Source organism: Rousettus aegyptiacus, unplaced genomic scaffold, assembly GCF_014176215.1.
Source record: "Rousettus aegyptiacus isolate mRouAeg1 unplaced genomic scaffold, mRouAeg1.p scaffold_m13_p_3, whole genome shotgun sequence".
Classification (NCBI taxonomy): domain Eukaryota; kingdom Metazoa; phylum Chordata; class Mammalia; order Chiroptera; family Pteropodidae; genus Rousettus; species Rousettus aegyptiacus.
The window spans coordinates 55,380,105-55,524,283 of NW_023416306.1; the positions used below are offsets into that span (position 1 = coordinate 55,380,105).

General features: G+C 33.5%; 1 protein-coding gene and 1 pseudogene across 1 annotated transcript; both read left to right on the forward strand.

The window, feature by feature from the left end:
• Positions 1-37,499: 37,499 nt before the first annotated feature.
• LURAP1L (leucine rich adaptor protein 1 like) lies at positions 37,500-75,983 on the forward strand. The gene is made up of 2 exons (XM_016162956.2): positions 37,500-38,535; positions 75,244-75,983. The coding sequence occupies exons 1-2, from the start codon at positions 38,206-38,208 to the stop codon at positions 75,616-75,618; spliced, it is 705 nt and encodes a 234-aa protein (XP_016018442.2). The 5' UTR covers positions 37,500-38,205; the 3' UTR covers positions 75,619-75,983.
• Positions 75,984-140,179: 64,196 nt separating this feature from the next.
• Positions 140,180-142,609, forward strand: LOC107519852 (annotated as a pseudogene).
• The last annotated feature ends 1,570 nt before the right edge of the window (positions 142,610-144,179 follow it).

Consider the following 144,179-nt stretch of genomic DNA (forward strand, 5'->3'; position numbering starts at 1 on the left):
ATTCTCAATACAAGTAAAATTGTGCTATTCATAAGACAATTATAAAACAAACAATTCAGACTGTATTACAAGAAATATGGCTAAATATTGGAACACAAGTTTAAAATTGTTTGATAATAGATTCTTTCAAACTGTAAATGTTTAGCTGAGTCTGGTTGCATAATCTCATTTCAAGATGATATCAAAGATCTATACCTGAGGCTCTTCGTAAATGTGAGTCCAACACCACATGTTCCTCCTGTAACTTTCCTCTGCCCTCTCCCTGACTAAGGGAACCTGAAGCTTGATCAGCCATTCTCTCCTTCTCCCTGTGAAATCTATCCTCTTCTCTGCCAACAAATTGATCTACTAAATCTTAATTGTCTCCCTGCCCTACTTAAAACAGTCAGCAAAAGAGCACTCTCCTTAGCATGACCTCTATGCCTTCTGTGACGTCTGGGATGGCTCTGCTGGCTCATTTTTGTCTCTTCTTCTTCCCAAATTATGAGTTCTAGAACTACGAACTCTTTGCCTTTCTGAAAAAACAGTGATTTTTCTTACTTATGTGCTGTTGTTCACAATATTCCCTCTGGTCCACCAGGTTTGCACTGCACTACTTTTCAGGAGTCTGGTCAAGCAAGAGTCACCCATTCAAGAAGCTTGCCTCTCTGGAAAGCCCAGCTAAAGCATACCCCCTCCTCTAGGGTGCAAGTTCTCCTCTGCACAAAAATTTGCCCAAGGCTTATCTTTGGCCATTTCCATGCTGGCGGCCTCATGGTATTGCTGTTCTTTGAGGGGAGAAACTATGTCTTATTTAATTTTGTGACCAGATAGCCTGAAAATTACCTAGTGCAGGGTAGAAGCAAGTAGATATTTATCAAATTGAACAAAACTGAGTGGTCTAACTTGAAGGGGCAGCTCTCACGTCTTCTATACTCCACCAGGTGGCACTATTTTACTTTCAATAGAGATCACAAAAAATAGCAAGTGTAAGCATAGTTTCCGATGTATACAGACATGCACGTGTATTTGTGTGTATAGAGTGGAAATCTTCTCACTGCTACCCATTTATACTAATGTAAAAATGGACAGCCAATTTGGATATTTCATTTTTGATCTTTACAAAAGCATAATGGAAAAAATATTAAATTACCAAACAGTTATTGTAGCCAATATATCTGAATAGAAGGGACCTGGCATCCTCTTCATTTACAGTTTTATGACCTAAAGGTTTTCAAGAGTAGAGATGACAGTGGATTTCCACTCTTGAGATAATTCAAGTTATTCTCAACTAGAGGACAGGATGAAAAGATTGGAGGACTTATAAGCACAATCCTTGTTAGATACAATTAAACTCTCTAAGATTCATGGTCTCAAGTGTAAAAACTAAATAATAATACCTAACTTTAAGGAGCAAAAGATTAAACATTACATAACCTATAATACATTTAAAGTACCTGGCACAGTGAAGAAACTGAGGATGTGGTAATGATTATTAGTAGAAGAAGTTAGATCAAGAAACATAAAATTTCATCTAGTCTTAAAGTTTGTTAAAGGATAAACTGAAGCATATTAAAAAGTTTGAGAGCTTATTTGAGTAAAAATAAATTAGAATCAGGGAATGCCAAACTGGAAGTGGTTAGGAGCACTCTGCCAGCAGGAACCAGGCGAAAGACTGATATGAAAAAAGTATGGAATCAAGGAATGGAAATTATTTGCTTGCTTAAAGCTTCAAGCTTAGTGGGTTGTTTGTGACGGTGGTCCTTAGAGTTTTTAATTTTGTAACCTTGAGGCTTTGACAGGCTTAGATTTCAGTTTGTTTATACTATAAACTGCCAAAGCAGTAGAGCCACATCAAGTCTCCTGGTTTAATTAACTTAAGAAGTTTAAAAATTCAAAGTGCTGCTTTTTTTTTTTTTCTCCAACAGACTGTCTGGCCTGGAATCTATTTCAACCACTTTTCTAATGTGTGACAGGTCACCTATAATATGGACCTTGTAGCAATCCCTGCCTCATTTGATTGTTTGAGGGATTGACATAAAAATGACCTATTAGTCTAATGGTAATAGTGGAGCAAGATGGTAGAAGTCCAGGATGTGGAAAATTATTTGTCCAAAGCTCTATCCATTAATAGCAAACCACATTTGAGTCCAAAACTCACATTTCAGTTCAGAATGTTGAACCCACTAAAGAGCTCTGGGTTTAAAAAAGTATATTTATGTCTTTTGATGGATTTTTAAAATTGAACTTAATATATATTTTTTGACCATTCTTATCTGTAAAAAAGTTTTCTTTCCCTTTAAGGAATCAAAGCCCTTTTGCCTGATCTGTATATTAACATGACAAATGTAACCCTATAGATGCTTCCTGAAATCCTATGCTTCTGTTTCCTCTACTTGGGTAAAAAAAAAAAAAAAAAAAAAAAAAAAAAAAAAAAACTTGATAACAATGTCATGATAACAATAATATTTTATTTAGAAGTTCTGTCCTTCCTAAATAGAGATTAGGTACTTAGTTCTTAAATATTGAGTAGTCACAGAAGAAACTTGGTGTTTTTAAAATAAAAATATAATTAACCAGAACATTTTTATTTTTTAATATTGTCACTATTGTGCCCTTTGGGTGTTGGCTAGTCTAAATAGGCAGACTGCCTACCACTTCCATAGTTGGAACACAAAAGCACAGGGAAGTAAATATCTGAGCAATAATTATCTCCCTCAATAAGTAGTTAATTCCTAAAATTCCACAGTTGAAGTTTCATTCTTTTGATCTAAAGGCTTTCAGCTCTGATAAACACACATAAGGGTAGGTAACTCTTAAGTCTTATCAGTTATTTACATCTAAATATGAGTGACCTTATCAGAACCTTTTCCCCTTAAGCAGGTTTGGAAAGGTAAGGGTAGAGGAAGCATAAAGTCTCCAAAACCTGAGGGCAAAAGGGAGGCTGTTTACGGGAGACTAATTCAATGATTTTCAATAATATGAACCATGTTATGAGGTTTGTATTTGTAAGATATTTATTCACATTTTTAGGTAAAATGAAGTTTAGGGAGGCCATGTCACATTACATGGTAGAGCTTGAAAATCTGTTAACTCCAATTTTAAAATTCAGACTATGAGACCAAGACAAGACTGACTTTTATCAACACCACAGTTCTGTATTGGGTGCTCTGCCTTTCCCAGTTCATATTGCCACAGGCTGCCATGTTATACAGTAAAGGAAAAAGAACTCTCTAAATAAGGAACCCTTGTTAAAAAAGCAACCACAACTTTACAGCTCTTATCCATACATCTAGATCTTTCTCTCTTGTCATTCCACACATGTTAATAAGTTTAGTTTAATACATAAGAAACTTGAAGACTATGTTTTAAATTCTAGCCTATCTTCCAGAAGCTAGGAGCATTTACAGAAAATATCATAACTAAAAGTTAATTACTTTATGAACATTTCTCCACATCCCAAAATTATTTCATTTGCTATTCACATTTTTCTCCCTGCTACCACCCCCCGACCTTAAAACAACTATAATTATAAGATGTGTTGTAAGAGAACCTAAAATGATACTCTACTGCTTTCCTTCGCAAAATTAAATATAGAAGTTAAAACTGGCTTGTTAAGATTCTTTCCAAAATTTCACCATCACAGCTTGACATACTAACAGCATTTTTCAAAAGTGATGGCTCTATTATGTTTTCAGGATTTCTATCATTGTCTTGTTTGACAGGTGGCAAAACATATTTCTAACAATAAAAAAACAAAAGTGAATTTGTCAAAATTCTTTATAAGAAAATATTTTTTGTTAGTGCAATGCCAGTGCCAGAATTCACATATCACCTTTAAAAATCAACCAGGGCCTGTTCAGTAATGATGATCCGTGGTACAATTTTCTTATTTGTCTACCAATGTGGTTTTCGAACATGCTTTCTTCTGTCGACTAATCAAAGCAACTATAAAAAAACTATTTTGAGTAAACAATTTTATAGCATGTGTCAAAGGTTTCATTTATTTGTTCATTGGTTCGATTCGCTCAACAAGTAATATACTATAAGCCTACTCTACATAAGGCAGAATAAGTTTTTAAATGTGTGTAAGATATGTGCCTTAGCTTCAGGAGACTTATGACAAAGGAAACCTACATATGAAAAATAACCATGCAAAGTAGTGTAAAATAAGTGAGCATCAAAATAACTTTGCTGTGTTGAGCCCCACAAAGCTATGGTAGGAGTCAAATGTCTACAGAAGCCAAGAGATAATAAAAATGAATGAAATGCTTCAGGAAACATATATACTTTAAAATGGCAGCTGCGATCCAATCTAAGCTGATTGTTATCATGCAAGTGTAGGGGGTTGAGAACAAGCCACCCTAAGACTTGTGTGCCTCAGTGGTATGCAGATTATTTTGATCTAAAAGCAACAGAGACCCTACAGGTTTAAAAAGAACTTCTGCCCCGACTCTCCTTAACTATCTAGAAGAATTTAAATTAGGGGTCTGGTCCATAACAAGAGTAATCACTAGAAATGACTTTTACCTACCTATATGGCAGGGCAAACTAATAATCGCTGAACATGTATTCTCCATGAAATTATCTTCTCAAGTCCCACGGTGTCTTAACTCATCCCTAGCTCAGAATATTAGATATACCTCACTTTCCCTTTCTGTCTTGAACCCCTCAGGTATGCAGGGTCTCTCTCTCATGTATACAAGGTTCTCATACTTATGCACTCTGTCTCATGTCTGTATGACTATTAGATTTGCCAAAAGACCTTGAGGGTAGAGGAATGTTTCTTATCCCCTATAGTTGGCTCATGCCGGAAAAGGTAAGAGTACTTTCCAAGTCAAACTCCCAGGTCTCTACCTACAAAGTTTGCTGGAAGCAGAGTGGTGAGAGCCCCCTTTTTTTTTTCCCCTCCTAAATTAGGATCAGTAAAAAAAAAAAGAAACATTTGTGACACGAGTTTCTTGGGATTAGTGATTCTTGGTTATTTGGTATGAGTACTCATGGGTTTTGTTAATTCTGTTTTTTCTTTGCTCTGTTTGGTGTTTCTCCTTTTGTATCATTGTATGTCCTGAGAGTTTGGCCTTTATGATCAGCAAGAACATTTTCTCTAATCTCCACCATTTGGAAGGTGCAATCACCAGGGTGCACCTGGTGGCCAATCAAACAGACTGGGATTTTAAGCTTTGCTTAAGCCATAAAAATAGAACTGGTCCTCTTTGTCCGGTCATGCAACTCTCAGAGGAGTTTGTCATAAGGGGCCCTAGGTCATAATGGGCCTTTGTTGTCTTAACTTTCATTGCTTGATAATACTGGAAAAATCCCATTCCAGTAGCACCTGCCTGGTGCCATATATTAATGGGTTTGTGGCTGGAAGTGTCTCACAATTTTGTGGGAGACCAGAGCTGCACCACTCTTACTGCCTGTGCAACAAAAGTTTTTGCTTTCTCTATTTTCTTGCTTGCTTGGTTAAGCCATAAAAGGCTTATTAGTTTGAGTTGCTATTAAGATCCTCCTTCCCCAAAGCCAGATGATGAACCTCTCCCCACCTTTTTTTTTTTTTTTTTTTTGGTGGAGGGGAGAGGGAGAGAGAGAGAAGGGAGGGAAAGAGAAAGAGATGGGGTCGGAGGGGAGAAAAGTAAGGAAGGAAGGAGGAAGGAAGGAAGGAAGGAAGGAAGGAAGGAAAGAGAAAAAATATTTAGTGAGCTCTCATATTATTATAGTGACTAGTCATTAAGATTCCCATAGAAAGACATTAATTAGAACAAAAATCAACGTCTACTGAGGCCCCTTCCTATTTACCTTGAGACGCTTAGTTATTATAAAAGTTAGGACATTGGAAATACAATTGTCCTGTTTTTAAGAAAAAAAGAAGAAAAAGAATAGCAAAATCTTACTAAAAGACAACCTAAAAATCTTATGTCCTAAGAATTCAGCCTGGTAATTGTCAGGTTGAAAGCTCTGAACTATGGCCAGCCAGAAATGTGGGCTAAAATTCTGCTTCCAGCTAGAGTTCTATCAAGCTGCTGCTAGCCCTCAAGGAAATTATAACCTAAAATTATAAGGCAATTATGAGGAATGTTCCAAATAGATTAGATCATTTAAAAGCCCCTAAAAAGCAAGGGTTTCCAAATCAAATGGGATAATGAGATACCTATATTTACATATCGATAAGGATGAAACAAAGAGAAACAGAAAGGAGAGTCACAGGACTTGCCCCAGCAGGGTGGAAATCTTTAGATGGTTACTTAAAAAAAAAAAAAAAAAAAAAGAGTTAAAATGAAACAGACATCAATGGGGTTAAAACAAAGGTTATAATACAGAACAACCAAAGGCTGAGTGGGCCAAATTGACCCACTGTTGGTCCCACAACATTGTAGAGCCTCAAACAAGTTTGCTTTATTTATCCCTGTGCTGAGAAATTTAAAACACTGAAAGGAAGAGATTATAATGAGAGACCTGACCAGCAGTAGCTTGGGGCAAGAGTCAGATTGTTTAAATCAACAGGCCAAGCATGGTCCTTTGGCTTGACCCAAAGCCTTTTTACTCAAGAGTAAAAAGTGTGTAAAATGGTCAGGGGATAGAAAAGAGAATCTAGGATCCCTCAATACGAGAATTCATGAACTGTGGTACCACTGGTGAAGTCCTGAATCAGGCTACAATTAAATTAAAAGAACACAGAAATGTAAGGATTGATAAAATTATGAAAATTGAAATGCTTAGACAGGGTTTATATTTTAAAAATATCACATCAACTTTTCTCATGAATGTCTTATGGGAATGGATATTATGGCAACAATTAAAAAATGAAGACAAGGAGTTCTGTGTCTGTCTGTGTTGTGTGGTGTTTTCTATCTCTGGAGGGTATTGTTAATTTATAATAGAACTCTCTCAAATTAACTTAAACAAATAAGTGCTTATATGAGAATTATCAAAAATATAGCAGAAACTAACCCAAAGGCTTTTCAGAGTCATGTGATATGTGAAAATATTTGATATTAAAGCTGGTTTAAGTTTAATTTGGTTACATAGGCATATTTTTAGAGTCATCAGCATTAACTATAATACTTTTATCTACCTGGGTTTATTAGCCAAATAAACTCATGTTATCTCTGTTGCAAAATTTGTCAGCAAGAAAAATAACTCAGTATAATGAAATTCCATAAATAATCTAAATATAATTAAAAGTAAGTAAATTAAATAAATGTAAATAGGATAAAACATATCTTTATAGGTAAACTCTTTACCAATAATTATATGGTATATTTATTTAAAATCTGGTTTCCTAAATCTCTTTGGTAACTTGAAACTTTAAAGTTTTACTAGCCATATTAAATGATGGATAGCCGCTAAATGTCTAGATCATTTCCAAATAAGATAAAATACTGAAACGTTAATTATTGAGCACAGGTTTATCCACTTTTTGCTTCCTATTATAAAGGAATTAAAGATATTTGGGTCTATTAATAAACATGTCTTGTGCCACATTGAAAAAAATTGTATTGTGAGAAATATATATTTCTAGATATTATGAAATATGTTCATAGACTTGTCAATCTAAAATATATTGGTATAACAGACAGTTCACAATTGCTTCTTAGTTTTCACTAGAAATTAAGAATTTTAAAAGTTTAGAATTCTGATTGAATATATATATATATTGTATTTACAGCTACAAGAATTAATAATAAGGAAACCACTGTGTTTTTGAAATCATTTATTGTCACTTTGGTTAAATGGATAATTAGTATTATTTCATAATGACTTATGATCCTATTAGTTGAATGTCCAAACCTTTTGATATATTTTGACAAACTTCCAAAATTTAAGTTATAAACAGACTCTTGACCTAGGAATAACTTTAGGGTATTTCAGTAAGGCCCCTGGAACACCACAAAATATTTGTTTTCTCTCCTTACAAAAGAGAAAATTGAAACTAATTAGGCTCATGTGGTATGTTAAATTACATGGAAATGATTGAAAAATAAGTGATAATAAACTTCTAAGGTATGTTGCATGGGTAAACAATGGCTGTAAATCAAATGCATAGTCAAAGCTGTGGGAAACCCAAAAAAGCCATTTGGTTCTTCCCAGTTCCCTAGCAAACCCCATTTTTTAATAGTGTTTGCATTCCTTCATCCATTATTGTACATTTAAGCTGGAATTCATCCAATCTCCATTTAGATGGTTATTAATGTGTTCTTGTTATATGATGTATGTTTTCTGGGTAGGTTGAAGCCTGTCCCTGCTACAAGGCTGATGACCTTACAGTGACAAAGAAACTATTAGAAAATGTGCTTCCCAAGTAGGGTATAAGTTCCACAATCTCTAATGAGTTAGGCACCCACTTCACCGAGCAAACAGTACAAGTCTCTCAAACTTCTTGGTACCATCACTATCCCTGTCACCCTCAATCATCAGAAAAGATCAGGAGAAGGAATAAAAAAACTGATTAAAGCAGAAAAAAATTTTAATTGCCGGGATTGAATGAACTGATGAGAATGATCAAAACTTTTGTGACTTTTTGCTTGAAGCACTGCTGATTCTTTTTTTTTTTTTTTCCAGATAAGGATTTTTTCTTAAAGTAGCTATGATTTAAAATAATTTTATAAATTAAATTTATTAAGCAAAACTAAAACATTTATCTTTCTCTCCCTACCTGATTCTTCCAGAATTTGGAACTTTTAGTAAGTATTCTTATTTCCATGGAAATATTGTTATTTGTAAATTCAATAAGAATCTGATCTCTTTGTAAAAAGACACCATTGGAAACTGGTTATTTACCAAGGCTTTGACTGAAATGTCATATTCGAAGGAGACATACATTGACTCAGATATGACCAGACAGCTTTAAGGGATTAAGGTTGACTTATGGAAGTCAATAACACCATTGGAAGTATCACCTGGTACCTTGCTTACAAGTTCCCCAGAAGTCTTATCAGGTTAGCAAAGAAGGTCACTTCTTGGCAGGAACCTCAAGATCTTTTTTGGGGGGCAGGGGAGCAGTTAAGAAGAGAAGAACTCTTCCACATCTGTAGGTATTACAGTCACCCACTGATGACAAATCTTTACCTTGGCTTTTCTGGCCTCAAGAAGCCTTTAAAGTTTAATGTAAAGAGTCCTTATAAAAAATTCTAACAAAGCAGACTTAAGAGTCTGTATGCTTAATTAGTATTCTTGCTGGACTTATACAAATAAACAGGATAAGTTTATTGAATCTAGACTTATTTTGTAAATAATTCAAGCTTTAATTTGGTTATCTTTGTAAAAATGGGGGTTATTTTAGAGAGAAAAAATGAGTTTCAATAGACCTGTAATACATTTTTGTGATATTAGATTCTAGAGCTGTTCATTGTTGAGAGTTTTTGTTTTCTACTTGTAAACCAGACTTGATCTTGAATTCTTCTTGTTTCCTCCAATATCTGCTTATGTTTCTCCAAACTAATGTTTCCAATTTTTTTCCCATCTTTGACTTACAATCATTGAGAACTAAAACTTTCCTTTTCCTAAAGCTATGCAGGGTAAAGCTGGACAACTTGATATAAATTTAGAGAAATCACCACTACAGCTCATATATGGACAATCTTAGTGCCTGCTGCAGGAAGATCACCAGGGACATTCAAACTGCAAACTAGGAGAATCTATCAGACTGGGGTTACCTTCAGTCCATCTAAGATGCTTCAAGACAGGCATCTAGAAATCATCTTGACTGCTTGTCTTCAGAACTCAGAAACTGGCATTATAGTCTGCTCTAATCATTAACCTTTGTTTTTCCTTTATGTCTCCATAGCTATACCTCTTATTAAATATTTTATTGCTTGCATTGCAGGCTTAATTTAGGAGCACACCAGCATCACTGCCTCCTGAAATGGGGGACAACTATTTGACTGAACAGAACATTTCAGAGATACAGAACAATGTATCAACTCAACTTCTGGAATTTTCCATAAAATGGACAGTAAAACTTTCAGAGAAGTTTCAGAGGAGGAATCTGCTGATACCACCCCAAGATATGTCTCAGTGGTATGCAAATTACTTTGAGCCAAAGGCAACTTAGACCCTGGGGACTCAAGAAAACCTTTTGCCCCCCTTTAATTATCCTAGAGGAATTTGAAGTAGGTACCTGGCCCGTAGTAAGAGATTATCAGAGGAGATAACCTATCTATATGGCAGGCAAACTACTCATTACTGGACATGTCCTCTCCCTAAGATTACCTTTGAAGCCTCAAGGTGACCTACTACAGCCTTAGTTCAGAATATCATATAACCCTTTTTCCCTTTCTGTCTTTGACTCTTACGTACATGTGGGGTCTCTGACAAATAGCAATAAGCATATGAAATGATGCCCAGCACCATATGTCATTAGAGAATTGAAAATTAAAACAATGAGATACCACTACCTACCTACTAGAATGGCCAAAGTCAAAACACTGAGAACACCAAATGCCAGTGTTGATGTTAAGCAGCAAGATCCTACATTCATTGCTGATGGAGCTGCAAAATGCTGCAGCCACTATGGAAGACAGTCTGGCAGTTTCTTGTAAGACTAAACATGCCATTATCATAAAATCCTTCAATCGTGTTCATTATTATTTACCCAAATGAATCTGCCCACAGATGTTTATATCAACTTTATTCATAAATGCCAAAACTTGGATGCAACCAGTAGGTGAATGGGTAAATAAACTGTAGTACATCCAGACAATGGAATATTATTTAGTGCTAAAAAGAAATGAATTATACAGCCATGAAAAGATATGGAGGAAACTTAAATGTATATTATTAAGTGAAAGTAGCCAATCTGAAGACTATATATTCTTTGATTCCAACTACATGACATTCTTAAAAAGGAAAAATATGGAGATAGTAAAACAATTAATGGATGCCAGGGGTTTGCCAGGAAAGCAGGATGACTAGGCAGTACACGAAGGAGTTTTAAAGCAGTGAAAATACTCTGTATGATACAATAGTGGTGGATATGTGTCATTACATGTTTGTCAAAACTCATAGTACAATACCAAGAGTGAATCCTAACATAAACTATGAACTTCAGGTGACAATGATGTGTCTGTCAATGTAGGTTCATTAATTGTAATAAAGGTTACCACATTCTAGTGGGTTGATGATAGGGAATACTGTGCATGTGTGGTAATGGGGGTATATGGAAACCCTCTGTACTCTCTGCTCAATTTTGCTATGAATTTAAAACTGCTCTAAAAAATAAAGTGTACAACATACATGCACACGCACACACATGACTTTTTGGCAAAAAGGGAGTGGCACATACTTTAGAACATTGAACCTGCAGTATTATTGAAGGAGAAGTAAAAATAAATGAAGCTGGTAAAGAGACAGGTAGAAAGCTATTCTAATTGTTCAGACAAGGCGTCATAAAATTTCAAAGTTGGAGGGTCTCAGTAGACTACAATAGGCTACACATGTGAAGTAGAAAAAACAATAAGATTTGCCAATTGATTGCATGCTGACCTATTTGAAGCAAGCTCCCACTGAATATTCATGGAATTTGATGGAAATTGGATCCAGTTCTGTAATTCTCAGTTGGTAGAAAGCCACTTGGAGCTAACATTTGTCTATCTTTTCTTTCTCATATCCTGTAACTTCTTGTTTATATTTTTACCCAAGCATACTGAATTATTTAGCATACTCTTAACAATACCAATATTGTCATGCCTCTGTACCCTATACAATCTATTCCCCAAGACTGAACTATCTTTCCTGACAGAGTAGGGTTAAAATATCAGACTTGTCACTTACTGGCTGTGTAACTTTAGACAAGTTAATTCCCTTTTTGAGTGTCACTTTCTTCACCCATAAAATCCTGCATATACTTTACAAGACTGTTGAGGTAATTGAGGAAATATACCAAGCAGAGCACCAGGAATATATTCAATGTACAATAGTTTTTTTCTTCTTAATTTCCAGGGACCCCTTACACACACACACACACACACACACACACACACACACACACAAGGGCTGACACTAGCACCCTTATTTATTCTCCACCTAGCTCCTTTTAGAACTTACTGTCATGTGAGAGACACCTACCATCATTCTTATGTTCAGAAAGTTACAAGCAGGCTAAAGGGAGACTAGCCACCATCATGAGCACAGTGACTTTGCATGACCCTTCCCTTACTAATGGGAAAGCCAAAAGGAAATTTTGTAGCCTCATGCTATCATAATGAAGTTCATTTTCCTAGACACTTGGGCAAGAATTTTTGCATGTATGTCACTGCAGTAGTTTTGACAGTAAAATAACATTGCTTCGGCTAATCTATTCCGAGCACCTCTGTGTATCATTTTTTTTTTTTAATGGACATGTCTGGCCATTTTACAAATAGACTTAAGTGTGCATATATATAATAAAAAAAACTCAAAATTCTTGTGAAAATGAAATGGCTGAATACCTATTACTAACTGCATACTTTACATTACTATGCTTTCATGAAGTCATTTTATTAGACAGAACAAGTAGCAACCTATCTCAGTCAGGACAGAATAAGACATATTAAGGAATCTTTCTTTCTTATGATAAATTGCACTAGGCAAAATTGCAGTCAGGATGCAGGAAGTTACAAAAATACTTTCGGGGGATTTCCTGAAGTTGGTTACTGAGAATCAATTTTAATTTAAAAAGCAGTCGCATTTGGCATGGGAGGACAGGAGCAACAGGATGTAATGTTGTACGCAAAAGAACATGTACATTCAATAGCACTAAATATGGACAATGGAACAAAGACCATTGTTCCACCTTCCCAATTCCATCTACTCACACTCAAAAGGCAACTTGACTGCTTTACATATTATACCTGTAGGCATCAAAGACAACAAAACAAGGTTGGAAAATACAAGATTATTCAAAATTTAATTGCCCCAATATTTTGGTTATATTCCCAAATATGCACATTGAATCATTGGCTTTTAAAAATATTTAATCACATTTTTCTGTGCTATTTCATTGATTGCTATTTAACTTTTTGATAAATCATGTTTCAAAAAAAAAACTATAAGCACCATGAATCATTTTTAATCCATCAATGTAAGAATGAATGTTCAGAAATTATGTAAAAATGATCAGATTATTTTGATAAAATATTAATGGATTGCTTTAGAAACATATTAACTTTTCCTTTCTATGTTTATTCTACAAAATTAAAATGAGATAATTCAAATTGCTTTTTGTGGGGTTGAGCGGGGGTGAAGCAACTCTGGTTCTGTGGTAACCTTCCAGTAGATGGTCTAATTATGAGGTTGAACTTTGATTTGATGTAAGAACATCTGCAGGTCCAAGTGTAGAGATAAGGTCTGTGTAGCCCTAGAACTTTAGAATCACAGTAGCTGATCTGACCTCTCAGACTCCTCATTAAGGAAATAAAATTAGACACTCACCACTCAAGGAGTGCCCAAGTAGACATCTTGTACCTCCAAGGTTAAGACTGAGAATTAGAGATTTCCCCTATAACACCTATTAAAGCACTTCATTTCACATCTGTTTTCCCATCTGAATAAGCCATTCTTCTTAGGTGATTGACCAACTAGTGACCTCATATTGAAGGTGAGCCCCCAACATATTCATATAGAGGTATTAATTTATGAGTCAGGCAAGTCATAATTACAGCCTACACTAGCCCACCTGTGGTTTCACTCATTCAGGTGATGCAGCACTGGAAGTAATGGATAGTTTAGCAATACTCTGTAGAACATTTATATATGATAAAAATAAATACATTGTTTTATTCTAAATGAGCTGTGTGGAGGCACAAAAATAACTTTCCTCTTATCTTCTGAATTCTTCTAGTTGGGCTAATAAATTAACATGAGATATTAACAAAAGAAAATACCCAAAACTTATTATAGATGTACATGTGGGGCTAGCATAAGAATATGAAACCTGAAGACATTGGACATTTGAGGTTTATATGCCATTTTGGACAAAGGAGAAGAGAGGCAGGGGTCAAATTTCATAGAGAAAGTACATAATTTGCAGGTAAAGGAGAAAGAGTAAACATGGTAAACAAACCCTGGCTGGGCCACCTGGAAACAAAAGCACACAGAAGAAAGTTCAACAAAGAGGCTTTGCTAGATTTCTCTGTCTGCCACATTTAGTTTATATTATGTTCCTTTCCTTAAGTAGGTTTTTCTACCTGAATTCTTTTAGGCATGTAGAAAAGGTCAAAGGTTCCTTTTGAATTGTTTGCTGCTTAATAACCAGCTGAAATCAATAACCCCAAAAGGCATATTTTGGGATGGCAAACTTGGTCTGCCTCAGTTGCAACTTCACACTGGATGTTTTGTGGCAGACATTAAAGGTTTCAGAAAACTTATGGGAGAAAAATTCAAAGTTAAGAAAAATCTATACATTAATTTACTATAATATTTCCCTGAGTATGAGAATATATTCCTATTGCAGAATTTTACTTCATCACAAAAGACAAGTATTGTATCTGAACACTGTTTGCAAATGACAGTAACCCAATAAACAGAGGATAACACAAGTAGTAATGTGGGCAGAAAGTGTGACATCTGTAAGCTTAACTGAGAAATTACGAGGGAGAGTTGGTTGTCTTTTGCCCAATAGGATACTCACTTTAGGCATATGAGCTATCTTATAAAACAGTTGTTTCTCAGCTTCAGCGTTAGGCCAGAAACCCACTAATAGAGCCTGTCTCTTCTGTTTAACATTAGTAAAATAAGTCTCTTTCACTCTTCTTGGAGCCATTATACAATGGTACCAATACAGTAAATGTGCGGTAATTTAGGGTAATAGAAACTTTTAAGTCTAAAAACACAAAGCCTCTTTTTTTGAGTTCATTTGAAGCCATAGTGCTTGACAGGATTTTGAAGGAAACTTATGACCAGAGTGAATCAGTTTGATGACTCTAATAACGTATTTCTAGAACTGGTAGTATTTTTGTTGTTAATGTTGTTGTCATTCTCATTGTTATTATTATTAGTCTGAAGTACATTTCTCTCCATTAATGAGCTCATTTTTAAATTAATCTAGGTTCTCCCTCACAGATCCTTTAGGGACCATAACCATGTGATTAAATAGTTAAGCAGCAACATCTGTTGTTCATTTTTAGATCTCCTTAATGGGGCCTTTTCTAGCTCTTAACAATATAATGAGATCATTTTATATGTAGGCTCAGTCTTCTATAAGACTCTTTAAAAAGAATGTTTTAAAGTATTCTTAAACTATTTATTTCATTGTAAAAATACTGTAGCTGAGCCTTCTGTTTAGGTATGGGCTAAATAAGGAATATCATGAACCAAATTTGGGATAATATTATCATCTTGTCAGGTAAAATGACTTTGTGGTTCCATCTTCTCACAAAAATCTGTGAAGAGGAGAGCCACTTTACTCAGGACTCACAGGTTTTCTTTAGTTATTGCTATCACAGGGAGAATTTCCTCAACCATGTCCCACTTATTAGAAAGCTGTGCTTTTCCCAGGTCACTGCCCTGTCTCTGACAACCCTGGCCTCACACATGTTTGGATGAGGAAAGTCTGTGTGCCACATGATGATTACTGCTGGGCTTGCAATGTTTCCTTGAAGTTTGGTCCATGAACACCTGCATCAGAATCACCCGAGGGAGCTTAATAAAAATATTAAGTACTGAATTCGACCCAAGATCTCTTCAATCACAATTTTTGAGGGTGGTGCCCAGAAATCTAATTTTTGCAAGGTTCTGAAGTGAACCTTAACAATAAAATAAGATCATTTTATATGTAGCCTCAGTCTTCAATAAGACTTCTTTTTCATGTGAGAACAACAGAGGAAATAATACGATGATGATAATATAGCCCAGGGATATAACAGTAATCTATATGTTGTATCTAAGTTAGGAGATTAACTTGGTCTGAAAACAAATTTAAGTGGAGAGAATTTATATTTCTGTCTGTGAATTGAGAAACTCTCGAACTCATGAAATCCATGTCTTCATAGTAGATTTAAATCTACTGGTCCATCTGAGTTATAGGATTCTTGCATTCCTATTTAAAACTGCCTTTGATTTGGCTGTCACAGAAATCTATGAAAGCATTTATGGTCCAACTATATTACTAAATCAGATGTATAACAGCATTATCCAACAGGAACATCTAGGAACCAATCTTTGTTACAAGTCCAACTTTAAGTTTGTTGCCACTGGCATCAAGGAACTAGTTTTATGCTGCTCTAGGAGCCTATGAGAGAAATGTGAGTAGAAGGGATGCTTTAGTGGTGGTACACAATTCAGTACATGTTTTATAGCTCTCAGTACAATTACTTGATTATTTGTGGTGAGTTACACTACCTTTGCTTAGCAACCATTTTTCTTGTGTGGTCATTTTCATTTTACCATGAAGCTAGTTAAATATTTCTTTAACAATCGGTAAAAAGTAAACACTGATAAAGTAAGATTATTGTCTGGCTAAATTAGAGAGGGCCGGAGTAAATGAGAAAGAGAAGGAATGGATTGGACCACTCATTTGACACTTGGCTAAGGAATTTGGTCTCTGACCCCATTTTTAAAGGGGCAGTATGTGAAAAGGAAGCTGAGGAAGATGAAGGGAGCACTGGACTACAAGATAAGATATCAGTTTGTTAATTTTACTTTCCTAGTATTTGTGAGATTGTATAAATATTTTAAATGTCTAATCAACGATTTCCTTTTCTATAATATAAAGGAATTAAACTAAAATATCTCAAGTTTTTCTTTGATTTCTAACATTTTAGTACTAAATATAGAAAATTTTACCCAACTTAGTAAACAAGTATAATATATCATAAGAATTAATTTTAATTTATCTAAAATAAGATGAAGCAGTGGTTCAGAATTTTTTATGTATAGGAAGTTCTTTTGTTAAAGAAAACATTATAAATACCATGTGATAGTATTTCTATTTTGGTGATAGATTAATTTAAAACAATATTAAATTCTACTAGAAATTCAGGAATACACTTAAATAAAATTTTATTTTATTAATCATAGCAATATCTACATACTCTGGAAAAATAGCATCTATGGACATAAAATAGAACTAGTACAATGTAATTTTCAGTTTATAAACAGCTTCTTGGATCTCTTGAAACTACTCCAAAAATAACTCAAAAAATATTTGGGAAACTACCAAAATAGAGTCTAAAAAGATTGACTTGAGCATCTCTAAATAGAAGCTAGATCTTACTCATCTAAAAAGATATCAAAACTTGGGGACTCCTTAAACATAATGACCAGCAAAGTCTTTCTGAGGAGGCAAAATTTTATACTGAAACTTAAAGAACAGAAAGAACTAGGTACATAAAGCTGGGGAAGAGCATTCCGAAGTAGGGTATGGACTGTGAAAGGCATGACATGTAGAGCATACTGAGCTTGCGACGGTATAAGTGGGAAAGCATAACTTTAGAGAGACTAGATGAGAGCTGTAATGCAGATTCTTATAGTTTATCATTGAGTGTGGATTAAAACTAAGTGCAAGGAGAAAACGAGATTTTCTGCAAGGTAGTGACACAATGCAGCTATATTTTGAGAAAAATCACTTCTGCTGCTATATGGGTCATGGATAGGAATGGGGAGAGAGAAAAAAGAAAAGACATGTAAAGCAATTAATGCAGTAGTCCAAGTAAAAGATGATAATGTTCAAGAAGAGGCCGAGACAGTAAAGACAGAAATAAAAGAATGTGAGAACATTTGGAGTTAACAAGACTGGCTGATAAGCTGAACACTTGGGGTAAAGGGACTTGGACAACCAGAAATTACTCCTAGTTTTCTGGTTTATATTACTGGGTGGTTAATAATTTTCCTGAAATGTGGAAGATTGTGAATGAAGAATTAAGTGGAATAGGGAAAAATACATGAACTATACTTGACAGTTTTCTAATAAAATTGTAACACTAGATGCCAAAGAAGAATATGACTGAAAATAAATATATTTTTTTCATGTTAAAAGCATTATGATAGATCTATAAGATTTCTATTAACTTGTCACGTCACTCTCTTAGTGAAAACCCTCTTCCCACAGTTTGTTAGCAGAACCTTCAACCTTAACTGTACATACCAGCTTTAATCTTGTCCTTTCACTTATAGCCTAATTTCCATTTGGGACTTATGTTTTGGTTACTGTCAGCCCTGAGACAGTGTGCTGGAATGGGGAGTGGCAAGAGATTGCTTATTAACTAGTCATGACAATATCCACTCACTCTATGACTTCATTCTTGCTGTAATGAAAGAAAGAATAAGTGGGTAGATATTGCTCTATAGTTGTCTGCCAAAAAAATGTGATACTAAATTAATATTCTAAACCTAGCTTATGCTGGAAAATGCAAGAAGTAAACATTTTTCACATTTTTATCATGAAAAATTTCAATATACAGCAAAATCGAAAAAAAAAATTTAAGTGAACCCACCACTTAGATTTTACCAGTAAAATTTTTGCAAAGGTGCTTTACAATGTTTCTTTCCACTTATCCATCCTTCTATTCATTCATTAATTCAACTTAATTTTTTATGCATTTCAAAGTAAATTGTGAACAGTACACTTCCCACTACATATGCTTCAGTATGCAAATCATTAAAGTTAATATTTAATTTTTGCTTTTGATGAAAAAAATTACATGCATAATACAGAATTCTTAAGTGTAAATTCGCTGAATTTTCACAAATATATATCTGTGTAACCCAAACCCCTGTCAAAATACAAACCATTCCCATCGTCCCAGAAAGATTTCTCAAATTTCTTCCTATTCAACCTTTATTTCCACCTCACCAAAAGCAACCACTATTCTGATTATCTATTCTAGAACTTAATAAAAATGAATTCATATAATATATACTTTTTTGTGAACTTTTTAAAAAATGACATTTTTGAAATTCATGCTTTTGTGTAAATATTTAATTCCTTTTTATTAATGAACAGTATTTCAAGGTATGACTATACCATGGTTTGTTTATCCATTCTCCTATTGATAGATACCTGAAATATTCTAGTTTTTGCTATTATACACTGCTGATTTTTTCTTCAAGAAATCTTTCTGTAGACATATTTTTATTCTCTTGGATAAATACCTAAGATTAAAGCTATGAAATATCTGTTCAAATATTTTTTCCTATTTTTTAATTGAGTCATCTATGTTTTTATTATTGAGTTGTAATTGTTCTTTATACATCTTTGATATCAGTCCCTTGTCAGATATAGGTCTTGCAAATATTTTTCCTAGCCTATGACTATTTATTTTCTTAATGATGTCTGTTAATAATCAGAAGTTTTACTTTTCAATGATGTATAATTTATCATTTTTTTCTTTTATGTTTATTGCTTTCTATGACTAAAGTAATTTATTTACCACACAACCAAAAAGATTCCTCCATGGTTTCCTCAAAAAGCTCAATAGGTATAGAGTAAGATCATAGGTATATGATTCATTTTTATTTATTTTGGGGTATAGAATAAGACAAAGAACTAGATTCCTTTTTTTAAAAAAAAAAGTATGGATATACAGTTATTTTGTACCATTTGCTGAAAAGACTTTTCTTTCCCCAAGCAAGGAAATCACTTTTCCCATTAGTTATTGCTTACCTTAAATTGTACTTCTTTACATTTTTTTTTTTTTGCAAATTTTATGTGTTTATTTTTTTAATGTAAAACAAGCACTTCTTATGTTGTGTCAATATTATAAAATATGCCTCATCCTCTCCAGCAAAAGCCAGTCATAATAGACCAGCTGCGACTGGCTCATATTGTCATTTTCCTCTTATGGACAAAGACTTTTATCACACAGAATAGGACAACGACTTTGTACATTCTGATGATTCAGAGAACCAGGAAAATAATGAGTTAGCGTTGATTCATACTGAATTTCCTTTAGTGCTGCTTAATAGCTGTGGTTTGTGGCTTACCTCCTACCATTCCCTGACAGATACCCAGCCCTCAAGAATTCTGAAATACGTATTCCCAGAAAAGTCCAGTCTTTTCTCATGTTCATGGATCTGCATGTTCTATTCTTTTTGTCCATAATGTCCTTATCCTGATGTCTGAGGAACTCTGTTCATATCAAAAGAAGCTTTTCTCAACCTCCTCCTAAATGTTAATTTAAATCTTCCTGGCACATTGGTCATCAATGTATTACATCACTCATCCACATTCCTATAAGTATTCTTCCTATATTTCTCTCTCCCCCAACACATAGCACCCTTAACATGAGCCTATGGAAAGCATAAATTTAGTTTATCTTTCTTAGCATCCCAGTAAGTTAAAACAATAAACACAAGAACAGATTTGTTGGATAAAAGAATTTGAAATTTCCGACATAATTTAAATTTCAAGTCTCTTTTACCTTACTCATAAGTACATTTATATTTATATTTACAAGATCTCACATCCTGATCATTTGGGCTGGAAACTTTAACCATCTTCATATATCAAAGAATGAAGGAAAACAACTCCCCTGAAAGAATAACAAACAACATTTGTAATTATATCTAGTATATATTCTGAAATTTTCTTACATATGGAGATTGAAATAATGATTGTAGTAGGTGCATCTTCTCAAAGAAGTATACTATGTGTAGCCTACTGTTTTTCAAATTAAATTTCTTCCAGCATGCTATTTGAGATTCTGAAAAATAAGCATACTTATAGACAGCTGAAATCCAAACTGATATTTACTGGCTGTGTGAAAGTATCCATGAGTATAGGCTAGGTTTTGCTGCAGTAAAAGTGATCTCAAAAATCACAGTGGTCTCACTCACATTCCATGACTCGTCACAGATCAGCCACAGCACTCTTTTACACTGACACCACTCTGGGAATCAGGCTTGTGGAGTATTTAGAATATTGCCAATCATTGAGACAAAGGGAAAAGACACATGGCAAATCAGACCCTGACTCTTATAGCTTCTTCCTGGAAATGTCACACACATTACTAATGGCCACTCTTGAGTTCATCAGAGCAGAATGCATAATCTTTAATTAAGGAGAGAATTCAGAATATAATATTTGGCAAAAGTAATATTATAATAGGTGTGTAGTGGTTTATTTTGCATTTCTCTAGTGGCTAATGAGATTGAAAATCTTTTCCTGCACTTATTTGTCATACATATATTTTCTTTACTGAAGTGTCCATTTAGGTTGTTGACCCATTTTTAAATTGTTTGTTTTATTATTTTAAGTTTTGATATCATTGATTTTTTCCTTCAATTTTGTTCTGTGTTCTGTTTTTTTTCTGATCTTACTTTTATTAGTATTCAATTATTTCTGAGTCCTTTAAGTTAATATTGCTCTTCATTTTCTAGGTTCTTAAGGCAGAAACATAAATTGTTGATTTGAGATTTCTTCTTTTCTAATAAAAGCATTTAATGATATAAATTTCCTTCAAATTACTGATATAGCTTCATTCCATACATTTTCATATACTGCATTTACAATTTAGTTCATGTCTAATTTCCCTTGAGGCTTCATCTTCAAGCTCATGGATTTTTTAGAAGAATGTTTTCATTTGGGGATTTCCCAAATATCTTTCTGTTATAGATTTCTATTTCAATTATATTATCAGAGAATAAACTTTGTATGAATTCAATTTTTATATTTGTTAAGGTTTGTTTTATGATTCAGGACTGGGTCTATGTTGATGATTGTTTCATGGACATTAAAAAAATATGTATATTCTACTGTTGTTAAGTGTTGCATCCTATGAATATCAAGTAGATCCAATGGGATGATATTGTTATTCAGTTCTTCTTTATACTTATTGACTTAACGTTAACTTGTTTCATCAAATACTAAGAAAGAAGCCATAATTGTGGATTAGTCTATTTCCTGTTTCAGTGCTATCAATTTTTGCTTCATGTATTTTGAAGTTTCTTTAAGACCATAACATTTAGAATCATTCAGTTTTTTTGGTGAACTGACCCTTTTATCATTATGTAATACCCCTCTTTATTCATGGAAGTTTTCTTTGCTCCGAAGTCTATTTTGTCTATCACTTTTTCTCAAATAGTGAAATGTTATTCTTTATGTACGCTATAACTGAAGAATCCACCATCTGAATATTAGAACTGGTCCTAAATCAGAGTGTTTAAGTGGGTGACATGTCTTCAGTTGCCTTACAGTCTCTCTTTTTCTGACCTCTCAGCACTTAGCTCAAGCTATTTAACTGGCCAGAATCCCCAAACTCATTGGCTCTCTTGAGTAAAAGGAGAAATTATTAGGATAAATGAAATTATACTAAACTGTTAAAGTCATACTCCTTCAGGGAAAATTCATATTTTTGATAAGCTCGTTAAGGCAAGTTACTCCTTTATCTTAATTCTGAATTTTCTAGCATGCTAACACTTGAAGAGGGAAGCCAGTTTGGAGCAGAAGCACCCCTAAAATAAAGGAAAAAAAACTTTTTTAAAGGATTGAAAGTGAGAAGAGTATTTTGTCTTGTTTAATGGTGGGAATAGGGCTGTCCTGTATTACTGTGTGAAATAGATAATTTGTACATTTTGTCATTCACAATATTCTAAATTTCAATATATTTTTAAAAATAGATGGATACATGAGTGAAAGAAATTTATTACATATCCTTAAAATGAATCTCTAATTTAACTAATCAAACTGAATGCATAAAAACTCTTCACAAGCTGTGTGCAGTGATAATATAATGATCCCCGAGGATTTGTAAAACACTTCCTATTCTTCAATCCTGTTGATACAGAGTACAGAGAAAAGGTCCATTTCACCCACAAATAGCTATTGTAATTGACTGCATGTGAGTGTTATGTATTTTTACTTAAACTGTAGAAAAGTATATCACAAAGGGTTTTATGTAGAACAGTCTCACAAAGATTTCTAAGAAAAAGGAAATGCATGGCTATATACGTTTAAGAAAAGCTATACGCTATTTCTTTCTTGGAGATTTAAATGTATTTGACCATATAAAAGGTTCTGAGTGGTTCTGCGGTAAAGAAATCTAACTTTTTTGGGCAAAACTTTCTCCTAATTGATTAGACCCCTGAATTCGTCACATAACGCCCATTAGCATTGTAAGCCTGTATCATATACAGTGTATTTTGGGAAACATTCTAGTAGACACCTGTCATTTGGGAGGGATATATTCTATTCTTTTACAAATTCCCAAATTCGTGACTGCCACTGTAATGCATCATTTCTATTATAAAAATGTATTTATGTAAATGATGATGCTTATTGATACAAGCATTGAAGCAGTTTATTGAATTGTTTTTCCTATTCATGGTACATGGTAGATTCATTCATGTTGTAAATCCCAACTACCTTCCACAGAAATAGGCGTTAGACTCTACATTTACCCCAAAATTCTTTGTTCAAAACACCACCTTTTTAAACTTCTTTACTTTTTCTTTATTTCTATCACAAGATAAGCAGAGGGGGACAATTCTGTCTCTGACACTCTCTCCCTCCCTTTCTCCATATGTACACCTACATACATACAACTTCACTGTTATTGTTTTCTTTTGTATTCTGTGGAGTAACAGACAGTACACTGTAGACCAAAGTACTAGAGGCGCGTAAGCGTAAAAAATATGTAAGCAAATATAATCAGCTTTATCTTTTAACCCGTAATGACCTACCTAACCATAAAGCAGAGACTTGGAGAAAATTTTGATGTTATATTTGAAATGGTTTTGGAGTCAAACAGAACTGTATGGATTCTAGGTTACCCTGAGCAAGTTCTATATCTCTCTGGAATGTGCTGTCTTTATTTGCTAATTGGGAATATAATAGTTATTTGAAGACTAATTGAGATGAAATGTGTAAATACCCGGCACCTAGTAAGTGATAAAAAGGTAGCAATAATCCTGTAAGGAACAGCCTCATGACAGAAATGTTATTAAAATCTAAGTCTTTAAAAATTACAAGTAAGCCCACATATACAGATACCAAGACTAAGAGCATATTTAATCTTATCAATGCCTTTTGCAAACTAATTCAGACCTTATCACATTAAAAATTCAATAAACATCTATTAGAACACTATTTTCCAGTTCTAAATAAAGAGAATAATATTCTCTGACCCAAATTCTGGAAGCAAATAACCTCCCTGGACTCTTTTTTGAGTAGAGGCAAATAGGACACTCATTTTATATACTTCTCCTTATCTTATATTTCTTCAGGAATTAACAATAATTTTCTTTGTAAAGATATTCCAGTGTTCTACCTATCCCTATTTAGGTCAGCATTCGGAAAGTATTTTAGTAAAAAAAAAAAAAAAAAAAAAAAAAAAGAATATTAGATGAAATTACCAATAGAATGAGTAGGAATTGATAGTAATGACTGATATGAAAAGAAAAAATCCATACCCATATAACCATTTTCCTAAATATAAATTACTCTTTTTTTCTTTTAATATCCTCTATTCGACCTTTCAAGTATTCTATACAGGACCTGAAACAAAACAAGGTGTGAATCAAACACAGTAGCAGAAAACCTTCATGTTTAATCTTCCTTTGTTCAACTTCCCTATCCTGTGGCAGTCAAATAGGACAGAATCTCTTTGATGCAATGTTACAAATGGCAGAGGTACAAAACACTTAATGCACTGTCATAGTACAGTAGATGGTGTTTTGTAACTGAAATCAAATAAAAACGTGAACAATGGCTCGATTACTATGACAACAGAGTCAACACCATGGTTTCTGGGAACCTTTGGCACCTGTCTTTAATTTTAAGTATTTGCTCTGCTACCTTATATCATGTTATCAGCTCTATGGGCCTCAAAATGTATGCCTTAGTCATTTAATAAAGTTTCCTTCTTCTGTGTGCTTCTAAGCATACAGAAATAAGGCCACATCAAATGAGTCATGCTCAGGGCTGAGCCACTTTTCACAAACCTCAAAGAGAACCTAGAAAGTCTCCCCATTGTCCTACAGGTTATGAAAAATTGCTGTAGTGAGGCTATTCTAGTCATCCTTTTTAAAACAACCACAAAATTCCTAATTTCAGAAGGGGAAGGTGTGGGTTTTATATGTTATCATCTTTCCTTTCATGTAGCGAAAAAAGTTGATATGAAATAGGAGGTCAGCTTCCTTAAACAAAATTGTTGGATAAAATCAATTTACCCCTACAAACAATCCTGTGAGGTAGGTATCATCAGTAACTTTATTTTATGAATGATAACAATTGGATTTAGGGAGGTTAAACAACTTGTACCAAACTCACATTTTGAAAAAAAGAGAGCATAGATTACAGCACAGTTACTCTAAAATCCTATTCAGTTCTTCCCAAATAGGACCTTTCTATGTCTTCTACTGCATTCATAAGCATAGTTCAGAAAATAATGTTTCAGGAACATCTTTGTCTAATAAATATTTAATGAGGGCAAACAGTAAAAATAGTGCTACTATTGTTAGCCTCCACTAGGTCCGTGTGTATATATGAGAAAGTTAAAAAAAAAAAAATTCGATTAACACTTTTGAAAAAGGCATATAATAATCTCTCACAGATATCTCGAGAGAATCCTAATGAAAAATATAAAGATTTGTATGCTTTGATACTAAGTCGCATTGAGTATTCTTTTAACATTACTGAAAAATACTTGATAGATCATTTAATCGATTTATATAATAGTTTTCCGAAGTATAAAATCAAAACTGTACAACTTGAGTGAGTTGTAAAAAATGAGTAACTCAACGGTAATAAACTTAAATTCACAATATTATTGCCTGTATAGTTTAATGTTTATACATAATCAACTCACAATTCTTTATTGCTCAGATGAGTTCTAGATGCTCTATATATAAGCACATATTGTTAGACACATATTTTCCCCCAAACCAACCAAAACCTTATTTACTCTGTGAAGCTTTCCTTGCATTTTCTAGCTCACAGCTTCTATCCTTGATCAGTTTTCATGTGAGTCACATTTTTTGTAATTTATCATATATATCTTTGAAATTTAAAATTTGTTAACAAATAATACGTTTTCTCAACTAGATCACAAGTCTCTTGATCAGAAAGGATGTGATTTTTCTTAGATATTCAAATCCAGATGGTTTGTTTTGCACAAAGAATGTATTGATTTTTTCCTAATTATCATAAAAATGACAATTGTTAGTGAAATATGAATTCACTGAATAGAGCAACCACAAAGGCAACTATTATATGAGGTTGTTATGTTGTAGGATACTGGTTACTTCAACTGTGAGTTCCTTAAGCATAAGGATTATGTCTTTTTCACATTTATCCCTTGTTTTTATTTCAGCATGATGCCTGACACATAGTAGAAATTGCAATGTTTGACTATGAAAGGAAAGTAAAAAGGAAAGAATCGAAAGGAGGGAGGACTGAGTTTAGTTATTGAAGAATGGACTCTAATGTGAGAAAAAGTAGGGAATTCTAGACAAAAAGAACATTATCAGCAAAGGCAGAGTGGTTAAAATGGGCAATGTGTGTTTGAAAACTATGTGACATGGAAGTTATTTTGACTAAGGAATTTACTTTATGATGGTATGGCAAAATATGTAGAATAGGAAAGATAATTTTTGTGCTGTGGAGATAATACTGCAAAAGTTAGAATAATTTAGAATTGAAGCTAGAGGCAATGGAGCCATTACAGGTACTTAAGATGATGAAAAGTATTTTTAGAAAAACTACTTGCAAATAGTATCATGCAAGGTAGATAGATGAGAAAGGAAATGTTAAAGAAAATCAGTTTAGATTCAATTATGATAATTTAATCATGGGGTGATGAACTATAGCAGGGTCACCAAATATAAAATCTTTTATTGAAAAAAAAATCAGTAGAAGTTAATGATTAACTGAATGTAAAAGGGACGGAGACATAGTGAACATTCCCACATTTCTAAATGCATGAGAGGGGTTGAGCTCACAAATTGTGGTATCATAAATTAAAATAAAGAAGGACAGAGAATAGCTGGTTTGAGGAAAATGACAAATTTAATTTTGGACATGATGATTTAAAGTAGTATGAAGTAATAGAAAGAATTTCATATTAGAAATAAAATAAGCAAAGCCTCTAGTTCTGTGCAGAGCACGGAGAAGGTACTTAGATGTCGGCTTTTTATATTCATTAAACACTTAACATATCTGGGTATTTATGTTTCCTAAAATATTAAAAGGGCACATAATTATCACATTGTGAGGATAAAATAAGATGACTGTTAGAATTCTGTCAAATATTATGTTATAAATCAGAGATCGGAGTAGAGGTATAAATTTTATTCCTGATACATGTATAGGTGGTTTACCTGCTCTTTCTAGCATCTTACAGAAGAATGTTACTCTCTCATATTCACTTTCAAAGAAATAAAATATAACAAAACCATAGAGAATATAGAATTTATTTTCTAGAAAAAAGAATCCTAGGATTGGCTAAACTTTCTTCTGTCAACACAGTACTTCTATTTTCCTAACTATAAAATAAGAAGACATCCTTTACTCTTCTAACTGATTTGTTTTACAAGCTTCAGCAAACAGAAGAACAAGGACGCTGAACACATAGAAATATTGCTGGATGGCAAGGATATATGGCTTTCTAAATTACAGCAGAGTTACAAAAAGCAAGAACCAAGTAGAAGATAGGGACCTGATTACATGGGAGATTTGAATTAAAAGGGGAGCAAGCATTCAATAATGATTAGATGCATGGACTCTGGAATCAGACCAGAAAAGTGTTCATCTTGAGATAAACACAGCTCCTGGCTGTGTGGCCATGGGAATATTGCCAAAATTAGTTAGGTCACAAACTGAAACATGGACATAATAAGATCACCTACCTTCTAGAACTGTGAAAACATGATGAAATACAAAGTACTCAAATATTACCTAACATTATTAAAAGGAAACAGTGTAAAACCTACTTTAGTCAGCATGAAACCACTAATTTCTAGTCTTTAAATATGATGACAAAATCAGAGAGTAAATGCAGAAAAGAGAGAGGGGGAGGAAGAGAGGGGTAGAGGAGGAGGAAGAGGAGGAGAAGGAGGAGGAGGAGGAGGAGGAGAAATGAAAAGAAACTAGAGGTCTCTAATGCAGCAAGGTTAGGTAAAGGAGAAATAGAATAAACAGGACAGAATGAGGGAGAAAAGTAACAGGAAAGGTTGAAAAGAGCAATCAATGGTAAATGGGAACATGAAAAGGATTATTAAAGTTAACATTTATAATTTGAAATTTTCATATATTATCCCTTCATCATTTAAATAGAAGCAGAACAAAATAAATATAATTCTGAATGAAATTTTAAAAAATGTTAATGGAAAATTCATTGGAAAGCTTAATTGGAGAGCAGAAGGATAAAGGAGGAAAGAGCCTTAATGTTGGGCATCTGAGAATTGATTAAAAGACTGAACTATGACTTCATCTAATTCTTTCCTGTGTCTTCTTTTTATATACTTCCATAGCTATATAAAATGCCTGTTTAAATAATGTGCACTGGAAGCCTTCTTAAACAAATATGGTTTGGCCTTTATACACAATTTTAAACAAAGTATACTTACATAATTAAGAATGGTATTATAATACAAAGATATTATATTACATCAGGAAACTAAATTCTATAAAACAGAGTCTACATTCCATCAAACTAGCAAATCTTTATACTCTCTATTCATACACTATTTGGAATGATGTAATGTCAGGTTGTATGTCAACTAAACCATTCTTTTAATGGCTCTCTGACCCAAATGCTTGAGAAATCTGTCTGGAGTTGATGGCGCATTGAAGAAATGGGTGCACTCTGTGGTCTATCTACTATAGATTACTACAATTCTCACACAAGAATTAAAATAAGTCAATTTAAGCTGCTAACATATGCTTAGGAAATGAATATTAATAAATGATGAAATTCCATTGAGTTAGGACTTAATACAATTTTCTTTTGAGTTGGAAAATTCTTCATAGAGACTGATATTTAGATTCAGTGAACAGAAATTTTTGCAAACTTTTAATGTGTAAGACATGTACAATTCAGGGTTGGCTACAGAGAAAATTGTGTAGGACCTGCAGTTTTATTTTTGACCCACCACCTTTCAACCCTTTCATTCTCCCACACACCCAAATACACATACCAAGGGACACATCTATCTCTACCAACACAGCTCCCTAACCTCCAGTTTTGATTTTGACCCTTTTCCATAACATAATCTTGTATCTCTGTTCCTCCTACCCAGTTATTTGCTATCTAATACAGCATAACACAAATAAGGCTAAAGGGTTCCTGAACATTCACGGATTAAATTTCTTTCTGGATAATATATTTAAAATTAAAAGGTGCAGTTAAAAAAAAAATAAAGTTCCGTGGTAGTGCTGCGGGGAAGATAATTTTGTTAGATCATTTATTCAAAATATAAAGGGCTCATTTTTTTTGTCACATGTAGTATGTCTGCTTTTGACTTTTATTCCATGCTGCATCGGGCAATAATCCTGCCCAGTTTCTAGAGTTATCCTTTGCTCCCTATTTAAAGGAATTATTCCAAAAGCTATATTGTGCCAGAGTAGGCAGCCTACTTCACTATGAGAAAGGCAGAACACAAATTTGCCTTGTAAGTAGCCAGAAAACAAGAATATTATCGTGTAGAGTTAGGGTTTTAATATCTAGCATTAGCAAAGGTTATTTAGAAAGTCCCCTATAACTAAGACATAGAGTTATTGGGCAATTAACATTTGCACTTATTAAAACACCCAGGATTCCCTTTCAAAAATATTCTACTTAATTTCCTTCTTTGGTGTTAAAAAAAATCACTTATTATAAAATGTATGCACAAAAATTTAACAAAAAAAAATGGAAAGCACTAAAAAGAAATTTTATAGCAATGTGTGTTTCTTTTATAATTACAGTTAATAAAAATAGAAAAGCACAAAGATTAAATTAAAACTTCCCATAATCTCACCACACATTGACAGCTTATTAATTATTTGCTAAATATGCATATATAATATATAAATTTATATGACTATTATATATATCTATGTACATGTGTATATGTATTTGAATATGTTGCTGACACCTGTAATTTTTTCAGCTTTTTTTCTTTTTTTTTGGTTAACAACATATTAGCAATATTTCCCATGCTGTTAAGTATTTTTCTATCATCTCCCTTTTATTGGTTGCCAAGTTATTCAAGCTAGGGTTATACATAATTTAACTGATCCCTGCACTGACTCATAAACTCAATCCACATATGAAGTTTTTCTAGCAGAGCATAATATTTAAATAGAATTTAGCAATGTTCTTAAACATTGAAGTGTTTGAACTACCAAAGTACAGCCTAAGATAATAAGTCAAAGGAGCTGAGGGTCAGTTACCACAAAATCAGCCAAAACATATGGGTTGGGTATAAGAAGATGACAAAAAGAGAAAAAAAGCTGAGCAAATGCACTCTTACTTTTATCTTTTGGAATGACAGGGTGTCTTGGATTCCCTGCCGCCACCGGGACTTTGCTACGCCTTTGACATTTGCCACATCAAACCAGCAAGAAATTTCCCTGGTCACAAGGTCATAAACCCTTTTGCCCAGCCCTGATTATTGCACAAGCTTTCGTACAGCACCTTTCATGACTGCTTTGCTCCCCTTTCATTTCTTTTAATGCCATCACCTTGTAACCCAAAGAATCAATTCCCATATCTACTTAGAGCTGGGCTCCATCAAGTGCCATATTCAGTCTCAAATATTGGCCCATGTTAGAGGAGATAGTGATAATTCATATGAAACCAAAGGTGGAGAATGGGAACATCCTTCTAAAATATCCTAATGCTCCTTAATGATTCATTATAAATGAATCTTCCATGAATGAATTTATATATTTTTAACTATTTTAGTTTTTATCTCTACTTCATCTGGAATATGAATTCCCCAAAAACATCAGAAGAAGTTAAGCTGATATTGGCTTCTTAAAAATATATGTTCAGTCTATGGCCCTGCCACCCTGAACAAGCCTGATCCCATCTGATCTCGGAAGCTAAGCAGGATACTTAGATAGGAGACCACCTAGGAAGACCAGGTGCTGTAGGTATAAAAAATAAAAAATAAGAGATTGTAAGCTTACAAGAGCCTTGCAATTTGTGAGATCAACCAAGGGCTGCCTTGCCTAAAATAATAATAATAATAAATATATATATATATTCGGCAGTGAAACCCCTTAACAGTTCTGTCCATCTGTAAGTAATGAAAACATGAATTTGGGAGTAAAATATAATGGGGCAAATCCCACCTTCTCTAGGACTTGATGCCAGTGGAGCACTGCATGAGTGGTTTCACCTCTTGGAGCTTCAAGTTAATTTTATGACTTAGGGCTAATGTTGTTTTTCTGGGTTGTTATGAGGGTTAAACAATACAAAACATGTGAAGAGTCTGTCATAAAATAATGTTTAATACATAACAACTTTCTTTGTAGCCAGAAATTTTTAGAGCTTCCTCCACTTTAATATATCATTGTTATTTGTGTTACTCTGATTTAAAAGTGCTCCTCTACTTCAAAAAATGTTCCTGCTGATTCATCAAATGGATATAATAATCAGTAACCATCTGTCTTAATATTTTGAGGATATAATTATAGTATTTATCTCTTATATAATGTACACATATTCAAAATATCTCATTGTGGTCACAAAAGTATTCTCATTGAATAGTACTTTTGAAAGAAAATCACATTTATATTATCTCTCACTATCTTCCCTCTCTCAATATCTCTCAATCTTTCTCAATCTCTCTCTCAATATCTCTCCCCTCTTCCCTCTCCTTTCTCTCTCCATACATGCAGCAAGGCTAGTTAACGGCTTAAGGAGGCTAACTTTGAACTGTAGAGTAATGCTCTTAACTCATAAGACTAAGATCTGCAATTCCAATGTGGGGAGTTCCTGAGTTTTAACTTCCAAATAATGACAACTTATTCATGTGTGTCTTTACATAGAATGTTTGTGATCTTTTTCAAATGAAAAAACGCATAAAAACTTTATTCCTTATTCTCTTTCTCCTAAGACTTTTGAGAGGCATTTCTGCCTTTCCTTCCATACCTATAATACTAAGGATAAAGGGAAGCTAGAAGCCTAAAATATGGAGAGGAACTGAGATTATTGATAAGACACTACCAGAAATGGGCACTGATCTTGAAGCCATGACATTAAAGTGGGAATTCTATGGCATGTGCCACATCTACAGGTTAAAACCTTTGTGGAATCTTACAGTTCTCTCTGAAGTTCTTAGACACCATCCTCTTTGTGACTGTTCACCATTGCTTTACTCTACCCTCACTGGGGTTCTAGATCAATGTACTTAGTTTCCACGTTGTATAAAATCAACACTTCAAGTAAAATCTGTCAAGTCTTTTTCAAATCAAATTTGTAAGATTGTCCCTAAGCTAGGATGTGGAATATTTCTTTAAGCCTTTTATGTCTATTTTAATGTTTATCCTATATATTGTTGGAGCCCACCTCAGATTCAATTTTAGAAATTATCAAGATATTTGGTGAAAGATAGCAAAGGTGGATTATATGAATTATGTTCCTGAATATGCCACTACACCACAGAATAAGGATATTTCTGAGATCAAAGTTTTCTAGCCTATAAAAGCATACCTGAAAAATAGCTAACAAATGTTGTTATCTAACACATAGGTGTTTATTTATAAAGAGGCAAACTAGTTTGTCATTTTTAATACATTTTTTTTCTAATTAGGAAAAAGCCTGTTATCTATTTCTTTCCTTTAAGCCTTCAAGACTGCCTTCGTATTTCACTGTCGAATATTAAAATGTGCCAAATAAAAAGAAGATTCTAGTTCTTTCATATTATTCACAGTCTCATATCTGAAGTGTACCTCAAGACCAATAACCATTCCACAATGTTATGGGTTGAACTGTATCCCCCAAAAAGATGCTGAAATCCTAACCCTATGATACCTCCAAATGTGATCTTATGTAAGAATGGGGTTGCTGCAGTTTCGATTTGCTAAAATAAGATATACTAGAGTAGGATGGGCCCTTAATCCAATGTGACTGGTGTCTCTATAAGAAATGTGGATGAAGACACAGAAGTTAGCCGGGTAACTACAGAGGCAGAGATTGGAGCTACGCTACCACAAACCAAGGAATACTTGGGGCTACCAGAAGCTGGAAGTGGCAAGGAAGGATCTTACCCTAAAGGCTTCAGAGGAAACATGGCCCTGCTAACATCTTGATTTTGGAATTCTTGTCTCCAGAACTTTAAAACAGTGTATTTTTTATTGTTTTAAGCTACTCAGTTTGTGGTACTATGTTATGGTAGCCAAAGGACTAACACATAGTTTTATGAGTTCCCTAATGTTCCTGCTTTTGACTTTGAAACTTATTTCTCCAATTACCACTTTGCCCCACAATTAGACTTAAAATTGTACTGCCTTTTCTGCCTTTAACTTGTATTTTATTTCTTAACTAAAATTAATAATCATCCTCCAATATTTTATAAAACAGGTGCACTGGAGCCAGACTATACCAGGTTGCAGAAGCCAATTGTAAAATTTTTAGGAATTTCGCCAGCTGATTGCTAAACACAGCTATTATTTTTAAAATTACACTGTAAAAGCTTTACATTAGGTAAGTTATACTAAAACAAAGTAAAAAAAAATCAAAACTCATCATTTTCTAATAATTTGGCTATGTTTTACTACAGTCTATGCTCTTGAGGCTATTCATATCTAATGTATCTGTACGTGGAAATGCTGTATAATGCTGTATACTGCCCATCTTTTCCTAACTCATGTTGGTAGCTTGAAATCACCCCTGGTGGAATATTTACACCATGAATAAATTGGTTATTTTTACATTTTCAGAGAGATAGTTGTAAAAATTTATCGGCATGCCAATGAGATAAACTATAAGTCTATTCTATAAGCCGAAAGGGGATGATAACTACAGAAGAACGGAAACAGGTTAGCTTCACTGAAGAAATCTCTTTTCATGGCCCTGCTTTGCACCTTTCAGTAGGAATGCACAGCTCAGCAAGATAAGGAAAAGCAAATAAAGGACTCTATTACAAATAATGAAGGCAGAGAGATTTGACAGGGATTGTGGAGAAGGGATAAAGCTATCTTAGATGCTGCTGACCTACTTTTAGCATTGTCTACTAAATCTCCCAGGGAAGTATTTAGCTTTGATTATAAATATTAATTAGATTCTAATCAGAGTACTATTTAAAGAATCTATGCTCCTTAGGGAGAGACATTTCAGATAGATAGATGATAGAGAAATACAGTGATATACATGGCATACACATGTGTAAATGGCTCAAGTTAGTAATAAACTAGATAATTTTATACTGTAAAACAAACCCAACCCAGATACAAAATTATAGGTGAATTAAATTGCTCTATAAATAGGCAAAGTAAAATCTTTGTAGCTTTAGCAGATATACAATTCTACTATGTGTGAAGTGGATCAACATTCTTTAGTTTTGTTATGACATCTTTCTTGTGAAGCACATCATCAACAGAACAATAATATTTATTAAAAAAGCACCTCTACACATTTGAAACAAAGATCCAAAGAAGCTGATACCCATTAAATAAGTTACTTCCTAAAATTCTTAAAGGTAATTTGAGGCTATAAACTGCCTGAAATCATTCTGTACTGTGGGAAGTAGAGCCTCAGATTGAAGAATCTGCCCTAGACCATGAACTCTGTGCCAGCAAGAGGAGTTGGGAATACTTTCAATCAGTGCTAGAGAGGAGGTGTAAGGCTTTTTTTTTTTTTTTTTTAAACCACAGTGCTAGCAGCAGATTAAGGAGTGGCATTACTCATACCGTACAAAGTCTTGCTGAGTCTTCTTTTGTTTTAACCACTGTGTCTCATACCAGGAAGTGTTCTAAGTGTGAAATGTATAAAGCATGTATCACATCACTGTTTTTGTGACAGAGGCATTCTTTTAAAAACTGTCATCTGGGTCCAACAATGATACTATTAAATTAGCCACTGGGCTTGCTTTAATGATAAATAAGAGACTCTCCTTCTCTGTAACCACAATTTGACTGTGGAAGAAGTTCAGTCTCTTAAAGTTCTCCATAGTTTAATACTCATCCTAAGATTCCTCAAGCAATCTAAATAGAAAAAAAAGGCAAATCCAGCTCATACATAAGGCATTCAGAAAAGGTACATAAGGTAGTCTGTCTAAAAACATATATCATAAACGCAATAATACAATAACTACTTTCATAATTTTACTTTTCAGTATATTAGGATTAGGAAAACATCCTGAATTTAGGTTGTTGCTAGGAGATGCTATTAATTGAGGAACAAGAGGTGGTTGGAGATGGATAAGAAAGGTTGAAACAGGAAGGGAGTGCTGCTAAGAGTCAGAACTCTGAGCTCTTAGAGTTTTTCCCTATTTCTTTCTCAGTTCTCCCTATGTGCCTTCTTTTTCTCATTGATGACCTCACTGACTCCTACTCTAATCCCCTACCCATCCTTGACCCATTATTGAAAATTCTTATCAATTAATTCCCCAAATCACGATGTGTAGTTACCAGGTCAGCCTAACCGCAATTGATTAAAACTTTCCCTCTCTCCCTCTCTCCCTCTCTCTTTCTTTCTTTCACATCTACAGTACCTGGTATTCCTAGTGGTCTCCCATCCAAGTACTAACCAGCCCGACCCTGCTTAGCTACAAGATCAGACAAGATCAGGCATGTTCAGGGTGGCATGGTCATAGGCACACATTTTTTTTTTAAATCACAGAATTTTAAAAGCAAACAAAAAAATATTCTCAAGACTCAAAGGTTAAAAAGACCCTTATTTTTTAACATTTTAGATCAGTACTGTCCTCAGATCAGATCACATAAAGCAGTAATGACAAGGTTAACACAATCTATTAGAGGCCTAATAAGAGTTTCATGATTCTAATGTTTTGAAAATTAGCATTTGGCATTCAAAATATCTCTATCTTAAACTAAAATGTTATAAGCATTAAAATGAAAAAAATTTAAGGTCTTAACAAAATTAAACTTTCTTACAAAGTTTACATTTATTTTATACTGTACTGGCACAAAGTATTACTTTCTATTGTCATATTTTTAATTTCAGAGAAGTTTGCTCTATAGATATTTAAAACCAAAAAAAAAAAAAAAAACACTTTCTATTTTTGAGTTATCAGTATTAAATACAAATTTTACTGTCTGTAACTTAGCAAAGGAGATGTTCCTTTTTTGTAGGTTATATTGATGATAATTTGACAATAAACTTTTTATTGACCAAATTCAAGGTAGATACTGCATCTATCAGCTACTGTTCTCAGCCAGCCTTGTGGTGAACTTAGTAAGGGTTCATAATAAAAAACTGTTCTTGACTGGGATGCAAGGCTTTCATAATTATATATCACAGTGCAATTCTTATTCAATGAGCTTGCGGTTTTCCAAATTTAGGACAAAACATGAAGTTTTATCAGTGAGTTGATATTTAGCATTGTTCTCTTTTATTCCATAAGTGGTTATTCCATCTTTAAAATGGCCACTTCATTTACAACTATTTTAAAAGTAAGAAATAACATACACATTTCTGACATGTTGACAAGAGAACTTCATCAACTTTCTCTCTGACATGAGATATTTCATTCAGAAGGCCTGTTTCCTATCCATAGGCTTCCTAGATGAGGTTATGTTAAAATAAATAAATAAATAAATAAATAAATAAATAAATAAATAAAGTAAGTAAGTAAGTAAGTAAGTAAGTAAGTTGGAAATGTATCTGTCTATGAGCTTACAAATGTGAAACCTGAGTGATGTCTTTTAGAATAGAGGCTCAGAAGGACCAAGAACACAAATACTTATTTGTCCCAAAAATAGAGGGACCATATTTTGAAATATTCCAATGGAATCCCAAAAGTAGAGTTTACTCTGTTGAACAGTATCCTTTACTTGAAGATTATTAGCACAAATTCAATGTAGAATCAAACCTATAATCAATATAGCTCATAATAACTTGGTATAAGTATCTCAAATCAATGGATTGCATGTTTATAAATGGTTAAAATATTTATAAACTATGGAAGACAACTTTTTCATAAGTTATACTTAATATTTTTTCTTCATAATTAAAGTAGAAATATCTCAACAATTCCCCACTTTTTAAAATCCACCGCTATCTTTAGTAGTCATTTAAATTATTCTGGCTATTTGATTCTTCACTTCTACTTGTACTGGCATACATTTGGAAGATGATGAATTTAGGTTGTACATTCTCATTGAACTTTTAGTGAAATGTTTACAGTTTTTATAATTATAAAATTATTGGGAACGGCTTCTAAAGCTAGACTTTTGCCCCAGACGATTGGGGCAGAGGGGAGGGCGGGGGGACATCACATTTAAAGTCATTTTTTCTGCCTCTAACGTACTGTTGTGAATGTTACAGGTACCAGGAATTTTGCAGGGAAAACGGAACCCTTATTAGGAACTCTCAACTAAAACACAGCGCTGAACCTACTACTATCAGCAGGGGTGGGAAATTTTCCGTTGCTCTTCTTGCCTGTGATATACGGTATAGGGGTTGGCCCTGGTTTGGTCCACCTGCCAGAGGAGTTTAAAGTTTCCGAGGCTCGGAAGAACACAAGGACTTGGATCAAAAGGGCTAAATGGAGAGAAAGGTATTTCTACTGCATCGAGGAAGCCATTAAACTCCTGCTAAACTATCTATTTTTTATGCGTCCATACACACGACCGACTTCCTCTATCACCGACCAGAGATTATTTCTGACAATCCAGGATACTCCGAAGCTTGGAGATTTATGGCTGGAAAATGAAACGACGCTGGAGTGTGTCCACATTATACTGTGTCGCGCGGTACCAGATGGGCAGTCAGTGAATGGCGCAGAGATGTGAACGGACAGTTTTATGTGATTTTCCCCCCTTAACGCTAAAACAGACTTCATTTCCTTTTTCTTTAGGTCAATACTACTTGTATTTTCCCCATCTCTGCAATATCAGTTAACTCAACTTTGCAGTGGAGTGGCCGAAAAGGAAGAGGATGAAGTGGTCTCTATAATTTTAATAAGAGTCAGAGGAGTTACAGCGCCCAGGGAACTGCGGCTGCGACCCGCCGCGTCCTGTGCAGATTGCAAGGTTGATATAGCGCAGCCAGTCATGGAGCGGACAAGGCACTCGATCCCCCGCCGAAGATAGAGACCTGGGCGGCGGGAAGGTTCAGCAGATCTTGCACTACCCTTGAAGGCCTCGGCTGCCTCTCATCTGCAGCGTTTTATTACCATTATTATCGTTCTTGAGAAGTCATGGAAGACGGGCTGCTACCAGACCTCAGAGACATCGAGCTGAAGCTGGGGCTCAAAGTACCGGAGAGTCTAGTGCGCTCGCTCCGTGGGGAGGAGTCGGTTCCCTTGAATAGGGACAAGGACCCCTGCGGGGGGAGCGGTGGAGGTGGCGCAGGCTGCAGCAGCAGCAGCAGCAGCAGCAGCAGCAGCAGCAGCAGCAGCAGCTGCAGCTTCCCTCCCTCCTTGTCGTCCTCCTCTTCGTCCTCCCCAACCTCTGGCTCCCCACGACGTAGCCATTCCAGCACCCTGGAGAGGCTGGAAACCAAGCTTCACCTCCTCAGGCAAGAGATGGTAAGTGTGCTGCACTAGCTGTGGGAATGGGAGCCCGGGCTGAAAGATGCCGTAGTCTGAAGATGGGGCCAGGGAGAAAAGGTAGCTTGGGCTACAGAGCTGAGTGCTGGACGCGTAGAAAATAAGGGGTTGGAAAGCGCGCAAGGGGTGCGCATCTGAAGGCAGCCGCTGCAATGCTTGTTTATTCACTTGGTTACGGTTTAATAAGACAGCAGAGCCTGCTCTGCCCAGTGAAGTTTCTGATAGTTCTAACTCGGTTCTCCCAGCCCTGATCATTTTGCTGTCAGTCCTCAGCCTTCTCGACTTTAGCCCGCTGAGGGTTTGTAGTTATTAGACCCATGTGGGGCATACTATGAGCCGTTCACACTTTCAGTTTGAAAGGTGGCTCAGTCCATTGCACTTAACTATAAAAATACTTCCTGGTTTGCCGAAAGGTGGCGCGACCGGGTTCCTGCCGCCTTCCTTCCTTGCTCACTCCTTTTCAACCACCTCCTGTCTCCACCAGTTGGTGAAACAGCCAAAGCTATTCCAAGGCCACTGTTAAGCTGATTCTCCACAGCTGGTTCTGAAAACAATGGCCCACTCGTCCTTGAAGTTCTTGTGAATAGCTTGTTACTCTGCCTTGTTCCAAGAGAGCTGGTGATCCCCAGGCCCAGAGATTTGCTAATGACCACTTCCTACCCTTCCCCCACGATCTACCCTACCAGTCCTTGATCTGCAATTGTTTTCTGTGCTGTTTGCAAATGTTAGCCTAAGAATAGGATAATGGGACTACTAGTACAAGGTCAGTGAATATTCGGTTATCCTGGATGCATTTCAATAGACATTTATTTGCCATAAGCTCTTGTGCAAGTCGCTTCACCTCTGCGGACCTTGGTTTATTTGTACAATGAACTGGTTGGAGGAAATTATTCTTTCCTAACTCTTTGGAAGAAAATGACCACAGCATTTTCTAACGGCTTAGAGAGAAGGAAAATTAAAACAGGGGCCTCAGTCACCCCAAGGATGGTGAGAAGGATTTTCTGCATAAATGATCCTGTCAGTTGGGGCTTTGCATTAAAAAGTAACCAGAGGTGTTTCTCTAGCTCCTCTCTTTCAGCAGATGGAACATTCTGGGGGGAATAAATTCCACAGCATAAAGTAATCTTGGCAAATGTATTAGTGCAAAAAGCCAGTCTTCAGAGATCATGTCCTATGTACAGAATTGTTAGCACGCTATCCACAAAAGGCTCGAGGATATTACTCTAAATATCTTCTTGAAAATATTTAAGCCAGTCTATAATTTTTATATCTCAGATATTCATTTTCTTCCTACTTGGAATACCTAGATGTTGAAATTATATATATATATGCATGGGCATGTGTATGTGTATATGTTCATATAGCATGTGTCATACAAATAATTTTATACTATGTGTTTCACTGTCTAAATGCATATACACAAGTTATGCATATTATTCAATAAGTATGTATTAAGCATTTACTATACCTGGTAATTAACTGGGTGCTGAAAATACAAAATGAAAAAGTCAAGGAGTCTGTCTACTTAGGGCTCTTAAATTTCTGACACTCATTTGCCACTTACTTTTTGTAGTATGTCAAGCCAAGTGTATTCTAGAACTCTGTAGGGTAAAAAAAAAATCTAGTTAATATCAATTTAAAGACACTGTTGGGGAGGAAATTTTTTCCTTTTACTCTTCTAGGTTCTTTGGCTGGTCTAACAAATAAATTGACATAAGACAGATTAACAAGAGAAAAACAAATTTAATTTCATACGTACAGTAGTCGCATTAAAATATGAGACGTGATGGCAAGTCAAAAAATTGAGACTTACATGCCATCCCAAAAAAAGGAATGAGATAGGGGCCTGGGGTTTCAAAGGGGTTAAAGGCAATTCATAGGAAAATAAGAAGACCAGATGTTTGGTAATAAGATGTTTGCTCCGACATACAGATAGGTCATTTGGATAAAAGTTATCTCTGGTATAGCCCTCTCTCTGAACCAGGCCCCCTATCTAAATTCTTTTGGATAGTTAAGGGAAAGATCAAAGTTTTTCTTTAGCCTGTTGGGTATTGCTTATCTTCAGCTCAAAATAATCCACATGCTGAAGTGGCATATATTGGTATCATGTATTGTGTTCCCCTTCAACACTTTCTAGACTTAACTATTTTTCTAAATGAAGATGTCATAGAGTATTAAAAATATGTTTGCCTAAACTCGATATTGCTATGTATGATTATGGTATATTAATAAATACATTTTTAAAAAGGGAATAGAAATAGTAACAGCAGAGGCAAATTGCTAAATTGACCATTATATTTTCTATGTAAAGCATCGATATGTATGGACTTAGGAAAATTTATGTCAGAACATATGTTTTGTGTTCAACTTTCAACTCTAATAAAGGTTTCTATTAAGAAAGATGACAACATTGGTTAAAGGAGTTTAGAGGGGATTGAAAACAGGTATAGTCTCTTGTCAATGAGACAGTTTTCTCCTATTTTATATAACTTGTGGGTGCTAAAAATCCCAGCTTCAGCATAATTGCAAAGCAGGAAATTTGTATTTATGGAGACATGGTAGTTTAGTTATAAATACCGAACAGATGCAATTCCACAATTCTTCCTGTTTCCTAGTACCTCCATGTAGAGAAGTTGAACTATGACTTCTTAATCATGATTTTTATGTCCTTTTCTACTTTCTACCATGAGTGCTGAGTTAACTTCCTTGGTATTATGCATAGACCCACATTTCACACTCATTATTTTGAGTTGTTCACAGATTTTTCCTGTGGATAGTCTGGAATTATCAGTATTTGGTCCTGCCCTCAAAACTCCTAAGGAACACCTTAGCCATGTACAAGCCATTCTAGAGACTTTCAGGAATTAAGCCTTCCTTCTTTTCTTATTAGAATGGTTGTGTCTACCCTTGACATAGTACAGCATACATTTGCAGGGGAGCAGTCTCAACACTTAAAAAGTTCTTTACATACATGTGATTTTATCATTGTTTCTCTCATCCCCTTTTATACTTTTATAAATGATTTCCTTAACTCTTGCTTGTAAGTGCTATGATCAATGCTCTTAGAGGTCTGTGAAATGTGGTTGTAATAGAAGCAACTTGAAAGAAATTGAAGGCAAGAGAAACTGTTTCTGTGGTCAGATTTCTTAATGTTGAAACCCCTATTAATAACACAAATAGAACATAAATGATAAAGGATATAAGATGGAAAATAAATTTTTCAGAATTTTTTCAGTATAACAGGTAGGCCAATTCAGGGTAATTATCTGGACATTTTGAGGCGGAAGCAAATTTCTCAATGTGTAAAGTATTTTTATTTTGAATTTAGATATAAGAAAATCTGACAATACAATAAGCAAATGAAGAGATACGCATAGGAAATTTATAATGAAATTGGAAATAGATTCCAGATTTCTTGTATAAAGTCCGCTCAATATGTGTTCACTATTTTTCAGTTCACAGAGTGTTTTAAAATCTGTCATACTATTTGAGCCTAAGATCATACTGGGGAAGAGAAATTATTTTCATCCACATTTAATAAATGTGGTCATTGTGTCTTCAACACAGTTGAGAAAGCAGACTAAGGTCATACAACTAATTACTGAACAGCATCACAACTTGAACTCAGATCATTTGACTCCATATACTGTGCCTTTTTTGCCCATTCCAATGTGCATCTCAACAACGTCCCTTCAAAATACAGTATAATGTTTATAAATTTGTGATATCTCAGCACTCTCTAGAGTACTAAGGGACTAACAGAAACAACACCTCAGAATGCATGTCAGGGTTGTTTCAGATATGGGTTCATTCAATAATCAACAAGTATTTATAGAGTGCCTGTTATATACCAGCCTGCCTCAATGTCTTGGGAGTATAGGACAAAATGCCTACTTTAAAAAGTCAGTCTTCAGGGGTCCTGTCCTATGTTTGCAGTTTCATCCCACTGTCTATATGAAAACATCTTTCGTAAAATTTTCTTAAGAATGGGACTTGAAGCATTACTTATTAAATAGTATTAATCTAAGTTTTAGAATATCTCATAATATCCAAAATATTTTTCCAATAAATGTAAATAATCTGTCAAAACCTGTGATTTACCTCTTAGTGATAAATTTTATATTGCATTTTTCCTTTATAAGATCTTCAAAGGGTTTTAGTGCTATTTCAATATGTCTCTATCATACCTCTAATTTGAGAGTGAAAGTTATTTTCATCAATTTACTCTGGAAGATATTTGAAATACATAAGATTATAAAAGCAATCACTAAAGAAATGGAACCTGTAATTAGCAGTCCAATGTACCCCTATACCTTTGCCCTCCAACATAATTACTGTTTACGAATTCAAAGTTTAGTTTGGAATGAAGTATATACTACCTATTGATGCCATATTCTGGATTTTAGTGAATTCTTTATTATGTCAGGATGGTTAGGACAGTGCCATTATGAAAAGTAATTTGAAAATATTGTGTCCTGATTTTCATATTTGGGACAATTATTTGCATACCAGCTATGTAGAAGTGAAGTATAAACAATCTCAAGCTAGCTATTTATCTTTTCTTAGTATTAGAGCATTCAAATACCTTACACAATTCCTCAACACTTGCTTTAATAAAGTTTTCTAGGCAATACTCAGAACTAGACACAAACACACATACAGATACATAAGTAATACCGGAAGAACATAAATCAAAATGTCAGCGTTTATGAGACTGTTAGATTTATATTAGGTTTGATATTTTATCCTATTGATGTTTTCCATGTGTTTTACCCCTGTGTTAAATGGCTTGCTTATTTTGTAATAAAAATAACATTTATTTTATAGTCCCTTGAAAATATATAATAATTTCATTAAATTAACTTCATAATTTCTTCAGACGTACTTCAAAGTAGGCTAGAAGATTTCTATCATTTGTTCAATTTTTAGTTACTTTTGAGTTGGAAAAAATTTTCATGAAAACCCTTAGATATATAATTCAGAAGCTATAAGGCGAAGATACATTTCTTGATGATCTCACAAGAAAGCCGTAATGATAAAATAGGACTATAAATAGATAAAATGGGTACTGTTCAGAGAAAGATAACAATTCAAGAAGTCAGCAGGCTCATGATGCCATAGCAGAGGTCAGTCATTAGTGTTGAGACTAACAGATAGAGCTGAGATTTCTCACAGCAAATATACTTTGTATAAGGAATTACAAGTGCTGATAACTATGTAAATTAAGGGCTTAATATGAGGGATAAAGACATCAAGGAGATGAGGAAATAGGATTCCTAACAGTGGCTTCTGTCATTTTGCATATAGAATGTTATTATACTTACTTAATCTAATAAACAAATCTTGTTGAAACATGTTTCCTTACACAACGGCTCAAAATTGACAGCAGTGAAGAAAAAGATAGTAATGTTACTTTGCTAGAAACACATAAAACATAATTTAGAGGATTTATACACACCTTGAAAACAGTAACTACTGCACCCTGCCTAGGATTATAAATTTGAATGATTGGTACGCACAGGAGGAACATATTCTGACAAAAAATAATTACCTTCTATTTTATACAAATGGCATAACTATACTGCCCTGATCTTGACAGACCATATTTTATGAGAATTTTTAAATGTTATGGGTATGTTAACTTATATAATAGCAGAAGAACACATATTTTACCTTCCATTTTATAGTAATGAGTCACAATTAAAAAACTTTTTCACATACTAAGACTTTGCTTTTTTAAGATACTACTTCTGAAACTGGGATTCATGGCTGGAGTCTCTTGGGTCCTTGAGAATTTGTTTTCTTTGTAGGACATTCTTTTTTATTCTTCTTCAAAGATTGTTCATTCACTACTCAAGTGGTGGACCTTCACAGGCTTTGGAATCAGACAAGCTAGGATTCCAGCCAAGTCTACAAGAAGTCAAAATACAACCAACAGGGCCCAGCAGGCTGCCAAGGCCCCACACACTATCCCTGTGGAGACTTTTAGCCCATCTTCCATGGAGGAGGGCCTGTCCAGCTCTCAGCAGCCCACATTATAGTCTTGTCTCTTTCACTCACAAGTATGTGGCATTGAGCAAGTTATATAACTATTCTAGGACTCAGCTTTCATATTCAAATAGGGATAAAGGCATCTATATTAAGGCATTGTAAGAATTCAGTGAAATAATATAAGAAAATCAACTATTACACAGGCATTCGAAAACAGTGAAAGTGATGACAGTTAATAGATGTTATGTCAATTACTCGGTTGTTCTGTTGATCTTACACAGGTAGCCTTAGATAAGCAATGTGGCTTTGGGAATGATGAAAGTATAGGCACCTCTTCTACCAGAATGACTATCTCAGCACCTCCCATGTCATCAGAGCTTTCATAAAGACCACATTTCTATACAAAAGACCACATTTCTGTACAAAAGCAAAACGAAATATATGTAGCCTTTTCTCAGCTTCAGTGCAAGCAGAGTATAGTAGCATAGTTTAAAGCTGAGGTCCCTAACTTTTTTGGAACCCGGGTCTGGTGCTCCTATGAGAATCTAATACCTGATGATCTGAGGTGGAGCTGAGGCAGTGATGCTAGCACTGGGGAGCAGCTGCAAATACAGATGAAGCTTTACTCACACTCACCAGCCACTTACCTCCTGCTGTGCAGTTCAGTTCCTAACAGGCCACTGACCTGTACCTGTCTAAGACCTGGGGGTTAGGAATCCCTGCTTTAGAGTACCTTGATGCTCATGTTGACACCCAGGATTATCTGTATAACATATCTGCTCTTCTTCCAGAAATTCAAAATATTAAACATGTTAAACTATATACTTATTTACCAGAATCCCTCTCTGGAAAAACAAGAACTAAAGACAAGTCTCTGTCTTTGGAACACTGAAGATTTGGATGCATATATTCAAAAGTCACCTGATTCTCAGCAATCATACCATTTCTTTTTTTGCCACTATCAGTAAGATCTCCATAAACACTTCTTCCCACTTCAAATGAGCTGCTAGTGAAGAATTCCCTTCCCTGACCAATTTGAGGCTCAGGGGTCAGTAATCAAGCTCAATTGTGTTCATGACTTAGAGTTTTAAAAGCTTACCATTGATAGTATTTTAGTTTCTTGAGAGATTTAGTTCCCTGAGAGGATAAAGCTTGGATCTTAGATAACTCACTGACACTGGCATAACTTCTCAAATATGTGCTTGAAACACATTGATCCAAACTGTACTCGATGTAAACTGTATTTACAGAATTCACAAAAAAAAAGGTTACATTTTCAAACATAATTTCAAAAGTCTCAGTCTGAGACTTCAAAATAAAATTAAACAATTCATCTTTCTAAAAAGGGGCTACATATTGTGCTTGATGTTTATATGCAGTTAATATGTTCATTTTATAGATAAGGAAATTTATGGCTTAAGTAACTTACTAAGTCACCGTGTTTCCCAGCCATTTATTCAAACAAGAACCACTGTGAGCCTGGCTATATGCTGGATCCAAATTACTCCCAAATCATTCTATATCTAAGTACCATAAAGTGTACTCATTTATAGTGAATGAATATTTTTACAGTAATTGCATCACACATCTATCAATGAATCTTTTGGTATACCTTTAAAAACATTATTGTTTCCTTGTTTTAAATAAATGAAACCTGTGCATTCTCATTAGAAAACTTCCAGAAATATAAACATATTATAAAAAGAAAAAAGTCCCCCTTACCCTTCCCCTCAATATGACACTTTCCCATATTACTCTATCCCTCAAAGGAAGCCACTGCTGAGAGATTGGTATGAATCTTCTCAGGTCTTTTTCTGTGTCTTTGCCTGTGTATGTGTGGTACATAAACACTTACATAATTTTGGTGTGTTCAGATTTCATTTTCATTATTTTACATAGTAACATTTTATTATATTATCTGGCATTTATTGGATGATTACAATATGACAGTATTGTAAACAGTTTTCGTGTAGTATGTCATTTCATTCTCATTCTTCACCCACTTATGAGGTAGGCTCTGTGGGGTATTAGGTAATATAAACAGATTCCTGACAGAAATGTTTAACTAGTAAACTTTTATATTGTAACTTCTCTTATATAATCCTCAACTAGTTAGTAACTAAAATAAAATTAATTACTTAATTACTTCACTTTTTATAATAAGTGATTATCCAAAGATGTAATCGCTCTTTTAGAAAGTAAATTCTATCCATAATTTCTGACTTAATCAGAACATTTCATTCTTCAATTATATAAAAAGTCTTCAAATTGAAATGTACTTTTTCTCAACCATATACCATTTTTACATTACCTTATTCAGTTGTTTTTTTCAGGCGATAATAATATTAATAAAACCTCTAAAAGTTGAACCAAAAGGCTAACATGGCAAAAGGTGATCCATGCCACATGGAGGAGACAGAATGACCACCCAAAAATTTAGTGTGCCTTCAGTCCTCAGTCCTCGTGGCTCAAAAACATCTTATATTTGTAGAATTTGGAATGCTCATTAAAAAAAAAAAAAAAGAAGAAGAAGAAAAAGATTCTGTCCCTAGAGATTAGGCATAAACAGAACATTTTATTCTTCAATTGAAGAAATAATTAATATCCTTCAAATTGGCTCTGACAAGAAAGTGATATATGAAACTAGAACTATATTTCTGATAAGCCCTCTCACTGAAGGCCCATGTCATAGAAATATAGAAGACTGTCGAGGTGAGGAATCAGGGCAAGAGTGAGATAGGAATTGGACTGTGTCTTGATTGAGTCTGCTTGCATGTCCACTCCAGTTGGGCCTACATTCTGATACATCTTATTCTTCAAAATGTTAATCCCATCAATCAGGAGTCAGGCATATTAGACTGTCTTTAGGGATGAGTTTTCAATTCTGACCTCTAATGTCTTATAACCAATTTCAGATTTTCAGAGAATACTCATTCCCCCCATTTCTAAATTACAGGGAATACATCACATTCACATGTATGCCCCGCCCTGCCCGCCCCCCCCCCCACCCACCCAGTATCAGCATCACATTACTTTTGTAGAAAATTTTTTTAATTTAAAAAAACATAGATTGATAATATGGCTTATTTTTGTGTTAACTAGAGAATGATCAGGATTACTTGTTTGTAATTGAAATTATGACATCTTCTTTTTCTTCCTATATTTTAAATTAGGACACCTGAAATGAGCCAGATTTAAGTCTTCAACTTTCCATGTATTTTCTGAGCGGAATAAAATAGTTGCTATGTTAATACCTACCTCAGTAAATTCATAAAAAGATTTTAACACCAATATCCCAAACAGTGAGATATGTTTGTTATAACACAGTGATAGCTAGCTGTGGCTATTATTCTAAATTTCCTTGATTTTTTTTTCTTTTTCTTTTTTTTGAAAAAGACATTTAACTAAACTTTTTTTTTTTGCAAAAGATATTTAACTAACTAACAATTTGTTGTTTTGATCCCAGATAAAGCTTGATACCAAAATTAAGAAGAAAACTCTCTCATGGAAATAAAGTCCAACTTTTATAGCTGTTTACTTCAAAGAACTACCTATAAGTTCTTTTGATGACTGTTTAATATAAATAGGTAATACTGGCTTTTTATTGGTGTGAAGTTAACTTTATTTCCAGGTTTTCTCTTATCTTCATAAAATGTTTAAATTATTATTATTAAAATGATATATTAAGTTACTAAAATATGCAAACAGTATAAAAGGATCTTAAGTAGAAAATAAAATTTCTCCACATCTCTCTTCCCAATTTCCACTCCCTACAAACAACTATTAAAAATAATATTTTATGTATCCTCCTAAAAATTTTCTGAATATATGAAAACATACCTATATTTTCTTATATACCTCTAGTTATAATTATAGCCATACATTTTTTAATGTATATGAATGCATAATTTTCAAATTGATATTCTTAGAAACTTATGTTGCAGCTATTTTTCTAGATTCAGCAAAAACTTTGGGATTGATTTTATATATATAGTGCTTCAAAGCACTGTAAGTTGTTACAGTGCTGCCAGTTTGGATAGATTACTGCCAAAGGACAGCAGACAGTGAGACTACTCTGTTTGTATTTTAAAAAGACAATTAGAACAGTTGATGAAGCAAAAAGACAGAGTCACCTCTAGAAACAAAAGATCATCAGAGAATCCTAAAGTAGACAGAAACTTTCGAGGTCATCTAGACCAATTCCCCACTAGCATCCTAGCCAGTTGGTCATCCATTCTTTGCTTGAACTTCTTCAGTGATGAGACAACTTCCCTGGCTCCCAAAACAGAACATTTCATTTTCAGACACGTCTACTCATTGCATTTGTTAATTGGCAATTCCAGTTGTTCATCAAAAAACAAACTCTATAATCATTCACTACAGGGAAAAAAATGCTCCAGTATGTGTGCCTCCAGTAAGTCATGGATTTATAACTTAAGATGTAAGCTCTATCAAGTGTAAAAAATACAATAAAAGCTCAACAAATTCTTCCTAGGTTTATATGTGTATAACTAAAATAAAAGAGTTTCTTGCCTTTCTTGCAAAATGAGAAAAGAACAGCAATGCTACGTTTTGACAAGGGTGGGGAGAAACGAGCACTCTCCTGCAACTGCTGCTAGAAGTTTCATTCACCTTTAGAGGTGACCTTGACACTACATTAAAAAAAATACCCTTTGACATAGCAATTTTGGTGTCAGTAATATTATGATAAATATGGAAATTTATCCTAAGAAAATAATAATGAATTTGTGCAAAAATATAGATTAAAGTTGTATTTTTGGTATTATGTATAATTGAAAAATTGAAATATGCTAAATTACCAATAATAGTAGGTAAGTTATTTATGTGCATATGATAGAAATTTGTGCAGCTATTAAAATTATATTGTAAAATTATTTATGGAAGAGGGAAAATGGTTTGGGATATAATGTGCTTAGAACAAAAGGCTAGAAATAAAATATCCTATAATGTTAACAGTGGTATCATTGGATGATAGGGTTATGGGTGATTTTTCTGTTTTTGTTTTTCTGTTGAGCTCTTTTGTTTTACCCAGTTTCTCTGCACTAAGTATATATTGTATTTTGATATGGAAAAAATATAAATAGATTTTTATTTAAAATTATTTTATTTGAAAATAAAATTTTAACAGATAAATTATTTAAAAATAAAATTTTATTAACAAATAAAATAGCATTTAAAAATTTTAAAAATGTGCTTTAGAATAAGACAGAGCTGAATTCAAAGACTTATAGCCCTGCCTGTTATCGTCTAAGTGTCTTTAAGCACACAGTATCTTAAATATAGCTGAGATTCTTCCTGCTAAAGAGTAAGCACTCATTAAGCATTAGTTTGTCATTCCCATTTGATTAATGGCTTACCTCTTTGACACTTATAGGAAAAGATGGGTCTAGAATTTTCCTACTATTCACCTTTATCTTTCTTCTTTTTATTCTGTTTCATAGAAGAGGCATGGCTACATGTAAAATAACTTCTTGTTGTTCACATAGTACGTCTGAGTTTCTAAATTTGGCATTGAGCATCCCTGCTCAGAAGCAACACCTGTAATGCTTAGTGCCCAAGGAAGAATTGGCCACTTCAACTCTGGAACACCCTCTCTGTAGAGTAAGATGAATTAAAACTCAATTGACCCTTCAGGATTTTAGTCATAATGACTGATGTTAATCATGAACAAGTTCACTATAAGAAGGTAATGAAGTTGATGACTACTCTCAGAAATATTTACAGAAGTATTCCACAGTCTCTTCATTGAGCCTTATGCTTCATGGCAGAAATAGATGAGCAGAAAATATTATGACTCAGAAAGATGCTCATATATGTTTTTAGAAAGAAAATTAGTCACTGCTCAAAATGGATAAGAATTAATCAAATACAGACAAAGCCCTTTCTTAAGAGTTCATGGGCAAGAATCTGAACCCATACTTGAGTCTTCTACCATTTTAAAAAGTGATGATAAAACTGCATTGCAAGGAAATAATATACGAGGAGCCACCAAGTATAACTTAATATAATCACTGAAATCAGTGATTTATCCACACTATAAAGTTTAAGGATTTTATAATAGACTAATATTGTTCATTGAAAAAAAAAAAAACTTCCTTCAGTAAAATCACATTATTTAAAATACATTTATAAATCTCTGGGGCTTAATAATTCCACAGAGTGAAAGTCTGATAAAATTCTACATATATGACTTCATTTGTCACTTTCCTTTTGTGCCAAATTTTAAGCTATATATTTCAACTTGGCTAATAATATTGCTATCTTTTTTCCTCCCTCACTATAATTACTTTGAGGGCAGAGGCTATGACTAATCAATGCTTTTATTTCCCTAATGCCTAGCCAATTATTTAAGAACTCAGTATTTAACATCTAAATTAAAGTACACCTTAGTCCTGCTTCTAATTTTTGTGTTTGGAATGCATTAGCAACATTTCTTTTTTGGACTAAAACACAGAACCCCAATCCTTTCTCTGCCTCCCAGCAGCCAAACCCAGTTACCTGAACTTTGGTTTTGGGTTAAAGAAAGACTAAAACATCTTTTCAGTGTCTGTTAATGTGCCACACAAGTTAAAAAGAACAAAAGAGAAAGAACTTTCCTGCCTGCTTTGAAGTGATACAGCAGAATTTCTTCCTCTCTCTATCCTCAGATATTGTCAATCTCCAAAACAATTGTTCTCATGGGTACTGGCAGCACACAGAAATGAAAGAGTACTTTTTTCTCCCTGATAAGTGCACACAAAGGTGCATACTTTTGTTTTTTACTGCTTTCTTTTCCTACTCTGGAATGAGGTTTTGAAGTTTCAGAGTGAAAAGAAAGAACTTAAAAGAAAAAAAGACATTTCTATTATTGTATAGTATACATATCGATATACGGGAGACTCTATGTGGTTTGGGTAGCCTTAATCAGTACGGGATTAGTTCTCTGACTATTCTTGATACAGCACTCAATATAGGTTTGGGGAGTTATGAATACAATGTAACTCGGGCACACTGTATCTAAGGTATTTCAGGCAGTTAGCAAACTTTCAGTAAGCATCACATTATCCATGTCCAGATGGGTAAGCTGGATGGACAGAATGAAAAAAGTTAAGTTTCATTAGTGTTCATTATAAGCTTCTAGAATTGGAAGGAGTTTCAAGGAATCAAACCATTTTTCTGCTTTTAATTTGGAACTAAACTCAAAAGATAAAAATGGCTACCATATATTCTAGTATCACTACTAAACCAGCAACTTCATGAGCTTCCTTCTGGACTGTTTTGTCCCTATATGAACTTTTTAAAGACTCGCTTTCCCAAAGGCATTAATTTTACCACCTTCCGGAAAGCTACACTAATGGGCATTTCCAGCTTTTAATCTTCTTTCTTATTTCCACAAAAGGAGTTCTTAATAAGTGGTAGGCACTTAAAAATACCATTTATCTTAAAATAATGTTAGACATTACATAAAAGCTATAAAGATCATACCAAAAATTACTATATTCTCCTCATCCAAATTCTCCCACATTAACATTTTACATTTACATTTTCATTCTCTCTCTCTTCCCCTCCTCTGTCCGTCTCTGTCTATCTCGCTTGCTCGCTCTCTCTCTCTCTCCCCACACACACACATACACACACAATTTTTTTTCTTAGCCAATCTTCCCCTTAAAAGTGGCATGATATTACTTTACCGCTAAATACTTCCGTGAGCATTTCTCATAAACAAGAGCAGTTATGGGGCAAAAATATTGTCCTTCCTCCCTTCTGTATACACTACAGTCATAATTAATGGATTAAATCACTTTTTTTTTCCTGCTGAGTTCAAACATGTGCTAAAAAACATATTTCAACAGAACACTACAAGTGGCCACCTTACATCAAGTGGAAACCTACTGGAAGCCAAAATTCAGTTAGATGATACAAAAAGGTCTACCTAAGGCATAGTAGAGGCAATTAGAAGAACATACCCTCAATTTCTCACCATCCTATTGACTTAATGCCAGAAATTCTGTTCTCACAGAATCATCTTTTCAGCCAGAGCTAGTGATCCATATGAAAATATGAAATAGTGACTGGAATATTTGGGACCGTAGGTGGTAATCAGTAATTTTTTTTTAATTCTGAATTCAGTAATAACACTTGCCTTCTGCTATTTAAATTTAAATGGGAACAAGGATTTGAAGAGCCAATTTTGCTAAGTGAGAGAATAGAGAGAAAAGGATGCAAGAAAGGAGAATAATTTTTTAGCATTTTTGTCTAAGAAAAGATTTCTCCTCTGAGTCATTACTTTGCATTATACACCACAGTTTACAAAGCATTTTCATATATGCTATAGTCTTGCCTCAGTCCTAGAGTTGTTAATAGGTTATAATGATTAGACAGTTAATATGACATTTTGCTACAAATGTTTCAATACAATGTTTCTATTTATAGCATATATTTGATAGAATATAGTATCTGTCCAATAAATGTGATTATTAACAGCCTTCTGCCTGATACTATAGCTATTTGGCTAAGGATATAATGTATCAAGCTATATTATGACTGTCATCATATGTTATAGTAAATTTAATTTTTAAAAATCAAAATCCTTTTGAGAATTTTATTTAATAATAAAATCTACATGTTAAATAATTCTTGAAAGTATCCACTTGTTTTCCCTTTAATCTGGCTATGTTCAGAGTTTTCCAGAAACTATGGCCCTGACAATCCTGATGAAATGAAATAGAATTTTTTAACTTCTGTATTCTACTTCTTAACTTTGAGTATATTACTTCTTTTTAAAAATTCGTTTCTGTGTTTGCTTTGTAATGTAATATCCATTCTAATTCCTTGTTCAGAAATGTCAGAATAAATGAGTGAGAAGTAAATCAGGAGATTTACTTCTAAGAGATTTATGATCTATATATATGTGTGTTTATGAGGAAAAATTGAACTAGAATGTGACAAGGATTATTTTGATAGGCACTGGACTCATGATGATGAACCTAAATTATTTGTTGTTTTAATAGGGACCAAATTTAAATAAAGACCTAGAAAGGATCTTAAAATTTCCCCCCACTCTGTCAGTTCCCTTCCTTCTAATTTCCATCCTTAAGTAATCTGGGAAATCCCATAAATTATCACCATGTTGCAACATGTGTCCTGCTTCAAAGTAATTTAGTATCATAGGGAAATGAAATCCTCTACACCAATATGCTTAATGTAAAATAAAACTATTTTCTTAGATGTTTATAGTGATATAGTATATTTGGGTTATTGCTTAAAGTTAATTTTTATTGTATACATATTTGTTGTCCATGACCTTGATGTATACTCTAGAGTATACTTGAACTGATGAAATTTCTTTATGTCATGGTAAGCTTTTTTTCCCATTTGTTTGGTTATTCAATGATAGTAATTTTTAATTGCTCTCCTTCCCAAACATGTTACAATTTACATTTCTAAGTGAGATTAAAATGGACTATTTTCATAGAAAAGAGGAAACTTATTTAGTCAAGAATTTGGATTCATATAGGCTAAAATCAGGAATTTTGAGATCTTAATGGTTGTCATGTATTATACTGATGTATACTACAAATTTAAAGGGCAGTTAAAAAGACACAGTAAAAAGCTTCTGTAAACAGTACTCCTTTCAGTTATGACACAAAGTAATCTTTTTAGTGAACCATAGCTTTACTTGGCACCAGACATGGAAAATCAATATGCTTTGAAGCACAATGCCAGCACAAAATGGATCTGCTCTAACATTTTGATTTAATTAATAAATGAAATGAGTTCAGGCTATGATCATCAGTAGTCAATAAGTAAATAAATAACAAGGCTGAACTCACAAATGGATGCTTTCTGTGTTGGAGCCTTTTAAGTAATCACAGCACAACCATTTTACCTTATTAGCATTAATAAGCGAGTGGGTTGAAATGACTGTTAGAGTCTGTAACATTGTTTTATTCAAAACCACTAACCATTAAGTCTTCTAGGAACGCTACCAAAAGGCCACGTTGGTCAGTTGGAAATGGAGATAGTGAGACAGATTTACAGTAGGTAAAGACAAGGCCAGATTTTCCACTTTCCATACTGGTTGTTCTGGGTGCCAAGGAGCGGCCAATATAAATAGAGGGAATTTCCATTTATACTATAATTTCAAAAGTCCAACATTATTGCTGGGAATGCCCTGCTATTTCATAACATTAAGTGTTAGGTTATTTTTGTTTACTTTCAGCCTTAAGACAAATGAATTCAATTTGGATTTCATCCCAAATTCTTTAAGGAGAAATACACTCTACCAATTGTTTTTTTTACATCATTGCATTTATTTTGTGTCAATAGTATCAAATAACTTGGAAGGTTATCTTCTACATGAAAATAACCCAATGACTTTTTATAAGCAGAATTTTGTGCTACTAAAGTTTGCTAACTTTTTTGAGAATAAAATAAGTATATACTAAGTGAATCACACACTTGGAAATGAGTCTAATAAGACTCTATTTGCCATCTCTTGACTTTATGCATGAAATTAAATTTGACCCAGCCAAAACTCTTGGTTGTTCCAATTATATGAGGAAATATACATATTTCCAAATCCTCACTCCTCATTAGGCCTTAAAGACAAATGGAAGCTTTCAGTTGCACACCATTTAACTATTAAGTATCTACCATGGGCATTATTCTCCACCATATAGAAATGTCACTACAATAGTAATTAAGTGAACACAACACATATTTTTAAACATCAACTATATCCCACTCCTGTATAAGCCCCAGAAAAAAATACAAATGAAGTTAAAGACATGGATTTCAAGTTACTTGCAAATCCATCAGGTAAATAAGGCATAAGGTTATTACTAAAACAATAGCAATATTTAACTTCTATGGTATTAAAAATTCTAGTCTCATTCCAAAGGCCCATGATAATATAATTTTTATAAAAAACAAATTATTTCATAACCATTTAAGACTGTGCCTAAGACCTGGTCATTTACATCTTCTTGTACAACCCCAGCCCCACCTCTGTTCCTCAGATGAACTATGTGTACTTATCTCTTGATATTTGTATATATTTCTTTTGCCTAGATTTCTTCCTCTCCTGCTTCTTCTGTCTTTCATACTTCATCCAGTTAACTGACTTTTTATCCTCCATGTCATATCACTGATAACACTGTACTGTATTTCGTTTTTTTTTTTAATATGCCTCAGTAGATTTTAAGTTTTTTCATACCTAGAACCATGTCCAACTTATTTCATCTCCATAAATTTAGCATAGCATAAGAGCTTAGTATCAGAGGAATAAAATAGTAAAACTATCTAGAAAGTGACCTTCAAAGAAGTGATTAGATAGGACTGTAACTGAGTAGAAGCAACAGCTTCAGCAAATTTAGGGGTAGAATAAGCATTGATTACCTAAGAATCTGTAGTGAGAATGACTGAGGCAGGTGATAAGGCAATGTTGGAGTTAATGAAAATAAGATAGAAAAGGTAAAACAATCCCAATTAATAGAGAATCTGAGCTTAAGACGTTTGACTATGGGTGGATAGGCAATAAGGACTAATTTGTTATTTTAGGAAAGTTATGTAATGAAAGCTGTGTTATATTTTTGCATACTTTTTTTTTCTTAAAAATTTCCTCTTGAGAACTGAACAGTTTCCATGTGTTTTCTGTTATGGGATCCTTAAAGTATGCTGTAGTTTTGAAATATTCATAAACAAGAAAGCGCACTGTTGATTACTGGGGAAGGAAAGTATGCAATAAAATAAAAAATGACAAAAATATTTTGGGGACAAGGGAAGAGAGAAGGTTATATTTGTATAGATATAAATATTTCAGAAATGTTTGTTTTCTTCCTACCAGATATAAATCATAATTATGCAGATTTTATAATTACCCAAAATGCTCTCAATAAAGAAATCTAAGTTGCCTTTATTAGTGTGTTGACATTTTCAAAACAAAAATAATTAATGTCTAATCATTCAATTGGCATTTATCCATGATAATTATTTATATAATTGTTTGTGACTGTATGATTTATTTTGAAATTTAGGGTTTTTTTTCCCTGTTAAAAATGTAATATATAATTCTGCTAGACATTTTAATAAGTACATAAATTTAAGGTGCGAGGGGGACAAAAAATCATAATTACATTACCCGAGGCCATTATTGTATAACTTTTGTCTTATTTTATTCAAGTATTTTTTTCTGTAATTTTCCTTTGCACTGTTGAAACTATGTTTTATATATTATTTTTTTATATAGCCTACATTTTTGCTTGATATTGTTGTATCATGTGATATAATGTAACTTTCCTAAACCAAATTGCCTGATATTCCACTTTATGTGCATTTCTTTAATATTGGCTACTTAATTTGATTCTTATATTTTTGTTGTGATGATGCAATATTTCAGGTTATTTCCTTAATTCTTAGGCTGAGGAAATAAATGTATTTTCTTTGCAACATGATTTTCTAATTCTTAGGTTTTATTTTCGTCAAGCTGAATATCCTAGTAGATTTTTTAAAGGTATGTATGCATGCTGTCTTTTCTAAACTCTTGCATAGGATAAAGGAAGGATTTAAGCACATGGAATTTAGAGCCAGATAGATTTCGGTCTGAATCCCAGCTGCATCACTTCACAGTTGTATGACATTTACAAATTATAGATCCTGAGGTATGATTTAAAGATATCTACCATGAGAGTTGTTATGAAGATTAGGTAAAAAATGTATATAAAGTACTTGTCATAATGCCCGGAACTAGTGCTTTATTAAACACTAGTTATTATTGTTTATCCTATTATTGTTGTTGTTAGAATCCTTTGCTGTCACTATGGAAGTTAATTTGGGTTACATAATATTTTCTGTGTGGGACTACAAAAACAAGAAAACAAAATAGCAAACACATCGTTACCAAAAACCTCCACTATCTTTAAAACGCATTGCTACTAGGACTCTTCCTATGTCAACCATCAACCCAAGGGCTTTACTTATGGTAACTATGCTTATTTCTTAGAATGAAATATACCATTTTCAGGTGCTCTTAACCCTACTTGCTGAGCAGTGAATTCTGATAATTGCAAAACCAGGCGAGAAAGATGTTATCACTATTACTAAAGATTGACTATGGGCATCACACTCTGATTAGCTTATAAAGGCAGCGCATATGGAATGTTAGGAGAGACCAATGCCAAGTTTTAGGTGATCGCAAAAATTACATTTCTGAATCAGGAGATAGATAGTGGAGGAGGAAAATAGGCTCTTTTACTATACTTACTAAGTATAACACTAAATACATTTTTAAGCTGCATCTAAGATTTTAATTAGTAGAAAATAACCTCAAATTCTAATAATCGTTTGGGTGAAAGTTTGAGCTTTTATTGTAATAACTTTGTCTTTTTTTTCTGTATTATAACTTAGAATAAGCTTTTGAGTTTTGTTTTAACTTCAGAAAAATTCGTAAGGATTTTATTTGAGTAGAAATTACATGTTTTCTTTATTAAATAGAGATTAAGTCAACCCAAATACAGCCTTATTTAAAAAATTCATACTAAGGGAAAACATGATTTAGCATCATCTTTGCTAATTATATGGCAAACAGTTATGTCCAATAAAATCCAGCTATTATTTAGTATAATATGAATGAATTTACTTTTTCTTTTTACCATCTGAGTTAATGAATTATATTTATAGAACCAATTCCAAATAGATAATGGAATATTCCTGAAAAATAAATAGTAATTTAGATGCTAATTCATTGGGCAAGCAGCCCATCTCAAGGTAATTCTGTAAAATCTAAAGGTATTAGTCGAAGTTTTATCATAAGTATCATTCTTACTTGTAAGTTACAATAAAAGACATGTGTAATTATAAAATTGCAAATGTTCCATAGATGACATTCTCAGTGTAATGTTAGCATAAGGCATCGGCTGAGTAAAAATAGCAAAAAACTTGGTACTATTATGAAGCTGGGTGTCTGGGACATGTCCTGATGAATGCATCATGTACCATCTGCTCCAATAATTCTTGCCACCAGCAGCCATATTTTGCCAATTGGTATTGTAAGTTCTTACCTATTATTTGCTTGACTCTTTCTAGTATGGGCTGTTCTACATGGCTATGACATGAAACATACTAGCAAGCTACAAGTCCTATATTTTAATAGGACACTTAAAAACTACAGGAAAATTAGGACCCAATTAAAATTGCATTGCCTTGATTGTTTTCTTAAGTCCATCCTTTTCACCTTATGTGATAAGAATCTAGAAAAGTGAACCATCCTATTCCCACTAGCTCTTTTTAAATGTGGTGACTCATCTGTTGCCATATGCCATGCATCTGCTTTATTACCCTCATTTGTGATCCTTCAAAGATAGAAGTGATAAATTAACATTGAATGTATACTAACATTATCTGCAAGAGAACAGCTATTTGCAAATCAATTAATCTGGCAGTAGTGATTTTCACATGCAAGGGAATACAGGAGGATAAGAACAGAAATCAGCAATGTATTTTTTTCCCAACTATTTTTTTGAATTGGTGTATTATTTTTAGATAATTGTAATATCTCCATAGTTCCATTTCTTTAACAGAAAATGTGAGTGATCTTTGATTGTAAAATGTATAGAATTTACATTAAAGTATGACATTGCCTAATAGAGTAGAATTGTTCTTGATACTTACACAGTTCATGCCTGTTTGATCTAAATTGCAGAATTGTTTCTCTTTAAAAATATGGTTTATTTTTATCCATCAGAAAGTTAATAGAATATGAAAGGTTAATGTCACACAGATCAAACAACAATGTAATATTTCTCACTTCTTTAGTAATGTGGAAATATCACTGAATTACAATCGGAAGATCCAAGTGTCAGTCCTATTTCTACCACTAAATGTTGATACAATTTTAGGTGAGTTGTCAATCTTGAGTCTGCACATGTCTCATAGAATGTAGTAGCCTGACTCCATTATTAACTACAGTGTCTTTTAGCACCAGCAGTCTGATTCTGCTGTTTTCTCAATTTCCTCTAGCTTAAAAAATTCAATATACCAACATGCCATTTTGGCCAGGAGCCTGTCTTAAATGCCGTCATGGGTCTGTTTAGACATTTCATTTCTTTATGATTCAGTCTTGGTAGGTTTTATGTTTCTAGAAATGTATCCACTTCATCTAGGTTATCCAATTTGTTGGCATATAATTATTCACATAATTCTTTTTATTTCTGTGGCATAAGTTGTAATGTCTCCTCTTTCATTTCTGATTTGTGTTATTTTTTTTTTCCTTAAGCTAGTTTAAGGATTGTCAATTCTCTTGATCTCTTCAAAAAAATCAACCGTTTCACTGATTTTTTTCCTATTCTCTATTTTGTTTCTATGGAAATCTTTTTCATTTCCTCCTTTTGGCTAACTTTGGATTTTTTTCCCTAGTTCCTTAAGTTAGGTTGTTAATTTGAGATCTTATTTATTTTCGAATCTAGGTGCTTCCCATTATAAACTTCAGGAGGTAACTAAATTTTGAGCACCACTGGGCCAGGCTCTATGCTACTTATATACATCATCTCATGAAGTTTTTCCAACCATACTAACTGAGTAATCCATTTTATGGATTAGATAATTGATGTAGAGAAAAAATTAAGTAACATGTCCACCTGACTAAAATCCAAGAAGCTAATTATAAGAAGAATTGCATTTTATTCCTGGTCTTTCAAGATCCAAACCCATGTTTTTTCTAGGGTACTAATCTGTCTGGGATAGCAAAGAAATGCACAAACATACCGAGTCCAAAAGGAAAATAAATAAGTAGATAGATAGATAGATAGATAGATAGATAGATAAAATCTGTTGTTTCTTAGTTGATTTTAGAGAAAGCACTTGGTAAACTCTCTCTACATGATAATATCTGTATACATATATGTGTGTGTGTGTGTGTATACACCCATTAAATTATATTATGGTATTATGATTATAGTGGCATAATGTATGTATGAGCAAAAATCTGTTAATATCATCTGAAAGTCTGATACGTTTGTAACTTTCACAATGAAAAAGAAATAGTATCTGGATGGTAGTATTTCTTGACAAGCTCAAACAGAAACTGATACCTCTTATTTTAATTTTGACTAGGCATAAAGTTAATTATGAAATCTAAGGTTTAAGGGCAACTGAAAATATTTAGGGCTTTTACATAGCAATAAAGATCAAATACTTATTCTTGGTTGAAAAATATTTTCCCAATGAGCTGCATAATTTGAGAATGTGATCTCCTAATTTTAATAATCATATTGCAGTTCCACATAGCACCTTTCATCCAACACCATCTATAACTAATTGTTAGAACTATAAATAACTGTCTGTATGCTATAACTAATTGGGTCAAGCTGCATCTCTGAAGTAATATTAGGATATTATTTTAAAGGTGGTTAAGTATATTAAAGATGGCTAAAGTTGTTCTGAAACTTGCTCATTGTGAAATGAATTCGGAGTACCTGGAAATATTTCTTTAGAATTTGTATCCTTGTTCCTTAGAATGCTGCACCAGACCTCTTTTTTTTTTTTTTCCTGAAGGGAAATATGGGATTCTTAAATCATTTATCACTTAAAGATAATTTTACTATATTATCTTCATTAAACTGCTACAAAGATACAATTTCAAAAAGAAGGCTATCTTTAACATTTTTAAATGGACTCATTTAAAACAAAGTGTGTATAACAATTAAGTAAAGAGCAATTAATGTTATTGTATTTGAAAGGCATGTAACAAACTTCTTTTTCTTTCCATTAAAAAAAAAAGGGCAGAATAAGCACAAACTTCAGAGGTACTTTGATATGTCCCCGAATTGGGAGAACAAGTCAAAACTCAAGAGAAAGAACATATTTGTCATGAAAATTTTAAGAATAAGACTGGGGTTTGTGGGAAGGAAATGGAAGAGCAGAGTAAGAATATGGAGACAAGGCCTTGGCCTTTCTATGGCATATACTTGAAAAGCACTTCAGCCCTATGATGGAAAAATGGAAAATGGCCCTGCTTTACATGTACAAATGAGCAGTTTTTGAATTCCCAGGCTAATTCCCCCTAAGAGTGAATCTATCATTTTGGATTCATGAAAATGAAATAGCTGGTTACTCACAGTTTAGCAAAATAGTCCTGGAAGTTGCAATTAGTAAATTTTTGTCCAAACTAAAGAATAGGCCTGAGATGCTAATGAAATTCCTTTACACTTTTCTGAGGGTAGCTAAAAGTCAGTAACCCAGAGCACAGTAGTGAGGTAATACTCTGATCAAGAGCTTTTGCAGAGTGGTGAGTTCTACTATTGAATGAACTTTCATGGCATTTTCCAAAATTACCCTTGCTCAATACTTAAGAGATAATATGCCTCCAAATTTCCTTTTTACCTTCACCTTCCACTACATTCTAGATTCTCAGCCCCTCTGGTTGGCTTGCCACTAACTAAGTGTGAAATGAGCTTTTACATCTTCAGTCCTTTGCTAATTTTCCTCATTGCAGGCTCAAATTACAGTGTTCTTCTTGGCATAGGCCACCCATACCGATCTCTCTATATCTAAATCTACCTTATTTTTTCATTATTGAACTGACATATATCTTCTTTTTCCAAAGAAAATTAATCCATACTTATTTTCTACTACATTAGCACATATATATGTTCCTGGTTTGATTTTGTTTTTATTTTTCCCTTTATCATCCATTTCTTCATTCAGCATGTGGTTATTGATTTGTCATGTACTAATGTCACTGTTGGGAATGATCAGAGTTTGCTGTATCCCCAATGGTAGGTGAGAGGGAGAGGGATAACGATGGCACAGACCTGTAGTTAGCATTTTCCTCGCTTCTTCTTCAAATGACAGCAGTGAAGAATCACAGATCATTGAAATTTAATAGTTTTATTAAAAATATGTTTTAGAAAGACAAAGTATGCCCCAAGAAGGCACATGGTCCCAGCACTGTAACTAACACAAAGGGGACGAAATGGATACAAAGGGGGAAAAAGGCCACAAAAAGGCCACCAAAGAGAAACCCCAGAAAGGCAAAAAGGGGCAAAAAGGGAAGCCTGGAAAGGCAAAAAGGGGGAGAGCCCAGAAGGGCAAAGAGGACCCAGAAATAGGAATGTCTGCCTTATATTTGGGGCATGATGAGTGATTTCAAAGGCATTCCTAGGTGATTGGCAAGTGAGGTCATTCTGATTGACATCTGATTGACACTAGGCAATAGCTCTGTCTATTGCGCTTGTGCGTACCCAGAATTCTACCACCACCAGGGTGTTCTTTGGGAGGTCTCTTGGCTGGGCCCATATTCCTTTGTTCCCTGTCGCTAATGTCTGACTAACTGCCTAACACTAATAATAATCCTAGTTAGAAAAATGGAGATTAATGGATAGAATAAACCCACCACTCCACAGGAGTTCATGCTTACTATTTCTTTGTAATTTGTCTTTATATTCAATTGTCACCAATGTGTTTGTTTTCTCCCATATCTTTAAAAATTCTCTACCTTGAAAAATCCCCTTTGTTCATGTTAACTCTTTCTACTGATGTAGTCACCTCCCAGAATAAAACTGTTAAGATCATTCCAACTATGTTCTATTGGTCACATAAATAAACCTCTTTTCTTAGCAAAATGTACTGATCATATACTTTTACTGTCTATATATTTCCAAGAATCAAGAAATTGTAGGGCCAAAAGGAATATTTTCATCTAACAGACAGGAATATAGGCATGGGAAGATTAGGTGGTTTGTTACAAGGCAAAGGGTTAGTAATGAAACCAAGATTAGAACCCAAAATTTTAGGTTTCCTTGCTATTCTTACTAAGCTACACCATTAATAGATAGTTAGGTCACAGGGCATCACTGATGTAAATAAATAACAAATCAGTGATTGCTTCGGTTTTAAATCTCTTTACATATTATTTCTGCTGGAAATAGTCAATATAGATATAAATGTGACAAATTACATTACTGTCAAAGGAAATCTCATATATTCGGGTAAAATCGTCAATTTTAATTAAAGTAAAATTCTAAGAGAATACTATATTGGAACAATGAATATAATGCTTTAGACAATATCATTTCAATAATTGATTAATTCCATTTAAAATTAATAAAGCACAATTTTTAAAAATGGTGTGCAAAGGGAAGTTTAAACACTTTAATTTTTAAAAGACTAAAGATAGCAGCACATAAATTTAGTCCTTGATAATATGTAGTGCTAGAAATATCATTAAACTACTTGTGGAAAATAAAATGTAAACAGCTCAGTAAGACTATGAGCACTGAATCATCACAATATTTGGTATACGCTGAATCACAGATAATCAGATTAAGCCATTTGAAATAAAGAGCAAATCCATTCTTCATGGACTTCATCTTGGTTCACACTGAAAAGACAAAACTTACTTATTCTTACTTGAAGTATTAAATGTAGGGTATGAACATCCTCTTATGCAATACAGGTAACTTCTTTTTCTAATAAATCTGAGAAAAGTGACTAAATAAAGTTAAAAAGAAATTAAAGACCTAGAGACAGATATTCAACAGAAACTTGTGTTACAGCAGAGTTGCATTTTTAAGTTCTTTGACCTCATCTGAATTACCTATACTATTCTGGGCCAACTGCATTCTTGCCAGGTCTAACAAAATTTCTGTCTGTGGCTCTATTATTTGATTCTGTCGAAGTATGTTTTTCAAACGAACCAAAAAAAAGTTAAAAGTATGACTCATACAGATAATTCACTATATGCCAAAAATTTATTTATCTTTTTAATGAGGTGAACCATTAGGATAGAGAAGGTAGATAAAGGAAGAAATAGAAGAGCAGAAGTCAGATAGTCTCTTAGGAAAGATATAATGAGTTAAATTACTGAGCTAAATGTACCAGAAAGCGCCTTTTTATCTTTTTCTTTTTTTTTTAAGTACCTGTAAGACTGAGACCCCAGGGCAACAGATCGCCTAAAACCAGCTTGCCTGTTTTTGTAAGTACTTTTATGGGAACACAGGCATGCTCAGTCATTTACTATGATTGCTATTACTGCTATCTAGGAGTCTTCATCTAAGGCCCTTGCCCAGGGGCCTTTGCAAAGACCTCAAAGAATTAGTTTTGGGGTAAAAACATCTTAAATTTTTTTCCCCACTGAATTTAGAGTCTTATTTGGGGAAGGCAAAATTAAAAGGGTTTAAGTATCATTCAAGTAGATTTAGTTATTAGAATAAAACATTATCGTATCTGTATGGAAACATAAGAATACAATTTTAAATAAACTTATTTTTTAAAAAAATGTTTTTAAAAGCAAGGACAAGCCAGGGGCAGCAGGAAGCACAGAAAATTTTTAGGTTAGATAGGATCTCTGCTATCTGGGTAGATAATACAGAATAACCTTTTACTATCTCTTGTTATGAGCAAGCTAAATTCTTCTTTAACAATTTTCATTCCAACAGAGGGCAAAAAGAGTTCTAGCTTTGCATTAATATATGTAGCAGTGATTTATTCACAAACTCCTTTGAAAATTTATCTCATAATAAATCCACCTAAACTGAGCAAATTTCAGTAACATTTTTATATATTTTATTATTTTCAGAAATATTCTTTATCAATATTATAATTCAAGGTAAATAAACCTTTTTTTGTATATTTAGTTTTCTATATCAAGTCAAATTTTGTCTTTCATTTTCTTCTTCCACAGTCTGGAACAATTTTAATTAAGAACAAAATACTTTCTTCCTTGATATACAAAACCTCATTTTAGTTATAGTTCTTTGCCATGATTATTCCCAGTATAGTCTCAAACACCCAGTTAAGCCATAATTTTTAATCAAACTTAATACTCTTTAGAGAGAAACTAGAGAGAGTAACCACTGTCTGTCATATACAAGCATTTTAGTACAGCAAAGCTTACGCATTACAAGATCTTCACACCAAAAACAAACTTTTCACACCTTTGTAGATGATAAAATTAATATGTTCATTATAATGACCCATAGATATAGTCACTTTGTTACAATTAATATGGAAAACAAAGATTTCCATAACAATGGTGGCCAGTATTTCAATATTCTCTCTTCACTTATTAAACTAGTATAAGAAATGCAGGAAATTAACATTTAGTCTCTTTATTAGAAAATAAATGTAAATCTCAAAAAATAAAATAAAATTATGCTTATTCTCTATCCTGAAGGAATTTTTTTAAAAAAAGATATTTAGCTATGTATGACCTAAAATTCCTAAACTGATTCATGTTTAAAGATTCACTTTGATTTTCTACAAAAATGCTAGCACTATCCGTAAATAATTTTTGTTGTTGTTGTTTCTGTTGAGTTTTATTTTGTTTACCTACCAGATTTGGTACATTCAGTTTATTGAAGTTTTCAATCTTTGGTCTTTTTTGTTTTTTCTTTACTTTCTTGAAGTTCTGGGAGTACATTAAATTTTGCAAGTACTACCCTCTATAATTAGAAAATTTTTTTCTTAAGGGACTTTATAATTTATTAATATATGCTATTAGTGGGAAAATATTTCATTTTCTTATCAATGAGCAGTAAAATTTTTTTTCAATTATATGCATAGCTACCAACAGGATTATGAAACTTTGCCTTAGGCACAGGTCACTAGAAAATAAAGAAAACACATTCTCAATGGTTTATTCTCCTAGTCAGTAGAAATAGAATATTTTCTACATGGATATGAGCACACCAATAAACAAATGATATAGGCTAACTCACCATATTTTGTCATCTCTCACCCAACAAAATAATAGATTCCTGTCATCCTAATAGAGATCACCAAATGGTCACATCATGAAATCAGACTTCCAATTATTGCTACTCTAAGTGGAGAATAATTTATAGATTACATGACCTTGACTGGCCTAGTGGTTCAGTACCTGCAAGTCTTTGTAATTGCCTGATTTACCTGAGGGTTCAGTATCCAGTGTGGAGATGGACATTACTTAAACAAAAATGTAACTATTGGCAAAGACTCTGAAACAACAACAATAATGAAGCAAACAAAGTAGAACAAAAAGAACCAAATCAGAATCAAAACTGTTAGAAAAGGTAACGTCCTATTGTTATTGTTGATTCACTGCAGAAGCCACTTCCCGGGCAACGCCATTTAACTAGTTCTAGAGCACACTGGACACCTTGAGAGTAACTCCAAATCTCTCAAAATATAATTTTCAAATAGTAAATTACTCTATCATTATTCATGCTGCATAACAAATATCCTAAAACTTAGCAAAAAGAAAAACAAACATGTTATCTCACAGCTTCTGTGAGTCAGAAGTCTGTGCACAGATTAGCTGAGTGTCTCTGACTCAAGGTCTCTTCAAAAGTCTGCAACCAACATGTCAGTCAGGGCTACAGGCAGTTCAGGGCTGGATTCAGGGAGGATCTGCTTCCTAGCTCACTTCTGTAGTCAGTAGTAGTTGGCAGGCCTAGTTTCTTGGTAGCTGAAGTCCAGAGATAGTTCTTTTTCATGTAGCTCTCACACTAGAACAGTTCGCAACCTGACAGCTCTCGTCAGAGCAAGTAAGAGAGTGTGCCCAAGACAGAAATCACAACCTTTTTGTAACCTTCTCTCAGGAGTGACATCACATCATTTCACCATATTCTGTTCCTTAGAAACAAATCAGTAGACCAGTACACCCACACTCAAGGACAGGGAAGTACACAAAGATATAGATACCAGGAGAGAGTGGCTTATTTGGGAAATATCTTACAGATTGCCTACCTCTATTTGCATCAGCTGGGAACTTGTTAGAAATACAGGATTACAGAACTAGCGAAGAGAAGGTAACTTTTAACAAAATTCCAAGGTGATCCATATGCATATTAAAAGTTGAGGATCACTGTTCTAGAGAGAAAGGCCCATACACTTTATTCTGTTGCAGAGGTTGCTTCCTCACTTAATTTTATTCTAAGAAGTGCAAAGATCAGTTTGCCTTGCAACTCAGTTTTACTCTATTCAACAAATAGGAAAAAAACTTAAGAGTTACTGAAGTACTACTGGGCTGCAGATAGCAAATTAGAATTAGGAAATTGAAGAAGAAAAAGGGGACATGAGAACTCATACAAACAGAACTAATATCAACATCAAAAAATTACTGAAAGAGAGTTTAAGCATTTGGGTGGGGTGGGATGCATGGAATCAAGCAAAAAAAAAAAAAAAGAAAAAAAAGACTACAGTCCTGCTTTCTCAACAACTCTTAAGTGTACTACTGAATAACTATACATTAGAAGTGCTCTGTTTATACTTTATACTTTGGCACCTTACTGTTTGATTCTGCTTGGCTCTGTTTACCAAAATGGAGAAGTGTGTCACATATATTAGAAATATATCCAGCAAAAATTATAATATAAAAATGCAAATGCTTAAAGAATAATTTACATTCAATATTTGAACTCTTTCTATTAAAAAAAAAACACTGATAACTTTGGTATAAATATTTTTCATTTTCATCAAATTATATGTAGTGGAAAAGATAAAATTACATTGAGCTTTTAAGCCTGTATTGGAAAATGTAAGGGAAAAAATGAATGTCCTAATCTATTTATCACAGAAATGTAGTTTAAGTACAGCCTTTATCTGTCTGTACCTTTGATGATATACTAGAGCCAACTTCTACTGGGCTATGAGAGCTGTTTGTTAAATTTTCAATTTTATGAACTGGTTTTCAATCACAATCATTATTAAAACAAAGTATTTATATAAACCTACAGATTAAAATGTTATATGAAAAAAAGGTAATACTCAAAACTCATTACTTTGAAATTATTTTACTTCATTTTACTTGAGGTTATTTAAAACATTTATTGTATCCAGAGGGTGAAAATACTCCATAATGCTATACTGTTGAGAATCCCCTATCAACCTGATGTTTAGTGACATCACACTGGTAGCCTGAAATTGACCACAGCAGGAGTATTTACAGCACAGAAATTGAAAAATACTATAAATCAGAATTGACTTTTATTTTGTGGTCATAAAACAGTGATGGGAAAATGTTAATACTGCAGATTAAAACTAAAAGTATGTTGTGTCTTTAGCTATTACCTTATCAATAGCACAAAAAATTGGGAAATATTCTTCACGTATTCAAAAACTATTATACCATTTGGCAAAGTTGCTCACATCACTGACAAACCAGTAAAGTTCAGACATAACTGGTACTGAGGCACATAACTAGTGTTACAGCTGAAACAGGTTTCAGTTTAATGAATATAATTTGTGGTGAAAAACACTTTAACAGTAGATCACAGTCTTAATGACATAATATTACTGAGAAAAGAGTAGATTTGGATCAATTTTATTTGTTAAATTGTGGTTGAACTGCAACAATAGGTTCAGGTCAACAAACATGAAAAAAAAGTTCAGCAAAAATGAACAAAGGCGTTCTCTGAGAATCGGTCACATGAAATTTACAATGAAAAGCACTGTAAGTTTTGGCATTATTTGTAAAGTGTACACTACTAAATGCATGTATTTATATGTATGTGTATGTATAGTTTTCCCAGGGAGCCAGTTGTTAAGTATTTACCAGCACATCACCCTGCATCCTTCTTTCTCCCAGTGTAAGCATGGCCACTAGCTATCACAAAGGAGCATATTATCATATCCTAGTCTTCCACATAAAAATACTATTTTAAGTTCTAAATTAGAAAAATGCACATGCGGAAAGAACATTTATTATAAATCAATGGAAATACTTCTTGTCTGGTCTGTATGTGTGAGTTTCCTTTTACAAATATGAGGAGTTCATGTTTTTGTTACATCATTCCAAATGAATTTCAGCTCAGTTGATTATACTTCTCACGAACATACTAAAAGCACTCAGGATAATGAATTTTACTGTATTCAGATATAGAAAAGGAATTGACCTCACAAACATCCAGTATCAACTGGGCCTAAAACCTGATGGAATGAGATCAAAAAGTTCCCTGTCTTACTTTGATAATCAGTGGATTAATCAGCAAAACTATACAGATTTCATGAGAAGGCCTGGTGGCAGGAATTTATGTTTAAGATTCAGGAGCGTCACATGTGCCCCTTTCAAATAGACCAAATGCAGCTTTCTGATTTATCAAAACAACATCAATCAGTCAGCTGTGCTGATGACAGTGTTTTTATGCATGTAATTTAATCTTTGGGGAAATTACTCTTCTATAAGGTTTAGGGAAAAGGATGAACTGTTTTAGTTATTGTTCAACTCCACATATAAACAACATAAATGGAGGAAGATAAAGCTGACTGATATAAAAATGAAATCCTCTGTCACCCAATTAGAGACAAGTTTTGTTGTAAATTTTGGACTGGCTGAGAGTGTGAAAGAAAACTTTGGTGGAAGAGCACTGACTTGTAAACGGCCGCAGGCTTTTCTCCTGAAGCATTCCAAACCAAAGCAGTAGGTGGAAATGTTGTACAATGTCTTCTGAGACTGCAGAGACAATAATATCCTTATGAATCCTCTGAGAAAAGAGTTTGAGGAGTGCTTTATAAATAAAGCTATTAATAAAACTGCTGGAAATGTTAAGGATGGGTAGGCAGAAAATCTTCTGTGGTCATCAAATTGAGAATGTGGTGAAATTTGGAGAGGGAGCAATTTGGACACAAGGAGGTTATGCAAAGTGATCATGCAGATAAACTGGGATAAACTACTGGAAAAACAATATTCCGAGTGCCTGTACAACATCTCTTTAATTTAGTACAGATACTTTTTATTTTATTTTTTTTTCGGTATATTTGGAAATAAATATGGCTAGAAAAGGGGACTTCCACTAATTGCAAAACTGAAAAAAGTGATGATTGGTTTATTCTAATTTGAAATTAGGATTATTGCATAATGTTAAAAGGCAAATCTAATATTTTCCTTTCTTCATGTACATGATTACAGACTTGCTTGTGAAGTAGTCCGTCTCCCTCCTAATTCATATTTCAGCTTGCTGGACATTTGGGATTTAAGTCATGGATATTGTGGGATTTACAATAGGAATACATAGCCAAGAGATAACTTGCTTTTATTTGACTAGTCAATTCTCAAATAAAAAGAAAAAAATAGTGAAGGAATGCTCTGCGATAGAGATGACTTTGTGGTTCTATCTAAGCCAGCATTATGACAAGATAAGCATGAGCAGGTCCCTATTTGGAAGATACAATTTAGCAGCTCATGTGCATATTGTAGTTAATATATAGACATATTAAATATGATATGTATGTTTACCTTGGAGAAGAACACAAATATGATTTTTATTTAAAACAAGTGTAAAGAGCTAAAATTACTATTACCACACAATTTCTGATAAGGTGATTAAAAATCACATGGAGCTCAAACTTCTGGATTTAGCCATGAGTTTTTACTAGCTAATCCTTTGCAGGAGGTACTGAGCAGCAACATTGATTAATCTGTCTCCTCAAGAGCTTGCATAATTTTCTCATAGCAGAAACAATTTAGTAAGCAAATGGCCACAGGAATGACAAAGAACAGACACAATGTCATAATGGAGGGAAATCCTGAGATGACCTGATCTACAGAATCTTCTTATCAACTAACATCTTATATGAAATCTTAATATGAAGAGCTGACAAAAGTGATAGCTGGGTTCCTTAGCCAAATTAAATCTTCATTATTGGGTAGAAATTAGTCTTTTTTCACAGACCGCTTTACTACATCTACTGAGTCCAGTGGCTCACTGCAGCTTGGGCTATAATTCCACAATTTTTTTTTCAGGTATATGGAAGCTGAGGTCTTAAGTGCTAAGCCACCTTGCCCAAAGGTCACAGAGGTATATAGTGGCAGGCCAGGAGCCCATACCATGTTCCTCATATAATATCACAAAATAAGTCAACTTGTTTGTCAACTCCCTTATTAACTGAAAATTTGACCACATTCTCTCTTTCTTGGATTCTGCTGTGCCAATTCAAAATCTTTGTATCCTTTCAGTAATAAAATGATACTCTGCAAGAAAACATAGATCTAGAAAAGTTTATTATTAATAGTTATTTGCTCTTTCAAGATCCTTTATTTCAAGTTCTACAATAGGCCCAATTCACCACTTGTTCAAAAATGACATGAAATTTCAGCATTCATTCAGTTTTGAGTACAAAGACCTGTTATGTTACAATTGTGAAACATAAGAGCAAGTATGAAGAACCACACTGAATTACCAAGAAAGGCCAGAGTAAAGAGAAAGAGGCTGAAGAAGAAAAGAGGAAAGGACATCCACATCCCTTTACATATAGCAGAATAGGTTTTTCTTTGTTTTTATTTTTGTTTGTCAATGTCCTATTTGTTTATTTTTTCCTTTCGTTTAACTCATTTCACCAAGTGTTTACAGAACACCTATATATGCCAGTACCTGTAATCGCCTCCTCCGAACAAACAGAATAATGTTTGGAGAGTGATTCACACCCTCAAGTCTACTTCCTTCCTATCTCTTATTCTGTATATTTAAGCTAGGAATAACCTTGTACCAGTTTCTCAGTGTCTGAGTCCTGTGAATGAATAGGAAAGGGATTGCATGCTGGCAATGCTTTAATACAAAAAAGCTCTTTCCAGAAGCTGCCTCTTTCCTTCCTCTCGAGTCACATATTCTGGCCCACAGCAAAACCCAAGGGAGAGGTGTTCCTGACAGATGGTTCAATCTGAAGTAATCATTCAGCCCTTGGATAAATATTAATTGAGCACCTATTATGTGCCAAGTACTGTTGTAGGTCTTGAGCACAGTGTGGCAAACAAGACAGACCAATTCCTGTGCACTCTGTGATATTTACATACTAATGGAAGAGAGACAGAAAATAACAAATGATAAGCAGAATGATTTCAACTAGTCATAAATATTATAAAGAGAAAAAGAAACCAGAAATGTGGTATGGGTATTGGATAGAATGGCTGATTACACAGGGGCTCTTCAAGGAGGCACTTAAACTCAAACCATAATGAGGACCTCCCAACTCTCAATATCCTCAGAGTGAAGTCACAGGACCCTATAAGATCTCAAGTGAAAGTACCACAGTTTCCTGTCAATGGGACAGATCTAACTCTCTTCTTAATCCTTGGCCAGACTTCATAAGGACAGGGATAATCGTGAAGAAAGGCGGGGCAGCTACTACTAGAGACAGAAGTGACATTGTGATTTATTTCTGTGTGTGGTGGATTGCTCATACTTTCAGGGTTCATCAGTAGTAGCATAACCACACCTTAATTCGAAGAGAAAGCAGTAAGTGTGAAGCAAGCAGCCTAGAGCTCCAGGTAATGGACAAACAGTCGTGTGAACCGGCTGGCCCAGCGCTCCCACAGTGGGAAGCTGTTTACTCTCTCACTGGGAGGACAGAGAGTTAGATTCAGTAAACCTGTAATCATTATTGACCAGATCAACATGTTCTAGCTGACTTGCTTTCATCATTTTTTTTCCCCTAAAAGAGTTCAATGGCCTGTGAATATTTGCTTTCAGAAAAGATTTTTTTTTTAATTTAAATAAATCATGTCATGATTAAAAGAAGCTTTTGTTACTTCAGAGTCTACACCCCTCTTATTCATATTGCTCAATAAAATTTTAAAAATTTCTATTTGATGCAGCCACTGTATAGCTCGGACAAAAATTACTGAAAAAGTATCCTAAATATGTTTTAACCCCTGAATAACACAGTTGCTGGGAATGTGTATTATTATTGTCTTAAGAACTTAACTTTCACAGATGCTAAAATTATAAGTATTTCTAAAAAAAAAAATTATGACTTTCTAAGAAAAAAATTAATGCTTAGAACAGACAAAGAGATGGAAGAAATGTAAGACATACCTTCTTTCTTAAAAGAAACTTAAAGCTTAGTTGAAGAAACAGCAAAAAGACACAATAAAGGTAGCAATATAAGACAGTATAAAATTAGCTATACTGTGAGATACAAAACTAAAAGAACTGCAGACGAAGCTGGAATCAGCAACTAATGCTTGATGGAAGAAGTAGGACTTCAAAAATGGAGTGGATTTAGAGAAGAGAGTAAAGTTTTTCAAGTGAAGGGAATAACAAGGAACATACCCAGAGCTGGGCATGGGCCAAAATATTTCTATGGGACAAGGTGGGGATATGAACAAATGCAGCTATTGTTCATTTGTGGAGCCCTAGGGAAACGGTCACATAAATTGATATTGCACCAGGCCTACAATGGGCACAGTGAGTTTTATCAGCTACAGATGTCTAACTGAAGAATTTTGTAAGACTTTGCCACATATTGATTTTCTAGGCTTGTCAGTGGACCTAGGCAAATTGTCGCTGGTTTGTAAATATTTATTGTATTATGTGTAACTTGAAAAGTATCTTGATAGCTCATGGGGTATGTGCGTGAATTTGAACATAAAGACTGCCAGAAAACCTCCTTCTCCAACACAATATTATTGCAAGGTCATTGGTACAACACCACAAATAGAAAAGCATCTCGAGACTTATTAAGTTCACGTCTTTCCGTTTGTGAACATTTCATAGAGAAATGTTACTTTCTACAGGATTTATTTTCAGTGCTTTTTCTCAGAGAAGTTAAGAAAATTACCCAAGTTACTTTATTTAATATCCTAGCAAAATTAAGGGTTTTTAAATTGCAGTTCATGCTTCTTATATTTATACATATGTATTTTAATCTCTAATCTTATATCTTTGAAATCATTGGTAGAACTTCCACCTCTCCTAATGTTTGCTCGTTACACTCAATCCAAAGTTCTCCTTCTGTTATGGATTAACTCCTAACCAGGAAATATTTTTACGATATGAATATATACATTTAAAGACAATAGGCTCCTTTCTCTCTTATGGCTTGAGCATGACTGAGTGCCTTTGATGATTATAGAAAACTACAAATCTGAATTAACCCTGGATCTTAAAGATAGAACTAGAACCCGGCCTCTTAAAGACCCCAACTGAAAAAACAGGAAGTTTTACACCATCACGGAGCCTCATATCCCAATTTTGATAGGGGCTGGCCCTGAAATATCTGAAGCAAATAATCAGATCTACATAAAACATCTAGACACTTGATCTTGTAAAGTGGAGCAGCCTAGCGTATTGGTTCCTTTTTGGATTCAGGAAATTTTAAAACAATTTGGGCATTATTCAGAACTATCTAATGTCAATATAGTTATATATGGACCTTTTCTGTACTCTTTTCTCTTTTTCTTCATCTGTAAAATGGGGAGAATAATAATAATACCTGTAGTTCAGGGTTGCTACTATAATGAACGTTGGGCTTTTATAATGATGCTTTGCACATTATCAATCAAAAAATAGGAGCTGCTGCAATAATGATATGATGACTCCTTAATTTCTATACATTCCCCTTCTCCCTTCCTCTTGACATATTCACATGTATTCCCAAGTAAACACAGATAAACTATTAGTCTTGCCAGAGAGAGAATAAGTTTCTTAGCAGAGAATATGACATTCAATATGATATTTCCAACCATCTTGGTTAGGGTCAGGGATGGAGAAGTTTTATTGTCCTTTTGGGAATCTGATGTGCCTGGCAGGAAGTGAGTTCTTTGATTATGACTCCTACTACTGGTCAGCAGTTTTCAAAAACATTCTGAGATCAAGTGAATTTATATTTTAATTCTGTGAATTTAAAATTATGGACTGAAGGAGATAGAATCCAAATGAATTTTGGGTCTTTCATGAATGTAGAATAATTTTCATGTCTTTTCTTTCTCCTCCTTCTCCATAGGTTAATCTCAGAGCCACAGATGTCAGGCTCATGCGCCAGTTGCTCGTTATCAATGAGAGCATTGAGTCCATCAAGTGGATGATTGAAGAGAAAGCCACTATTACTAGCCGAGGCAGCAGTCTCAGTGGCAGCCTGTGCAGTTTATTGGAGAGTCAGAGCACCTCCTTACGTGGCAGCTACAACAGCCTACATGATGACAGTGATGGGCTGGATGGTATTTCTGTGGGGAGCTATCTGGACACTTTGGCAGATGATGTCCCAGGCCATCAAACCCCATCAGACTTGGAACAATTTGGTGACAGCTCCATAATAGAGGATTCCCAGGCACTGCACAAGCATCCCAAATTGGATTCTGAATACTACTGCTTTGGCTAATGACCTAGTCTTTTGCATGGGATTGGTGTGCAATTAACTTGTATTTATCTTTCTTCTCTGCTGCTACATTTTTGGTGTGATTTTTTTTATATATAACAGCCTTTTAAAAAGAAGCTTATTTTGAAACTGCTTGATGATATTTCTGTTGCTCCTAATATTTCTTATCTGGACTGATTTGCCTTTCTCTCTTACATCTCTATTTTTATTTATTACAATGATTTTTCTCCCTTCTTTTATAGTGGCGCAAATAAAGTAGGGAGAAAGAATAAGCAATAATCATGTTTTTGCTTTTGTTTTCAGAGCAAGGGTCAGGGATTGCTAGAAAAACTTTGCTAAATTTTACAATAAACCAAAGTCTGATAACAGTTAATATTGTTGCTTGTATTATTAAATGATTCAGAGTTTCATTCTCCAGAAGACATTGAGGTTTATTACTGTTTGTATATTAGGTTGAACGAAATGCTTGGGATGAAGTCAGGCATTATTTCTAGGCCACAACTTCCTAGTGTAAAATAACAATGCTGCTACGCACTTTTCATGACAATCATTTGGAAGCCCCAACTATATGCAACCTGTTCAGTTCAAATATGTGTTATTACTGCAAGTCCGCATTTTGTCATCAGTAATTCTAACTCAAATTGTAGACTAAGTTGTGTGATAATGTATATAATTCTCCAAAATGTCAAAGAAAAATTGATATCGAGTACAAAGGTGATTTGAGGTTAAGGTGTTCTAAATTTAATTGTATTTTGAAATTTTGTTGACATTCACTTTTAAGTGTTTTACATCTAATAGGATATAGAAAAACATAAATACATACATATAGATGGATGGATAGACAGTGTGGGAAGCAGAATCGCTATTCATTTATGAAGTCTAATATGATATCCTTTTATCTGGGATGGATAAATAATCTCTTAATTTTCTGAAATGACATATGAAAATGTAACTCATATAGTGAATACTTAGTTTTGATGTGGTACTATTAATCTTTCACATTTCTTTCACCGTGATGATTCCTAGTGAATGAATCTATTAAGATTCCAAACTGTTTTTTGTAATACATATTTCTGCACTTAACATTTTAGAATACAAATCAAAAAATCTTCCTACTTATAACTGAAAATACCCATATCTCAGACATAGTTTCCACAAGTTTCCTTTGTTATATATCTATTACACTTATCACATGTATTATTTGTTGCAATGATATGTATTATTCTATTTTCAATTAAAATCTACAGGGTCTGTATTTAACACTAGTCCTTTATCTTAAATTGCTTGATATAATGCCCATCACAATTTCAGGATGTAGTTGGATTGTCTCCCTTCTATGTTTGAGGACACTGAGGCACATATAAGGTAGGTAACTGGGTAAAATCAACCATAAAGAGTCAACACTGGGATTTGAACTTGGGTCTGTCTGATTCCTAATAAGAACATGCAGTAGCCCCTTTGGTACCTTCTGAAATTAAATAATAAAGTGTGGATAAGAAAGCAAATATAAACCCATGACAAAAAGAAAAAAATGACCAATCATTTTCCTTCCAATTAATGGGACCTGCATTTTCCAATACTGAGCTTTCTGAATCCTTTCCTGAAATCACACATCTAGAGTCAGTTTTGCGCTTATCAGTATATCTGGGAGTTGACCACATGCCAACTGTTCCTCATATATTTTCACCCTTTCTGTTTGCTTTTACAATCAACCTAAAAAAGTCCGGTAGGTTGGCTATTTTTTGTTTTTAATTTTTTTTCATTTTAATCTGAAATTAAACCAAGAAATGTTTAGCATAGTTTGTTTACCAGATTAAAATCCAAGCGTACACTTTATAATCTAGATGAGAAAATTTTCTTAGGACCAAGACTGATGAATTTCAGAGGGTACTGAAATATGTAATATGTCTGCGGCATTGCAAGGGGAACATCCCCAACGAGAGGGAAGTAGGCAGACAGCATGAGTATAAGAGGTATAAAATAGCAAATTCTAACTCCTTCAAAATTCAACATTTGCCTAGATCAAGCCAGCTACATGGAAGATGAATTTCTGTCATCAGAAATCACAGTTTCAGATTATAAATTCAATCTTGCAAATTCCTTTTACACCCTCATTTTCCCAATCAGCTTCTCCTGGCATTTGTCTATCCCACGCCCTCTATAAATTTCTCCTCTGAGGAAAGGAAATTAAAAAAACATAAGAATATAATATAAGTGTATAGAATAATTTGCATTTATACATTGTATTTTTTAAAAAATGTAATAAACATTGGCAGGATATATAAGGAGAATTTTTTTTTTTTTGCTCCGAGTTTCAATACTTTAGGTGCTTTAAAGCTATGCTATTTTTCTTTCAAAAGATACAAAATATAGAGTCTCTGATTTAGAGATATGGAGTCATATATAAGCTAACAATGTTTTGATAATTAATTTTACTAAGAGGAAGGGAATATTCAGTTAAACAACATTAATTGCTAACATATTTATTGGTCTCAAGAGAATGAAGGCATTTTCAACTAAAGAATCCCTATGACTAATCTCTGACCTGGAGCATTCAATCTCTGTCAGCACCATAAGAAAATGGGGTAAAAAACATTAAAGCAAAGTGCCTCTCAGACTATTCTGCATGAACTGATTTGTGTTCTCCCAGAGAAATGGAATTTTCCTCAGTTATATCCATTTCTCCATTTTTATGGACTCGTCTGCCTTATAATGAGAAGATAATTGAAGGTAAGGAATTTAGACAATTTAAAGCTAGTACATTTTGGGGGTTTTGCAAATAAAGGAACTTTAGATGACTGAACTTCAAAGAAACTCCAACATTTATACTACTAGTCAGCCACAAATTGCATAGCATAAAGTTTGACAAACTGCAGTAAGGATTCTTTTTTTTCTTAGGTGTATTATAAAGATCCTTGGAGCTCCATGAATAACTTTCATCAGGCATCTGTATCCCCAATTCCATCAAAACACAATCACCTCCAGGATGCCAAAATAAATGGTTATTTCATGGTATTTACTTATTTTACTGACCTCTCAGCAGCAATTGATACATTGATCACTTCTTTCTTAAAAGACTGTCTTCATTTGGCTTCCAAGACCTCACTTTCTCTCGGACATCCTCATTCCCCACTGCCTGCTTGTCAGCACACTCTGTTGCTGTTTTCTCTTCATACTCCTGACCTCCAAACATAAGAATGCCTCTTTGCTCAATTATGGCACCAATTCTCTTCCAAAATGGCTTCCCTTGGGATTTTATCAAGTTTCACAACTTTAAATGTCACCTTTGTGCTGAGATTCCTAAAAGTATATATCCAGCCCCAGTCTCTCCCTTAAACTCCAGTCTCCCATGACTATCAGACCCCACAGCATCCCTATGTCTGATAAGCATTTCAATCTAAACATATCCAAAACTTAAATTTTGCTCTCATTCTCTAATCTTTCTCAGTTCAGCAAATGGTGCCTACAACTAATCAAATGCTCAATCCAAATCCTTGAAGTCATTCTTAATTGCTCTTTCTCTCATATCACATCTAATCCATCATGTAAATCACATGAACTCTACATTAGAAATATATCCAGAATGAGCTACACATTCTCACACTACCACTGCTACCACTCTAATCAAAGTCAGCATCATTTTCCCCAGGAACATTTGCTTCCACTCTTGCCTTCTTGTAGCTAGTATTCAACACAGCAACCACAGTAATCTTTTCAGATACAATCAGATTTTTGCCAGCCTCTAGCAATGTACAATCCATCTCCCTCCAAACATAATTCAAATCTTTGCCATAGACTACAAAGCCCTTTGTGATTTGTCGCCTTTCTACCTGCTTGACCCCATCTTATTCCATTCCTCTCCCTCTCTCATTGTGAACCTCATTTGCATCTTTACTACTCCTTAAAAATCTCAAAACTCATCCAGGTTAATACCATGGAATCTTTGCACTTGTCATTTTCTCTTTCTGAAATGTTCTCCTCCCAAATATTCATTAGTCTTGATTCCCCAGTACTTTTTGGTCTCCAATCAAATGGCACCTTGTCTAAGAGAATTTCTTACATAGCATACCTGGCACATTTTGTCCTTGATTTTACCTAAGTGAGACCTATTTTGGACTTCTGACCTCCAGAACCATAAGATAATAAATTAGTGTTGTTTTCAGGCACTAAGTTTATAGTAATTTGTTAAAGCAGCGATAGGAAACTAATACAGATTTCAGTAACTGGAAGCAGGATGCTGCTATAACAAATACCTAAAAATGTGCAAGTGGCTTTGGACTTGAGTAAAGGGTAGATATGTGAATTTTGAGAAGCATGATAGAAAAAGCCTTGACTACTGTGAAATGACTATTAGTAGAAATACATATTTTAACTACTCTACTAGTAAAGACTCAGAAGGAAGTGAGGAGGCACAGTAGAGAAAATCCATAGTCTTAGAGAATATTTAAATCATCATAAGCCGATGACTGGTAGAAAGGATAATAAAAGCACTGCTGGTAAGGGCTCAAAAGGAAATGAAAAACATATTATTGGAACCTAGAAAAAAGAGGTCTTGTTATATAGTGGGAGAAGGTTTAACAAAACTATATTGTACAATTATATGAAAAGCAGAACTTATAAGTGAACTTGGATATTTTTCTGAGGCGATTCCTAAGCAAAGTGCTTAAAGGTGTGGCTTAGTTTGTTCTTGCTTCTTATAGTGTGACTCAAGAAGAAAGATTGGAGAAAGAGGGAAGAACTTAATCAAAAACAAACCGGGACTTGATAAAATGAAAAATTCTTAGATATCCAGATTGCAAAAGACACTAAATTTAGAAGGCTCACTATCAAGCAAAAGTGTTCTGGTAAGAAAGGCAGGAGTATGGCTAGACAGTCTTTTTCTAATGTCTCAGAAGATCAGAGTATTCAGTCACAAAGAGATGTGACTCATGGATCCCCTCATCCATGTGAGCAGAAGCCAAAAATAGAGATGGGATTACCTAAGAAAGGCTTGTGGAAGAGCTTCTAGTATAATGATGTAAATTCCTGTGGCATACAAAGGAGAATCACAAGGTTATTGACAATTTTATACTGGCAATAATATTGCCAGCTTGGACTGAAAGAAATACAGAGATCAAAATGAAAAAAGGCTGTAGGACCCAGAAAAGTCCTATAGTTAGGAGAGAGGGTGCTAAAACTATTCAGCTGCAAATACGTGCTACCTCTGATGAAAAAGGGAGGAGGACTCCAAGGGTAGATCCTCAACCTCAGAGGGAAGAGTCATAAACACAGAAGATAGAGCTGAAAACCACAGAGGATTATTCCCAGGCTTTTAAATCTAATGTTGATGTCTCAGCTGCATTTAAAATTTCTTGGAACTGGTGAACCTTTTTTTTTTTCCTTCCCTTTTTTCCCTTTTTGAATTGTAATACCTGTATCTGTTATCCTATGCCTGTCCCACAATTGTATTTTGGGAGCAGTTAATTTGTTTCTAGAGTTTCATAGGTTTGACGTAAGGAAAAATTATGTCTCAGGATGGATTATACTCAGAGCCTCACCTATACCTGATTTAGATAATTTAGATGAAGAAAAGTGGGATTTTTGAGGTGATGATGTCAGGCAGTTAGGCAGCCATAAGTGAAGGGACCGTAAGCCTGGCTCTGTAACCATAGGAACGACAACACTGACAGCCCAACCCAAAGGCTGCCTCTAGGATCTCCCAGAAAAAAATACAACAACAACAAAAAAAAACATTTTTCAATTAACAATACCCCTACATCCTAGAGCACAAGGAAATAACTGACCATAACAGAGCAACCAGTTTAGGCCAGCCACAAACGCTTACGTAGTAAGGAGTACTCTGACCTTCTTTTCACCTCAGCCTTATTATATCATCATTATAAGATCATACATATTCCTGGAAGTTCATGGATCTAATTATAACAGACTGAATTCTGGGTAAGGATATGTGCGGTTGACAATAGGTTATATAACTAAGCCAACTATCAATCAAAAATGTCACACATCAATCAGCTAGCACCACCCTTGTAACTTCCCATCACCACCCAGATATAAGACAGACCTCCCCACCTCTAAGAGGCTATAACTCTCTCTGGTGTAGCTCATTTCTCTCTTAAAACATACTTCAATAAATCTTACTTTTTGTAAATCTCAGTGATCTGTAATTCTTTACTGTATCATCAGAAAAGATCAAGCTCAACACCCCCAAATCCAGCAGCACCAGAAGAATCATGGATTTAGATTGCTCCCAATAGTAACAATGAAATTTAAATGAGATTTTGAACTTAAAGTTGATATTGTATTGAATTGAGACATTTGGGGATGTTGGAATGGGGTGAATGTAATTTGCATATAAAATGGACATGCATTGTGAGAGCCCAGAGAATGAACTTTGGTATGCAGTGTAATGACTCCCCAAGGATGTCTAAATAAATCCTAATCTTCAAAACCTGTGAATATGTTACCATGTGTTACCTTACTAATACAATGCTTCTACCTATCTTTTTCTGCTCTAGTTCTATGCTTTTTCACTGCCAAAGAACAAAGTATACACCTGAATGAGAAGGAGTTCTGGGCTAAATTAAAAGAGAGAGGGTGCATTAGGATTTGGCCAGGTTCCCACAATTTTCACAAATTATGTTTTAAGACAATTCCTGTCTTAAAACTCCCATTCCTTTTGACTTCATGAATAAACACAGTGAATGCTTTAAATATTCCTGGGCTTTTAGTAGCTAACGTGACACCACTAGCAGCCTCTACCCGGGGAGGAAACCCTGAAAGTGTATCTTCCTGAGAAACACACACAGTACACTTAGGAGAGTGAGTTAAACCATTTTACATGGGAGGATCAGTCACATGCTCTATAATCTCCCCAGAACACTGGTTAAGAGGAAGATCAGCCATTTTTAAAACTGGGTATTTTAATTTCCATAAGTTAATATTTTTTATTTGCTTATTTCTTCAGTGATTCATAACTCAGAGTTATCCTACCTTGAAGTGTTTACTATCTGATGACATTTGTTTAAAGAGCTGTTAAGTTTAAAATACATTTTCTGTACTGTCAAAACAGTATGAATGTGCTTATCAGTATGTTTTAATAAAATGTATATAGCCAGTAACACTGCCTCTTTTTCTATTTTAAATGCCACCTGAACTACAGCAAAAACGTAAAAATATTTTCTGAAATATTCTGAGTTATCTATGTTGAAAAGACATATTTCTTACCTATACGATGCTTATAATTTAAGGAGAAATGAAGAAAGACATTTATGAAACAGTATGATAGTTACTAAAATAAGAAGCATGGTCCAATCTGAAAAGAGATATTGTTGAATTAATGCAAAATAAGTAAATTATATCCTTGGGATATATCAAAAGCATATCTTAAGGAGGTTTATTTTATTCATCATTTTATTATTATTAGAGATATAGTGTAATACAATCATCTCTGCATAAATCTTACCACCATTAAACTATGTTAATCCTGGAGCATTTTCCAAGAGAACTATTTAAGATAATGCTAATAAAATAATGATTTAGAGTTTGTCAATAGACTTCTTGCTAACACAGCACTTATTTGTTACCTGTTCCAAGGAGATGAATTTATTGAACATAATCGGGATAAATGAACAAGTAAATGAACATACTCATTTTCTTGATTAATTCTGGTTACTGAATACCATAAACTGTGTCATATAGAATACTATTTTGCTGGGGAAGTCTGATGACCTCAGGTACAATAGCAAATCCATGCTATTTCTATCCTAGGTAAATCTCTAAAGAAATTACTCAAGTTCATTCAAATAGTAATGGTGAGATCTAAGACTTTAACAAGTTTTACAGACTCTAAAACTTCTTACAGCATACAGATTATAGCATAAAAATGTTGTACTTAACTCAAAGTACTTTTTTCTTGGCTTAAGATGTACCCAAAGAAGATTCTTCTGCAAATGGTTATATTTATAGCCAACATGCCTTTGCAATGGTCCAATATCAAGTCTGGAAGATTTAAAACCAGTTTTGCAAAGTACAAGGATTTCTCAGAGAAAGTGTGGAAATAAGATAGCTGAGAGAGAGAAGTTAAGCAGACAGAATTCGATTTTCACAGACTTTTAATTCCTTGCACAACAGGATATAGTTTCTATTTGGATTTTATTGACTTGTGCATCGGTCTTACACTATTTCTATGTTATCACAGTTATCACTGTTTAAATGTTCAGTAGAGCACTCCCATGAAACACTAAACAACATTCTTTCAAATCTCATCATCTATCATTCTGGATTATTGTATAGTATGCTTAACTTAAGGTTTGGTCAACCCAAACCAGAGCTAGTGGTAGGATCATGTCACATCTACCTATATTTATGAGTGCTAGTTAAACTCCAAACCTTGCCCAAAGTTGGCACTCTTTCAAGTTATTAATGTGGTGCACAGGGCCTGTTTGTCCAATGTGGGAGGAAGAATTGTCAGAACTGTGTTATTTCATTCTTTGCTAATGAGGGATCATGTACCAGTAGGAAAATGCTGCATTCTTGATGTTTTTAGATTCTATGAGTGATTTACTACAATTATTTTTACATCAGCCAAATCCACCTATAAATCAAATATAATTTTAGCTATCAACTTCTGCATTTTTTTCCTACTCATGCAAAGGAATATATGAGAGAAGTAAGATTTCTTACTCCTTTATCACTGCTGCATTCCAGCTTCTTGTCATTGTCTTCCTCTCAAAGCATCAGCTTTGTATTTTTCAATCAAAGATTCCTTGCAGATTTATTAGTGATGACTCCTTCAATCTAACATTTTTCTCTGTCATAAAAAATGAACTGAGGTAACTATTCTGCTGGACCCTCAAAGCCCTTTTTTTTTTTTTTTTTTAATTCAGAGATTATATGGTGTTAGGTCTTGAAGGGATGCTAGAGGACATGTAGAATAATCTATCACTTTGCAAAAAGAAAAATGAGGGATTCTTGGGCAATTTAAACCATATTTGGCAGTGTAGTCAAATTATCTTTCTAAATTATGCTTCAGAAAATGATCTGATCTACACTGGCCACAAAAGTAACCAATTCCACTTAACATACAAATAATGTAATATAAAAAGGAAAAAAAAAGAAATTCATTAAAAAGGTGTGATGGTATAGTCATCAACCTACAATTAAGGGATGGTATAAAGTGTGTAGAGGCACTAGTTTCAAAGTGTTTCTGTTCTACCAATTACTAGATGCATGAACATGAAATACTTCTCTGTGTCTCAGTTTTCTTATTTATAAAATGAGTATAATGAAACTTGCCTCATTGAATTGTTCAAAAATTAATTAATATTTAGAAAATGCTTGGGGTACTACAATGCACACGTAAATACTTAATAAATGATGTTACTGTCATAATAAACAAGTAAAGGAATCTATGTAAGAAGGAAGAAATTAAGACTGGTGCATCATAGGAAATATAACTTAGGTATATATACTGTTGTATGACCAATGCAATAATCATTTCCAGACAACTTCTCTATTGATAACCTCTTTTGCAGAGGCTGCAGAAGTTAAACAGTTGCATTTGTAGCCACCCTTGTAGAAAGCCATGGCTGTGAGACAAAATTTTGACTGATTAGCTGTATGCAGAAATCTGACAAGTGTTTCTGGAAAACCTTTTGCTGACTTTGAGCTGTTTATATAAACCATTTCTGAACTCACAATATTTTGAGGTTCTCATGTCCTTACTTCCTATGGCAGTAGTAAAATTCTTTCAAGAAAAGGGATTAAAGTGCAACTTGTATTTTAGGACTGTTAATACACATTGCCAGTAGTGTATTAAATAAACTAAGCACAGTTGTTTTTCTTCTGTCCTCAGTACCATAATGCTGTTAATAAATTTGGGAATTTTTTAAAAGCAAAACAAGGGTTTTTCTTTATTCTATATGCTTTACAGTAATACTCGTCTGGAATGATGAGAAGATGCTATTTCAGATTTTGTTTTCTCAAATTTAGTTTCTGGAAACCAACCAAGGTACATAGGGAATTCTTTAAGCATCAAGGCTTCCTAAAACATTGTTAATTTCCTGTCTCAAATTTCACTTGGAGCTCCATTTAAAAAATGTAAAAGAAATACTTAAATAATGTATCACTTTCTTCTTGTAGGTCCATTATAGATACAATAATAGGTAAATCATGACTTACTTTGGTGGATCACAGAATGAAAAACGAAGCCAATATAAATAAGTATACAGTTAAAAATGGAGCCATATCTGATCTATTTTTCCTACTAGGTTTGTCAAATCAATCACTGAGAAAATAATAGGGGACAAACTGATGGCTGGTGATATCATTTATAGGCACTTATACCATTTACCATAGAGAGTCTTAATTCAATAGAAGTTCACCAAATGATTTACTAAAATTCTATCATGACTCTATGTTCCTCCAAATTTTTACTACCTATAAAACTTTGGAACATTAAAATTCTTGTGGATTTTCACTCATTCCAGGCTTAAATATCTGCCAGCAGTTAGAATAAGAGTCCTTATTAGATTGATGACGGGGGGTTCCCATTTGAGTTAATGAGGGGCACAATGAAAATATCCTCAAATTCTGAAAGACTGCAGATCTTTGAAAATGGCTGAAATCTTATGCAGTGCATTCTAAGAAATTTTTAGAAATCTTAAAATCCTGAGTCCATCAAAGAACTTGCAAGACTAGACAAGTTGGGTCCATTGAATAATGTTTTAGGAAAATGAAAATATCACTGTAAAAAATCTTTATTTTTCCATTTCAGGTTTCCAAGTTTGATGAAGAACATATATGAACTTACAGTCTTTGAAGGCCTTAAGAATTCAATTTCAAGGTTTTGCTCAGGAATTGGGAACAGAAAAACAAACAATATGTAGTTTTTACCAGAAGACTGCATCTTAAGAGTGCTACAGGGAAATTCGAATAACTAATTGCTAGGATCACTGTTATTTGGTAACTGGAAATAAATTAGTTTTGTTTTAAGTTAAGCAATTCACTTTTAAATAAATACTGTGAACCATTCTTTCAGTGGTACAAATACTTCACATTTTTACAGAGTCTTGTGTTCCTAATTATGAAAGTCTGCCTTATTTCATAGTTCACATAGGTCTCGTTTTGAAAAAATAACTGCAAAGAATATTTTTTATGTAAAACATCCTTCTAGTCATAGTTATGCTATAGTTTTACACTATATTTCTTTCTTTCTTAAGAGTTTTCTATTGCAGAATAATTTCCTTACCTTAGTATTCAAAAGCTTCGTCTGCCCAATATTAGCTTTTCAATGTAAGAATAGATTTCCTTTCCAACAGGAAGAGCAAAAAGACTAAACATCATAAATATTTAAGTGGATAAACTGGATAATAAAATCTAAGCTAAAGATTTTTTTAATAATAAAAGTCAATAGTAAAACCAATAATAAAAAGTTGCAAAGCCAAAAATCATGTTTAACACTCAAGGTCCAGAAACCAGGGAGATAATCAGAAAGAGGCCACATTAGAGACTGAATCAGATACAAAGTAAAAGTATGCAATCTTGACAAAGGAAACTAGGGCAAGAAGTTTGGGCTCAAACTGGGAAAGGGGAATTCTCATTCACTATCCAAAACATCAGGTAGCTCTAAAGACCAGCAAAGGCATGGCTCATGAGTGAATTGAGCAAGATAAATGAGTCAGGGAAAGGAAATACCCACTGTTCTTCCCTTGAAGACTGATTTACCTATTCTCTTAATATGCCTTGAGAATAAAATATCCACATCTTTGGTTTTTCTTCTCCGTACTCAAGAATGTCTTTTCCTCTGCTCTCTATCCAATCAAATTCATTCATTTTTAACCTGTAGTATTCATTGACCATACCACATAATTTGATACTTAAGAATTTGCTACAATATGATGTGAACATATGTTTATATGAGTATTTGCATGTATAAGCAATTTGAGTGTGAAACCATAAATTTTTAGCATTTCATTGCCTAGGATGTTATATATTTCATAATATTTATTCTCAGTATATGTTTAATAAATATTTCTAGAAATAATTTAGTTGAATTAAGCCCTACCAAGTAAAAGTAATTTCACAGTCATTAAAATCAACAGAAAGAAGTATTCGTACCATGAGTATATTGCCATTATTCAAATTATCTTCAATATATGGTAATATATATATATATATATATATATATATATATATATGAACAGAAACAAGAGGTATCGAGGAAAGAAGGAGAAGTTATATTGTGACTAGAAAATCCAAAAATTAAATTAAAACATTTAAATAAAAGGAGTTAATAAAATAAATGCATAGATCAATATTTTAAAAATATATTGTCTTGCTATGTGCCAGAATTATTTGAGATGCGTTGGGAGATAACCACTTACAATAAGAAAAAAATATATAAACTCTTTAATAATTTTAATAAGGAATGATTCAACCTACTTGAAAAAAGAAAAGTGAGTAACCTTTTAGAAAGATATAATATAAAACTAGGAGAATTGGAAAAATTATAAATATGTAATTTTTTTCCAATTAATTTATTTTATGAAACTAAAGAGGAAGGTAATACAGACTGTTGTAGAAGAAAATACAAACAAAAAAGCAAAAAGATTCAGGTCAAAATTTTATCTAGTAGGAAACTGGACGAAACTGTGAAAGAATATATTAAGCAAAAGAAGAATAAAAGAAAAAACTTCCTACCATATAACAAAGTTCTTAACTGAAACAATATGTTGCTAGTACAAAAAAAAGATCTCCTGAAATAGAATAAATTATACATAAAATTATACATAAATATTTAATATTTATAAAAGAAGCATCTGAAAACGATAGGAAAAATATTTAATCAAAGACACTGAGATAACATGTTAGGAATTTGAAAACAAAAAACTGTTTTAGACTTACAACTCATACTATAAAGCAAAATAAATCCCATGTGTATTAGAATGTTACTTTTAAAATAACTTTAAGAGAGTTAGAGAAGAAAAATTTAAAATTTTAAGCATAGTAGGATAAAAATCAGATATTAAACAATGACAAACTTTATAAGTAAAAGTTAAAACTCTGAAATGTAGAAAAAGATATGTAGGTCACTAAAAATAGTTACCTCAAAGGGGATGATAAAAAAATATATATAACTAGAAAGAAAATCATCAACAACCTAGTAAATAAATAACATGAATGCTGAGAAGCTCAATTAATAAAATACACAGAAAAGTAATGACCAAAATTAAGATTCCATTTTGCTTACTAAATTCCTCAAATCTTCAAAAATATATTAGTATACATAAATTGCTGATGTCCAAGTAAATGTGTATTATTCTTTACATTCGGAAGTATTGAAATTTAAAAGTTTTGAGAGCAAAAAAGTACCCACAATAACCCCAAGGGAGGAAAAACTCATTAAATACAAAGATGTTTACAATAGCATTAGTTAAAACTAGTAAGGTAGAAATAACCTAAGTATCTAGCAGTAGGGAAATGCTAATTAAACTGTACTACATGCACTGAAACTGATATTGTTAATATAGCTAACGATAATAATTATAAAGTTTATACACTTAAATAAAAACTCATGAAATATCAAGTGACAAGTATTCATACTATTTATGAAGAATGACTGCAATTTTGTCAAGATATACATGCATATGTGAAATTATTTGCATTATTTGTATAATGAAATATTATAACATTACAGTAACATTTTTAAATTAAAGGTAACTTTAAAAGGCTGGCCAAATTACCCTCTAAATAGGTACTAATTAATCAGTATTTATTAGAGTCCACTTTTCAGCACCTTCATCATCTATGAATATTATAAAATATTTTGACTTTTTTATTTTAAAAATTATTTTTCATTGCTGTTTTTAATTTCTTTAATATTTAGTGAGATTGAGCATCTGTTCGCCCTACCTGGCCATTCACTTTTCTTCTATGACTAGACAGTTTATCTTTTCCCATTTGTATTGATAACTTTCTTATGGTTAAGTAGATTATGTTCTATATCAAAGGTAAAGAAAGGTGAAAAAATACATGTGTTATATTTTTTAAAAGGCTATTTTAAATGTGAAAACATTTAGATTTTTGTGTAATATGTTGATACATTGATCATTGGTTAATGTATAAAAATATATCTCTATTATTTTATAATTTGTAAGGGATTTTCAGATTAGACTTCATGAATTAAGTTTTAGGTCGTTTATTATGGAAAATGTTAAATTTACCTTAAGTGTGAGGCTTCTCTGTTCTAGTAAGAAGCTCTTTAGACTTATAGTCGACTGTTTTAAGTTTCAATCTGAAGATTCTTCCTGCAAAATATATGATAACCTGCAAAATTGTTTTCTCATGCATTAAACTAAAAATTTATCTTTAAAGGCTGTGTAAGGAGTAAATCAGACAGCATTTTTAATTTTCAAACCCCCTACAAATGTTAGGAAACATACTTCCTGCTTTACTTATGACATGGTTCTGCACTACTCCACAGAAAGCAGCTCTAAGGTCTTATATAAATTATTTTTTATTTATTGTTTGGTGGTTGTGATATTATGAGTCATTCGAAATACTATGTAATGAAATGTTCTGTAAAGCAAGATTACCTTCAAAATGCCATAATTCCAGAAAACTGGATAAGATACCCAGCTGTTAATTGTAATCTACGATTGATGTGTTTTAGTTTCATGCTCTGAGATTATCATAAAATAATATCTGATATCTACTGATGAAAAGACTTTAAAAACATGTCAAAAGCTATCAGCTCTAGAACTATTTTATAAGCACTAGGAATGATTGAATCTGTTTAACTTAGTGCCAAATACATTATAGATACTCAATAAGTACATATTACATGATTAATACCAGAAAAATATCCCACTAACTAGTCATTTTCTAGAAGGCCTTTTAATGTTGCCAGGTTAGTTTCAAAACAAGTTTGTAATTTGATTTTGTAAAATTTGATTTTGTAATAATGCTTTTCACTTCTCAGACTGACATAATTATACATTTCTGATTTGTACATTATTCATGGGCGGCTCTGCTTGGTTTCATAATTAAACTCTGAGTAAAATGTCTCTCACTTTCCATTGAGAGCACCTACGTACAATTGTTTATGCATTTTTTATACTTTCTACTTACCAAGGTAACTGCCATTTTAATTTCTAGTCTAGGATTTCATTTAATTTAATCTGAATCAAATTCTCAAAAAATAACTGTAACCCTCATAAAGCATAGTAGAATTCTTTGAATTTGTGAAAAGAAAATATGTTTACATACAGATAAAAGAAAATGTAGGAAGCTGATTTATGTGTAGTCCATGAATTAAAATATTACAGTTTAAGATTCCTGACAAAGCAGAATTTGCAACTAAACTATCTTGGATCTACACTTACATATTTGGAAGTATAGTGAGATAAATGTGGGAAGATGGGAAACAATTTTTATGAAGATAAATCTAATCTTTCAAGTAGTCATTTATTCAGTAAACACAATTATGATGCGCTCTGAGGTGGGCTATTGTGGATAAAATTTTTTAAAAAGGCATAATTTGATTTTAAATAGTTCATAGTCATATAAAAAGGACAATGATAAAGTATAAGTGCTACAGCTAATGTGACAAAAATCACAATAATACAAAACATAGATCGTTGTCTTTTTCTCCATCTTTTAAGAAGTATCATTTGTAAGCAAAGCCTGATTATATGTTATTGTTTTTCTAAAAGGAATATATATGCCTTACTGCTAAACTATACACCTGAAAGTTACTGGACTTTGTTAACCAATGTCACCATAATAAAAATTAATTTAAAAATAAAATTATAAATTAAAAAAATAAAGATCAAGGAAATAAAAAATAAAATAAAATAATAAAATAAAATAAAATAAATCATGGCCATAGCTGCAAAATAGTGAGCCCAAAAAAGTATTTACTAGCTTTGAGGTTAAGATATGAGCATCTGAGAAAATATTTAAGAATTGACACGGTAAGAAGGTTGGAGATCGGTGACAATGATGAAAGGGAGACATTAGAATAGTCAAACTGAAATGCAGATAGAATTGTGGATTCAAACTGAGAGATGAAGAAGCTATTATAAGGTGTGGACCATTATTTGGTAAAGAAAGAAGAAATCTACATCAGAATTTTAGGGAATATTATGGGATTCTACATGGTGAGATTCCTCCCCTGTGATATCAAAATCCTTCAGTAAATATAAAGGGTGCTCTTCGATGATGTTTTTAGCAGATTATGTGCTTCTTCAGATGCATCTACATTTGAGATTGTATTTAAAATTAGCTGAGTAGTTTAAGATGACACACGACATTTGGCTGAAATTTATGTTTGAAATGACATGGGAAAAGAGTTGAAAAGGTTGCTTATTCTGAAAATAGGTGAGAAGTATAGGGTAAAGACTTCACAAATGCAGTCTTTGAATACAAACAACGATGTCAAGAAAAGAGAACAGAAGTTAAGAAAGGCAGATGAGTTTCCGGTTTAAAAGCAATGGATGGAATTGTGAAAACCAGAAATTATAAGCCTAATGATGGTATGCGATAAGATGTGAATAACGACATCTAAATTGTTCTATCTACAAAAGCAGGAACCATTCTATTCTAATCAAACCACTAGATTTAACTGCCAGATAATAGGATTATATGAGGGATAGAAGAGCATATTAAGGCACATGAAAATGCAATCAAACAAAAACAGAATATAGACATTCTATAGGTCAAAAACTAGGTTCCTTCAAACAAGGGAAGAAGGGGAAATTGTCAAAAAGAGAGAGAGAAAAGGATAAATAACAGCCAAATACAGTTTGTGGACTTTGTTGGAGTTGAATTGAAAGACACCAACTGGAAAAAGCTTTCTGTGAGACAATTAAGTACATTTGAATATATCATTGCTATTATTTAACATTAAAAAGAATTCATGGTAATTCTCATGGGTATAAACACAGATATTACATAGACTTTTTTACATTTCATGTCAGAGGTGTATACTGAAGTATTTATGGATAAAATTACATGATGATTATAGTTTTAAATACTCTAGTTAAAAATATAGGAGGCATTAATAGAAAAAAGAATTAGTTATAATATTGATCTCTTTTTTTTTTTGAAACTGGGTAATGGGTACATGGATACTCCTTCTATACATTTTATCTTCTGTATAGTTTTAAAATATTTCATAATAAAAAGTAAAAATAAAATAAACACAATGGAGTAAAGGTTTCCCTGCTCTGTTTTAGCTCTCTGAAATCACAGTTCTATAACTTCCATTTGGTTCTTTATTATATACTCTATTTCTCTGTTAATATTTTCTATATTTGCATTCACTGTAAACATATTATCCATTACAATTTGAATACCAAAGGAATAGCTGCTTTAAAATTCTTGTTCGAAAATTACAATATTTGGTTTATCTCAAATTTAGTCTCTATTATTTCAGGTTTTTTTTTTTTTTCTCAAGAATAGGTCACATTTTTATAGATCATTGTATGTCATGTAATTTTAATTTAATGCTGCACTTTGTCAATGTTATATTGTGAAGATTCTGGATTCTCTTATATTCTTCTGAAGAATTTACTTGTTAATTTAAGCAGATAATTAATTTTATTGGACTCAAAAGTAAACTTTGTCTTTTGAGCTGCTCAGATCTCATGTCGGCCTTTTATCCTTAGCTCTATTTTTTCCTGTGCCTGGTTCAGACAAAGTTTTGGGCAAAATTTTACGTAGCGTTTGGGACTCCTTATTTCTGCCTCTCTCCTTTCTAGGATCCTCTCTCACATTTTAGCGACTTTGGTTTCCTTAAAGTCTGTTCTTCGGGCCTGAAAGCATGCATGTTCTTATTAGAATTTTAGCCACATCATAAATAATTAAATTTGGCTGGCTTTTAGGCTAAAACTCATAAACTGGCAAAATCTCCATATGTAATTTCATCTTCTAAATGTCAACTTCCTCTAAAATCCACCTGTTTTTTATTTTCTTTCCAGTGCTTCTCATAATTTAAGAAACATTTTATCTTCTTATTTGGGTTATCCATGGAAGGGTTGAGTTTGCTTGGAGCTTCCTTGGCATAACACACACACAATTACTTAAAGCTGAAATCAAGTAATAAGGGTATAAAAATATTTTTAAAAATAAAAGAATAACATTAGAAGTACTGAGAAAACATAATAGATGAAAAGATCATTGTAGTGGTGAAAAATGGATATGAGAAAAAAGGAAACTATTGCAAAGTTCTCATTTGTTACAGATATTAGTGCTAAAAATAATAATACATTTGAATTCTGGAGTGCTAATGGATTAGTCGGTGGGAATGTTGTAGACTAGCTGAAGATAAATTTTATAAAGTGGGTAGTATCAGATTGTGATGAGTATTATGTGATGTGCTAAGATATTTGAACTTTTTTCTATAGAAAAAAAGGGATGTGCAACAGCAATGGAAAAAGCCATTCATTTAAGAACTCTAGTTCTTGTGAGAGATTTGTAGAAGCCCAAAAATATGTGATAAATTTTCTCTAAAACAGAAACAGAGTCTTATGGTGATCATTATTAATTTTATACAAATATCAAATCATTATGAATACCTGAAACCAGTAATGTTGTATGTCAATTATACACCAATTAAAAAAACAGTGAAATTTATACCTTAAGTAAATGTAAATTTCTGCAGACAAACCAAGAGTTACTGCTTCATGATCCATGTTTTATTTTTTTTTAAGAGAAAAAAAAATGCACCCCTAATACATCAAACCTATCAATTAATATTGAGCCAGAGAATAAACTGTCATTTATTAGAAATTGCTCATTTTAACAATAAAATTACATGTTACTGAGATATTACAAGTATGACTTTTTCAAGATAGTTTTGGATTTACTATAGCAACAGTGGGCTGTAGATGTTCTCTCACAAAATAAAGCCATTCCACAAGTGACTAGTAATAAAAAAATAAAGTGAGATTAATATTGCCCTTGCTAACCTTTCCTTAAAATAAGCTTTAGTATACAGCTTTAATAAATAATATTCTAAAAATGGTTTAACTCTGAAAAGAACTAATTTTAAAGAAATAGGTTATGAATACATTAAATGTATTATCTGTAAGACATAATAAAAATTGACATATAGTAACTACAGACTTGTTACAACACACATTACTGCTAACCTTTCTCTCTGCACTTTCTCTACATGACATGAATCAGTTTTAAGTTCCATCCTATATAAATAAAATAATAAAATAAAATAAAATAAAATAAATCATGGCCATAGCTGCAAAATGGTGAGCCCAAAAAAGTATTTACTAGCTTTGAGGTTAAGATATGAGCATCTGAGAAAATATTTAAGAATTGACACGGTAAGAAGGTTGGAGATCGGTGACAATGATGAAAGGGAGACATTAGAATACTCAAACTGAAATGCAGATAGAATTGTGGATTCAAACTGAGAGATGAAGAAGCTATTATAAGGTGTGGACCATTATTTGGTAAAGAAAGAGGAAATGATTACTGAACACTAATTATATATTAGAAACCATTTGAAGTATTTTACATTTATCAGGTATATTACATTATCAGGGGCAGGAGAAACTATATCAGTGAGTAAACAAGATCATAAAGCCAACACAAGAGAGCTGGGAATGGTATCAGCTCAGTTTAGCATGAAAGACGTCTATGCCCTTTACATTATATTGTGCTGCCATCCAAGGTATAATACTACTGTAATAGTGGCTGCACCACTAGCTAGATATTGCCTTTACTAACACAGAGGCAGCATCTGTGCACCAAGTTTTTCATTGTCATCCAAAGCAGGACACTGCATTCAACCATCCACCCTGCTATGTTGCTAGCTGTATACACATATGAAAAACCTAAAATTATTTATGATTCACCTTCCCATAAGTGAGTTATTGCAGCAAGTCAGATAAAATTGACTCATAGTTTAAGCATTTAAGGAAGATGAATGCTTAACTATACAAGAGAAATGTATGTTCTATAATGTCAGTATTCTGAAAAGAGAAGTATCACCCCTTAATTTAACTGTTTTGAAATTAGAAATTTGAAGATATAGCCTTTTTCAAAGCTATGTATCTTTAGAGCCAATGTCAATTCTCAATAATATTGTAGCTTAAATAAAGTTGGTTTTATTGTATGCCTTATCTGCCTTCAGCAGCACCAGTTGATTTTTTTTCACATTTAGTAATCTGGCACCCTAACTTCAGAGTTTTCACTGCAGGGTTTCATAGGAATCTGTTTCCCTAATCCCAGGAACTCATGCTTTAGACCAGAGATTAATTTTTTTAAGGAAAACATATAATGCTTAATTTTGAGATACACTTTACAGTTTCAGGTTTTAAGGGTACACTCTCTTCCAGTTTCTGTCTAATATTAGGCTTTTTTCCAATGCCTTTAAATAATTGTATGTAATAGTTTGTCCAGATTTTATAATTGTTATATGTGGAAGGTTTTATTCAATCACATCTCTCTACCCCCATTACCAGAAGTTGTCCTGATCTAAGACTTCATATGAGACTTATGTGTTGACTTGTACGGTTGTAGATTCAGGAATACTTAAAACAGATGCAAAAATGTGAATGCATTATTGTGAGGAGAGAGAGAATTACTTTCCTCAAATTCTCAATGAGGTTTGTGACGCAGAGAAAAGTTAAGAACCACTGCCTTATCAAGACTTAGATGTGCTTTTAAATTTCACTACAATTATCCTACTAAAGTAGCTTTCATCTTACTTATTCCTTTATAGATAATTCGAGTGGATTTAAAATTATTTTTAATTGACAAGAGAAAAAAAAAAACATAATTTCTCCCAAGGTAGCAATCTCTCCTTATTTTTAATGATCTGAATGCCAGATGTTTGTTTTATTCACCTCTGTTCTGAGTATGGAAAAAACCACTGAATTTTAGATTCTGCATCCCAGTCTTCTCCTGTGCTCCAGAAAATGGACAGCATTTTGTATAAAAAAATATAAAAATCTCTTTTATGTACATCATGACATAGTGGTAATAAAATCTAAGCTTTGCTTGCTGACTTCTGGCCCTGAATGCATTATGCATAATCTGATTCATCTGAATGGAATGGAGATTTAGCATGTCACTCAAAGATTATGCATAAAGATTCATTTTAATCTCCCAAACAAGACTACCCCACCTCATTTTATTATTTTTGTTTTTTGTTTTTTCTATTTGTCTTTTTCCATTTTAAAACTCAATAGAATCATCCCACATTTATAACTAGCTATACAGACAGCTTGAATTGAATCTACATTATTTAGTTACTGGATTTGAAAGAGTTTACTTAATTAAAAACAGGCAAACAGATATGTTGGTTCTTTATTTTTAAACTGTCTGGACTTAGACTATGAATTGTGGGGGTAGAGCTATATTTCTATTATACTGTAGCTAGTGACTTTTAGTGATTCATTTATTTTATCATTTTCAACACCTGCTCTGAAATGCCAGATACTCTTTAAGTGTAGTATTTGTGCAATAGGAGAAAAAGACAAAAGACCATACATACTATAACAATTATATCATATGTTCTACATTAACAGCAAGCATGGGGACTTATGGGATAATATTAATAAGGCAGTTAATAACATTAGAGATAACATCTATTGGGGAGATGATCCCTAAAATTATTCTTACTGGATTACAAAAGGATGATAAGGCTTTTATTCTTTCATGATCGTCAGAATGAAATCGAGCAGGATAATACATCAATTTTAGTGAAATGGGAGGCATTCAATATGTTTAGGTACCATACCGAGGTACAAGTGGTAGGAAAGGAGGCTGAAGAATTTGGGAAAAGATAATAAAAAGACTTCCCACTTAATTGGGCCCCATGATCATTATGAATTGAAGACACAGAAATAACAATAAAATAGTAAAACATCACACACACACACACACACACACACACACACACACACACACACTTTTATCCCTTTTTTATAACAAGCAAGAGAGTTACAGACTGGTACAGAAGGAGGCCATGTTTTAATTGGGAGGCATAAACATAATATAAACGGACTCTTCCCGTGTGAATCCTACAGAACACTTAGAGGCAGAACTGTGAACTCACTCAGTTGCCTTATTAGGAGTGGACTTGGACTTCATTTTATAATCACTGTCTCATTGTTCCTTTCCACAAATACCACAATTGCACAGACTTATGATACTTATATCTGTTTAATTTTGAGGAAACCGAGTACCATTCATCATTTTTTATTTCCACGTATTTTTAACCACTGATTCCAATCACTGAGTGAAGTAAACAACAAGTACAGTCATGGTCATCCAGAGAAGCCTGGTATGTGATACTGGAAACAGGCAAATAGACTTGGGAATAATGTAACCAGTTTGTAACAAGGACAAAAAAAGACTCCACCTTAACATTCATTTTAAAGCTTTTGTCCTGTTTATGTATAATTTTTATGTTTGTGTGTATGTATATACCAATCTTTGGCAAAAAAAAATAATTTGGAGATATTATTGAGGTAAGGTAAATTTGATTAACAGGTAACTGTCATACATAATTATTCTAATTTATTTCTTTCTCATCCAGATAATCAAATTATTAGATGGCTACCACTTATGATCAACCTAGTGTTCTTAATGTCTATCAAAAAGCTGATTGTGACAAAATAGTAAGGATAGCCTGACAAAATTTTGGTCAGAGATAGAGAATTAGTCAATTTCTAACAACCAAAAAGAAGTCTCTCCTGACTTATAAAAAAAGAAAAAGTCTTTCCTGACATATAATAGAGAACACATGGATAACTGATTATAATGTGAAGATCATTTTATCCTAAAGTCAACTAATATGTCTCCCTTCCGAAAACAATTTTCTGCTAAAAACAAGCAGCCAATATAAATGCATACAACAACCTTGGCAACTCATCTGTCTCTTTTAAGCAAAATATATTTAAATATTTATAACCTTTTACCTGAGAATTCCAATAAGTGAATATTTTCTATAGAAACAATGTAATTTAGGGAAAAAACATATCCCTAGAAGTATTAATTAGAGTATTATTTATAACAGAAATTTGAATAACCAAAAGCACTAAGATAGAGTAAGAATTAGGTACATTTACTACAAACACAAGCTAGAATATTATATTACAACTGAAATTACTTTTATAAAATATTTAAGTATGGAAGAAATATTAGCTCATAAATTTAAATAAAAATGTAGAGTTAACTAGTTAAAGAACTTACCCAAATGTGCATCAGGATACCTGTATAAGAACATTCATAATAGCCGTAAACTGGAAACAGCTCAAATGTCTCTAAATAATACAATGAATATAAACTAGAATATTTAGCCAAGGCAATATTATATAAACTGTAAATGAACTATAGCTACAAATAGATGAAACTTATTAATACAATGTTGAGCAAAGGCATGAAATGCATATAGTAAGATGTTCAATATAGTTTGCCTTTTGGTAGTCTGTGCCCATTTCTTGATAGCCCCAGGTATCTAGGCCTACTCTCCAGTTAATGTGGGCCTAGTACCTCCTCCTCAATAAGCCTGGCTATAAGAACTGTGGACAAGTTCCATTAATTACCTGCATCTCCATTTTCAACTTTAAGAATAAAAATGACACTTGTTTTTCAACAAATAACAACTGGGATAAAATTCAACTACTACATGTGTGAATAGTTGAACAGCTGGTTTTTTTTTTTTTTTTTTGCTATTTTTATGCTAAAATGTTAGTATAATTCCTATAAGTGATGGAAAAACTGAATAAATGCATTACAATTATCAAGTATAGTTTTAAATTAAAAAAATAAGTTTATTTTCACTTTTCATGAAAATGAAAACATACTTGTCAAAAATTATCTTTGAAATATACCACTGGAGTATAACTCCTCGATAAAATATGAGAAAAATCTAAGACTAGTTCCTAATGATCTATAATGCTCCATTCATTAGTTGTTATGACTCATTGACTTTTCCCTTTGTCTTAAGAATAAAGAGCCTGGGGATGGAGAGGGGAGGGGGAACCACTATGAAGGCATTTTTTTCAAATCTTGGGTGTTTATATTTTAGCAAATAAATTGTTTCTTGATTATAAAAAAAAAAAAAGAATGAAGTGTTTTGTTTTCAGATACTTTGTTTTTTATATAATACTTTCCCAATAAGACAGTCATAAAAGAGGGTGGTACAAGCAATTAAAATAGCTTTGGTTATAAATTATCCCTCCAGAGACTGATTTCTAGTTATACATCAGTTTTCACAAATAAAGCTTGTAATTACATTGTATTGCTGAATTTTCTTCCATGTAAATATTTGTTCCTAACTTATCTCAAGTTACTCCCACTAAAGCTGCTATTGATGTATACTCCTTAGAAACTTCAGTTTTTGATATGTTTCTGTTCTCCAGTTCCTCGAATGTTGCACGAGCCTATGTGCAATCCAAGGGATCTGTCAGCTCTAAATTATTGTTTTTCGTGTGCTACATATTATTAAAGTATAATATTTTCCCTCTGGCTGGTTTCTGTGCAAAAATATAAATCAATGTCAGTTTCTAAATGGGAATATACAGAACATCTACCTGTGTTTACTTAGATATTAGTCAAGACTCTGGCTACAGATAATTGGCAGTTACTCAAGATAGCTCAAGCAAAGAAGAAGGAAAAAAAGGAATTCAGGCATCCTCAGAGAACAAGAAAGACATCAGTAACCTTGGTGAAATTCTCTCAACTTTCTTTATGTACATCTCTCTGTGAAAACTGGCTTTCTTTGCTTCAAAGTGCATTCAGGAGAATATGGATGCCCTATACTCCTAAATTGTACAACTTCCAAACACCTGTAGAATTCAATGTACTATTTCTTGGCCTGTTCTCAATTTACAAGAGAGAAAAAGAGACTGCCCCAACCAATCCCATCATATGTTAAATGCTGGTCATTACAAGTGAAAACAAACCTAGCTGCTGGAAAGCAGCCCCTTTAGATAAGAGTAGGAAATGATTTAAATATGTCTACTATAAGCTGTCTAGTCCAAAACTAGCCTTTTTGTTTCTTGAAATACAAGTCCACTACCTTTGAATTTGAATTCAGGCCTATAGTCTTAGAAGAAGACTATGAGCCTAAACAGATATATTTAGTAGTAATTAGTCCCTCTAGGAGGAAACACGAAAGAAAGGCTTTCCAATCTACTACCCCTGTGATCAGTTTCCTAAAGTGATTTTGGCATCTGCAATGTGTAGCAACAGCTAGACATTGCTTCAGTTCTCATACACAGCCTCACTAAGCAGGTAGACAATTCGAAGCAAATGCCAGCAATGTATGTTACAAGGAAGAAGCTGTGTGAGTATTAGGCAAAAACAATGCGTAATTCATTCCTCTTATTAATGAGCTATTTCCCCTTCAGGCAAATTATTTCACCAATGTATGATAGTGAAGGGTTTCAGTCAGACCTTCTTGACAAATTGGACATGTTGTTGGACAGGTGCCACTGTTTTAGAAATAAACACAAAACTTTTTCAGCAGAACTTTCTCAAAAAGCAACCTAGAAAGAGAACACACAATTCCAACAGTCCCAGATTATGTGGTGTGAAACTTCAGAGGATTTCCTTATGGGACCCAAAAGAGAAGAAGGTATTTGGCAGTAAGGGGAAACTAAGACTTACAGAGAAGAAAGTCAGAGATGAATTTAATTAGTGGCAAGAGATATCATCAAGACACATACTACAGAAGATGGAAATTTAAATGAATATTCTCTTAAACTTTTTTTCTGACTTTTATAAAATCTATAGCTCAGAGGCATAAGATTCAGAAAGATGAAGTTATGTCCTTACCATAGCAAAGTACTTCTACTGAAAAAGCTTGGTTGTGTATGTGTTGCATTAAAATACTAGAGCATATTTAACAAAGTAAACATAGCTCATGGGACTAAAATTTTTATATGAGTAACGGGATAAATTTAAGTAAATCATCATCTTTGCTATGATTCCAAAATTACAAGACATTTCCCAGCAAAGTATTCTCTTTCTTGTAATACAATTTAGGAGATGGGGAACAGATGGCAATAGGACAACACTGAAAGTCAGAAATTCCTGAAATGTTACCAATGGGGGAAAATGTTTTAAATAATAATTTTAAAAGAGAGAGAATGAAAGAAAAAGGAAGAGAGGGAAGGAGAGAGAGAAGATAAGAGGGAGGAAATGTGAGAGGGAGGGAGGGAGGGAAAGATGAACAGTGAGAATCTTGCATTATTGCACTGAGAAATCCCATAACTAATATGGGTTTGGCTCCCTCTTCCTTTACTCTGTCTTATTTTATAAAATGTTGTGGCTTTAATCATTTTAGGAAAGGAAGTACAATAAAAGTGTGATTTTCTAAATACACAGAGTCCAGTAATTCATTCCTATGAGACACCTGTCAGGATTTTGCAATAGAGATCATGACTACTTTATGAAGAGTATCCAATAAGATAGCTCATTTATTACTTTGATTATTATAACTAGTATTTACATTGCTCCAGACAGTTTCAACGTGCTAAACCATAAAATGAACAGTGTTTAATGTGTGCTTTGGTAGTCTTACAAACTCAAATTAGGATACCTGATTTAGATTACATGTTACCCACATCTCTCATCCCTAAAATTCTGTCACTGTAACCACTGAGGTATAAAATACTGATTTCTCAGCCCATAGGATTTCAGTTGCACATCAAGGACAATGTGTAAATGTTTTATTGTCCAAAATAAGAAAGTTAATTTCCTCCCCACCCCATGTCAACAACCTCACTTGAGAATTAATTGCCAGGCACTGAAAATTAATTCCCAGTGAAATGATGGTAAAATGAGAGGTTTGGACAATAACATTTTATCTTCCCTCTATATGGTATAATGTATGGGAGAGCACATTGGATCCAATCTTCCCAAACTCTGAAAAACATCCTGCCACAAAAACTGTATTGTCTTCCTACCTGACCTGAATTTTTCAGCAAGAGTAGAAATGATCACTCATTTTATATTTTATAGTTTTCAAATTTCTTACAATAAACATGTGTTACCTTCAAAACCTAAAAGAAAAAAATATATATGGGAAAAACTGTCAGCAGGTTACTAGAACAGAAAGGATTCCAAGTGCATCATCACGGTGAGGTACCAAATTTCATGAGAAACAAGTAAGCAAGTCAAAATCAATTGAATGCCAAGTAAAATGTTAGAATCTATCAAAGTGAAAAGGAAAGAGAAGCAGTTTGGTCCTGAATAGTTTACAGTGGCAGTCTTATTTGCGGGCTAGGGTCTCTTTTGATATTTACCTGTTACAGAAAACCTAACATCAAAATCTAACAGAAGTACACTGTGATTAATATATTTCCCAACCAAAAATTAAACAACAATTAGTATTAAGTAGAAGATGCTCATGAAGTCCATGAGATAAAATATTTGAAATTAAAAAAAAATTAAATTCCTGGTCACTGAAGTTATGGAAGACAGGAAAAGCTGATTTCTATAAGGGGAAATTATGATATAGGTACAACTAAATAATATAAATGATTTTATATATATATATAATAATTTGTCAAAAAAATACTTCTTCGGAAGTGAACTGTATTTAGACAAGTTGGCAAAGATCTGAGGATACAATATAAGACTCCAAAGGACTGGTAGATGGGTGCAATGGTTACTGTTTGGTATTAGAAGTGGAGGAATTTTACTCTGGATTACAGAAAGAAGTGGGGATGCAAAGAGTTCCATGGCAGAGATGAGATGAAAATGAGTGACGGGGAAGAAGGGTGAAGACAAGGGAATACAATCCCATGATTTCCTTTAAACCTATAAGTCACATCTCTGGAACACTGGAATGCTGCATAGGAATGAATTTCCTGTAGAACAATAAAGAGTAGCTGAATTTTGGAACCAGCATGGTTTTTTTGCAAAACAGAGATAACACTAAAAGTTGCAGAAGTGCAGAAGCAGAGAGAGCTGAGACTAATAGAGATAGAACAGGGGCTAAGGGCTGTCACAGGACGTAGAAATGGGGAGGATGGATGCTGGTTGCAGAACTCAAGACAGTGAGATATCACATAAGTCAAAGTAAATCTGGGGCATGTGGGGGTCAGGGTGAAGGAACAACTTGGGTTGATGGCCAAGGAGCTCACTCCTCTGCCAGGTTTGTAAAGTAAAACCAGAATTGTAAAATACCCATCCTAGAAGAATTGCTTACAGTTATTTATTTTTAGGACATTAAGCTATATCCCTGTAAATAGGGTTAAGCAGGTCATTATAACTTGGAAGTCCATTTAAAGAACACAGTTTTAAAATAAAATAATAGATAATGACATTGGTGTTGGTTTTACCCACAAAATCAGACAGAATTATAAATATTTCCAATTTTATCTTGAAATGGTTGATCTCACTTTGCCCAATTTGTCTAATTAAGGAGATGAAATTATTTCATGGGGGTAAAAAAGAGATACAGTAGTGCTTATCAGTGATAAATAAGGAAACGGGGTAGATAGAAGGAGACTGAGGAAAAAAGGATGAAGGATAAAATTAAAGAGGAAAAAGATCAGCTTTCTGGATGTGTGATTTGTGCAACTGCTTAAGGTCCTACACTTAGAAAGATTCTACTTTGAGTTTAATGTCCCACTATCAGGGTCTTGAAATTCTTCTTTTTTTAAACAAAAGCTCCCTACTTTTATTTTATACTAGGCCTTACAGGTCCCGAGGGAGATTAAGAAAGAAAGATGAAATGGAAAGAAAAAAAAACATAAAAATTATTTTGCTTGGTGAATATTACTCAATATTGAGTAAAGTGGAATGGGGAGAAACTGAGGAGTACAGGATATTCGATGCTATTTAATTATCATTAACTAACTGCTCAATGAAGCTTATCTTTGGCATTTTCTTAGTTGTTCTAGACCATGCAAATGTGATAACAGGAATAAATGTGATCGTTGAAGCTGAACATGTACACATGCATGTGTAGGAGGGCAGGTGGGGGTCAGTGCTTCAGCCTTCAAAGGGTGAGACCTTGAGGCATCCATAGGACATTGGAATCAGTGACCTGAAAGATTATAGGATGGGATCAAACAAAATAAATTGAAGTGCCTTTTACTATAAAATGCCAAAAATTCAACTTTAAATGAATCTACTTCATACAAATTTTCCTTAAAAATTGGATTATATTAGTATTTTCTTTGTCCCAGGCACTGTTCTAGACTTTGGGAATTTGGTGGTAAACAAGAAAGATTGTGGTGCCAGTCTTAAGAGAGCTTAGAGCCTAGTGAGCCTACATTCACAAGTAACTATCTTATTAAAATTGTGATAAGTGTGTCTACAGTGATGCTACCCTGAATGAGCCCGATCTTGTCTGATCTTGGAAGCTAAGCAGGGTCAGGCCTGGTTAATACTTGGATGGGGAGACCATCTAGGAAGACTAGGTGTTATGTAGGCATAAAAAAAAAAAATAATAAGGGATTGTAAACTGACAAGGTCCTTGCAATCTGTAAGGTCAACCAAGGATTGCCTTGCCGAATGAATGAATGAATGAATAAATAAATAAATAATAAAATTGTAATAAGTGCTTTAATGACTATATAATGAAATAAAAATATTCATATTGGAAGCCTAATCTAATCTGAGAATTGAGAGCCTCCCTGAAGAAGTAGTATATGAGATGAGATTTGCACAAGGAGGGGTAAGCAGGGTGAAGGAATTAAGAGACGTTTTCAGGCACATGGCCACTCCAGCACAATGGTAAATTACCTGAGGTCAAAGTCCTCAAAGCGGAGTTTGCTTTTCTTTTGTTCCCTGTTATACCTTACCACCTAAGAGAGTGCTTGGCACATAGTAGATGCTCAATAAATATTTATTGGTTGAATGAATGATTGAATGATAGGTTCTACAACAGGACTAAAGTTTTAAAATTCCTGAGCTAAAGGGACCACGATAAAAGCAAATCTTCAAAGAGTAAGCAGATTGTAGTCACTAATAAGTCTACATGGAAATAAATTTCAGAAATAGTGCCTTTCACACTATTTCTTGAATTTATTTCCATGTAGACTTATTAGTGACTACAAGCATCTAGGTCTAAAACAGCTTGACTCTTTCCTGTTCAGAATCTAGGTCTAAAACACCTTGACTCATTCCTGTTCGGAATCATAATCCTCAGAGTCCAGCAGTTTTTCACAGGCCATACGTTAAGGAAGCTCACGTTTTAAAAAGTTGTATCTCCTATACATATGTTATGCAACTCTAAACAACAGATCACTCTTTATAGGAACTAGCTCAACCCTAGTAATTCTGTATACCTCTGAGGAAACTATGCCATGCATTGCTTATGAGTAGGTAAGGCTTAGATAGAAATATTCTTTTATTTTCTTTCAGTCTAAGATAGGCTGACCACTGACTGACCAAGACAGAGAACTTTTATTATATAATTCTTAAGTCACTTTGCTGGATTGTTTAACTTGGACAGAAATTTAAGGCTTAACACAAATTCATTGTGGTGAATGATTCAGGACTTACCCCCATTTCTTTTCTATGATTCCACTCTCTCCACTAAAGGACTGCCCCACCCACGTAGTTAATTTTCTGAAAGAGTGAATTCGGTCCTTGCAGTAAAAAGAAATTTGGAACCCTACCTAAATTATTGTTTGCTCTTTCAGACTTTATACTCACCTAAATGATAATTCTCTGTTTTAACCACCTAATCTTGCTATCTCTAAATGATCATAGTGTAATTTAAAATATTTATTTTGCTAATTGACATTCTTTGCTTTTCACGTATAATAAATCACTAATACCAGTAAGACCTATATAAAATCACAATTATCTTTCAATCATTTATTTGTTGAAGGTCACTACATGCAATAACAAATCAGAAGCTTCTGAAGGCAAGAACTATATCTTACCCATTTTTAAACTATTTTAAATCCATTTTTAAAGTGCTTAATATGCATATATTTCCTATCTACAGCCTACTTTCTCATTGAACAAATTTTTAAATCTATTTTTATGTACCATTTATTTGGTGCCAGACATTGAGCCAGGTACTACATTCACATGATTTCACTGATTGAATCCATATACATACAAAGTTCTAAAAATAATACTGAATATAGAGTAAGCACTCAATAAACATTAGCTAATAATTTCTAATTTAATCTGTGCATATCTAATAATATCTGACATGGTAGATATTGTTACCCCACACCACAAATGAAGACATGGTGCTCAGTGCGGTAAAGCCTGAAGCAACCCGCCCATAGTGACCCAGCCAGTTTGTCTCTGAAGTGAGGTTTATCTGCTCTCCTGCAACCACTTCTCACCACACATGATTTCAGAATATTTTTGGGAGGAGTTTTGTGGTTTATCGAAAAAATATATGCACTGAAAATACAGAAATCAAAGCCAAGTTCAGACATTGAGTAATGCAGAGTCCATCTTAAGGGAAGTATACTGAGTTGTTCTCTCTGGAGAATTGAAGGTAGCAGGATAAGGAACACAGAATGCAGAGACTGCTGTAAAACCAAAAGAGAGCCTCTCCTGTATGTGGCCTATCTCATACCCCAACCATCTTTAAAGTTCATTCCTCCACTACATTTCTCCACTAAGTAATAGCTTTGCATGTGTCACTGTGTTGACACTGGACAATCACACAACGGTTGGTATGTCAGAAGCACTAACCGCTCTTGTGAAGCAAAAGAAAAACAAATAGAAAAACAGATCCAAGATGACCAAACATATAAAATAACTCCATATTGGGATATATCCTATGAAGAAAGCAAACAGGATGCTGAAATATAAACTTGGTTACAATTTTCGATGTTCAGGAAGCAGTCCTTATAGTTTTCTGATTTGCATGTTAACTTTAAAAATACAATTAATGCGATTCATAACCACAAAAGTACATCATGAATAAGTAGAGATGTCTCATAAGTACAATGATACTTTTAAGATTCCATTAATATAATCCATTATATTGATGGGTTAAAAACAAAACACCATATGGTTTTCATAGATTTAGGGAAAAAAAGTCAAAATATACCATGTTTATGTGACAAAACTCATAGCCATATTTTAATATGACATTTCTTTAGCCAAATGAAAGAAATTTACAGAAATACCTAGAACAGTGATTCTCAAACTTTAGTTTGTGTAAGAATCATAGCTAAAAAAGCAGAAGTAATGTCTATATGTAGAAAATTTTTTAAATTTACTAAGGCAGGCAAAAGAGAACCTATGGAAGTGACAGATATACAATATTAATGATGTTATTAATCTATAAATTTAATTAACCTATAATTTTAAAGCAATATCAATCAATATCTCAGCAGAGCTTTTCGTAGAATGTAACGAATCAATCTTAAATTCATTTGGAAGAATACAGAAAACAGGGTGTAAGAAAATATGGAGAAGTAGAAAGAAATACATAAATTAGAACAATAGGTATAAACAGACAGACCAAAGGATCAGAACAGAGAGTCCAGATATAAACACATACGCAAATGAGAACTTAATATGTGAAAGAGGGCCATTAAAAAGTACTGACTTTTTCAATAAATAATGGGGAAAAAAGATTTTCTATAAGGAAAAAATTTTAAAACTTACGGATGAAAAAATTAATACAGTATTTTTATAAGCCTGGATTAAGGAAGATTTCTTATGTAGGATATGAAAAATGCTGATCATAAATGTAAAGATTAACATATTCAATAACAGACACTTCAAACTTCAAAACAAAACACCTCTAAGAAAAATTAAGTCAAACAACAGGGTAGGTCATGATTATTTAAGTAGATATAATTGACAAAAAAATCACAATCTGAATTATAATTAATCAACAAAAAGAAGACAAGCAATGGACAAGAAAAGTGGTCAAAGGATATTGAATAGCCACTTGACAGAAGAAGAAACAAAGATGGCCAATAAATTTGTAAAAAGATGTTCAACTTCACTGGTAGTGAGGGAAATGCAAATAAAATAATAAAATACAACTTCCTACTCCTCAGATTTATGGAACTTTATAAAAAGCCTAGAAATCCCAGATGTTGAAGCGGATATGAAGAAATGCTATCTCTCATCCTGGCGGAAGTATAAATTGGTACTGACACTTTAAAGAGCAGTTTGGCTCTATCTACTGTTCATATTCAAGAGAAATAGATTAATGCTGACAGAAATGTAAATGATGATAAAGGCAAAAAAAAACTTCAATGTACTACTGATAGCAAAAGCAAATATAATGAAATGATTTCTTTCCATTAATAGGATAAATTGCAGAAAAACATATCATAAACAATATATAACTATCCATTAAATTATTCTTACTACATACTTACATGGTTTTGAGTGGGGGGAAGTCAAATTCCAAAATTAGAATATCTGTCAATATTTTGAAACTACAAATTATTGCAATGTAGTTAATAAAAATATTACTAACAGAACTAATGGGTTACCCACCAACTTTAGAATAGATGTACCATTTGGGAGATAAGAGGATAAAGTCAGGGTAACCATCTGTATCCCCAATACAGTACACCTGACAAAGTTTGCATTGATCAGCCAGCTCACCAATAAAATGTGTTAGTGAAGACTCTAGTGTTGTGCAGTCCCCAAACTTTTAGGCACCAGGGATCAGGGCTCCTATGAGAATCTAATGCCTGATGATTTGAGGTGGAGCTGAGGTGGTGATGCTAGCACTGAGGAGAGGCTGCAAACACAGATGAAGCTTCGCTCCTTTGCCCACCGCTCACTTCCTGCTGTGCAGCCTCGTTCCTAACAGGCCATGGATCAGTACCAGTCCGTGGCCCAGGGTTGGGGACCCCTACTGTAGTGACTGAAGTAAATAATTCCTTTCTTCATATTGATGATGACATACTTTAAAAAAGATCTCAGCTCTTTAAAAGTTTCTTTGGGAAAATTCAATGAAGCAGAACACTTCTGTAACCACTAAAGTTGGCAAGTTGCCTTGATTAAAATTGTTACCATATTGTAATGAACTTCTGGTAGTTGTGTTAATCAAATTGCAAAAAAATGTTATTCCCTTAAAAAAATATTCAGTTTCACCAGCCTGTAAATCTGTATTAGCTATTCTAAGTCACTGGTTCAAACTGAAATCCAGTACCTGGTTCATAATAATCAACTGCAGATAGATCAGTTTGAGTCACAGTCATTTGGCTATCCTAAGAGACACTGTTAATATTAAAATACTCAATGGCACCTGCTTAGTATGTTTGGCTTCATACACTATTTCTAGTTTCTTTGTAAGTTTGCCAAGTGTTTTCAAATGAGTCCCCTGGGAAAATGACCTATCAGTAATTTTTTCCTGAGTTTTCTCAGGCTGATAGGAGAGCAGTTCTTTGATCATGCTAACTAACTGACGGTTGCACTTCTTAGTGTTCCAAGTACAGAGTAACCTTATGCTTGTGCAGCTAGGCAGAGCTTAGTGCCAGCACTGGATAGTTTTATGTCTTACATAAGCTTAAAAGCTGAAATCATGATCTACAGGTTGAAGGAGTTGGGACTGTCTCAATGTTTTAACTAAAATTATGCTAGGCTCTCTTTCATTTTATTCTTTAGAATGCCAATAATTTGTTCTTTTCTACTACTTTTTCAATCTTCTTTCTTTCCCACTCACCTCTTCTGACCATCCCCTACTCCAAAGGTACACAGAAAATAATTATGGTTCTTTCACAGACAGAGGAATATTTTGTTTCTATTATATGAGATAAAAATTAATAGTAATAAAGTAATCATTTTCAATGAACTAAGATAAAAGTTATCCTTCTTTGTTTCTTAGAGTGGTGGGAGAACACATGTTATTTAGAATTGTCATACCCTATGACGAAGGGAAACATTAGAGAAATGGGTTTCACATCAGGAAATCTAGGGAGGAAAAATCCCTTCCTCTGAGATGGTGTTAAGTTTCTTTTTCCAAATAAAAGATCTACTAATTAAGAAGAAAGGAAAACCACGATGTCTGTGACAGCAATAAAATTCATTTACTTATTTTCTCCTAAGCAGAGGAAGAAATCTGTCAAACTAATTTTAAGGGGTAAGGGTCATATTTCATTTTCTGATTGACTTTCCCTATATTTTGAGTATCTTTGCCTTTATAAATGAAGGAATTTCAATTTTTTTAAATTATATTTATTTGACTCTGGTCCATCATAACATCATTAAGAATTTTTTTTTACATACCTTACAGAATAATTACAGAGATCAACTGTTAGGAGAAAAAGAGCTGGTGTAAGAGGAAAATCCAAACATTAGCAGGGATTTTGGAGGTCATTGAAAGGTGATCATCAAGGTGAGTGGAAGATGAGCTCTGTTAGATTTGAGATGAGCCAAGACATTCACAAAAACACTTAATTTCTTTAGGAAAAAAATGTTAACACTGTGCCAGACAAATAAAAGGAGTCTCTGACAGCTCCCAAATAATAGTTTGCAGCCCTTGTGGTAATAAAAAATAAGCTCTGGTTTGAGACAGCTCCCAAATAATAGTCTGCAGCCCTTGTAGTAATAAAAAAATAAATAAATAAATACGCTCTGGTATGAGACAGCCTAAGAGTTTGAAATTACCTCAAAGTAGAGGTTCTATCTGGCTATTCAGTAACTTGGGGAAATTAATTTTCTTTTTTACCCAGCTTTATCAAGATATAATTGACACACAACACTGTATTTAAGGTGTACAAAGTTTTGGTTTGGTACATTTATAAACTGCAAAAGGATTAACACCACAGCATTAGCTACCATCTCCATCCTGTCATACAGTGACCATTTCCTTTTTGTGATGAGAAAGTAAAGATCTACTCTCTTGGCAACATTCAAGTATATGACATAGTATTATTAGCTATAATCACCATGTTATACATTAGATTCCCAGACTTGCTAATCTCTTAACTGGATAGTATACTTTGACCAATATCTCCTATTTCCTCCACCCCCAGTCCCTGGTAACCACTACTCCATTCTGCTTCTCCAAGTTTGTCTTCTTCAGATTCTACATATATACAGTATTTATCTTTCTCTGTCTGACTTGGGAAGTTACTTAATTTCTTTAAGTCTTGATTTCCCCCCAAATAATAATATTGAAACATAATGTTTCCACGCTGAAACATAATAGTTATAATATATCCCTCCTGTGATGCTTGTGAGACTTTATATCATGTAGGAACATCCTACTGCCTCAATAAAAGATATTTGTTGTTGCTGCCTCATAAGAATACTTTGTACATGACAATGTTCCATACAGGTATTAGGAGTGTTTTTGTTTTACTATTTTTTACTATATAATATTTAAATAATAAATTATAAAACAAATTAAAAGTTCAGTTAAGTTAATCACTTCCATGGTAGAAGTAGGGAGATATTATTTTAATTGCTATATTATTTAAGATGCAGATAATTGTTTATCTAATGATTAGATCCATTCTTGTGAATGCTATCAACATAAAAGTTTTCTATTCTGGCACAAGTAATCTCAAAACTATAATATAAATATTTGTATAGATTCATACTGACTACTTATGTAAAATATAAATAACTCAAAACTCATATATTGGCCATTTCCACATTCTACATTATATGTTTTATGATTTTAAAATTTTCAGTGAGAATAACACTAAACCTAAATAAAAGAATCTTATATTTTTAAATTTCAGACAGTAAAGAAGACTATTGGGCATAATCCACCAAAAAAAGAAATTAGAATTATAAAATCCTCTTTTTTCTTATAAAATACATATACCCAGAAGCATATATAAGGATATATCATTTTAAGTATAAAAATAAAGCAATCACCCTTATATCCACCACCCAGGTTAAATAATAGAACACTGCTAATTCTTAGAAGCCTCCTCTATGCCTCTTCCAATGGAAATTCCTTCCTTCCCCACAGAAGTAATCATAATCCTATGTATGAGATAACTATTTCCTTTCTTTACTTCTATGTGTGCATATTTAAACAATACATTGTCTAGTTTTACTTGTTTAAAACTTTGTTAAAATGGAACCACACTGTATGTATTCTGTATCTATTTCTTTCACTCAACATTATGTTGACAGTAATTTCTTCTATGTTGCTGTGTGTTGTTGTTATTTACTCACTTTCTTTGTAGTACAATATTATAATTGTGTTTGTTTAATGAATTATTTATCCAATTTATAGTAGATGAACATTTGAGTTGCTTCCATTTCATCAGAGTTGCTCTGAAAATGTTCGTGTGAGTTTTCAGATAAAAATAAACATTTCTCTGTAGTATGGATCAAGAGTGGAATTCCAGGGTCAGAAGAAATGCACATCTTCAAATATGCTGGGAAATGTAAACTATTTTTCCAAATTGGTTCTAGCAACTGATGACTACAAAAGATAACAACTCTCCTTGTTCTACATCCTTACTACCATTTCATAAAAACAGTGATATTCTTTCCCAGCCTCTATACAAGTTAGAGTTTTCAGAACTTTAATCTGATCACATCCTTGCTTTCAACTCTTCAATGGATTCCCTATTGTCAGAATAAATCCTCAAATCCTTGATTGAAATAATAAGGCTGTGCCTTATCTGATCCCAGTTGTTGGACAATTAAATTTTGCCAGTTCTGTGGATGAGTAGTTGTATGTATAGCAGTTTTAATCTGCAGTTCTCTCATTACTAATAGAATTAAGCACCTTTTCCTTAGTTTACTGGCCATTAGTGCTTTCACTATTTTATCTTTTACCTGGTTTTCTACAGGGTAGTTTGTTTCTTATCCCTTTAAATGAGTTTTTTTTTTTAATGTTTCAATAATTAACTGTCAATTATATGTGGTTGCAATAATCTCTCACTCTATGACTTCAACTTTGTTTCTTTATGGTATTGTTTGGTGAGGAGTTCTTAATTTTAATTTATTAGTTAAATTTATTAGTCTTTATAGTTTATAATCTGTGTTTTAATAAATCTTGAGAATATAGAAATATTCATCTATATTAACTTCTAAAATCTTTATAATTTGTTTTCAAATGTATAACTGAAAGTTACCTGGAATAAAATCTTATTTTTTCTACATCTACATGCATAATCCATTGTCCCAGTTCCATTTATTAAAAAGTCCAGGTTTTCTCCACTGTTATATAACACCTCCTCAGTGAAACTCCAAATGCCTTTTCAGCATTTAACTTTTACTATGTTCAATTTTTTGTTCAATTGAGAATTTTCATATCTTTGCAGCAACCCATACAGCCCTGTTTTTAGAGCTTTTTAAATTTTCATGTCTGGTAGGACCAGTTTATCCAACTTGTTCTTCAAAGTATTTTGATGGTTTGGGCCCTTTGCAGTTTCATATGAATTTTTCATTCACTCTTCCAAATTACAAAGGATAATAATTTTAGGTGCCTTGGCACTATAAATCATAGAGGAAAACTGACATATTCACAAAATTGAGTCTTCTATCCATGAATATGATATGTCTGTTTGTCTTTAAAAAAATTATTTTAACAGAGTTCTGCAGGTCTCTACATACACAATTTGGAAATATTTCATTAGATTTTTTTTCTAGTTACTCTAAGTTTTTATGCTAATATAAATGATATATCTTAAAAATATTTATTTTTAACTGTGGCTAGTACATTAGAAATACAATAGATTACTGTACATTAATTTTATATCTACACATTTGCTGAACTCATTTCTAACAACTTATTCTTTTGGTATTTTATTCTTTTAGATATTCTATGTGTCATCTGCAATTAATGGCAACTTTGTTTCTTCTTTTATAATTTTTACACCTTTTACTTTCCTTGCCTTACAGAACTGGCTTAGACCTTTTACAGAACTGGCTTAGACCTCTAACACAATACCGAATATAGTGATAAAAGGTATCTTTGTATTTTTCAGAACCTAAAAGGAAGGATTTTGGTCACTTAATAAAAAGTGTCATATTTGTGTATGAATAAATGTTGGATTGCACATGAAAAGTTTTGAGAGTCTTATATTAACATATTATTTTATATATTTTTATATTCGATCTGTTCATATTTCTTAATTTCAGACAAACTTTGTATTCTTAGGAAAAATACAACTTGGTCATGATTTACTATTACCTTTGTTTTATATTTCTGATTTAATTTATTAATATTTCACTTAAGCATTTACCACTTATGCACATTAGTGAGGCTGACTTGAATTTTTTCTTACTCATACTCTTATTTGTTCTGGTATTAGTGTTTGGTATGCTAATTTTAAAAAAATAAATAAGGAGAAGATATTTTTTGTCTTTTCCTATATTCTCAAATATTGAAATTATTTATTTCTTTAGCACACAGAACGACACCGTGGCAGTCACAGTGACATGCAATCCATAATCTTGTTTCCTTTTCTGCATGGCACACAGATTACATTCGCCTCTCTCCTCAAAATTATGTGAGGCCATGTAACTAAGCTCTGACGAATGGAATGTGGTCTACATTATGAGAGTAAATGGAGTATTGTATATGAAAGTGTTTTGTTATAATGAGTATTCATGTCTGAGACATCATTTTGCAAGAAAACTTTCCTCGTTCTTTAGTGCTGAATAATAATATAAACAACCAATGGTAGTTGTATGGATTAAATCTGTAAGGAACCTAGAATAATAAAAGCCAAATTTGTGCTTAATAAACATAAATTGTTGCTATCACTTGGTACAATTATAGTATTTTGATAACAATACCACTCAATTTTCAAAGAGATTTTACTCTGAATCTATATTCTATATAAAAAACAAGTCCATAACTCCAGTTTCCAAAGGAAATAAAAATAAAAGAAATATAGTTATGGAAAATGAAGGCTTTGAGATTAAAAATTACTCACCAACTATCAAACAAATATTCCCAATATTTTATTTTTAATGAGTTAAATGGACACAAATGTTGTTGAGGAGAATTCTAAGAACTTTGGAGCATTTTGTTGCATTCTTCATTAGGCATCGAAATGGCCAAGAGTCTTTGCACCCTTTTGCACAAGGTTCCCTTCTGTATTGATAGATATAACAGATCCAGGAGACTTCTAGATCTTCCATAGACTGGAAGTTTTCCCAGTTCTTGGAGTGTCACGTTCTCCACTCCATTCAGAGCAATACTAAGTTGCATTTAGGTAGGAATAATAATACTCTCTCTATAAGGCCTGCTTGCCTGACAGGTGAAAATTAGGTGAAACTAGACTAATTTGAACCCCAAAGATCACCTTTGAAAAAAAAATGGGATATAAATAAGGTAAATGTAGTGAATATTTTATATAAATCCCAGATATTGATAAAATAAGCTTTCTTTACTTCTTCTCATAAGCCACTATGAAGTTATCAGTGTCTTTGGGTAAAGTATAAAATAGAATTTATACTACACCATACAGTATAAGGGCTAGGTATATGAGCAGATAGCACACAGGCTTGGCCTTCGTGATTGGTCAACCAGATTGGTTTGGAGAGGGTAATAATTATTGACATAGTAGTTATGGGCATGGTATACTGTCAAGGAGGTAGTGTGGCGATTAGTAAAGAACACTAGGTTTGGCATCTATTGTAATAAAATGATTAGATTCTATTCCTACTACTTTTCTTTGTGAATTTTTGTGAAACCATATTTCTTCACTTCTAAAGTGGGGTCATTAGGAGGCCTGAATACCTTACTGGTTCACAGCAAGGAGCAATGGGATAAAGGAAAGCTTTGTAAACTTTCAGAATGTCCTAGACACATTAAGGGACAAAGAAAGATTATATGATGGCTAAAATCACCTAGAGAAAGACTCTACCTAGAAGAAAATTGGCTTTGTAGAACAATAAGCTTATGAGCTTTTAAAGATATAAAAAATATATATAACATGTGGTAGATAGCATCAGGAAGAGAAAAATAAATAGGATTGGTTATTTTGTGGTAATCGATTCTAACATACTCTAAGTTCTGGGGCTAAAATCAATGTTCTTTTCAATGTGACTTGTTCCAAAGAGCTTCTGATATGATCAGAGTAAAATGCTGATATTTATGTGCGTGGATAATTTACTTACTGCTAAAAATAAAAATAAAAATAAAAATGCCTATTGTCCTCATCAATGATGAGAATGAGACCTTTGTACAAGGTTGTTAAGATGAGATTACCTCTTGATTATGAAAGACCTCTTTCAGTGGTATTAGAAAAGGAATGAAGAAATTTTCATTCATTTAAAAAAGTATGTAAAGTAATTGTGGGGAATCAGCACAGGGGTTGAATAAGGCCAGAAAAGAAGTTTCAGATCAAAAAGGAACCTAAATATCACAGAAGAACTTAAAAATGTATAGTCATTGTAGAAAAATAAAAATATAAAGAAATATTAATTGTATATAATAATAATCATACCATGACTATCCTCAGCTTAACTATTTATTAATGTTTTGACCTTTATTCTCTTAGACATTTATTTGGGAAGAAGAATTTAAAAGGGCAATTTCTGCACCAGGGACTTTCCTCACAACAGTTCTAAGAGTGAGTAGATATTATATTCATTTTACAAAGTAGGACACTGAAACTCAGAAAAGTCGTCACTTGTTTATAAACTGATAAATAGCAAAGTTGGATTCAGATTCAGACAAAATGATTTCAAAGTTCAAGGTTATCCCTGAACCCAAAGACACAGAAAAGAATAATGGTGTTCAAAGCAGCATCAGCAAGATGGCAGAATAGGAAGCCCCAGACCCTCTCTCCTCCCTTGGAAATACCAATTTAACAGCAATGCATCCACTAATCTCTCTGTGAGAAATTAAAAAACCAGTTAAGAGGCTCTTGCACCCCAGGCAAGTGCAAAGCCATACACATCAAAGCCAGTAGGAAAAGTTGGAATAATTTTTTCAGAGTTCCCTCTGGCCTGCCAGCACAATGCCATGTACTTGAGAGGAAACTTCCAGCTAGCAGCTTCTTTCTGAAGAAGGAAAGAGAAGACTGCATGACTATTCAGAATGGAGTGCCTGAGGGACTGGCTTCTAACCCACCTATCTCAAAGTGCTGAAGGAATCTATCACACTCTATACCTGTGGGTTGCTGAAAACAAAAAAGAGTTGGGTAGCATGGGACTGCTCCAAAGAACTTTCAGTATAATAGACAGAGGCCAATATAGTTCAGTGACCTTTCCCTTTAGAGAAAAGAGAAGAATATGAAATATGTGTCCAAGGCTCTGGCTTTTTAGGACAAAGAAGGTAGCATCACTACTGAGAGAAGTAACTGGGAAAGACTTAATAGAAGATGTTGGGTCTTCATTCACGCATGCTTCGTATTTATTTAGAAACTACTGGATGACTTAAAGATCAGCATAAGCTCACAGTCTAATGAATAGTCAGACCATATATAATACATTAAGTACAAAGAGAAGTCAATATAAGTGCTTATGAGTATAGCAAGATTAGAGCAACTGGTAACTATCGATGCCATAGGGATCACTGAAGACTTTACAAATATATTGAGTTTTAAAGGAATGCTTTATATACTCAATAAGTAAGAGAAGGGCATTCTAGGCAGAGGGACCAGTGGGTACAAAAGTAAGAAAACATGAAAAAGTCTGGCTAATTAGGGAATTTATAAAAAGTTCAGGCCTGGAGTATAGGACATAATAAGTAGCACTTAGAACATGTGATAGGTAGCCAAATTGCAAAGGACTTTAAGATCCAAATTAAGGAATTTAGTAGATACACATAGACTTATGTCAGAATAAGTCCTATCTGTTCTCCAATCTCAATTAAATGCAAAAAGCAAAACAACGAAAGATGCTTCTAATAGTATATCTGTTGTCAAGATCAATGGATGTGAAAACTGTACACATTTGTTAAGTTCTAGGCAACGTATTTGATCTACTCAAGAGAATCAACCTCTGCAACACGTTGTGTATTTCGCAGTATTCTTCTACTATCTTACAATGTTTGTCACATTTAAATTTATACTATTATATAGTGAATTGTTTTATTTTCCCCAACTACATTTTTTAGCACCTTGTTTATCTCTGTATCCACCACAGAGTTCAGGTTAATTGAATGGCACCAAATGGAAATGAACTAAAATATTATTTTTTTCATAAATCTTACAATTGTGATCTTTCTTGAATGAATGCAGTCACAGAAAAAGTACCTTTCACAATATAGTTAACTTATATTAAACACACATGCTCACGAAAGAACACTCTGTTTGGTTACTGACACCTAACTCTTTGTTTTTTAGAAATTGAGTCAGGAGAAATATGAAGCCTAGTAAGACTGCCTGTATTTCCAGCTTTTGTGTCCTTTGTTTATTCATCGAACTATTGTGAACTTTGGCCCAGTTATGTTTTTTGCAGCCTGTGTATACCATTCACCTGTGTGGAAGAGATACACCCTGCTCTAAAGAATCTATTTACAGAGATTTTGGAATCATGGAAAGAAGAGGCTGGTCAACATATACATTTTTTTATTTCTGTGCAGAATACCAGTCAATTTGTTTCAAGGTATTCTGGGCTCTAACTGCTAATCTGGATAGGAAGTGCCTAATCCGTACAGAACTACTGGAGAAAAAGAGCATGGTTTTCTTTGCTTATCACAGGTTTAATTATAGGATAAACCTCAAAGAAGTATGTGCCTAACAACCTGAAGGGCTCAGTGTAAAAGAAATTTCAAAAAATTTAAATGCTAAGGAAATGTAATAGTTATGTGAACTAAATCACTAATCAGGCTTTATAGGGAAGGTGAAAGTCAAAAACAGGAAAAAAACAAAGATTTTTAACTTTGTTTCCTAGAATTCTGATTTTACATTTTGTAACTGTTTCCACTTAAAGATAGTTATGGGAATTTACCCTGCCATAGTTAAAAGTCATTTTAGGATTTTTTAAAGTGCTGAATTCAAAAAGACATAAATTCTATCATTGAAAATCTTAATAGCAAAAAATTAATTTTGTAGTGAAAATTTGTGCTAAGCTCTTGATAATCATATCAATTTCATGTTATTATCTAATTATTTGGTATATAAATACATTAATTTAGTTAATTGAGCTTTAGTTTCCTAACAAAATTAATGATTTCTAAAAGTATTCATACCTAGAAAAGCTTCTTAAACTCCAGGAAAGTTTGATTAACTTAAGCCAATGTCATCATCATTATTGATGAATTTTACAAGTAATCAATAATTTAATTTGAGGATCACTTAAGTACATGATTCAGGGAAGGTGAAGTACCATGGGAAAGAGGTCTCAGATATATAAAGGGTTTCAGATTCCATATTGCAAAGAATTTAGGAGAGTCTTTCTTAAATCTGAGGCTTGCCCATTTACCTGTGAAAAGTTACATGAAAAGATCTAAGTGGATATCTTTTGAAAATGATATATTTCTTTCTATCATCCTTTTGCTACCAGGAAACTCAATGTAATTTACTTTTTAAATTGTATCCACTCTTTTACATCAGATTAAAGGTAAAACTAAGTCCCTTCTCTGGTTTCTGTGTTTTTCAAAAAAACAAAAAATGTTATTTCTGATCTCTCTTTTGAAGTTTCCTATAATACATGCTCTGTCATTATGATATACAGTGATTATTTTTAGAAAGGATAAAAAATATATTATAAATCAAAATAAAAGAAAACATACTGAATTATAATTCATTGTTTTAAAAAATTCATTGTTTTAAAATAAAATATTTTTATCACCTTGGAAAAGATGTAATTTCTGTAATATAATTTATTAGACAAATGTATGGGAAGATTTAAGGTTCCTTTCCCTTTTATTTTACTTTTTTCTTCTATTCATATAAAAAAATAGCTTAGTTGTAGAAGCCCTCTTTTCAAAGGGGACTTAATTCTCTTCTAGTGAATTTTATAGTGAACAAGATAATGGAAACGAATGATAGAAACAGAGTCAGATGGAAAATGAAACTATGGGGTGAAACTTAATGAGTGTGAAGAATCAATGACTCCCAGTTTTGTAGTTTGAAAAGCTAATGGAAATCAGTATTACCAAATAAGATACAGATTACAAATATGAAGAGGATGCTTCAAAAGGGTGAGACTACACATTAAAACAAATTTTTTTTAAAGAGGGAAAATGTAAGCACTTATGGTAACTACTGAACCCTACCACAAAGTCACCTCCTCCAAACACTAGATGGAAGACCCGTTTCAAAGGTGAGGTTTCCAATGCTAATCTGAAAAATGGACCTCAGTTCAGGGAAGCACATAACACCTTATAACTTAGATCATTCCCTGGAGTTGAAAGGTAAAGTATAATGTAACATGCTGCACAGAAGAGGATAAACCAGCTTAGGTTACCAGTGATTATTTGACTGCCCTCATCAGAAACATAAACCTTCTCCACAAGTTTAAGATAAAACAGGAGAGGCCTGATCATTTGACTCAAACAAAACCATCTTAAGTTCGACTGCTATCTTCCCTCCTGATAGGGCACATGACTCCTTGTCAAGCCCAGGTGGAGACTTTATCTACAAGAATTACAGTTGAGTTTTTGAGGCTGGCCTTTCCTCTTACACACACTAATATGATCATCTTGTTTTTACTGAAATGACATGATAAAAGTTGCATAAAATCTGCAAATGATAACTATACACAGAAAAATTCTACCAGGAGCAGTACCACCCTGAGACAAGTTCTGCAAGATAATATCTCTGTGGGATTTGGCTGCCTGTTTATAATATTTCATGTAAAATTCTACAACCAAGAAGAAATATTAATCCAAGGGGTTTTTGCAACGTTTTCCCCCAGTATATTAGTTAAAATACAGGGAGAAAAAAGAACATAATACAGTCTTCTAATAAAATTTTGGGGATCATTTTTACTGAGATGGTCATACATCTGTGAATATTAAAAATAAACTTTGGCATTTTTATTCCTTATTGTAATATTATCATCACTTACTTCCTTCCCTATGAATATTTTATACCCCACCCACTCTATGACCCAACTCAAAATAAATTTACTCCAGGCAAACCATGTGTGCTTATCTAAACAATGCAAGCAAGTATAAAAGATTAAGATAAAGCTCCCACTAAAAACTGAGAATGTTTTTTAAAAAGTTAAAGTTTCTTTTTTAATACGTTTGCTTTAAGTATTCTCCTGGATTCACTGTAAGCATTCAAGATTTCAAGAAAGAAGCATTCCCTTTTGTAAAGTTTAATAAGAACAGAAATATATTTATTTTTTTCAGAAATATATGTGTAGATAAGATACACTCTAAAAAGTTAAGCAAATTATATGTTAAGTCAAAGAAAGTAGGTAATTTAGTGTTTGTTATCATAATAGTTCCAAATGTTTCTTGTCTAATTAATTAATTAGTTGCTAAGAATCTATTATATTTCAGACCCATGCTGGAATTATAAATGTAAATGTATATTTACAGAGACAATGTATATAAATGTATATGTGTAGATGTACATTGTTTTAAATATGAAAAAGTAAAAACTGGGACCAAAGGCTTCGAAACAAATGTTCTAAAAGTGATACCCTGATTCACATAACTTTTGATGTTTAAGAGTCATAGGACGATTATAGACTTCAGAGGAAGGTATTCGCTAAAGCTGAGAGAGAAAGAAGGATAATTCTGCTAAAAGTGATTCAGATAATTAGCCTGTATACTCTGTGGTCTTCCCATATTTTTTGGTAAAAAAAAAAAATAAAAAAATAAAAAACCTCCTCAAAACAAAATCAAGGCAAATACTATTGATTTGGCCTCTTACTCTCTGTGTAAAATAGTCTGGTGCTATTTTGACATAAAAATAATAAATCAACTGTAGTCCTATGAACTAGAGTGTAACACTGCTTATGATGAGTTGATGAACTCCATTTCTCAAAATCCCCACTCTGGTCTTTCAATTTGAAGTTTACAAAGCCTCTGTGGTATCAGCAGCTGCAGTCAGGAAGGGGCTATTTGGAGTTCAATGTGGAAATAAGACCAGAGCTGGAGTGGGAGCTTGTGGAGTTCCACACAATGTCAGCCCACCCTTTCCCTGTGGAATAAGAATTGTTGGCAAAGTAGACATCCTCTCATAGAATAATCTCAGCTCTCTCTTTGGAAAATATACGAAAAAGAAAAAGAACATTTTAATATGCAACCATGAGGAATGTGCATTAAGATCCCGTACAGAGGGATCAAAATCAATATCTTGAATCAGGATTATTGACTGCCCTCCATGTCCGTCTGAACAAGTAGTAAGACAATCCTTCATTTTCTTCATTGTTTTTTTTTTTTTTTTTTTTTTTTTTTTTTTTTTTTTTTTTTTTTTTTTTTTGTCTAGTGACATTTGAAAGCCTACACTGCACTATATTGAGTAGCCGGTGAAAAGCAAAATTGAATGGAATGTTCCAAAGTTATCCACTAAATTCATCCTAAGAAAATAAGCAACCAGAAGAATTCAAGTTAAAAAATATTCCATTACCACTCTTTTTTCTCATTATCAAGTTTATTTTGGCTGTGTGATCCTAACATCTATTGTATTGGGATCAGAATACACCAAAATAACTGTACCAAGTTACATTTTTAGTATGATATTAAAATTTAATAGTCTATTTTTCTGTATTGGTGAACTCGTTTTGGAGCTATTTTAATGAATGGCCTGCCTTTACATCTTCCTAATTTGCAAATCAAATAAGTTGAATCACCTCAAAAGTTGTGCCAAATAAGGTGAGAAACAGTGCTGAGGAAATCTGAAATTTCACAACTCCTTGGAGGATTTGCTAAAGACTTTTCATCAGCATTTGTTTATTATTGTTACTTTTATCCCTCTAAAATGCTACCAATTCAATTGAACAAATCTAAAGGGAATTTTTATAAAATTTTCCTAGCATGGTCATGTAATATTTGTATATTATCAATTGCAAAATATGACAAGATTTTGGCATTGGCAGCTATGTGGTATTGCTGAGTTTTGTATTCTGCGATCATAAATTCTACTGCATACAAATGAAGCTAACTGTTCATTTTGCACTAGTTGCACAGGAAGCCCATCCTTTTCAATAATGTAGGCATTTTGACTAGTTTTCTTCAAAAACAGGCATATTATGATGAAAAAAGGATTTGATACCGTAAGCCTATCACTAAAAATATCTGGTTCACTCTGTAGTACACTACCCCAGTGGTTAAAAAAAAAGAGATTTTTCTCTGCCTCATATCTCTAGCTTGCTTTCTCTTCTCTGACAATATTTTTTTCACCTTCTAGCTTAATGCAATACAGCAGTGTAAGATGATTCCAGGATATAGGCTATACATACAAGGGAAAATAGTATGAACTCGATAGATTAAGAAGTATCACATAGTATGTTTTACATTACTCAGTTTTTCATCTTTTCTTTTAATATACTCATCTTTCACCCAGTCAAAAGTATAATCTTTTTAAATGCAATTTTAGGCTCTGTTGTTTAAAATCTTCCAATGTCAACATACTGCCTGTGAAACAAGCACAAATCTATTGCAGGGCACACAAGTCCAACTATTACCTGGTTGCTACTTATCTTCACCAGCTTTCACTTTATAATCTAGAAACAACAGATTACTATAGTTCCTCAATACACATTATGATGAATCATGCATGATGCTGTCCATAATGTTTCCTCTGCCTGCAATCTTACAAACATTGACTTTGCTGACCCATACTTAAGACTCGGCTCATATCCTCCAGAAAACTATTTATGAACCTATGAACTCTCTTAAACTCCTCAGACTGAACAATGGGCCCTTCCTGTTGATCCCATAGCATCCTTTGCTGTCATCCATTACAGAATGAATTGTAGGTGCTTTTCTTGACCTCAAATTGTTCAAGGTCAAGGACAAATGTATTCATCAATATTTTATTCATCTCTGTGCTGCTCCCCACTTTCCAGGATGGGAATGGGTAGAGAAAAATAAAAAATAAAAAATAAAAAGCAAAGACAAATAAAATAGAAATGCTTAAAAAGAGAACCATGACACCAGGAGAATTCTAGAACAACCTGCTTAAAATAAAACAAACTCCAATACAGGAGACTGTTGCTTGCAATCTGAAAGAAAAAATGAACACAATACTCAGTTAATGTTTATGAGGTATCTTCCTAGTGGATGATAAATATTATCTCTCCTTCCACAACATTCTATTTCCTCCACCAGTCATTTTTCTCATGTGAAATGCCTGTTCCAAGTCTCTAGGCCCATTTACACCTGACTTTAAGCTTGAGCAAGTCCCATTGTCTCCATGATGCGTTCTCTGATTATTCCAGGAAAGATCTGAACATTATTTTTATCATCTGACCCTTTATTTTCACTATTCATAAATATTTTAGGGCTTTTTTTCCTTCATGCTTATTTAATTTCAAAAAATGTTGTTTGACTAAACATATTGATAATTGTGGCTAAAACCACTGATATGCATATTTGGTGTTGACAATAATAAAATTAATGGTTAACTAAACACCTTTCTCTTTTCTCTAATTTTCCTTTCCATTGGAATATAAATAAATCTATGGAGAACAACTGGTTAGACTTGAATATATTTTAGACTTCTTTTACCCATCCATATATTCTTATAAAAAACTGGAATTCCAAGTTTCTGAGTGTAGATAAAGATACTGATTTTGGACTAGGGAAAGTTTATTTCCTCTAAAATAATTCTAAAATATCTTATGCTCAAATTTGTCACAAATTCTCCATATGACTTTGAGAAAGTATAGATCCTCTTTTGATTTTAGATTCCTCCCTGTAAAATGAAGCACTAGACGATAGAGGAATCATTCCAAATATAAATATCCGATGTGTATAAGCCAACTATTTATTCAATTGGTATTAAAGAATAGTTTTAAATGATTAAAATATTAACCTACATATTGTTGAATACTTATAGCAGACATGAATCTTAGTCTACAACTCAAATGCACAAGAAATATGTTTATTTTCTATAAATATTTATGATTGAACAACTTCTATTTTGTGCTTCATCTTATTTGTATGGCATAAACTTACTCTCAATTTAAGGTTTCCTCCCTCTTTTTCCTGAGTTCTCTACCTACATTCTGGGATTTACAAAGTGCCAAAACAAGAGGAATACAGTAAAAATCAAGTGCAGGATAATGACTGTCCACAGTGTTATCACTGAGGTATCCCATATTGCTACATCTCCTCAGGTTACAACAAGTGACCCATCCCTCAGTCCTGTCCACAAGCCCCCCTGAAGCCCAGGACTTTTCTCCACATGTCAGAATGAAAACCATTCTGCTGTACCTGTGATATCTTGGGGGTCAAGAAACTCTACAAATTTATCTCCAGACCCATCTATCTACTGTATTCTTCACTAGGATTTTTACCTCTTCCACGAAGCTCTCTCATTAGTTTCCATACTCTCATCATTGCGTGTCTATGTGTGTCTTTACACACACATACACACATACACAATACAAAAGATTCATGTAAAGTGCCTAATTCTATGATGCTCAATAAATACTAAGCAGTATCACTATTATTGTTACTTTTTGAATAGGTAATGTAGTGACACTGTTTGGACACCAAATACATACACACATACACAGAAGTATGAAAAGCAGCCTTCTCATCCAGGTACACCTTTGTCCAGCTTCTCTGTTCACCTCTCAAGAGAAAACCATAATAGAGTTGTTTTTTCGGGCAAACAGTAAAATAAAACATGTGTGTGATAACCATAAAATTGGAAGTTTAGGAATTAATTTACATATATTCATATATATTTACAAGACTTTTATCAAAACATTATATATTACTTTGTCAAATATTTATAAAGCACTTCCAAAGACACTCTTTTCAGTGTTTTTAATGTATTATTAAGATATTTCTCATATAACACTATGAGAGATGTGCTATTGGTAGCTTTTTTGACAGAGAAGGAGACCGAGGCTCAGAAAGTAACATTTGGAAAGCAAAGGTGAGATTTGAGTCCTTCTACACTATTATAATTTATATCTTCACCCATCTAGCCTTTGAATATACATATTTCAACATTCTTTTTAATTGTTTTGCTTTTGTTATGAACTGTCAAAAGCCAAAATCTACATTATTCTCAGAAATACTTTGGATAGCCTAAGAAATAACTTATGGAGAAAAGAATTGAAAAGGAGGACATCCACAGGCTATCTTGTACATCACTAATAATCAAATATGTTTCCACTTCATCTTTGAAAACATTATTTTAAAAAGCATTGACAGTTGACTAAAATAAAAAACTCTAAAGTCTAATAATCATGATGTCTTAAAGTGAAAAAATACATCCAATATCTCTCTTATCATCACAGCAATTCTATTGGGATAACTTTTTTGTACTGTCCCTGTTACTTGTTTTCCTTCTTTAATCCATCTTTTAAAATCACTTAATCTTCCAAAAATATAAAATTTACAATGGAATACATCTTTTTAAGAAAGTTTGAATAGTTCCTAATATTTAAGATATTTAACTTTTAAAAATATTTAAAATTTATGAGCTAATTATTCATATATTATATAAATATGTATATAAGCAATATATATAATATTTACATTACATGATATATAGCCATCACAATTCTAAGTAAGGCACTCAATTTCCAACCTACATTTATAGCCTAATTTTTCTCTCTGACTTTACTCCACCTCACCCAGGTATCCAATTACACTGAATTACTTGCTATCACTTGAATATGATATTTGTTTATATCAATCCCTTTGTTTATATCAATCCCTTCTTCATTAATGGTATCTTATTCCTCCTTTAGGGCTCAAGTATCACCTACTCAACTTTCAAGACTTAAATAGAATGTAAACTTGGTAGTCTCCCATACTAGGACCAATTTACAGAGACTGAATTATGAATACTTTAAATGTGTGACCACGAATCTCAATAGGTTTGAGGATTACCTATTATATTTTCTTGGTCAATTGAGATGGCTATTTCATATCTCTTTTTAACCCTCCATCACCCTCATGTATCTCCTCACTCTCAAAAGCTGACCTTTCTTAATTGAATAAAAATGTACAAGTAGCTGCAATAGAGCTTTATTGCAAGTAAGATGGATGAACAAATAGATATGTGATAAGGAAGTAAGAGTGATCTTATACTGACAATTGGGACTCTACTGCTTGCAAGGGCTTAACATCTTGACCTCTTGTTAGAGGTCAGTCTCATGTTCTGTCCTTACTCTGTATCCCTCCAAGATAATGCTCCAGAGATAGAAGACCTGAGATACACTGCCATCTTGGATCATTTCAACTAATTCTCTGGATCAATGTTTATAAAAACAGAAAGCATAAATAATGATAGGAAAGAGACATGAAAGACTCAATGAGACATACTAGTGAGTAAAAGAAGATGGAGCCTATCATTTTTTTCTGTGATGGTTAGAAACTTCTTGGGACATCTTTCATAATCAGTTGAATAACCTGTTGCCACATGATAGAAATAATGAGCTCTTTATTTCTTAGATTTCTTTAGGGGAATGCAAACATTTTCATAGGTAGATTTCCTTTTAGTGCTAATAAGAGGTGATGAGGGATATTAAGGTTTGCAAAGATTCTAGGTGACATCCTTTCCAACAGTTAAGCTCAAATAAATCTATAATTTATACAGTATAGAACATAACTCATCAACTGTACTTGCTTATATTACTGTCTATTCCTTTAGACTGTGAGTTTACGTGTATTCCTAGTACCTAGTATACTGCTAAACATATAGTAGATGCTCAAATGCTTAATGAGTGAACGTATGATTTTCTTTGTGTTAGTTTAGGTAAAATGTCAATTTGAAATGTAATAGAATGTGTCACATTTAAGGAAAGTTATTCATTTCAATTCATTACGGATGTTATTTACATACCACCTCATAGGACAAATAGAACTTGAGGTAGTGCTGGCAATCTAGTAGTGAAAAAGGATTTTAAATTCATTTTGTAAAGTAATATCTAATGGAATTAAAATTTCAGAAAGAACTCCTATGTTTTGGGCCTGACTTTTTTCACCTTAAAAAAACCACCTCAGGAAAATACATTCTAATAGGTTACTTTCAACCTAGACACCATTACTAATAACTAGATTTAATTCTTTCTGTAAGATTTGCTGTATCGTTCATCAGAAATTTTTTCAGATAAATGATTATTTCTTGAGTTTGTTTCAAAATTAATAGGTTTATTGTCATGATCTGCAATACTTATAAAATAGGCAGAAGACAAAAATTGAGTTTCCTGTATAATTTTTTCCTGTTTGAGTCTGGCTCATTTGTAACTTTTTATTGTAGTACTAAGGTGACATTGCCAGATCTAAGCATCTTCACATAAAATGACTTCAATCAGGGTAAAAATGGGAGGAAGTGACTTTCCCTTAAGTCATTGCTTTTTACTTCTGTGGGTGCATGTTTTCCATTTCCTATAGGACTGGCAATACAGTGCATGATGCTTATCTTTCTTGCATCTCTGAGAGCCTTATAAGATTCTAATGGGAATATACTTAGCTTAATATGAAGAGAACTTACTCTGAAAAAAGGCTTATTTTCTCTCTGATCATGAGTTGATCAAACTAGTCCCTGATATTTAGAGCAAGTTCAAATATTTAGCCTTGCCAAACACAGGGTTTCTAATACTTAATTGAGAGTTCAATGTTGCTGAACTTTGTTTTGATGTTGCTTAAGGATCCAGTCAAGGGAAATCCATAATTCCTCTAGGTTAAAGGCACAGGCTTAGAGAAAAAGACATTTGCAATTATTTCTATTCTTGCCGGAAATTTTAATTCCAATTTTATATCACCTTCTAATATGCAGGTCAATTCACCTTTTTATAAGACATTGTTCTCTCAGTCAATACTATTGTGCTCGCCAAGGTACCTTTAGAAAACACAATGGCAAGTTTTACTGAGGAGCTCAAGTGACTACGAGTTATGAGGAAATTCCTGAGCCTTTATTCTTACTCAGAGTCCATTCACTGACCTGTTGATTCAGCTGGACTCTTTAAATCCAATAGACTTCTGAGCATCAATAGGGTCTTGGCTCTTTAGTCAAGAAAAGTCTGAGAGTGAAATAGGAAAAAATGTGGACTGGCACAGGGACCATTGTTTCCACTCCCATCATTATAGTAAGATATTTCTGTGGTTTACAAGAAATGTCAAACCCCTGATCTGGCAGAGATTTTCTAGACTGATTTTGCATCAGTAGTTTATTTAGCACAGAAATAGTCATTTATATGAAGTCCACTTTTCCAACTCTTGAACATTATTTTTTAATTACTTATAGAAATCTACTATGGTCTTTCCATAATTTAGTTTATGTCATATGGTTTGATTAGTCAAGTTTGTCTTTTCTGTCCTCTTTTCTTCCATACTCTCTTCTCTGTGAGCATCCGAAGTTCCTCTGGAGGCTCTCAGACACTTCATGCCTTTATTTGTAGAGGAAGAATTTCAGGTTATCCCAGGGTGTGGGTGGATGAGGGTATGAGGAAGCCAGAAGAGTTTTCAGGCTAAATTAACAGAATCCAAACAGTAAAGGGGGGGGGGGGAATTTTCCCACAGTCATGACTCACTTTCCACATGTGCAAATGTTTAAGTTACAGGTGATATTTTCAGAATTTACAACCAAGGGCAGAGCTCCAAGTTTCTCACAGGCAGATTTCATTCACTGGGCTTAATGGTTTAGGAATGCATGCTTGGCTGGTTAGTTAATTAGTTAGTTTATGCAAAACTAATATCTTGCCTACCAAAAGTTAGGGAGTAAACATATCTCAAAGGAAATAAGCACAAACTGATGTCAAACAGACCTGGGCAAAAATCCCAGCTCTGTCAATAATTAGATTTTTTAATATGAGAAAATTTAGTTTAGCACTTTAATATTCTGGGCTTTATTTTTCTCTTCTTTAAAATGAAAAATAATTCTGGCCTCTTATATGTGAGAGAAGTCTAGAAGTGACATCTATCAATACACTATAAGGGTTGCTTTTGCTGGTCAGGTTAACAAGGCAGGCATCTCTTCTGCCCCTATGGCTCTATATGGAACTTGAAACTGGGTTATGAAAACAAATTTTCAGTTCGAAAGACCATTCTTAGGAGACTACAAAACCACTTAACGAGGTTGCTATTAGGCAAACAGATAAAGTACATTATGGTGTACCTCAGACAGTGGGATCTTAGTTAATGTTTATCATCTCTATGATGTTAATAACTACAATAATGATAATAAGCTGTGATGCAAAAACATGGATCATAATCAAAATAAAATGAAGCTAGTAGTCAGACTAGACAGCTGGGAGCAGGGCATTGGTCAGATCACCATAATCTGGAGTTTGGCCCGGGCATGTTTACTCAGTAAACATAGCATTGCTCACTAAGAAATGATTCACAACTACAAATTCATGAACAAGAAATGTAACAGTTTACAGTAAAAAATATAGTTATCACACACAATGATCCTGTATTCACAATTTAATTCAGCAGAAGAAATCAGGGTAAACTAAGTTTCATAAGGGAGTAGAATCAGAACCAAGGTAGGAGACTGGTCAATCTTAAAAATGAGAGTTACCGCACTTTACTAAGCTGATGAATCTGCAGCCACTGCTGAAATTAATTTACCACATGGAGAGGACAACATATGATATAGGGGAGCCAGAACTTTCTATGCCTAGACACTGCTGATGACATACTACTGACAATGGTTTTTACTATTTTTTCTCCTCTTTTCTATTTACCAAGTTGACCAATTCTTTCCATTGCCACTCATTCTTTCATCCTTCTTTTCTTTTTGCTTTATGTATTTTTCTTTCTTTAGTCTTTCTTTTTTCCTCTTTTATTTTAAGCAGGATAAAAAACATTTCAATAGCTTATAACTTGTATATGTTAATAAAGCTATTCTTCTTTAATCCTGTTCAATGACTCTCCTTGACTATTCAAGGTTCATATACAATGAGGTGTATTTGTAGTTCACTGATCTAATTAAATATGCAATGATTTTTGCTGATTTATTTCTCACGGAAAAGATTCACTTCATATTCTGTGGTTAACATGCTTTACTCCTACCATTTACATTAGGAACATACTCTTAATAAGTCAATTGAACCCACAATACATCTGAAGCATACCATCTCCATTGAGATGGGTGACTGACATATAACAATTTTCTATGGGAAAGGCTTTGGAGTTGAACATAAGATACTAGAAACCTAGGTCCTCTGCATCTCCAAAGACTCCTATCATTCCCAGATTTCATGACCCAGCTGGCCAGTCATGGTGGCTCCCAGGTCTGAGGGTGACTAGATTTGGCACTATGAAAAAGAACAGGACAAGTCTGTAGGCTTCCAATCAGGTACTAGTCTACTTGCTTCCCTTTTCATTGCATTTTATGATACCCACTCAGAATTTTCCTCTTTCCTTATCCACTGTGGCCTATTCTAGAAATTTTTATATAGAATGTTTTAATTTCTTCTAAAGTATTTTTATTTTAGTAACAATAGCCTCTATTTCCATATAACTGTTGTGAGAAGGGGGTTAAAATAATATAATACATGGAAATCAATTTAAAGTGCCAGAAAAATATCAAATGATCAATAATCCTCTGCTTCCTTTATATACTAAACAATAAGCATCATAGAAAGGATACTGCATTCCCAGCCCTTAACACAGTGATGGTCAGTGGTCAAAAATAGTGGTTGAATGACTGAATGATGAGAGAGAAAGAAGAATCCAAATATCTTTTATGTGGCTTCCTTCTCCTTTTTAAAGTTTAGAGTCCCAGTGTCTTTTGTCCTTTTCCAACAAAGAGCCCCAAAGGACAAGAGTGAACACTGCCTCGGAAAACAGATCCTAGCCCAATAATGTTGACTCTAACACCAAAAGGTTTTGTTTTTTCTTTTTCTTATATTTTATTAAATTTATTGATTAATAAAATTAAATAGGCTTTAAGTGTACAATACAATAATACGTAGTATGTATATTACATTATGTTCACCACCCAAGGTGAAACTATCTTCCATCACTATATATTTTACCCGCTTTATCCTTCTCTACCTCCTCCTCCTCTCTCTTTCCTTCTGATAACCACTAAACTGTTGTTAGTATCCATGAGTCTGTTTGCTGCTTTCAGTTTTATATTCCACAAATGAGTTAAATCATGTTCTCAACTTCTTCCATCTGACTTATTTTGTTTGATATGATAATCTCGAGATCCATCTATGTTGTTGCAAATGGCACTATTTCATTATTTTGTATAGTTGAGTAATACACTGTATATATGTACCACATCTTCTTTACCCAGTCATCTAATGTTGGGCACATATGACCCAACAATCCCTATTCTGGATATCTATCCCGAAAATTTAAAAGTATTTACCTGTGAAGATATATGCACCCAGATGTTTGCTGAAACATTATTCAAAGTAGCCAAGACACGGGAATAACTCAAGTGCCCTTATATAAATGTTTTTCTTTTTTTTTTTAATTGTAAATTCTTATAAAAAGTTTTAATGCCAAAAATTATGTTTTCATCTATTCCATAAGCTCTTATTCTTATTGATATATTTATCCATCTTTACTCATACCTCTAACATCAAACATTTACCCTAGGAGTTTAGAACACATGACAGTGTTTATCAAAAGTTGCATCAGACTACTTGCATCAGAATTACCTGAATACTTACTTAAAAATCACATTTAGGGGATACATTTCCCTGCTTAACTAAATCAGAAGTTTTGTGGATAAAACCCAAATCTCCATATTATTGTTTGCATATAAGTTTGTGTGCCACTGCTTGAAAAGACAAACTTGTACATGGATATTAATGACAGTTTTTTTTTTTTTTTTTTTTGGCAGTGGGTGGAGGGAGTCGAGATTTAAAAAAAATTTCATCTACCACTAAAGGAAAAAAAGAGTGAGACTTTCCTGAGTATTTAATCACAAGGACTAGATCTACAATACACTAGGCACTAGTGTTAAAGTAAACCAGAGCTAGAGAATAAAGTGGTAAAAACAGATTTTATTCAGGAACTATTGCAGTAGGAGAAAAGAGGCCTCAGTATAGAATTGAACTCAATTCTGAATACAACATGGACAAGTGGGGATCTGTAGCAAAAGCAGGGTAGAGGTCAGAGGTTGGAAAATTACTAAAAAGAACCATCGGGGTAGTGAAGATTTTGGCTAAACCAACCTAACAGGATTTTTGCTGAAGTCAGGCCAAGGTTATCATGCATTGAGGATGCAGGATGAGGAATATGACCAGATATTGACAGCAATCAGAAATCAAGGGTGGGGATGCTCTTTGAACTAACTTAGCATGATCCTCGCTAAAACTGGGCAATGTGGACCTGACAAGGACAGACACCAAAATCAAAGCTTAGAGGAGTCTGGCTAAAGTTTGTTCAAGGAGAGAGTTTTGGTCATCAGTTATATGTGCCTATCTAAATTTAAAGTAATTAACATAAAATTTAAATATCCAGTTTATCAGGCATTCTAGCCACATTATAAGGTCTCAAAGCCACAGAAGATGAGTGGCTATAGTAATAGGAAGCACATTTACATCATCATAGAACATTCAATTAAACAATACTCCTCTGGAGAAAAAAGATTATCAGACCCAGGGAAAAATCAGTGAGGACAATGGCACAAAAGATAGGAAAATTCTAAAGAGATATAAGAATATCCATACCCCAAATTATCACATAGGGCAGAGGACAGGAGAGGAATTGCAAGAGAATAACATATGCCAGGAACCATGTCATGGTCAGATAACTGTTTCCCAAAACTATTACTGAACGGAAGGAGAAGCACAAGTTTTTGGTGGACAGCTAGTCCCTGTCACAAACATCAACCAATAGTCAAAAGAAGATTGCTGAGTTTACAAATGTATTGAATTTCAAAGGTGAAAGAAGGGCTGGGTTTCTCATTGTGTTGGGAATGGTGTGTGGAAAGCAGAAATTCAACTGCAACTAAAACTGGAAAGGCAAAGATGGCCATAGAATCAATTCCACCTGCCATAGACCTGGCAGGCATCTGGAATCTAGGTCTTTTGAGGTCTCAATACATTGAATTTGGTTCTTCTGACAATTTCATCTACACAGATACAGACTGTTAAAACTCAACAGAATGAATATTGTATATGTAAACTGAAACTCAATAAAAATTTTAAAATATATATACATACATTGTATTTAATCCCCAAAATCATTCTACAAGAAAACCACGGGTCACCATGTTTAAGAAACTTGCCATATTATTCTATGTATGAGATTACAGTAACTCAGTTTTTTAATAGTAATTTTATATTATATCTAATTCCTCTCCTATAGAATATGAGCACAGATACCTCCAGGTATTTACTGTAGAAGAAAAATAAGTAAATGAAAAATTATGTATCCAGAGTACTGGTATCTAGACTCTGACCCAGGAAATAAGATACCGACTCAGCACAACTGTGACATTTTTTAAGAACAATGACCTAGTAGGCATTTAGAATCCAGATCCTCTGAAGTCTCGAGCATTAACCATTTCAGTTTGTAAGTCATCAGTATCATCAACATTTCTATTATTCAGCCTTCAACTGGATCTTCAGTTAAATCTGAGACAGGGCAAGTACTAAACCCAAAGCTAAATTATAGGCACCACTGTGGAGAGTCACAGCCTCGGATTTGAGGGCGAAACAAAATAGCAGAGAGTCACTCAAAGGCAATCTGGGCTTCCGAAATTAGTAGGCAAAAAACTGAAAAGTCCAGTGATTGTTCTCTATCATCTGTCAGCAAGAACCACTTTCCTTTCTGTTTTTCTCATGTCTACAATTTTCAAGGATTAGTTTAAGATTACAGGAAGCAGTGAGTTTTAATTAAAAGCAGGTGAATAGATTAGTAGGCTGGGAAATGGACCAGAGCACTGATGCGATTATTCCTGATATTTTCTTATAATTTTGTGAATTTACCCTGTTTTAGGGCTAAGCCCCATTTTTACTATCTTGCATTTTTAATGCAATATTCGTATTTATAAATATATTTCATGAACTCCTCCTACAATTATAGCCATTTAAATGATTTTATTAGAAATCATTAAACAAAAATGCCATATATATCTAATCCTTGATAACACATTGCTATTAACGATTGTAGAAAGTTTACTATCTACTTAATGAAAGATAGCGCTTCAAGTAGTAAAGGCGATCACAAATTCAGGTTATTTCAGAGCAATGGTAAGAGAGAAGGCTGCTTAGGAAACATGAAAAAATAAAAGATCATATCAATTCTCTCAAAAGGGAGCTTTTTTTGTGAATATAAGAAGACTCTAGTTGCATTAAGAGACAAGGTCCAGAAGTTCTCTTAATGATTAAACATGTAATGACATATTATGGACATGGTATTTAAACACTGGAGCTCTATCTGCTAAAAGTAGCTGAATATCTGAAGAACAGAAAAGGTTAAAACTCTTATCAAAAATTAAGTTAGACATTGCAATTTATTATTCGTTACTGTTTTCTTTCCTTTTTCTATCATTTATTTTTCCTTCATTTTCCCCGTATAAATTAACCAAATGATCAATTATTGAACACTTACACCCTAGGTTGGTAATAACTGTGATATCCTCGGCACCAAAGAGCTCAGAATATAGTTGGGATTGGCAGTGAAAGAAAATAAACACATCAAAAAGTGAGTGGCTAGACAAGATTGAAGAAGTTTAAAACAGTAGATGAAATGTCACAAGGCAGCTCCTGTTTTACTGTCTGAAGAATCCTTTACATATTGATATCTAGCAATTCAGAGGCGCTAGTAAATACTTCATCCTTGGATGATTACAAAGGGATTCATTTTATTTTCATTTTCATTTATTTGTATTAAATATATAGACAGATCTTAAGTCAGGTTCTAAGAGTTTTCACAACTATATACACCCAGAAAACCAAGAGCAAAACAAGACACCAAATATTTCCATCACCCCAGAAAGATTCTCATGGCCCTTTCTAGCCAGTCCTGTCTCTCCCACCCTGCCCTCAGAGACAGTATTTTCTGATATCAATCACCATAAGTTAGATTTGCCTATTTCACTTTATAAAATGGGATCATAGAACATAACTTGTTTTCTTTTAGCTCTGACTTCTTCAGAGCAACAAAATTTTCTGAGATTCATCTATGTTGTATATATTAGCACTTTCTAATCCTAATAAGAATTAATAAATTCCTTTTTAATGCTGAGCAGTTATGCTATTATTAGTTTTGTGACTATCGGTCCAGCGAAATACTTAAAGCAATATTAGTTTTCTATTGCAACATAACAAATCACCATAAACTTTATTATGTCAGACCTCTGCTCAGGGTCCAGAAGGCTTAAAACCAAAGAGTTGACCTGCTGGACTTTCATTTGAAGGCTCAGGGAGGAATTCACTCTCTTGGGTTACTGGAAGAACTCAGTCCCTTGTGGCTTTGGGTCTGAGGTTTCCATTTCCTGGCTGTTGATCAGCTAGGGTCCTCTTTTGGCTCCTAGACAACACCTGCATTCTTCATTATTTGACCCCACCCCCACCCCTATCTTCAAACTATCAAAGGTCCATCAAATTCTTCCTGTGCTTACAATGAGATTTTCCCTCTGCCTTCCTCTTCTGACACCAACTAGATAAAGTTTCTGCTTTTAAAGTCTCATGTGACAATCTCCCTTTTTTAAGATCAACTCTGCCATATAAGGTAACACAATTGTGGAAGTGATATTTCAATCACAGGTTCTTGGAAATCAGGGGTGTAAAATCATAAGGCCCCTTCCTAGGAATTCTGCCTACTACATTAACTGAAATTATCTAGTCAACTTATTAATTTAAATGATTGAAAAGTGGCTGGAGGAGAGAGCAAGAGACAGCAAAACCTGACAGTGCAGGCCAAAGAGCAACCACCTGGTGTGGACAAAACTGACAACTCTAGACCAAAAAGGAACCCAGGAAACATCTTCTGTGTTTGACCATTTGTAAAATAATAGGCAGAAGTATTTACAATTCTGTTGGAGACTTTTGTAATACTTAATTATAAAGTGATAACTGCATAGCAAATTAAGCAAACCAAAAGAAAAGTACAATACCTGCAGTTAGAACAAAAAACTGCAATTTTACAAGAAATGAAATGTAATCAGAATACCATATCTGGCTAAGCAATAAACCTTAATCAATCACATCAGGCAGATATCGCTTACTGAGTTAACTAAATTACGGTCTATTTTTATTGGAAAAATGGAAGAAGACAAAAGGGCATGTGTGACATAAGACTGCTAAAAACTAATCTTCCATAATATAAATAGAAACTGGTAAATAAAATGTGTAATTTAGAAATATGTGCATAAATAACAATAAATTAAAAGAATTTGAGCAGATGGTGAGATAAAGCAGAGAACAAATTATTAAAAGATAATATTTATGCAAACATTTTGTTTTAGCAGTCGAATACATATAACTTATAATGTAAACAAAGAGATGAGTTTTATACTCTGAAATTTTAAAGAATTGCATCAGTTTTGGCAATTTTATCCTATTAATAATAATTAAAATAATTTTAAATCACCTCAACAGAATTACCCCTTTTACATATTTAACTTCTCTACAATCATGTCAATTTGCAGGGGGTTGGATGGATAAAGGAGGCGAGATTAAAAACTTCACTGAAATAGTGAAAGAAGCAGGCTATAAATGTGGCTTGTCATGTGGGATTATTACCAAACCTTCAAAGGAAGCCTTATCAGGCTCAATATTAAAAGTAGGCTGCTTCAGCAGGAACGTACACTTTGAGCACTAAATTCCAGACTTTAACAGTCCCAAGTCAGGTTCTACATAAAACAATGCAGGAGTTCTTTAACCTGAGACTTCATGAGGGCAACACAAGGATTTGTCTAGATTGAGTAAATCCCCACGCATTAAAGAAAACATGTGGTTTACTTATACCTATAGATAAGCAATGAATGAAAATTGATTCACAGTATGGGATGCATGAGACTCCAATTTCACTTTAAGTAACTGAACACCCCTCATCACTTTTCTGATGAGAAAGTAATTCTACTTACATTTGGATCCTCTTCATGGTGTCCTAGGTTCTTCTCACACACATTCCAGGTCTGCACTGCTATGATTGCAACCTGCTTCACAATCCTTACACTGATCAAAGTCAGTCTGTAACCAGAGTACACTAATACTAGAAATGACTGCCTCATGATATAGATCCCTGCTTCTCTAATCTTAGTACTCTGTGCAGCTTTTTCAAAACTCTGTTTATTCTTTGGAATTATTTTGTTGTGGGATTGTGGCATTTCTTATGTATCACCATTAAGCATTTTCTAAACAAAGTGACTTAGGCCATTACCATTTAATCTCTTTTTGCATGATATAATGGTAATGGCCTAAGTCACTTTGTTTATAATTATGTACAGCTAATTTATCTTATATGTTTAATAAACATATACTGAGAAGCTATTTTATACTAGGCTTTGTAATGATGAATAAAATGTAATCTCTGACCTCAATAAGCATAGAGCTGAGAGAAAAAAGACAATCAAGGAAGCAGTTTTAATATATCTTCTCATGCACTATGACATAAAGGGCCAATCGGGCTTGGGGAGCACCTAAGAGAAACACTGAACCCAGATATAAGAGGGTATGGGCTTTCTAAACAGGTCATCATGACTCTGGTCATCATTTCAAAAATAAATAAATAAATAAATTATTTAATTTAGGAAAACAAAATCCACTTTATTACTTCTGGTTTCTTATTCTCTTATCTAAGTTCCACTGAACTCCTAATTTACAAACTTTTCCACCAACTTTTCTGGCATTACATCTCAATAGAACCTAGATTCTTAGAGGATTTGCGAAGAGACTGTTCACTATAAGAAACACCCAATGTTCTCAGTCTTGTGCAGAGAGATTCATATCACTGAATCCAGTATTCCAAACCAGCATTAAGAAACAAAACAAAAAACAAAAACAAAACTCATGTCTTACCTTGGTGTGCGTTACTACAGACTTGCTTTCCTAGGTTTGCTCTGCTGTTCTCAGTAGTACGGAAGTGACAAAATTGTAACAGGATATCTCATTTTCCTTTCCTACCTTTTTTTAGTTCCTACAAGGAAAGAATGGCATCTTTACCATTTTTATCACAAAACTTATGGGTCCACATGAGCAAATTGAATCTTTAAAATGATTCCATATTTTAGAAGTATGTGAAAACCGAAAACATTTACTCTATAAACTATAAAATACCAGAAATGCCATTGGAGTGGTATGTGTGTGTGAATACTTGTTTCCCAAAGGCTGAATATTCTGCCAATGGGTGCCTGTCAAAAGAATTTGGCATAGTTAACTGGAAGATAAAAAACAGAATTAACTTGCCCAACTCCAATCTAGCACAAGAAATGGTAGAAAAACCTGTATAAAATGAATGAAAAATTAAGAGAGAAGAAAAAAGAGGAAGTTGATTGCCTCACCTAATCTCTACTGTTAATTGTAATGATGCTGGAAAGTGCTAAACATGGTCCTAGCTAAAGAAAGTTGATCTCCAAAAACCCAGGCCTGGACAGAGCATGGGGCAGTTTGTCTGGATACCCCTCCCATTGGCCTGACTGTGCAGGTGGCCGGCCGGTGGGTGGGGGATGGGGGCAAGTGTGGCCTCTTTGCCTTACTGCAATGCCCAAACATTGTGCAGGCCACTGACATCATGAAGGTCTGAATTTTGAAGCACAACTTTGACCACCCCTGGGAAAGTGTTACAGCAGCTGGAATGCAGAAATACCCAAACACTATGAATGCCAGTGTGGCTGGAGTTGACGTATTCAACAGTTATATAGATCTCTCTGGAAAGTAGCACAGCCATAGACTTCTCAACACAAAGTTAAGATTGTTTTCCATAGTGAAATCTCTTATAGGTGCAATAAAAACCAAAATGTAAGTAATAACATTCTGTACTTGATCCTATAGAGAAAACAGTGAAACTTAATCCACCAGTATTTCATTTACAAATATGGTTTCAGTAGATGAGAGACCGATATACAGAATCATTCTCAGGATCCAGAAAAAATTGTTTTGACTCAAGAAGCCATAATCACTGTGAAAGGAATCATTTTATTAGTTATCTCAAAGTACTAATGGCAAATACGATATCTTTGAATGCTAACAAAGGCTGAGAAGCAATAGAATGGGTAATAGAATGGGTAAAATTAAATGCTGGGAATGAAGACCTGGTGGCTTCGGCAAGAGGGAGTATAAAGACACCTATGACAGCAGCAGCATTTGTAGAGAAATCATTATGTAAGTTGGCACGCAACACCCAGTCCCCAAGAGTATTAGCTGGTGATATATTTATTTGTTATTTAAAAAATAAAACTATGTTTAGGTAGAATTTTTTTTATTGTTATCACTTTTTAGTAAGCTGAAGAAAGGCCATGTGACTTTTGATCAAAACAAAGAGGTAGAAGGTTTCTAAATGGATCACCTGGAAGAAAAAAAAAAAGAAATAATCTCATTCATCAGATTTAGCTTAAAAATTACATCCACATATCTACCATATCGCCTCATACTCAAATACATACTGAGAACTTGAACTAGAAGGAGCAAAATCCCTAAAGGTTTAGCTTGGTCTACATCAAAAGTTCTTAAATTCTTAGTGGAATGGAAGAGGAGCTCCTTTTGAAATACATTTGTACCTACGAAGGAGACAAGGTGCAATAGATCCTATCTCAGTGGCAATGCTGAGGAACTCAGGAAGAACAACTAGAGCAGCAGTCCAAGACACGATGAATAGTACAATGGCAAATCTCAAGAGATGAGAAAAAAAGAAAGAAAAGAGCAGAAGTAGGGCCCAGATTCTTTTTGAAGACTCTAAGGCTGACTTTGGCTGAGGGTAAAACCAAACAACCTTTCTACATCTATGGCCAAGGAAAGAATCTGTGATAAGACGGAGTAGATGACAATAGGCAGGTGTGTGTGTGTGTGTGTGTGTGTGTGTGTGTGTGTGTGTGTAGTTTTTAATTTACAGAAAGTTCTAGAACAGATGAAACTAATATAAAGTGGTTTTAGGCTCCTCTAGAGCTATTCTTCTATAAAATATAAATGGAGAAGAACCTATATGTAGGTTAACTATAATGTCCTAGGGCTAAGAAGGAGTAAAAAGCCGTAAGAGAAATAACATTTATTTTGCAAATTTATCTATGAAAACTTAGTCATGTACAATTAACAGAATATTTTGCTAAGTATAGGTACCCTCCAATAATGAAAAGTAGGTAAGGTCTATAGGTGCCTTACCTATAACCCCATTAAGAGATCTAGTCTGTTATTTTACTTTAACGCTATTCACTAACAATAGTCACATCACAAAATGGTTCTAGAGTCTGTTCTATCATCTCAATGAGATCTCAGCTTTCCGATTTAGGGGTCCTTTGAACATATCTTATAAAAAGATTCATTTGTGGTGACACTAACATTTGATTATCAGGATTCAGTTATTCTGTCTTATACATGAATTCCAGAGGTGATGGCGATGATTATTTCCTGGTAGTTCCAAGCAGAATATGACATGGAGGTTCCTACCACTGGTGTTTTAAAAAGACTCCGTGGGTTCTTGGCCCACCACAATGTTCTGAAAATGTTTCTCACTGCCTTCCTCCCTCAGCCACTTTTAAAAGACTACTTTGTTTGAACCTATCTTAACTATATCACATATCTCTTTCGAATAATCTGTTAATAGCATATGTCTCTCCTTCATTGTGCTCATTACAGCTGAAATTTTGCATTTGAGTGATTTTTTAAATTAATATCTTCCTCTCCCAATAAACTCTAAGAGAGCAGGAAAGTGCCAATTTTTGCTAGTTAGTATGTTTCAGAGTGCTCTCACCTTATTTGTTGAATAAATATAAATAAATGAATTATATATGAAATAAATACATGAATGAATGAATAATGATGAGTGAATGAACAAATGAATGACTGAGTGAATAAATGAATGGTCTAAATTCATATGCTCTTGAAGAGAGTAAAAATGTATTATATTCTTCTGCCTGTAGGAAAGGACAAGGCAGCCCTTGGTTTTGCTGAGAGATGCAAAGGCTGCATTCCTAGCACACAAGACAAGACAAAGAATCTAAGATACTAGAGAACAGGTTTGTTGAAGAGGTAGCAGTAATGATGACATTCAAGCTGATGATTGTGACTGGCTGAAATGCCAATGCACAGCAACAACACAAGAGTGGTGTCTGTACCTAGGAAGAAGATGCCTGCCATTTGAAATAGTATTTATAAAGTATCATGTAGGTAAGGTGGAGGTAGTATTTTCCTCAGTTGGTGCATTCCTATGGTGCTGGAATTCCAAGAACTACACTAGTAGAGACTCAGCCAATGATACTGACTGTTCATCACTATACTGAATGCCATATGCACGGTTGTACACTGTATGTTTGATTTATTGAACTTCACTTCAGAGAGTAAATTTCCAAATTAGAGTCGAGGAGAGTGTGAGAAGCAAAGTAGATAAAGACTCTTCACTTCAAACAAAGTAGTTTCAGTTTCATCAGTTTTATATTTTGTTGTTTATCACTACTCAGAGAATATAAGCTCCACAAGAGGAGAAATGTTTTTGTCTATTTTATTCAGTGCTGTTTCCCCAACACATAAAACAGTGTCTGCTGGTACACTGAGGATATTCAATAAATTTCTGTTGAACATGTGGGCAAAGTTTTTAAGAAAAAAAAATATTTTCCAGAGAATATAGCTTATCATTCTTTGAAGGATTGCTATACAAGACGAATTATATTCATAATTCTCACCACCAATTTTTAAGGTCCTATATATAGTTACTGTTATTCAGTGTAGCTGAATACATCAACAAAATCTATCTTCACAGTGTTTAGAAAGCCAATATGCTTTGCCTTTAAGTTTCACCTTTCTGAATTACTAGAGAAAGTCATCATCTCTTGTATGGTCTAAATTATTGCCTTCATGCTAGAATCAATTCTTAAATGTGAGCTTTGATATTCCCTACTAAATTGTAGAGTTTAATAACATGGTGGTTCATTTTCTGATTACATTTGAATACCAGCATGAAAGAATACTATCTGAGTACAATATGTTGCATGTGCTACCATTAGTAAGGAGAGGATAAAGAAGGAATCTATTGAATAAAATATACATGGTATATGTTTCATTTAATTTTTAATGCAATTTTATCACCTATACAGAATGCTCCTAGATTTACCATATATTAACATCAAAGCCAAATAAAATTCTAAGTTTGGTGCACTGGATCTTTTGCAGACTTCTGAATCAGAGGAAAGAAAGGTAGCCAAAAGGCTGCTAGAGAGTAACAATATTTAACATATTAAAAAGTATATTTACCTTTCTACTTAACAACAGAGTTAGTGATTAGTGAGTTTCTTATTTCTAAATACTCATGTTCCAGGTTCATTTTTCCCTTAATACAGTTTCCAAACATATGATAAAATAACAGTGCATATTATATTTGCTTAAACTTATTTCAATAAGTTTTACTGTTAGAGCATACTTCTGAAAACCAAGATATATAATAGCCTCAGTGTGAGACTTAATAAATGCAATCAAGTCAATAAGTGTGTACATAAAATTTGCAGTTAATAACCATCCAAAAACTTAAATAAAGTATTTCTGTGTAAATAAAACTTAAGAAAAAAAAAAGATTATGGGAGGATGGT

Coding starts and splice junctions, on each gene's coding strand:
- LURAP1L (XM_016162956.2), top strand. CDS start 38,206: ATGGAAGACGGGCTGCTACCAGACCTCAGAGACATCGAGCTGAAGCTG. Junction 38,536..75,243: donor ACCTCCTCAGGCAAGAGATG/GTAAGTGTGCTG, acceptor CCTTCTCCATAG/GTTAATCTCAGAGCCACAGA.